This window comes from Arvicanthis niloticus, chromosome 23 (genome assembly GCF_011762505.2).
Source record: "Arvicanthis niloticus isolate mArvNil1 chromosome 23, mArvNil1.pat.X, whole genome shotgun sequence".
Lineage (NCBI taxonomy): Eukaryota > Metazoa > Chordata > Mammalia > Rodentia > Muridae > Arvicanthis > Arvicanthis niloticus.
The window spans coordinates 27188-171366 of NC_133430.1; the positions used below are offsets into that span (position 1 = coordinate 27188).

Sequence of the window (144179 nt, forward strand, 5' to 3'; positions counted from 1 at the left end):
TTCTTCATGGTTATAAATTGGGTAATTTTACCTGGACTAGAAAAACATAAATATTTGTAAAGACATTGTTTGGTAGTTAAAATAATTGATACATTTTATGCCATTTAAAACACATGTAATGGAAACTATACTTGACTTGAAATATACAGAACAGTCTTAGCAATGAGTCATTAGTCACCCCAAATGCTAATGGCAAATAATTTGAGAAATTAAGGTTGGACATCAGAATTCTATTAAATATTGTTTAATTTGTGAAATTTATAATCTTGATCATTGCCCTGATGATATTTACCTTATTTCTTGTTGAATCATAGGGATTTTTTACTTTATTATTATCATTTTTCTATATCTTTAATGTCGTCAACTTCTCTGCATTAGAATATTTTCTAGCTTTTTCTATGTCAAATAATCACCTTTCTGAGTTTCATAATTCTCTGCCTCTGACTCCCTTCTTAAACATTGGCAGGAATCTGCCTCTTTGTCAGTGTCAGAATAAGAGTTTCTTTGCATATTTATTGAAAGAAATCATTTTCTGTACCATAAAAAGAACAAGACTCATAGGCTTTGTAGTTTCAAAGCATATGGTTTTATTACATAAACATCAAGAGTCATCATACAATGTTCCATTTCAAAACAGATGTGTGTATATAACACATATATACACATACAAATATATTTTTAAATTTCCTAGAAGTAACAGCTTTTTCTTTTTGCATTTAAAGCATACTCCACACCAGTTTCACATATATTTTCCTAATTTAACATCACATTATATTTCCTCAAGGGTAGAGGTATACTAAAACTATGATGTAGGCACTCATTTTTTTATTCTTTGTCAGTTTGTTGTTGAAATTAAAATTTCAATTACTTGAATAATGACTTAACTTCCCTCACTTATCTCAAGAATCACCTTATACCCTAAGTAAACCACTCCAATTTGAGCTAAGAAAGTACAAGGTTGAAATAGTTACATTTAAAGATGTGTCTAAAATTGATTACACACACACACACAGACAGTGAACTATTTAGATAACCGAAGTGATTGAATTTCTTTTTAATTGTTTCAAAGAAGTGGTAGCCTACTTCGGTTTTTTAATATGTGCTTTAATAAATAAATTCAAAGGTCATTAAATGTGTTGATGCATTCTAATTCTGTATTTTACATGCCAACAGAGAAATGTTACCAAAATTAGAGTCAGTGGTTTCTTCCTTAAAGATTAAGTCACCTCCAACATAAATTTAGTATAACCATATATAGGTGAGATTTCTATGTTTTTACAGTTAGTATATTTAGTGGCAAATATCATGCCTATGTGTAGCATGAAATGAATAGTGATGATGATGATTCATTATTTTAGATCAAATCTATGGGCACTATTTGTAGTATACCAGACAATGAAGTATCCAAACAAGTGAGGAAGAGTTTAAAACTATACCAAAAATAAGCAGAGATCATTTATTTCTGTTCAGCCAGAATTTTCTAAGGAGTTCATCTCAACAGATTTAATGATGACATTGTCAAAGGCGTGTGGAAACTTAAACCAAATTATTGCTGTTTTGTTAGCACAGTGAAAACTCTTGTCTTGCTTGTGACTATAAGGTGTTCTTATACTGAGCATGACATATACCAATTTAACTGTGATTGAGTAACTCAGAAAAATTAGTTGAAATTTGCTTAGTTTTAGGAATTAATAAAAATATGCAATGCAATGTTACTTATTTAAAATATTAATTTGTATGTTTCCAGAGATTAATTTTCACAAAAATCTTCAGAGTACATGATGTTTGATCTTTTATACATATTGTTGGTTGTTATTTTAATATTCTATTGTAGAAGAGAAGAATTGGCTCTAGCTATGTCTAGAAAGACAAAACATCAGTTTGTCTTTCAATTTTCTTATACTGAGAACTCCTTCAGATACTTTGAACATATACTTTCCAACACATGACCTTCATGTTAATCATCAAAGGAGATAAAACACCTAAAGTATAGCAAAGGTAGTGTTAACTTCACTTAGGTTACCACTTCCCAATTACTGAGCTTAATTTGGCTGAAAGTTATATGAAATAAACATATTAGGAATAATCTTAGATAATAATTTTTGTTTAGAAATAGGGATTTATATGATTGGAGTGATACTTAAAACTCAATATTAACAATTACTTTTACATAAACACCATAATCACAGTAAAATACCAACAACTAAGTAGTTTGCATTCATGCTTCAACATTCAAGTCACTCAGTCACAATGCTTATCTACCACACAATAGATTTAAGAAAAAGAAGGATGGATGGATAGCATAGAAATTAAATATGTGACATTGTGGGCTTAGAAAGCTTTGAGCAGTAGCCAGTGGAATAACCTCATACCATCACAATTTTTTTCCTATTACCTATTTACATTCATGTAGCTATAAATATATGCTGTGTGTATTTTTTGTATTTACAGTATATATACACCTATGTATATACATTACTTTATTCTTAGACTCATTCAGAAACATGAAGATCAATTTGCACAGCATAATGAAAACATCTATTTTCCTTACATAATATTCACTTGTTCAAAAGTGCAAAAATATCATACAGATTAATATTCTTTCTCTCACTAAAAAATCTCCTTTTAAGCTTCATTTTTTTTGGTAATTTACAAATAAATTATGAAATACAGTTCATTCACCAATTGAAATTAATTACAATGTTGTTGCAACAAGGCATTGCTGAGGTCTTGATTTTAGCATACTTGAAGTCATTTGTCTTTCAAAACAAAGACATCAATAAGTTATTGTTAGTTCTTGATGTGTTTACTTTTGAATTATTCATAAAATATGCAATTACAATTCTAAAGCTCATGCTAGTCAAATGGTGTTTCTGTACAGTATTAATTACTGCTATTTCCATTTAGTTTTTTTTTGGAAGAATCTTCTTCAGAGCAATTGGTCAGGCTGCTGAGATGACTAAGCTACATTTCTGGAAATACCCTCTAGAAGGGGCTAGAGGGTGAGTGAGGTCAAATTGAGAAGGAATAATTTTAGTGGATGCCCAGGAGAAATAACAGCAAGTCCAAGAATCATTTTAACTGCTGCTCCCAGAGAGGTCTTCAGCCTCTCCTGCCTCATGAACAACCTGAAAAATGTCCAGTTCTTTAAAACATTGATTGTACTCTTCCATTAAATATCAGTTGTGGTGCTCCATTGCTCATGTTGTCTGTCATTTCCTGTTAGCAAAATAACATGAGTTAATTAAAACTTACTTTTAGAGTAAGACATTGATATGCTTGATAGAAACACAAAAATTACAGCCATCGAAAAGCATTTTTTTGGGGAAGGACAAGAATAGATACTGTTGTTGTGATTTAGGAAATGAAATTTCATGGCATCTTGTAGCACATGAAAATGTTGAAGTGACAGCTTAGGTTTATATACACAAATTAGTTCACTCTGTCCACATGCCCAATTCTTCCTCCCTCTTCTTCAACTCTTTTCTGGAAGGAACTAACCTAGAAAAAAGATGTCTAAATGACTAGGTTTTCCCAATACCCAAGCTCCTTTGTCAAGCACATCAACAAAGTACCAACACATTCTATAGGTGTTTATAGAAAACCATGGGACCTTTATATTTGCAGTGAGAAAGATATTTGTTTTGTTTAGGCTTTATTTTGTTTTGAATGGAGTTTAGAGATGTAGCCCAGACTGATATTAAACTTGAGTAGGCCAGAGTTGCTTCAAACTTGCAATCCTTCTGCTTCAGACTCATGAGTGTTGAAATTCTTGGTGTCATGGCAAGCCAGGAAAATTGTTTATAATGATACTGTCACACAGTAAAAAAGCAACAATGAAAATGTGGGGCATGTTTTTAAAGGACTCAGTGAAATGTGCTTGGGAGACATGAATATACAGATACAAAAAATAAAGTAACATAAAAAGTTTCATTTGCAACTATAGAAAATACTTAAATATTAGATGATTTAAATTTATATAGTTTTTGATTATTGTTTGTTTGGCTGGTTGATTTTGAGAGAAGGTTTTATGTAGCCCAGGCTTTATGTACCTGAGGATGACCTTGAATTTCTGATCCTCTTGTTTTCACCTTCTGAGTTTTAAAAATGCAGGCATGTGAGCATACTTGGATAATGCAGGCACTATGCCTGGTCTACAAGATGCTTGAGATACTAGGCAACAACTCTACCATCTAGGTCACATTCCCAGGTCCTGTGTGTATTAGCTATTAAGCCTTTCTAATGAGAAGTCATGACATCAAAGGCCAATTCACATTTATCATAGTACATGTATTATAGGTAGTATATTAGCAAATTTGTCTATTATGCAAGATTGACAATTCTACATTTCGAGAAGCTGACTTTCAAAAGGGCAGCAAAAACATTTCAAGTGAAGCTATTTTCTTAGTCTTCTGCTTGTTACCCATTTCTATTTTGTTTCTGTGGGTGAGACTTCTAAGGATGAGCACAGTGAAAACGGGACTGAAAATGTGGGGTTATTGGATTGGTGTTAAGTTTATAATGATAAAAAGTGACTGACAGAAAAATTAGCCAAAATCAATTCCCAAAATTATTATAAAATTTAATGAAGCACATTATATTTATCCTGCTAGAAGAGAAAGAAAACTTCTTAGTAAGTACATAGAAATAAGAATCTCATTTGCCTCTTCTTTTCCCTAAAATGACTTCAAATAAAAAAGCCTAAAACTTATAAAACTAACATATCAATCTTTTTGTAAGATTTTAAGAAAAATGTTTTCTAAAATCTTATAAAGTCAAGGAATATTCTTAACAAAATTCATTCAATCACAGACAGTAAAATTACCATTAGAAAATAATAGTGAAAGTTAGTTTTAAATAGATGAGTCTCATCATTTCATTTGCAAATTGGCATTTCCAATTTAATAAGACCATACTCCTAATTTGGGCAAGAGCATACTTGGATATTTATAAATAAATATACTTCCTTTAAATGAACTGCAAATGTAACTTTTTGCATCCAGTTACTCTCTTTGGCCAAACTGAGAGCCTTGAATATTTATTGTCAACAACTGGAAATATGTGGAATGAATTGGAAATGGAGTATATAAGATAATTTTACCAAAAGAAAAAATCCATACAGACATTTTACTATATTAATGTTAAGCTTTGGCTATCTGTTCATGCAATTTTGGCACGATAGAAATACAGTTTGTCTTTATCCAGACTCATCTATTATTAAAAGCAAAAGTCTCATCTGTGAATGATGATACTGAGTCAGAATTGTGATGCAGCAGAGAATAAAGGGAATAGTGAATCATCCAAGCAGAACTGTGCTTGGATGCTTAGAGGCAGGCTGAATATTTTAAATACTCAACCAACTTTGAAGCTGTAAGATTTTGCCATGTAGGTTTAAGTCTGCTCCTCAGAGTAGCCCTTCTAAAAGTGATACTTTGAGGAGCCCACAGCATCAGTCCAGACTGATCTGTGGATACCATGGCTTTCTAATAGAGGCAGTGCTTCCTGTAGCAACATTACAACATGGTAACTCCCTAAAAGTCAGCGTACCTTGTAGGTAACTCTGGTGTCGGGGGCACCACCGGGCAGCTGGGCAAGTCGGTTATTTCAATAGCCCTCAATCTCTAATGTAAATATAACAATTATACAATAAATATTGAAGAAACATATGCAAAGAAAAGCTAAATAACACCAGCGTAAAAACAGAATAAAAGAGCTGCTATTAAAATGCGCAATAATCTTCTATCTTAATAACCTACTTTAAAACTAATAAGTCCTTCTATTTATGATGTCAATTCTTTTATTTTGAATGACATGAACAAATCAAAGAAAATAAATATGCATAACTCTTGCTACTATTTCTTTTAAGCTACAATTGCATGATTTTATTTTCAAGAAATAAATCAAAATGCAATTTGCCCATTATCTTAATGAGTTAGTTTTACAGATGTTTATCTTTTACTGAATAGATGAAGTAATAGGAACTGAATTTAAAAATCTGTATCAAACGTCAATAGGAACACATACAAATCTTTCTATAATGTTTGCTCCTTAATGCAGCTAATATAACTTTCTGTTTGAATAGGTTTCATGAAACAATTATGTAAGCAGCATTTTGTAAAATACAGGCAAAGCTACCCAAATAGGCATGAAGTTTAGATGAGAATTCAATGAAGCTTTATATGGATCGTAATATCTGCACTGATAGACAAGGCTTTTTGTCGCCTTACTAAAGAGCCTCTTTTATGCTTGAGGATCCAATTTACATAATCAAATGCATCTACTTATAAGCACAAAGGATGTACTGGAAAAGAGAATTCATGTGATTTCTAAAGCTGGCATTATTGATTGGAGGCTGTATTTAGTTTATGTTTTTCCTCAGTATAATACATAAAAATCCATATTTATAAGGCGCTCAATATTTTATAAAATGCTATTTTAGGAGCTATGGTTTCAAATAGACAGAGGCTACAAAATTCTGTTGAAAGTGGCTGTACTTATGAATTGCAGAGAAAACTAATTAAAAACCCCTGTTCTTAATATAATAGAGTCAAAATTACAAAATGTGATTCCACAAATTGCCATGTAAGCTTGCAAATTGATTCACCTAGATTGTAGTGTTCATTGCATGGCAAGCAGTATGAGGCAAAATGAAAAGAAAAACTCACTTTCTCAGCCATTTCATGAGAGTGATGCAGGGAATGTTCCCTTTCTGAGAACATCCTCCTTTGCTCATAGCTGGCTAGTCGACAAGTGAGCCAAGAGGAGACAGTGCAGCCCCCAATGCCGATACATGCCAAAGACATGGAAGCAAGATGCAGTGGGTACAGGGATGAGGTCTTTTTTGTGACTGCCCGAAGAAACTGAAAATTCAAGATGCCTCCAATGAGTCCACAGATACAGCAGGCTGAAAAGAGGATCATCTGAGAAAAAGAATAAAAGGGGAGTTAAAGTTGATAAGGCTGTGATGTCCAGAGCATAGAGACTCATATTGCTGCAGGTCAAGGATGGTAAACCTGCAATGAAAAGAATATGTTTTTGTTTATAAGAAGGTAGACAAGTGTACCTGTCAATAGAGACTCCGTTCAGTCTGACATACAGTTGATGAAGTACATCATAGAACTTCCAAAATGGAACCAATAATATATCTTATGAAACTCAGAAGGAAACCAAATTTAACTTTTGGCTAGATTCAGATGAAAATAATAACTGTGTCTGATATGCATGCTTGTTGTGTGAGGAATGATACCAACTGTGTGATCCCTAATACAATATAATTGTATTATACATTTATGAAATATTTATATAATATATTGTATAATACAACAATAATAGCGCAAGAAGCACTAATAAAATTTGGAGGAATGAATGATCAATTCAGATTCTCTGACTTAAATTCAGTTTCATTCTGTTGTCTTCTCTAAGTATTCAAGTATCTATAACTTTCAACCTAGGTAAACTTTGGGAATTTATCTCAGTCTTCTTTTTTTTCCTCATTATTTTTATGTATATATCTTCTGATAGGTATCTTAGGGATTTTTTTATAACCTGGCCCAGCATTGTTCAAATATTTTGGTTGCTCTCTGGCACCACCGTGAACTATTACAGTGTTGTTTGATTGAGTGTGGTTTTTACTGTTGATCTTACTATTGACTTACTATGAGTCTCTATTCATAAAGGTAATATGTTAACGCAGCCTAAAGAGGATTCTTGGCAGCATGTGCTTTCTGTGTAGTAAACATTCTTTGAATACTTAATAAATTTAGTTGATTATTTAAAGAGCTTCATAGCAACTTTATGTACTTCGGGAAACTGGTCTAAATTACGTTAAGAATTTATTAGATCTTTTATAAGGCTATACTAACTTATTATTCATTCATATTTCAATTTTCTGGAACATAGTAGCCAATTGCACTCCTCTTCCTAGTCCTTGGAACAAAACATGAGACCTCTTAGATGCTAGGCATGGACTACCTTGTACTTGTACAATTGTACTATCCCCACCCAAGCCTTTCTTGCTCATTGATACACCACACACATTTTATCTCAAGGACACTTATATTTTCCTGGAAATAATTTTTCTTTTTCTTTGGATCCCTAATAGGAAAAGAAAGTTGCAACTTTTTCAGAAGGTCTTCCTGGACATTATTAATCTCATCTGTTGTGTTAATTCTTTAGGGCAAAGAGTTTTATAACTTACTTTATAAACAGTTTTATAATTCTGTGTTAATACTCTTGAATGTAATAGAGTTTAAAATATAAGTATGACATGGTCAATAGGGGTGGAGGAGATGGAGGGGATATAGGCTGATTTAGGAGTAGAGAGAGGAAAAATTTACCCAGATAATATTGTAAGCAATTTCCTTGAATGAAGTTCCAGGTGAGGGCCAGGTAATGAATGAATGAAGCAGCACTAAACAAAGTTTGACAGGCAAAGCTTTCTATTAGTCCAGTTATTTGTTTCATTTTTCCAACTTAATTCTGCCTTACTTATTGTGGTTATATCAGGGTACTTATCATCAGGGCTGAAGGCCTTATGATGGAGAAATACAATCTTTGCATACTTGATTTAATATAGCATTGAAAATTACCAAATCACAAAATCATCCCATTTAGTGGCAATATGTATTTCAAAATTTAAGTAGAATCAACCAGTTATATCCTATTTTAAATAATATTCACTTGCCTTGCAGTTTCTTGAGTATATATTTTGGTATTTACTAACTCACAGATAATACTAAATGATTATACATTCTAGCATTCAACCAGGGAATGAATATTATAAAAGTAGATGGCATATTTATTTTAAAATAAACATGTCTCTTGTTAATGTCAATCTCAATATCTGCAATAGTTAATTACACTGCATTCATATGTGTTGGTAGAATATTGTCACCCATGAGTTAAAATATTAGAATTAGTGTTCAGATTCTTAATCACATACCATTCCAAATTCCATTAGACAAGAGATTCTAGACTGAAGAGGTATAGTAAAGAAGACATATTGTAAAACATTTAATGTACAGCATAAAATCCTTGGGGTGCCACTAATGAACTTCATAAAATACAGGAAAATAATGGATGGTCTAATGATAACTACATTTACATAGTAGTTTCTAATTAGAAAGACAGTGAAGTCACACAGTGCCTTAAAAATTAGATCATACTCCTTCCTCCTCCCATCACTTCCATTAATTTTTGTCTTCTTTTAATTTCTTCTTCAAATAAACTGTTTCAATACAATTAAAACAAGTATTGAGAGTTAAAAGGTATAGAAAGAATAAAGGCCATTCCTAAATAGCAAGGGAAGAATCAAAGATGCCAACTACAAATACAAATATATCTCCCCAAGGATTCCCATTTCATTCAAAAGTTTAACAATTATTAAACATAACTGTCACAGTGGATGATTTATCTGTCTTTCCTCAATAGATATGATTGCAAAAAAACTTTTGAGAAATATGGATAGTGAGGGTGACTGGGAGGTACCCATTTACTCCAGTAACTGACTTGTCATTGGAAACCCCCTTTTTTTGAGCTCAAAGAATATTCCCCAGTGTCCTTGTGTAACTAGATTTACCAATTTGTAAAGGTTTATGATATTTTCTATAGTACTCAGTAAAACAAACCATGTATTTTCTATCTTTTCAAGTCTCATGAAATGTCAAGAAGTCTACTTTTCAGCATGTAGTTAGCAGGGAGCATGCTGCCTACCCCAGAGTCCTGTGGTGGTACAACAAACATCTGAAAAAGATTAAATGTGTACTCACAGTAATAGACATGAATTAAATAAATCTTAAAGAATTAACTGTAACCATAGCACCACAACTGTCTTGGTGCTTTACAAATTTACTTTCTCAGTTAAAAAAAATCCTTAGGTCCAGCTTTATATTTAATCAGTTTAGTTTTCTAGAGAGTAAGCTTTACTTTTATTTGCTCCTGGAAGAACCCAGATGATTGCCTTCAAGTCTCTAAGTGGAACACTGTACACAATCCCCGATATAGCAAATATTAAAGTTAGAATATTCATATTCAAAAAGTGTACCAGAGCTTTTCAGGGACTTCAGTGTTTTTTTTTTTTTTCTGATCTCTTATACTCTTGATAGTTTTCTTTAAAACAATAAGTCCAGGATTTGTTTCCCAGTTTCCATTTAATTCTAAATTAGCAGCATTAAGTAGACAAAAGTTTTTTTAGTCATCATTTTTGTTTTGAATGCTTAAATTTCAACCCTTCAATGTACTATACAAGCAATGCAAAAACTTACAACAAGTCCTGACTTTTTTTTGGCGCACAGTATTCCACATATGCCACATAGAAGAAACTGCAAAAGAAAGGAAGAATTATTCCATTAACATAGAGAGGATGTATTTTTAGCTTATTATAATCCATTCATGACATTTGCTCCCAGGGACTTTACATGTTTCAGACCCCCCTCAAAACCAAAATGTTCTTGTTGTAGAATATTAAAGACTAAAAAAAAAAGACTAAAAAATTTATTTATTGTTTTAAAAAAGGTAATTGTGAGGTGAGACTTAAGCAAAATCAGTTTATCAACAGGAAAAAATGTGAAGTAAGGAAACTAGAATTTTGCTCCCCTTGTTTCATTTTACTGTCATTTCCTTTTCTACTTTCTCAGAGACAAACATTTTATATTAATATAACATTCATAGTTAGCACTTAGGACCCAATAAGTTATTTTATGGCTCGGGAAGATAATCAAGATAAAAAGATCAGACATCAAACAAAGAGATCATGCTCCAGATAGACATTATTTGTACCTCTCATTTTGAGATGCCAACTACATAATTTTGTCAAAAAGATCGTCTTTGTGGACATTCCAAAGAACCCAAACAGATGAAGGTATTGATAGCATATGTTTTCATATAAATAGAAAATAGGTCACAGAGCTGCTTTGCAGAAACATTATCCACCCACGATAAAAATACTTTGTATCATAAAACAGTCAAGAGTTTAATCTGGAAAGAAATATTCAGAATTATTTGAATGCAGATTCGTTGATACTTGACTTGGCCTAACCATGTAGCTAAATAATTAATTCATCAATAAATAATAAGAAAATTAATGACTTTCAATTTTACTAAGAAACCTGCTTCTATTTGATTTAAAATTTTTGTTGTTATCTTAGGTCAGTAAGAAGAAACAGTGAGTAACCATACTTGACAACTTGAGTTCAATTTCTGTGACTCACATAGTGGAAGGAAAGAACCAACTCCTGCAGGATATTATCTGATATTCCCATGTACAAACACATATACACACAAAGCTATAAAAATAAATGTAATATAATTTCAGAAGGTCTCAAGTTTTACTAATAATAACTAGTTTCAATTAAGTATTTTGTATATGGATATATTTTTAAAAAATACATACCAAAACACCTAAGATTTCTCTGAAATAACATGTATGAGAGGAATATATTGAAGAATAATGGGTAAGGGAAGTTGCTGTGAAGAAACTCTTCCTTAAGAAAGCAAGACAGTTATAAATCATGTAATATATAGCAAGAGAGGTTAGTGGGTTAGTTAGGATACATAAGAATTTGGTAACTATCTTAGACAACTTTTCAAATTACTAAGGAAATGATAAGGGTTGTTTATTTAATCAAAAAAGTTGGTTAATCTTTCCAAACATCAAATAGAAAAACTAACATGGAGTGCTTTGAGTGTTTGTATGTGCAAATTTCTGTAAATGTCACAGAAGAAAACAACTTAGCATATTTGTATAAATTCAGAGGAGTAAGCAATATTTTCTAAATATTATAAATAAATATAAATATCAGAATCAATGTTATAGACCAAAATATACCTTGGCTTTTTGTGAAATCTTTTGTATTGTTTCTATCCCACAGGCTTCAAGGTCTGAGCTCAAGCAATTCAAATTTGGACAAATTATATTTCTTTTACCTCCTCAAGCTTCAGATCAAAACCTAAGCATGTCTTTCTCTTTAAGTTTTGCTAACTAATCTGTTATTCAACTTGGAAGTCAATTTATCCCAAATTCATTCTTGAAATAATTTGGTAATAGCATAATTTTGTGTTGCTTACTTTGTCATATATATATATATATATATATATATATATATATATATATATATATATATTATCACCATTATTTATTAACAACAAAGCTTAAAGGGCTGGAACAGTGTAAGCAGCATTTTCTATTCCAACTACTTGGTTGGGACATCTAGATGTGAGGAAATTGTTTATTCCCATTTAATCACTTCACCTAGATGGAGCTAAGGACTTTTTTTTTTATTATTATAGATTTTTTTTATTAGATCTTTCATTTACACTTCAGATGCCATCCCCTTTCCCCATTCCCCCCCCCCTTAGAAAACCCCTATCCCATGCCCCCTTTTCCTTTTTGCATTTATACATTTTTTTAAAAAATGTTAATCATAGGCTTTATAAGTTTGGTATTGTTCAATCAGAGGTGTAACCCACTACCCAACCTAGATATATCTACTATCTTTGACTGGTGGAGATTCATGAACATCTGCTCCCCTGTCTCCCCCTCTATCTCTCTTTCATCACCTAGCTTCTCCTCTCCTTCTTCTTCTCCTCTTCTTACTCCTTTTCTTCCTCTCAGTACTCCTCCCAGAGCTAAGGACTTGTGAAGGGAAAATGTATAGTAGGAGAGATGTTGGGTAACATTTTTCTATTGACCTTTAGAAGTTATTTATTTAAAGTATCTAAAATAACAAAAATCTAAAGTACAATTATAGAAATCTTGGTTTAAATTTAACCATCTTAATTTTTGTTAGGGGAAGAATATTCCCCTAACAAAGTAGCAAACTTTTTATTCTATTGTCTGTCTTTATTTATAGCAGGTCATGGCACTGGAAGGGAACTTCACAGATGATCTAATCTAGTTAGTCTTGGTAGTTTACGAATCTCTAGAGGCCTGAAGAACTAGAAGCCCAGGCAAGTTTAATAACTAACTAAAGATTACACATGAGACTTATCCACCATACAGATAACAAATGCATGCAATTGAAGTATTTATTAAGTGTATGTTAATTTGTTTATACTTATATAGTGGAAATGGTTTTCAAAGGGGTCTCTGAGATTTTAGTGTGAGCATAGTTTGCATTACACTAACAAAACACCTGCTCACTTACAAGGACATCCTTTTTTTTTATTGGATATTTTATTTACATTTCAGGTGCCATCCCCTTTCCCCATTTCCCCTATCTAGAAAACCCCTATCCCATACCCCCTTCTCCATTTTGCTTTTATACAATTTTTTTTTAAATGTTAACCAATGGCTTTATAAATTTGGTAATGCTCAATATCAATCATAAGTGTAACCTAATACCCAACCTGGATATATCAACTATCTTTGACTGGTGGAGACATATGAACATCTTCCTCCATATCTGGCCCCACTCTCTCTCTCATCACCTAGATCCTCCTCTCCTTCTCCTCCTCCTCTCCTTATTCCTTCCACCTTAGCTCCTCCTACATATCACCCTTCCTGTTAAAATAAATTTTTTCTCTCAAAATACAGTTAGAGCATAACTATACCAATTTATGTCAGTAAGGTGCAAGATAGACCTAATATCCAGTCCATCATTTTGTTGACTAAGCAGAACCTCTGTCATCTCTCCTAAATAAAAGATTTAGTTTTGAACCTGGCTTTTTTCCCCCTTGGCTTTAGAATGAATGTCAGCTGAAAACCATTCTCTCAGATCTTTTCTCTCAAAGGAAATAGCAAGGATCAGCTATGAGACTATAAGTTTTCAACCCCATCAGAAATCCAGAATGACTGAATTAACTGAAATTATAGGAAGCACAAAGCATAGCTTCTAAAACATAGCCAATTTATAGAGACCGCTGAACACCTGGACAGTCCCTATACTACAGAACGTTGGAGCATCTGATCTTCAGCCTTCTGGCCCAGGATCATCTGACAGACCTAGTGATGCAGAATTATTAAGGGCTGATTACTCTGTCTTAGCAGATATAATCAGTCGACTATTCTGCAATATAGTGTGTCCTTTTCTGGACAGTGATTTGTCTGTAGATGGAAAGAGGCAATTCTTGCCTAGTGGCTGACTCACCACAATTGGAATAACTCCAAAGATGCTCAATTTCTTCTTAGAATCCAAGACAGGAAGCTGTCAGGAGCAGACAGGTCTCTAATCAAAATGAACATTAATACAGAAATGTTTGTAACGTCAATTCTGTGGATTTCTGATGTTTTGAAAACCAACTATTTATGTAAGGCAATCTGGACTGTTGTCTGTTAACTCCTCTCAGCTATTTCTAAAGAAAATATAGAAAACACCCTAACAATAAACTCAAAGCCATGAATTTGCTATAGGCCCTTAACTCACAGGCTAACCATCTCAAATAAGTTATAAAAGTTACAAAAGGACTGGGTCTAAGCCTTGTTTTCCTAAATGTGGTATACAGGCGCAATGCCTATGATAGTAACAATATTCATCTCACTTTTATATTAATAAGAAGCTCGTACCAATGAAAACCTTAAATTTGAAATCAAAGTAAATTTTGTACCATTTAAGAAATTATAACTTCATATTGATATTAATTATACAGATTTCTACCAGTAGGTTATGGCTATGCAATAAGTCCTAGCTAATCCTCCCTGTTGCAACAAAACCACTACTTTTCCCTAGAAAGACAGACCAATATTAACCACCTTAGTCCCCAAGCCCAGGGAATAGGGCCACCGACTCTTCCTTAACTTCTTCAAGCTGATTATGGGTGTTGAGATATTAGAAGAGGGGTTGGGGGAAGAATAAATTGATAAGCCTCTGACACTGTGTCTTCACTATATCCAGCTGGAATTCCAGGACATCAGACGTTCGAGTAGGTCAGCTCAGCTTGCCTGATGAGTAGATACACCAAGGCTATGTATTCTGCAATATAAAAATTCTCAAAACAAATTTTAGTATCAAGATAATTGTTTGTTTGAATTCAGGAATCTAGTCTTCTGTCGGCCTGCCTCTGTCATGTCTAATCCATATAATTCTGGGAGTTTCTATGAGGGTGTGCTCCCACCATCCTCTCATTCCCGCCTTCCTGCTCTTGCAATTCCCCAACACTAGGGAATCCAAACTTTCAGGTACCAAGGCTGTCCACTTCCACTGATTCCTGGCAAGGCCACCCTCAACTACCTATACAGGAGGAGTCATGAGTCCCCCCCCTTTGTGTTCTCGGGCTGGAGACTTTAGAATGGCTACTCCAGCTTGTTTCTTAGGACCATTTGCTTGAAAAATTGTTTTCCAACCTTTTACTCTAAGGTAGAGTCTGTCTTTGCACTGAGGTGTGTTTCCTGTATGCAGCAAAATGCTGGGTCCCGTTTATGCATCCAGTCCATTAGCCTATGTCTTCTAATTGGGGAACTGAGTCCATTGATGTTAAGAGATATTAAGGAACAGTGATTGTTGTCTTCTGTTATTTTTGTTATTAGAGGTGAAGTTATCTTTGTGTGGCTATCTTCTTTTGGATTTGTTGGAAGAGGGTTACTTTCTTGCTCTTTCTAGGGTATAATTTCCCTACTTGTATTGGAGCTTTCTTGCTATTATCCTTTATAATGCTGGGTTTGTGGAAAGATATTGTGTAAATTTGGTTTTGTCATGGAATATCTTGGTTTCTCCATCTATGGTAATTGAGAGTTTTGCTGGGTATAGTAGCCTGGGCTGGCATTTGTGTTCTCTTAGGGTCTGTATGACATCTGTCCAGCATCTTCTAGCTTTTATAGTATCTGGTGAGAAGTCTGGTATAATTCTGATAGGTCTGCCTTTATAAGTTACTTGGCCTTTCTCCCTTACTGCATTTAATATTCTTTCTTTGTTTTGTGCACTTGGTGTTTTGATTATTATGTGATGGGAGGTATTTCTTTTCTGGTCTAGTCTATTTGGCGTGCTATAGGCTTCTTGCATGTTTATGGGCATCTTGTTCTTTAGATTAGGGAAGTTTTCTTCTATAATTTTGTTGAAGATATTTATTGGCCCTTTAAGTTAGGAATCTTCACTTTCATCTATACCTATTATCCTTAGGTTTGGTCTCCTCATTGTGTCCTGGATTTCCTGGATGTTTTGTGTTAAGAACTTTTTCCATTTTGCATTTTCTTTGAGAGTTGTGTTGATATTTTCTATGGTATCTTCTGCACCTGAGATTCTCTCTTCTATCTCTTGTATTCTGTTGGTGATGCTTGTGTCTATGACTCCTGATTTCTTTCCTAGGTTTTCTATCTCCAGTGTAGTCTTCCTTTGTGGAGACTACTACTTTGTGGAGATTGTTTTTACTTCCATTTTTATGTCCTGGATGGTTTTGTTCAATTCCCTCACCTGTTTAGTTGTGTTCTCTTGTAATTCTTTAAGGGATTTTTGTGTTTCCCCTTTAAGGGTTTCTACCTGTTTACCTGTGTTCTCCTCAAATTCTTTGAGAATGTTATTTATGTTGTTCTTAAAGTCCTTTATCATCATCATTAGAAGTGATTTTAAATCTGAATCTTGCTTTCCTGGTGATATGGGGAATTCAGGACTTTCTAGTGTGGGAGAACTAGGTTCTAATGATGCCAAGTACCCTGGATTACTGATTCTTATGTTCCTGCGCTTGCCTTTTGCCATCTGTATCTCCTTAGTGCTACCTGCTCTGTCCCTGACTGGAGCCTGTCTTTCCTATTATCTTGGTTGTATCAGAACTTTGTGGGGTGGGTGTAACTACTGGGGTAAGTGCTGGGGCCCAAAATCTGCTCAGTGCTCAAGTGCAGACAGGATGCTGCCCAGGTTAGAGCTCTGGGAGCCCTGTTTCCTCTGGGTTCTTAGAGATTGGGGGCAGAGCTGCTGCCCAAGATCTGCTCAGTGCTCTGGCCCAGACCAAAGGGAACCAGTGCTCCAGGCCAGGAGTGACTTCCTGGGTCCTACAAGGACATTCTTTAACCTTATCATTGTTAACATTCGTTGCAATTAAATGAGTAGAAAGTTAGTAATTGCACTATAGTCTAAACTTTAATATTCACCATTTTATAAGGGCATTTGCTAATTTGAGGTTTTTTAGTACTTTATCCAAGATACCAAACACTTACTTACACTCATCATAAAATTTAAGTAAAAAATAAATTTACTAACATATTAATGATCTCTCTCTCTCTCTCTCTCTCTCTCTCTCTCTCTCTCTCTCTGTCCTCCCCCTCTCTCTGTGTATCCAACCCTGTTCCTTTCTTAGCCCTTCCCTTTTAAGACTCAACAACCATAAATACTAGAAGACAGCTAGCAAAGCCTTTCTATTTCCAGGACATGTGTAAGAACAGATGCCAAATGTAACTAGGAAAAATCTATAAAAATGTCATTCAGAGAAGGCAGGAATTCAAATTAGGTTTAACACACTATGCCTATACTGAGTGAAGGCCATCAACTATTGGAAAAGAGAACCTTTTACTTCTGACCAGTTGTTTATACAAGGCAGACCTTGGCTGTCACAAGAAGAAGGGTACAGAATCTTGAAAAATTATCAACCCTGAGGCCATGTGGACATGCCCTGTCTAAACTGAGACTGGCCTGTAACAACAAAGAACCCTTAATGTTACTCATCTGGCTTACACTGGAAGCCTGGACAGTGGGAATAACAAGTAATAAAATTCTAACCTGAAGAACAATGACAGAAAAAGAAGCTGTATGTGGAGAAGAATAAGTTCTAAAGCTGAAGATGGTCATGGGTTGGAGAATAGTCATAGTACTGGGTTACTGTCTGGAGCATGAGCCACCCACAGGTCATGAGGAACAGAATTTAAAGACTGGAATCTCAAAGATAATCAAAAGAAGAACAAAATGTCATTCTTCACTAGAATGATTCTTCTTGTACTGATAATTAAATTAGTATAGTAAATAAAATACACAATTCTTAATATAAAAGTCTTGAATTTTGAGCCAAAGCCTGCAGCCAAATTCATATTCAAATGTGAGATTTTGTGAATGATATCACATTTGGCCAGGGCATTGTAGTAGATCAAAGTATAGAGGTGATGAACAACTCTCATCTTAAGACAGGCCATTAAAATTATTTTTCACATTATATTAACTGCCTTAGATGAAATAATTTGGACCAAAGTTGAAAAGATTTCCTGGCCAGAAATCAGAAGAAGCCCTACCTTTCTTTCTAAAATTTGCTAAAATGAAAACTGAACTAAATACTTTAATAACTGTCACATAATCACACAATTTTATAAGAATAGGTTAATTTAAGGAAGAACAGAAACAATATCATGAAAGTCAAAAAGGTTAAAAGTAGAAACATAGCATCTGAGCAGCACTGTTTCTTCTGTAGCTGGGTTTAAAACTGTGTAAATCAACCACTGTTGGCTTTAATTTTTTTTTTAGTACAGTCCAATCATTTTTTTTTAGTTAAAAATGACCACTATGAATTTTCTTAAAACTATTACTTTGGAGGTTTACACATAAAATACACATTAACCCTGGCTAGACCACAGAATGATGACCCTCTGCCCTGGAATTCCTTCCTTTGGGACTGCATTTCCTTAATGATTCCTGTAAAAACTGTAAAATGTACATCAATTTGAAAAACATTTCTAAGGTCAGTGATTCTCAAGATTGGCTGCAGATCAATTAAAATGTACTGGGAATTTACTATTGGAATGTTGAGTAGAATCAGGAGTCAGCACTTTTTAATTTTACCAGGTGATTCCTGAGTACAGTATGGATCAAAGAGTCACAGGAACTAAGGTTCACACACATGATACAGTAGCATTGACTCCATGATTACTCTCAGGGAGAGGTGGAAAAGCATGAAGGCCAAATTAAGGCTGTTCACTAGAGAAATATTGTTTAAGCTCATAACAGAAGGTCAAGAAGTCAGGGTTGTTTGGTTTCTAATGGCTCTTAGAAACAGGTAGTTATTTCATCCTCCTGTAATTTTAGTCCACCCTGTGCCTTTCATCATTGCTAATAGATTTTTCCTTTAAACCTCTGATACTTCATAAACTTACTCTAAATATTTTTATGCTTAAAGTTAGCTTGATATATAATCAACCATGACATGGAATGATTTGGAAATCAGAGTGATTGTATATTAAAAATTGAGAAAATGGGTGCTGGGAAGATACAGATGCAAATAATAATTAAGAAAAATATTAAAAAGAAGGAAAGAGAATTAAGTGACTTCAATTATAAAAAAGCAGCAGAATATAAAATATAGTTCAAAAGCCTGAATCTCCTTTTTTATTTATAGAATACAATGCCTCAGAGTCTCAAACCCAAACTCCAAAAGACAAATGGAAAAGCTGTCAGAATTGACATAAAGTCATAACCTACTCAAGGGCAGACCCCATCTTTTTGTTTATGGGCCTTTTGTTTCATTTTGGTCATTTTTTCCTGTTATGTTTTTGTTCCTTTCTTTTGATTTCCTTTCTTTCTTTTTTTGAGAAATAAAAAGAGAAGGAGAGGACATGAAGTTGGGTAGTTAGGGAGGTGAGGAGGATCTAGGAGGAATTTGGAGAGGGGAAATGTGATCAACATATATGAAAATACTTTTTTAAATAAAACAACAATAACAGCTTTAACTTTAACCAGTGCAGATGTTAATCTGCTTATAATTAGGAGTTCCAATATTTAGAGAAAAAAATTGTCCTCTTCAAACTGGTGCTGAGGAAGAGGAAACCTAGAGAATGATGGGTCAGCAATGGTTGGGAATCATATCTTGATATGTAGAATTCTGACCCTGCACTTAAACCTTAACCACATACCATGACCCCAAAGATGGAATTGAGGCATCACTGGAACTCTGTTCCTCTTTCAAATGTGTAATGTGACCCACTGAATAACCCATCTTTTGTCTTATTTCTCACAAAAAAGAAAGGGAAAGGAAAATATCCAAGACACTTCAGGGAGAATATATGTTTGGGGAAGAAGAAGGAGGAGGAGGAGGAGGGGGGAGGGGAAAGGAGGGGGAGGAAGAAGCAGAAGCAGCACAGGAAAAGGTAGTCAACACTGTTTATGCTAGTAAAATGAAACAGCAGTTAAACAACAATGCAGGGCTATGAGAAGGCTAACATGAAACAAGAGCCAGAGATACCAAACAAATAAAGCCCTTGGTAAGAGCAATTATTAGTGATCTTCAGCAGCAATAATTATCTTGTGTGGCTTTTGAAAATGAAAATAGTACAGCTGTTTAGGGGAATATTATAGTAATTTCTAACAAAGCTAAGAGCATAGTCTTCCATATGCCTTGATTGGGCTTTTGTGTATTTACCTAACTACTTTGAAACCTCCTGTAGGCCTCACTAATCATTAAAAGTCAAAAGAAAACTGAAAACAATGACTAGATAGATAAACTGTGATTTGAAGAAATGAGACAGTTAATCATTTTGACATAGGCAAAATTTAAATGCACATTGCTTAACAGTCATACTAATATGTTTATTACTCTAGTGCCATACACTTCCTTTCCCTGTCAGCTTACAGGGAGTCACATTTCAGCAACACAGCAATCACTGAGATTTTTGCTTTTTGATTGTTTGCTCGTTTTATGAGTCAAGATCTCACTAACTAATATTACTGGACATAAAGTTGTTATATAGCCAAATCTTGATTTCTAATACCATTCTTCAGTGAAAAAAATTGTTCGTCTTTGTATACAAAGCTATGCTTTTGTGTTTATAATATCCTTTGATCTACTCAAGAGCACTAGAGTAGGTATGCCCACACAAACACATAACCCACACACATACTCAGTTAAGAAAGTTACAAGGAAAGAAAATAAAAAACACAGAAAACAAGAAAAAGAACAACAATTAAAAATATAATTAAAGGACTTCCGGTTTGGGCCCGAGCACTGAGCGAACCACCAGCAGCAGCTCTGCACCCAACCTCACAAAACCCAGATGAAGCGGGGCTACCAGGAGCTCTAACCAGGGCGGTATCTCAGGTAAGGAATCAGCAACACTCACCCCAAACAGGGAGTAACCGGGGCACACAGGGACCCAGGAATTCACTCCTGGCCAAGAGCATTGGTGCCTTCTGGTCTGTGCCTGAGCGCTCAGCGGATCCTGGGAGATAGCTCTGCACCCAATCTCACAGAACCCAGAGGAAGCGGGCTCTCAAGAGCTATAAGCCAGGCAGTATCTTAGGTAAGGAGGCAGCAACACTCACACCAAATAGAAAGTAACTGGGACCAACTGGGACCCAGGAATTCACTCCTGGGTGGGCGAACTGGTTCCTTCCTGTCTGGGCCTGAGCATAGAGCAGATCCCAGGAGACAGCTCTGTACCCAAGCTCACAAAACCTAGAGGTGGCAGGGCTCTCAGGAGTTCTAACCTGGGCAGTATCTCAGGTCAGGAGACAGCAATACTCTACCCAAACAGGGAGTAACCAAGACCCACAGGGACCCAGGAATTCACTCCTGGCCCAGAGCACTGATTCCTTCCTGTTTTCACCTGAACACTGAGCAGAGCTTGGACCTCAGCTCTAACCCCAGCAGCAACACTCATCCCAAACAGTTCTGACACAACCAAGATAATAGGAAAGACAGGCTCCAGTCAGAGACAGCTCAGGTAGCACCAAGGAGATCCAGATGGGGAAAGGCAAGCGTAAGAATACAAGCACCAGCAACCCAGAGTACTCGGCTTCATCAGAACCTAGTTCTCCCACATTAGAAAGTCCTGAATTACCCATATCACCAGAAAAGCAAGAGTCAGATCTAAAATCACCTCTAATGACGATGATAGAAAACTTTAAGAAGGACATAAATAACACCCTCAAAGAAATTGAGGAGAACACAGATAAACAGGTAAAAGCCCTTAAAGAGGAAACACAAAAATCCCTTAAAGAATTACAAGAGAACACAACTAAACAGGTGAAGGAATTGAACAAAAACATCCAGGACATAAAAATGGAAGTAGAGACAATTAAGAAATCACAAAGGGAGACTACCAGGGATATAGAAAAGCTGGGAAAGAAATCAGGAGTCATAGACACAAGCATCACCAACAGAATACAAGAGATAGAAGAGAGAATCTCAGGTGCAGAAGATACCATAGAAAATATTAACACAACTATCAAAGAAAACACAAAATGCAAAAAGTTCTTAACACAAAACATCCAGGAAATTCAGGACACAATGAGAAGACAGAACTTAAGGATAATAGGTATAGAAGAAAGTGAGGATTCCCATCTTAAAGGGCCAATAAATATCTTCAACAAAATTATAGAAGAAAACTTCCCTAACCTAAAAAATGAGATACCCACAATCATCCAAGAAGCCTACAGAATGCCAAATAGACTAGACCAGAAAAGAAATACCTCCCATCACATAATAATCAAAATACAAAATGCACAAAACAAAGAAAGAATTTTAAAAGCAGTAAGGGAAAAAGGCCAAGTAACATATAAAGGCAGACCTATCAGAATTACACCAGACTTCTCACCAGAGACTATAAAAGCTAGAAGATCCTGGACGGATGTCATACAGACCCTAAGAGAACACAAATGCCAGCCCAGGCTACTATACTCAGCAAAACTCTCAATTACCATAGATGGAGAAACCAAGATATTCCACGACAAAACCAAATTTACACAATATCTTTCCACAAACCCAGCACTACAAAGAATAATAGCAGGAAAGCACTAATACAAGGAGGGCAATTATACCCCAGAAAGAGCACAAAAGTAAGCCTCTTCCAACAAACTCAAAAGAAGATAAACACACAAACAATGCCTCTGCTGTTAACAAAAATAACAGGAAGCAATAATCTCCTCTCCTTAATATCTCTTAACATTAATGGACTCAATTTCCCAATAAAAAGACACAGGCTAACGGGCAGGATACACAAACAGGAAGACAAGGGAAAGCCCACACTCACATGGGAATTGAACAATACTCTACTCAATGATAATGTGGTCAGGGAAGAAATAAGGAAAGAAATTAAAAACTTTTTAGAATTTAATGAAAATGAAGACACATCATACCAAAACCTATGGGACACAATGAAAGTGGTGCTAAGAGGAAAACTCATAGCTCCAAGTGCTTAAAAAAAGAAATTGGGGAGGGTATACACTAGCAGTTTGACAACACACCTGAAAGCTCTAGAACAAAATGAAGCAAATACACCCAAGATGAGTAGACAGGAGGAAATAATTAAACTCAGGGCTGAAATCAACTAAATAGTAGCAAAAAAAAAAAAAAAAAACAAAAAAAAAAAAAAAAAAAAACAAACAAACAAACAAAAAAAACTATACAAAGAATCAATAAAACTAGGAGTTGGTTCTTTAAGAAAATCAACAAGATATATAAACCCCTAGCCAGACTAATCAGAGGGCAGAGAGACAGTATTCAAATTAATAAAATTAGAACTGAAACAGGGGACATATTAACAGAAACTGAGGAAATTAAAAAAATCATCAGATCCTACTACAAAAGCCTATACTCAACAAAATTGGAAAATCTGGCTGAAATGGACAATTTTCTAGACAAATACCAGTTATCAATGTTAAATTAGGAGCAGATAAACCATCTAAACAGTCCCGTAATCCTGAAAGAAATAGAAGCAGTCATTATCTAGTCACCAAAAAAAAGTCTGGGACCAGATGGTTTGAGTGCAGAATTCTATCAGACCTTCAAGGAAGATCTAAAACCAATTCTTTTCAAACTGTTCCACAAAGTAGAAATAGAAGGAACACTGCCCAATTCATTCTATGAAGCCACAATCATGCTCATACCTAAACCACACAAAGACCCAACAAAGAAAGAGAACTTCAGACCAATTTCCCAAATGAATATCCATGCAAAAATACTCAATAAAATTCTCAAAAACCGAATCTAAGAACACATCAAAACAATCATCCATCATGATCAAGTAGGTTTTATCCCAGGAATGCAGGGTTGGTTTAATATACGGAAGTCCATCAATGTAATTCACTATATAAACAAATTCTCAATTGAGGAATCTCGAATGGTTGAGAAGCACCAAAAGAAGTGTTCAACATTCCTAGTCATCAGAGAAATGCAAATGAAAACAACATTGAGATTTCACCTCACACCAGTCAGAATGGCTAAGATTGAAAAGGATGTGGACAAAGAGGAACATTCCTCCATTGTTGGTGGGATTGTTAGCTGGTACAACCACTATGGAAATCAGTCTGGTGGTACCTTAGAAAATTGAACATAGTATTATCTGAGGACCCAGCTATACCACTCCTTGGCATATACTCAATAGATGTTTCAAAATACAACAGGGACATATGCTCCACTATGTTCATAGCAACCTTATTTATAATAGCCAGAAGTTGGAAAGAACCCTGATGTCCTTCAACAGAGGAATGGATATAGAAAATATGGTATATTTACACAATGGAGTACTACTCAGCTATTAAAAACAATGAGTTCATGAAATTCTTAGGCAAATGGATGGAGCTTGAGAATATCATCCTGAGTGAGGTAACCCAATCATAAAAGAACATACATGGCATACAATCACTGATAAGTGGATATTATCCCAAAAGCTCACAATACCTAAGACACAATGCATAGACCACATGAAACTCAAGAGGAGGAAGGAAGACCAAAGTGTGGGTGTTTTTTTTTTTTTTTTTTTTTTTTTTTTTTTGAAGGAGTAGCAAAATACTCAACCAGATCTCCCAGGGTCTAAAGCTCCATTCTGAGAACAGAAAGGGAGGGACTCATGGCTCCACTTGTATAGGTAACTGAGGGTGGCCTCGTTAGTCAACAGTGGAAGTGGAGGGCCATGGTCCCCGAAAGATTGGATCCATAGTGTTGCGGAATTCGAGAGCAGGGAGGCGGGATTGGGAGAATGGTGGGAGCACACCCTCATAAAAATTGGAAGAGGGGGTATGGGATAAGGGGTTTGGGAGGAGAAAGGAAGTGGAGTTAACAATGAAAGGTAAATATGTAAAATCTCAAAAAAAAAAAAAAACAGATAATGGGTCTGGAAAAAAAAAGATAGTTTACTTATTTCAAACGATTTTCAAAGGTTTCCAGGAGATGCTTATTGGCTAAGATCTTATTTTAAGCTCTTCACAAAAGAATTTATGTCTCTGTTTAATATTCTCAAGAGAGATGCAAATCCTAATTTCTCTCAACTGACAATTGACAAAAGAAGAGTAATTTTACAAAAAGTAGAAAAAGATCTCATTATATATTATATAGATTGATTAATTGTTGACTGTTTTATAATAGTCCTTTGATAAAAGAAATTATTAATAAAGAATTATATTTCTTTAAATAGTGTCTGCATGACTCTCTGAGGGTGGAAGGGGCATGCCTTGTTTACTCTTAACTTTCTAAAACTGAAAGCTCATGGCAAATCTGCTGCTGATTGCCTCTGGCATCGCTGAGACCAATAAAAACTAAGCCACAACTATATGGAAGGACCCTTTTACTCTTAAATGGAATGGCCAGGACCCAGTTCCTACATGGGGCAGAAGATTGATGTGCATGTTTGATACCATAGAAGGCACAGCTAAATGGCCACCAAAAAGATTAATGAACTAAATAGATACCTCCACAAAACCAGGCCCAATTATAAATAAGATGAATAACAATTGGCATCCAGGGAAGAGAAATTTCCCTGAGAATTCCCTTCTTTTTTCCTTTCCAGATAAAAAATTAATCACTGGTGATGTCTGCTGTTAGAAGCTCTAATCCTGATGCTGGCTTCTGGACTTATACTACTCAGACCTCCAATGGGCCTTTGACAAGGACATTAAACAGCTATAGACTGACATCACTAATCTGATGAAATCCCTAGTTTCACTGTCTGATGCAATCTCCCCCAAATTGCAAAGGACTTTATTGGACTTGGTTTTCTCTTTTACAATAGAAAAGATTGTGTACAGCTCTAGACTGTGTACAGCCCTTAAAGAAGAATGCTGCTTTTACATAGACAAAACAGGGATGATTAAAGAGAGCATGAAATAGGCCAGAGAAGGTCTTGAGAAAAGACAGAGAGAGAAAGAGAAAAATGAGAGCTTGTACAAGAATTGGTCTTCAACCTCTCCATGATTGTTAACCCTACTTCCTTCCATCTTGGGACCATTAATTAGGTTATTTTTGCTTATTTCCTTTGGTCCCTGGGCCTTAAATAGGCTGACTAACTTTGTGAAACAACAGATAGATAATCTGATAGCAAAATCTATTCAGATACATTATCATAAATTAGCTATGGAGGACCACAAGACTCTAGATGAGGATGTTTCTCTATCCAGGGTGCTCCCAAGTTCCATCTCCACCCAACCTAAAAGAGGGGACTTCTGCCCCTAGATCAAGCAGAGAGGGGCCACCCAGAATCCCCTCTGTCTGTCGATCTGAATTCTTGCTTAGGCTGCGAGGCTAAGCACTGCAAGGGAATATAAATAACAGTTAAAAATATGTTTCTGGGTTCCCTGAGGGACAAGCCTGACAGCATAGGGGTTGATGTCAAAAGTATCACCTCTCCAGGAAAAAGACATCGGGACGGGTATGGCCCTCATGCCTCACTGGACAATGACAGGAGGACTGGAGCCATTACAAGGTCCCCTTTAATTACTGGAGGTCAGGCCTCTATCCCCGACTTGGCAAGATTAGAATCGCCACAGCCCTTCTATAATTGGAGAAGGGAGATGTCAGGGGCAGCCCTGCTTATACACTAAAGGCCTAAAATCAGCCATAAGCCTAAAATCAGCAATAGGCCTGACACACATGCCTGCTAACACAAAGTCTTGGGTCTCTATGGAAAAAACACTGAAACAGATGTCTATAAACTATTGTAAACAGGCAGCTTTTGTGGAAATCTACCAGCTTGAGTAGTTATATACCTTGTAAATAGGCAGCCTTGGTGGATAGTACCAACTTAGATAAGGACAAGTGAAGCATAGGCAGAGTCATAGTGACCTGACCCCTGAACCTTCACCCAGCTGATACCCTGTTCTGAAAGATATCTGTACTCCTCCTGAACATCTATGCTCCTGTGTCATCCCCTTTCCCACATCCTGCATTTTCATGTTTATAACCCCCGTGCTAAAAAGTAAAAATTATGATTTGATAATAAAAAAAGAAAAAAAAGAAAAAAAAAGAAATGAAAAGAAAAGAAATAACACACAGTGTCCCCCTGGCTCTGCTGACTTAGCTTCTGACAATCCATTTTCTTGTTCTCAGAAATACTTTGAATTATAAAATGTTATTGTGGTTTTTGTTAGTATGCCGGATAAAATAATTTTTATTGATTTCATTTTAAACTTCAAAGTTTGTAGTGAGTTAAAATGTCCTTCAACATAATTATAGGTCATATTTGTTTTCATATTGTAAAATGCAAGTTAATCTGTTGAACATTGATTATCTCCTTGGTGAAACAACTTGTATGATGTTGCCAGTGTAAGTACCCCAGTCAACCACAGTCATGGTTTTAGCCAGCTTCCTCTGATTCTTCAGATACTTCTGATGTAGGGCAAGCTAGATTGAAGTTGGCATAAAAGATTTTACCTCAGCCCTGAGTTATGATTGGAACAAAATCCTTATTTTGGAGGTAAAAATTGATTTTTTCAGTCTCAAAAAAGGTGTGTTCTTATGTGAGACAGAAAATGGGTCAGGAAAGTTATTTATGAGTATATATTCCAGACTATAATTGATTAAATATATTTTGGAAAATGAACTTTACCTAAGAATAGACACAGAATAACTTACCCTGCCTTGGTGAAAATAAAAGGCTAGGTGGTGTCCCAATATTCTTCTCTGAATGCCATGCTAACTCCTAGCTTCCATACTGCTAGAAATGACTGCTGTTCTGCATCATCTTTATTTCACCTTCTGGCCTTGAAACCAAACTGGAATGGCTGATCCTGTTTGTAAATTTGACACATCTGAGAAGAATTGCCTCTTTCAGATTGATCTATGGAGATGTCGGTGGAGCATTTTTTTCATTGCTAATTGAAATAGGAGAGGCCATTTCTTTTGTGAGTGGCAAGCCTGGGCAGGCAGGCCTGGAGTGTATATGCAAGGTAGGTAAGTTAAGTTTAAGCCTGGAAGCAACCTGATAAGTAGTCTTCTTCCATGGCCTCTGCTTCAGTTCCTGCCTTGAATTCCTGCCCTTGCTCCCTGGATGTTGAACTGTCTGTCACCTACAAGCTGAAGTAAACCCTTTTCTTTCAAAATTGCTTTTGATCACAATGTTTACCACATCAATCGAAAGCAAACTAAAACCCACTGTCTCAAAGTCATATTGCAATATTCACTTTTGGAGAAAATATACTTTTCATTCTGCTTAGATGAAATAATTTTGAAACTACCAAAAGATTAGAGTAAAAATGAGTTATTAAGACATCTTTTTCCCAAATAGCATGAGTTACAAAGCACTGGAATAATGCTTTCCAAGAACATCTTCTGTAGGTTATTTTAATCTTCATCAGAATAACAGATTCAGTAGAAATACAATCTAGTTGGCCCCAAGATTCAAGATCTGGGGAGTAAAATCTAAAAAATTACACCTTGGATCAACACCAAGGTAATTTTATGCTCCTTGTGTTTAAAGAACCTTGACTGTGGACTCAATAAGCTGATTTATCTATCTGTTTTGGCTTAGATAGGTCATCTTACTATGAACTATCTAGGTTTGGAAACTGAGTCATCCTGTACGGTAGCTAGGGAATAGTCCTAAAGGACAGTGATTGGTGTCTAATATCAGATCACAAGATGATCTAGTGAATAAATGTCCTGTTTCCTAAAAGGTCTCTCTCTTTGTAGAGAATGTTCATCCCTTCTTTCCAAGATGTTAAGCTACTTTAAAAATTACTCTAGCAAGAGTTATGTTTTCTCATTCTTACTTTAATTAACCACAGTGGGGAAAATCTAACACTGCTCTCTCTAGTTGCTATTTTAGATATTTTTTTTGTTTTTGTGTTGCAAGTGTTTAATTTTTTTTATTGTCTTAAATTGGGTATGTGTTTTGCAAACATTCCTTATGTTAGCATTAATAATGGAGCCAAAGAGAGTTGTTTTTCTCTTCAGATAAATAGGGAGAACTGCTAATAGTGTGGTAGAAATCATGGTCTTTTCCAATGTCATGGCTTTTGGGAACTGCAGATGCCAGAGAGTGTGTCTCTTGTGCACTGTTTTGCTGATGTAGTGAGGATAAGAATTTCTTCAGATAGCTTTATGGAGTGGATTAATGAGTATAACCTCCAAGAATTTATATTTGGAGTTTCACCAACACAGTAATAATCCATGACCCACAGAACCTTACAGTAGCATCTAGTTCTCTCTTCTGCTTTGGGTAATCTTCAGCTGGTTAGCAACATCAAAGGCAGGCTTGCCATAAGTTGCACCCTTTGGAGCTGTAAATTTGTGGCCACCAGGACATATATGAATTCTCTATATGACATAACCTACCTCACCTTGTACTGTAATCTGAGTGCTTTATCCAACCAGGTCACATAGGAGCCTAGTAGAGTGCAGAGAGCTGGTAGTACAGCAGCTAATGGATCCTCAGAAGAAAGCACAGCATGTAGTAGTAGGACTGCCTCTTTTTCTAAAGCTGCATTTTCTTTGTGGTTTGTCTTTAACAGAATTTTTCTACATCAAGGAATTGATGGCATTGTTGGTCTCTTAAGTTATTTTATGCTTCATTTGCTACTAATTTCCCATGATGTTGAATCATTTCTGAGGTTCAGGGCACTGATACTAATGGAAAATTGGATGCCAGTATTCAACTCAGAGCCTCAAAACAGTGAGAAGGTTGCTATAAAAATATCATCAACAGAGGATAAAAATTTTTACTCAAGTTTTTCTGTCTCTATAATTTTCTATCTTCCTACTTTTTAAGTGCCATTAGAACTTAAGATAGGGAGGAATGGATGGAACTGAAAAGTATTGTCCTGAGTGAGGTAACCCTGACCTGAAAGGACATGCAATGATAAGTGCATATTAGCCCAAGTACAGAATACCCATGATACACCCTACAGACAATAAGTTAAGCAGGAAGGAAGGCCCAAGTGAGGATGCTTAAGTCCCACTTAGAAGGGGAAACAAAATACCTATGGGAGGCAGAGGGAGGGAGGGTCCTGGGTGGGAGAGGAGAGAGAGGATGAAGTGGGGCAGTGTCAGGTATGGGGGGAGATGGGATAGAGGCCCAGAGGCAGGAGAATAAATGGAAACATGCTGCTGTCAAGGGTGGATTTGGGGGAAACCTCTAGAAAATCCCAGTGACTTCAGATGGAGAAGGTTTCCAGGACTCAATCTGGATGACATTAGCCGAAATGTCCAACAGCAGGGATATGGAACCTGAAGAGACCACCTCCAGTAGTCAGACAGGAATCCCAGAGGAAAAATGGGGCTATCAACTCATCTACAAAACTTTCAACCCCAAATTGCTTCTCCCTAAAAAAAAAAATTCAGGGACAAAAATGAAGCAGACTGAAGGAATGGTTGACTAGTGACCGGCCCAACTTGGGATCCATCCCATGGGTGGGCCCCAGTCTCTGACACTATTACTGATACTGCATTATGCTTGCAGTCTGGAGCCTAGCATGGCTGTCCTCTGAGAGGCTCTACCAGAAGATACTGAGACAGATGCAGATACTCAGAGTCAAGCATTGGACAGAGGTTGGGGACCCCTATGGAAGTGTTTGGGGAAAGGAACTGAAGGGAATGGCAAACCCATAGGAAGACCAACAATGCCAACTAACCTGGGCCCCCGGGAGCTTCCAGAGACTGAGCCATGGACCAAAGAGCATACATGGGCTGGTACAAGGGCCCCAACACATATGTAGCAGAGGAGTGTCTTGTCTAGCTTCAGTGGGAGAGGATGCAAATTATCCTGTAGAGATGTGATGCCCCATCGGGACACCTGGGGGGAGCACCCTCTCAGAGGCAAAGGGGAGAGGGCATGGAGGAAGAACTCTGCAATGGGGGACTGGGAGGGGGCAACTTTTGGAATGTAAATAAATAAAAATAATTAATTAAAAAAGAAATAATCACATGGAAGTTTTAAGTTCTGATTCTTCAGCTTGCTTCAAGTTTTTGCATAGAACATAAAATTATTTTTTTTCCTGTATATATTTGTGCAGAATTCATCACCATAAGAAATAGACTAGGAAAATTGAACATTGGACTGAAAAAATAAACATTCTTGGAAAGATACATTTCCAGATTTCATGGAAATTCAGAGTTGCAGAGTTGATGAACTTGCTTGGAGATTCTTGAAGAGAAAACTCTTTTCTTTCTATATATTTATCATTTTTATACTAAATTATTTCAAAAGACAACAAAGAGAGGCCAGGATGAGCATTTAAAGTGGGGAGGGGCATCCAAAATGGTGTAATAGGGAATTACAAAATCAAAAAGAGATTAAAATTTTCTTCAAGAAACTACAGTTTTCTCATTGCTATAAAAATTCTAAAATAGGAACTTACAAAAACATGATTCAAGCTGTTCAAGTTAGCAGATTTTGGGAAATGAATCTGGGGAGTGAGGGTTTAAGAACATGATTCTAGAAGAAATTAGTTTAACTGAAGCACAGTAAATGCAGATGATATTTGAATTAAGGACTCAACAAGAATGCTGAATTTCTGAGCTATTTCAGAATAACTCTGAATGGTGGTTTCTGAGACTTATTGATTTATGTCATTAACATGATTGCTTTTAGATTCCTCTGGATGAAGGACACTGCAAAATCATTCTGAACATTTCTTCTAGCTTTTCACCAGGGCCTTTCTTCATGACTCAGCAATGTTGTTGTCCAGAGAAGTTGTAGAGGACTATGCATTTGTCACTCTGTGTAGTATTATGAGAGGAAACTACAATCAGTCAAAAATAGCTCACAGCTGCAACAAGCCAGATAATAGGTAGTGGCTCACAAACCCCCAAAAGATTTAACCTGACAGGTTTCCTATTTCCTGGAGTTGAGTTGTGCATTTACTGAAAAACCCACAAAGGTTGCAGGAAGAAATAATAATGCGGCAATCGGCAATCTATTTACATGAAGTTATAATAAAGCACGTGACTTATGCCTTTGGAAAGAAAACTAAACATTGCCTTGTCCATCTCTATCCTTTTGTTATTACTAGGCTTCCAAAAAGAAAATTTACATAATGTCTCAGAAGATGTACTTTTACTTTCATAGTCCAGTCCTTTCATTAATAATTCCTGTTAAAGCACTCTAAAAGGAAATAGTTGTAATGCTCAATTGAAATAAATTCTCCAGTTTCCATAGTTTTAAGTTTTCAAAAGTTTGCAATACTGAGTATCTTCAGTTCCTCTCCCATCAGCTATAGCAAGACAAAAAAAAAAAAAAAAAAAAAAAAAGCACATTTTACTATTTTTATGTTGTGGGTAGAGAAGTGAAGATGCCAAAAATCACATAGCAATTCAGGGTTAGACATTTAATGGGAGCTGAAGTTTGGGATTCCAATATTATCACCCACTGTATACTTGACTCCATTTTATGCTACCTCTGAACAATCCAGAGACATGCTGTTAGAATGTTTTCTTGGTGAAGTATTTAGTGTGTACTTGGTTGAAAACTTGAAGCGACATCTCTCTTGTGGCAAGGGCTGCCATTAAGTATGTCTGTCATCTCAGTGCTATTTCCTAGAGAATGCTTCTCCTCTCCCTTCACATTCAAAATCACACTTAAATTCTAGTTTCTTGCTATATCTCTTTGCTATTTATGAGTTAAATAAAAATCTTTCCATTACTCCCTTAATAAACTACTTTAAAAGAAATATAATTAGTAAAAAAGAGGATACAAAAGAAAAATTAAGAAAGATATTAAAAGATCTATTTCCTTTCTGATACACATTTATCTAAAATCCAGTTTCCATCCTACATCCTGTCAGAGGAATCTAGAATGAAGAATCCCAAGATGTTATCAAATCTTAGAAAACAAAGGGTTAGAGGCCACTACTGTGCTGAATCCTGTGGTTGATTTTAACACAATGATGATTTTTTTGCAGTCTATTCTGATTTATATATAGATTTGTCTTTTGAATCAAATGACTCAGAATATCTGTGTTAAAAAACCATAAAGTTCTGGGGAAATTAAATATTTATGGATGGTAGTCTATGTAAAAAACACATTTTTTGTGCTGTTAGATGAAGCTAGTTTTACCCCAAATTCTATTGTTTGACCTATGTAGGAAATAGAAACAGTCTAGTATGTCACCAGTTGTTTCTGCATCTAGATGTTGAATCTGACAACAATGGAGAAGAAATGCACATAGGAAGATTTCAACTAATTTCTAATGAAATATAAAGACTAGATTTGACCACACAGTAGCTTGTGCTCTCTCTTGCAGTAAATAATCTTCTTTTTATTAGAAATGTTTAAGGGAAGTATAAATGGTCACTTGTTAGGGTATATAAGAGTATGGTGGGATAATTCTGACATGAAATTGGAATAGAACCCTATTAGATATACTGAGCTGGAGGCTCAATTTTCAAAGAATTGAAGTTTAGGGATCTACATGTGGTGCTGTGCAATTTATTAGATGAAACAGAAGATATATTATGTCCCTGCAATAGAAAAGTTCCTATTCTAGGACTCTATTGTCATGATCATAAATTAGTCAGAATTTATCAGTGTATAAGATGTACTGATGAACTGAGACTCCTGTCTAATCCCAGATTTAGCACAACTAAAGGCCATAACATTATTTGTACCTAAACCTATTCAGTAAAAATAATTCTTATAGTTCCTATTGTATATGATTGTATAATTTACACCCACATATAGATTTTGTGTTTTAGACTATATCCTGTAAATATTAATCGATGTCCTTTATAATAATACAATTACAGAAACTAAAAGTAGGCCTAATTTCTTTGAGAACTTCTCAGAAAGAAATTTGAGTGACCCAACATAGACTTAAAACCTTAGGTTCTGTCTGTCCACTGTGCATTTCTTTTTGGAACTAGAAAAACAACAAAGTATCCTTGCTTTTATGGTTTATATGAGAAATGTCACAATATTGATTATTTAAGTATTTGCTCCCATGTTGGAGGTGCTTTTTAGAAGAGATAATAGAGGACAATGTTATGGGTAGGCTTTCAGAATTTATATTGTCTAACCTTCATGCTTTCTGTGTATAGTTGAGAGGTGAGTTTTCAAATTCCTCCTCCAGTTGCTTGCTGCCATTATGGACATTTATTTTTTGGCCAAACTAGACCATTCCTTAAGTTGCTATTGGTCATGGCATTTTATCACAACAAAAGAAAGTAAGTAATATACCTGTCATGGCTGACAGCGTTTGTGTTATGTAAGTTTGCTCGAGCCTCTTTATGATTATGTTAGATTGATATATCAGTAATAATTGTAATGACAATAAGTTATTATTTGAATGCAAGAAAGAGAAATGAAGTGAAATAGGCATCAAAATTATAAGGGAGCGGGCTTTCTACTACTGAGCACCCGACATACACTTGTTACCTATTTTCTTCCTCAAATTTTAGATAAGCAGTGTAATTCTCAGATAAATTTTTATGGACATTATCAAACAAATAAGTGGCAGGGTGATATCTACACACCAGCCATTTGAAGTCTACGGCTTCAAAGTAGTTTAGAATTCAAGTAGTTTAGAATTTTATGTTTTTGTACCCTTTACTTTTGTATTAGAGAACCTTCATGGAACAGACAATGACATTCTTAAGTTTCATTTTTAGCAAGACATGAAGGTGGTGTGGTTGTAGAAACCAAAGAAATATTGGCATTTTATGAAGATCAGATCTTAGTTGTTTATGACTAACAACTAGTTGGGTTCATCTCTGAAGAATCATTTTGCCACCACTTGGTGGCAGTAGCTACCAACAAATTTACAACACTGAGTCTCACTTTATAGCCAAAATACTGGCATTCTCTCTAACTGGGAATGACTTCAAAAAGAGATTTGTTTTTATCAATGATAGTTTTTTGAAAGTTCAGGTTTTCCATAGTCATAGCTCATAATTATCTACAATCTGTTTTTGTCTGGAGCATCAATGACTTAGAAATAATCAATGCTGTATCTTAAGATAACTTACATTTTTCCTTTATAATAAAACTTCAAATGAAATTTCTTTTAATAGCCATTCTATATTTAGAGATGTTCATCATGTGCTAATGACCAAAGTATCATAATGATGTGGATTGTAAAGAATGAGGGCATCTGAAACTAGACTTGGATGGCAACTTTTAATCATCAAACATGAAATTATTATTGTGGGTTTATACTGATCAAGGAATACCAAACAATGTTTCAGCCCATGAAGCTATTACACCTTGTATAGGAAGAATGTGTACAGAAAAGCTTAAGAAAGTTTTGTTTGAAATAAGTTGGACACTTTGTTTAGCAACTGTATGTCAGAATTGGGATTTGAATCATGAAATATATGGCTTAGAGCATCTGTACTCTGTATTATCTCATGATACCTGTATGAAAATTGTTATTACTGTGCCAGAACAATGATACATCCAAAAAATAATTCTAATCTTCATGCTTAAGAGGGCTAAAAATGCTAAGGATGTACTGTACTATGTAGAAATAAGTAGAATGAGTGAATTTGTAAAGAATATGTTCATTTTAGCTTTTAAGACAGATGAATAATTGATTTTGTCTAATATCAACTAAGAAATTTTTTTAAATGGAGTGCAGATAATATTTATCTTAATTAGAACTATTTGATAGGCTAAATTACTAACAATTACATTTTCTGATGCTATGTTCAGCTACAGTGAAATGCTTATGAGACTATTTTTAAAGGCAGAATAATTTGGCATGTGAGTGAGATTCCATAGTGGTAGTATCGTCATACACTTACAAAGTGGAACAGCTGTTTATATATGCTACCTTTACAACAGAAAAGGACTGAGATGAGAGTCCACAGTGTTTAGTTTTAGTACAATAGTGAGAAAAGATGCATTGACAAAGCTAGAAAGAAAAAGATGCCCCATCATTTCTTCCTTACTAGACCAACCAATCTGAGTAAAAATAACTGCCATCTATGTGTCAGAGATGAAATTTAACTCATAGCTTTAGAATTGAAACCCAGTGCCAGGCCCATCACAGCAAAATTCAGTGTTAAGCAGAGCCCCAAATATCCTGCCACAGGTATGTAAAGCAACAAAGCACTGTAAGTGCACTAGTCTGGCAGCTAAGTGACTGAATCTATCAGGTCTCTCCAGCCTCTGGGAGCAGAAGAGGGAATGAGATTTGACTGTCTGGGAACAGATCACCAAAGCTAGCACAGAATTTTTCGCTTATAGTTCAGTGTCAGGTCCACTGCACTAACACTCAGCAACAGGACAAAAGTAGTAAAGAAACAAAATATTCCTATGTATAGGCCTAGTCTTATACATAGAATCTTAGGACCATCTGCAGATCTAGGCAAACAATTGTCCTGGTAGAGTAGATTCATGGTTTTGCATCTATCATTTCTAGTTCCACTTTGTGCAGTCCCTGACTGTACTGTGAGACTGCACTGGTTGTTACAACTGCTAGCCTCAAAATATTGCCCAGCTTAGTTCAGTCTCAGTAGTTAAGGAGCTTCCCTCTCCACTACATCCTTAGATAGCAAAATCTACAGCAAGAATCTATTTGTTAGGATCAGGCAGGGTGAAGATACAGGTGTTGATGTGGAACTCAAGAGTCAGTAAGCTGTTTTTAATTTTTGAACTTAGCCATTTCTCCAGCCTCTGAAAGCACTTTTTTCTTTTTTAAAAAGAAAATTTAATGACCTTCATGAAAACAGAGTGTTTCATGTGTTTGAGAATGTTAGGAAAACTTAGCAAAGAGACAGAGGCTATTTAAAAGATAAAGCAAAATTTTGGCTTCCATTTAGCACTTGACAGATCCCAGTAATTCCTGTTCCCAGATCAGTGTCCAGGAACAAGACCTCAAGTCCTGGAGGTATGCATACCCAAGAAATTATACTTCTATCTTGTCAGTATCATGTGTGTCTGCATGTACCAACTGTGGGCCACAAGGCACAAGGCCCTCAATAGAGGAAGCCCATGGCAGTGTGGGCCTGCAAGCCTAAGATATGACATAGTACTTTTAACATTGGTCTGACTGAGTGTAGTATGGAACCTGGGGATTTTCCCTGTGGGGTGACTCATCCCAGAGCCAGGAAAATATTTGTACTGTTTAATCAGAGAATGGTGTTGTGGGTGCAATCTTTGGGTTGTCCCTGCTTCCAGGAACAGAATTATGAGTATAATCTGACTATATTAAATACTCCTCCAGATTATCTCTAACAGCACACTGTCCATGGTTGCCACTAGGTCCTTGTTGGTGCACTGCTACTATTCCAATACTAGAAGGCAAATAAAATTCAAGTCTGTTTCATGGACTGATAGTGCCATCCTGTGCTGACATACAAGTCACTTCAGGCTGAGGAAGAATCAGGAAGCTGTTTGTAATTTTTGAAAAGCCAAAGTAAAAGTGGACTAAGGCAACTGGAATATAAATCTAGTTATTTAATTATCAAATTATTTATCAGCAATGTGAAGAACTTTTAGAAACATCACCTTAGTTATCAGTCAAACTAACTTAACAGACACAGAAAATTAAGTAACTAACATGGGTAAATCTTAGATAAAGAACTTAAAAGATTTTAATTAATTTTTTAGATTTATTTATTTTGTTGTGCGTATGAATGTTCTGCTTGCATATATGTATGTCACCATGCATGACTCTAGTGCCCATGGAGGTTGGAAGAGAGCATCAGCTCCTCTGGGACTGGAGTTACTGTTGGTTGTGAACCTACACACATATGCTGGGGTCCAAATTTGGGTCTTTTGCAAGAGCAACATGTGCTTTCAACAACTTAGCCATTTTTTTCCAGCCCCTTAAAGCACTAGTTTTAAGGAAACACAGTGACCTTTATGAAAAGAAAACATAAGAAAGAAAAAAAGAACAATTATTCAATATGATAGAAAAATTTAGTAAAGAGACAGAAGTTATTTAAATGATAAAACAAAATTTATTAAAAACACAGTAATTGAATTTGAAACATGAGAGATGACATCCATGGATGAGCAGATAAAATAGAAGGACTAATTGGAGAGCTAGAAGACAGGATTTGGAAACTACTCATTTAGTGGATGTATTATTACTTTTCTTGTTGCCTTGAAAGAAAAATCCTACAAAACCACATTTGTCAGGAAGCAAAGATTTATTTTGACTAACAGTTTAAGAAGAGATACAGTCCATGATGGTGGTCAGAAGTGTGAGATAGCTAAGGTCAGGAAATAGAGGTGACTGCTGGTGTTCATGTTTGGCCCTCCCATTTCTTTCCACACCCAGGGTGTGCTTTCCTAGCTGTTAAATGACCCTGATAATAAGCTCACAAACACGTTGTAAGTTTTATCTAAGAGGTAACTCTAAAATTCACTTATTGACAGTACTAATCACAAACAAGAAAACAACAAAACTGAATAGAAATAAAGCAAACTATGAATTTCTTGAGATGGTATTAAAAAAAGGAAAATATTTGTTATTGAGGTCCATGGGAAATGTGAGTTTGCTAAATGGATAGAAAGGTTATTCAAATAGAACATAGTAGAAAACTTTCCAAGCCTAGAGAAGGATACAGATTTGTAGGTACAGTATTGTCAAAGGCTACCATTCAGAATTAACTCAACCAAATGTAGGAACCAGAGGAAGTCTGAGTGAGTGTTTATTGTGATATAGGAAAGACATGTTAAAAACTCCAAAGCTTTGGATCCATGGGAAATTGGCAGAGCTGCTACCCAATATGGACCACGTTCAGGTGAAATAGGAAAAATTTCTGTGGTAATCAGGTTATAAGTGTTTATTAACCATCGATCAGTATAAAAAACACTAAAAACTACAGCTTCCTTTTTTTGGATGCTTATAGCTTGTGACTTTTCACCTACAGAAACTTGCTACCAAGGCTAGTTACCTCCACCTCAAATGTACTTAATGAATACACAGATGAGGGCCCATAGCAAATTCCTTCTGTTCCTAGCTTTGATGTATGTGGTGTATGTTTCTGTCATTTCTTTATTTTCTTGCTGCTACCCCTAGACAGGGTTCCAGGACTAAAGCTGTTTAGTTCCAGTTAACCAAGCTTACCTAGCCGTCTTCTAGTCTACTTCTCCAAGGGATAAGAAACAAGAGATTATTAATGTTGTAAACAAAAGGAAACAAATAATCTGTAAAGGTGTCCTAATTAATAATACAGAAGACATGTCAGCAGAAACTTTAAATACCAGTAGAAAATGTCGCACAATTTTCATTAGTACCAAAAGAGACAAAGTAAATAAATATCAACAAAAATTTATTTCAACCAAGAATATACTCAGCAAAGCTATCCTTGTAAGATGAAAAAAAGATAAAGACACTCAAAAATAGAGGCTAAGAGAATGCCTTCATCATGTCTGTCTTATAAGAAATGATCCAGGGAGCCATTCAGCCATAGAGAAGGAGACATGAATGGATACAAAGAAATCATAACAAAGTATAAAACATACTGATAAGACTAATTATATAGAGAAAAATCAGAATACTCTAGTATTACAAGCAGTGTATGTAAGCCACTGATATTGCTAAAACAAATAAAGAAAAATTAATTATAATAATGATTAATAATAACAATTAAGTAATGAGAGAGACGGAGACAACATAAAAGATGTAAATGGGGCATCCAAGATTCAAAATGTTAGGAGCAATGGAGTCCAAGTATTAATTTTATAATTATTTATTGGTATATATTTTTTGCTCCTCTTCCAACTTCCTTTTCTTTTCCTGCTCTCTCTCTCTCTCTCTCTCTCTCTCTCTCTCTCTCTCTCTCTCTTTCTAAAGATTTATTTATTTTATATATGTGAGTACACTGTCGCTGTCTTTAGACACACCAGAGGAGGGTATCATATCCCATACAGATGCTTATGAGCCATCATGTGGGTGCTGGGAATTGAACTCAGGATCTCTGGAAGAGCAGTCAGTGCTCTTAATGGAGACATCTCTCCAGCTCCTTGTGTGTGTGTGTGTGGTTTTTTTGAGACAGTGTTTCATGTAGCTCAGGCTAGCCTGAACTTACTATGCAGTTAAAGATGACCTTGAACCCCTGGATCACAGTGTTTATACTTCCCAGATCCCAGGAATGTACTATCCTATTCTGTTTTGGATTGCCTCCTGTTTTGGATTTTTGGTTAGTTTGTTTTTTACTGTTATGATATATGACACATTTTTATCACTTACAAATTACTTCTTATAAGAAAAAAACTTAAATCTTTATGGCAATCACATAGAAAGGTCCTATGACAGAAAAAAAAATAACTGAGGAATTAAAAATATGCTACTAAATCAAGCCATTTATCAGTCTCTGACTGGTCTATTACTCTCTATTTGATTGATATATAGCCACAGAAAATGAAATGAGTAGATTAAAAAAATGTCTGAGTCCCACTTTTTATTGCTGTAATATTCACAGAAGCAAGAGATAAAACAATCTAAGTATCTACTGATGAATGGTAAGGAAGTATAGTATACACACATATGGAATGTGTGTAATTCAGCCATTGTAAGAGAATGAAATCTAATCATTTGCAAAAGCATAGGTGAACCTGGAGGTCATTGTGTTAAGTAAAATAGGCAGGCACAGGAAGACAAACATTGTACCACCTCAATTTTATGTGTAACATGAAACAGTCTCATAGAAGTTGAAAGGTGTTAGCTATAGAAGATGATCATGAACACAAAGTCATATAAGAAATGTATTTAAATGTAAGAAATTATATTACTGCACAGCAAGAGACTCTACACAGGAATGGTGTACTATATATTAAACAGCTAGAGGAAATACCTTTAAAATGTTTCTCTATTAAGAAATGTCAAATGTTTGAGGAAATAGCTAGATTTGATCTAATTTAAATATTATACAACATATATATGTACCTACCTACATGTTATCTGGTAACCAGTTATGCATACTTCTTACAGTTTTATTAGTTAAAATACATTTCAAAAGACTAATTTTAATTTAACAAAATATCAGAATGTAAGAATTTATTCAGCTTTGGTCTTGCATTGCAAAAGGTTATTTTCATATATTTATTTATTTATTTTATTGGATATTTTATTTACATTTCAGATGCCATCCCCTTTCCTCAATTCCTCTCCCTAGAAAACCCCTATCCCATGCCCCTCTTTTCTTTTTGCTTTTATACAATTTTTAAAAAATGTTAATCAAAGGCTTTATAAGGTTGGTAATGCTCAATCAGGAGTGTAAAATACCCAAACTAGATATATCAACTATCTTTGACTGGTGGAGACACGTGAACATCTGCCTCCATGTCCCCCCTCTCTTTCTCTTTCTCTCATCACGTAGCTTCTCCTCTCCTTCTTCTCCTCCTCTCCTTACTCCTTCTCTTCCTCTCACCTTAGCTCCTCCTACATATCACCCTTCCTGTTAAAATAAAACTTTTCTCTCAAAATACAATTAGTTAGGAGAGATGACAGAGGTTCTGGTTAGTCAACAATATGATGGACTGGATATTAGGACTATCTTGTACCTCACTGGTACAAATTGGTATAATTATTTTCATATTTATCAAGCTAAAATAAGCGAATGCTGTAAACCTCCAAAAGATAATAAATTAAATCTGACCTGTGACTTGTATAGGATTTACATACATCTATAAAGAGAAAACTCCATGTACTTGGCTGGCAACATGTTGATGTTTTTGAAGAAAAGCTTTAACATAATGGGCAGGAATAAAAGTATTCCCAGGACAAAAAGGGCTAGCATGATCAAGCTATATATGCCATTTTTGAAGCTTGACCAAAATAGAAATACTGATTTCAGGCCATGGGTAATTTTATCTGCAGTATCTACCACATCTGTTGGGGGCCAACTTTTAGCAGAAAGCAGCTATCAGCTTTGCAGCCATCTTGAGCCATATACCCTGACATGAGACATGGATTACAATAGCCTACAACAGCTGAGAACACTCCGAGAATCTTGGTTTAGATACCTTGAGATTAAAGGTGCGTGAGATTAAAGGTGTGTGAGATTAAAGGTGTGTGACTTAAGAGTATGACTTAGAAGTATAGAGATCAGAGTTAGAGACAAGACCTAAGGGCATGATTAAAGGTGTAACTTAGAGGTGTAGCTTAGAAGTAAGACATATAAAAGGCAGAGACAAATCAGACTATAGAAGACAGAACCAGACATTAGAGAGACTATAGAGGGAGAATCAGACAGGAGACACTTAGAGGAAGAGAGACTGAAGAATAAACGGGATTGAATCACACCCTGTCTGGTCTCCATTCTTTGAGTCTGCCCTCACCCTTGCTCTTGCTGAACCCCGACCCGCAGACCGGAGCAGCAGCTTGGGCCGGGATACAGTGGCCGCCCAAACATAGGTCGGCCCGGGCCTCAACACTTTGCCTGGGCTGCAACATTTATTTTGGCCGCCCCAACGTGGGGCTAGTGTGGACCCCAACATTATTTTGGCGCCCGAACAGGGACTCGAGCTTGGGCCTCAACACACATCAATAATCAGCAGGGCAGCATTCTTGAAATTCATAAGCCTCCTATGTATTGTTAAAACATGGACCTCCAGACAGAGTTATTAAATTAACAGGCTGGCAAGCCAAGAACGGGTAAGATTATGCACAGAACCTTACCAACCTAAGACATAAATGCATTGCTTTTGATAATGCATATTCTATGATGGGTAAGGAAGGCATTCTTGTCAGAACAACCTGAAACAGGCTCAGTCTTGTTAATGAAATAAAAAAGGGGGAGAGGAGGAGAGCCTTTGGGGCTGCTTGGCAAGAAGCTGACATGAGCCAAGGACAAGAAAATGGGCTGCTTGGCAGGAATATGACATTGGCCAAGGACAAGGAAGTAGGCTTTAGGCAGGAATCTAACATTAGGCTAGAACAAAGAAGTAATTTCAGGTAGGAATCTAAATCTTAGGCTAGAACAAAGAAGTAATCTCAGGAAGGAACCTAAATATTAGGCTAGAACAAAGAAGTAATTTCAGACAGGAATCTAAATTTTAGCTTAGAACAAGGAAGTAGGCTTCAGACATGCAAATGACCTTGGGCTAGGACAGGGAAGGAGGCTCAGATACTTTGGTCATCCTGATAAGCCGTTAGAAACAGTGATCATGGGAGTGTTCAGGTAATTGGGTTTAATGCTTTGCTTTTTCTTTGACTATTTGTGTTTATTGTATTGCTTGTTCCTTGACTATTTGTATCTATTGTATTGCTAGACCCTCAACCTAGAACTGACCGTAATACATGTATGTAATCAAAATGGTATAAAAGAATAAAGGAGGAGAGGGGATGGGATATGGGGTTTTAGGGAGGGGACATGGAGAAAGGGGATGGCATCTGTATTATAAATAAACAAAATATCCAATAATAAAAAGAGAAAACTCCATTATCTTACTTTATTGTGAATATCAGCAACTCTTGATTGAATTGTACCTTTCCCCCAGGTCACCAGCTTGTCAGGCTGAGCAGGTGGGAACACACTGTTTACCACTAGAGACCAAATAACAAAGGACCTGGGAAGCTGCCTGCATTGGAGACTGCCACAGGAGTTGAGTTGAATAGACTGCCTGCCTAGCTTGCTCGTTACACCTCTGCAGTGATTAAGGATGCATGCTGAGTTGAAGTGCTGAAGAAGACTCTTCTTGTGGGGGTTGGGTCTTCCCCTTTTTATTTGATGGTCTTATATTAAACTTTGAGCCTTGATCAGAGAACTTTGTCCTGGCTTCATCTCTTCCTGCCCTTTCCCATCCTCAGCCTCTCTTGCAGGTGAACCCGGTTCAACTGTTGCTGCTGGCGGCAACACTTGATGAAGGTCCAAAGCTGTGTTCAACATCCAGGGGAGTTCTATCTTATTATTCATTTTTACAAAATATATTTATTTTTCATATCCTACATATACAAAATGAAACTATAGAATGCATACTATCTTAGTTACTTTTTTATTGCTGTGATAAAATACCATGACCAAAGCAACTTTTGAAATAAAATGTTTAATTTGAGGCTTGTAGTTTCATAGGTTTATAGTACATGACCATCATGGCTGGTAGCATGGCAGCAGACAGGCAGTAATGGAGCTAGAACAGTAGCAGAAAAGTTCTATCTGAAGATAGACAGGAGATATCAAGAGAATCTCAGAGTTTTTTTGAAAAATCAAAGTCTGCTCCTAGTGATAACCCTCTTCCAACAAGGCCATTCAAGCCCTTCCCAAACAAGAGATGATGTATTCAAATACATGTGTTCTTCCCAATTGGGGATGAAGTTCTCAAATATATGCCTCTATAGGGATCATTTTCATTGAACCCTCTATTTCTGTAGACAATAAAATGATTACTGTAATAAAAATAATTAAGATATTCCTCACTTTTTCCTATAGAAAGTAAGGTCAAAGCTGGTTCTGTGTTAATATTCATTAACAGCCTCTCTAAATTTTGTTATTCCATCTTACCTGCTTCCTCTACTGTGCTCACATGTTATTCCAAAACAAGCAACACTGATAAAGAACTGTATCTATTTGTGCTAAACTTAATCTGACAGAGTGGGAACCAGGATACTAGTGAATGATGGAAGCATTAGTAACTGAAGCTCACTCCTTCATTTGAGTGTCTTGCCTAACAAGATTTTTTTTCCAGTGTAGGTTAAATATTTTCCATGAACAAAAATGGACATTTTCATCTTTTAGTAAGTCTGATTGTCAAAATCCTTTCTTTTGTGAAGTTGAAGCATTTATCTCAGTTGTGCCTATTCATTGTCTACAAGATAAGACAAGCACATGGTTAACCCTATCTTTTCTCAGGGTGAAAGCTTGCCTAGTTTCCCAGCCACTCTCATGACTATGCTCTCCTGAATATCCTTTCTTTTTCTTCTTCACTAATTTTATGACGTTTGTCTTATTGACAGTATCCTTTGCCTTACAGACTGTTTCATGAGGTCCCATTTGTCAATTGTTGATCTTAGAGCTTGGGCCATTGGTGATCTGTTCAGGAAGTTTTCCCCTGTACCAATGTATTTGAGGTTCTTTTCCACTTGAACTTTGTACAAGGTGATAAATAGGGATCAGTTTGCACTCTTCTACATGCAGACTGCCAGGTAGACCAGCACCATTGGTTGAAGATGCTTTCTTTTTTCCACTGTATAGTTTTGGCTTCTTTGTCAAGGATCAAGTGTCTATAGTTGTGCAACTTTATTTCTGGGACTACAATTCTATTTCATTGATCAACCTGTCTGTTTTTTCACTATTGCTCTGTGGTACAGCTTGAGGTCAGGGATGGTGATTTCCCCAGAAGTTCTTTTATTGTTGAGAATTGTTTTCGCTATCCTTGTTTTTGTAATTTGTTTTTTTAAATTATTATTCCAAATGAAATTGAGAATTGCATTTTCTATTTCTGTGAATTTTGGAATTTGGAATTCAGAATTTTGATGGGGATTGCACTGAATCTGTAGATTGTTTTGGGTGAGATGACCATTTTTACTATGTTAATCATACTGATCCATGAGCATGGAAGATCTTTTTATCTTCTGAGGTCTTCAATTTCTTTCTTCAGAGACTTGAAGCTCTTGCCATACAGATCTTTCACTTGCTTGGTTAGGGTTAAACCAAGATATTTTATATTATTTGTGGCTATTGTGAAGGGTATTGTTTCCCGAATTTTCTTAGCTTGTTTATCCTTTGTATAGAGGAAGGCTATTGATTGCTTTGAGTTAATTTTATATCCAGCCACTTTACTGAAGTTGTTTATCAGCTGTAGGAGTTCTAAGGTAGAATTTTTGGGGTCGCTTATGTATATTATCATATCATCTACAAACAGTGATACCTTGCAAAATGGCAACCTACATGGGAAAATATCTTCACTAACCCTATGTCTGACAGAAGGCTAATATCCAAAATAAACAAAGAACTAAAGAAATTAGACTTCAGAAAACCAAATAACCCTATTAAAAAATGAGCAGAGAATTCTTAACTGAGGAATCTTGAATGGCTAAGAAGTACCCAAAGAAATGTTCAACGCATCCTTAATCATCAGGAAAATGCAAATCAAAACAACCTTGAGATTCCACCTTACATAAATCAGAATGGCTAAGATCAAAAACTCAGGTGACAGCAGATGCTGGTGAAGATGTGGAGAAAGAGGAACACTCCTCTTTTGCTGGTGGGATTGCAAACTGGTACAACCACTCTGGAAATCAATCTGGCAGTTCCTCAGAAAATTGAAAATGGTTCTATCTGAAGAGCCAGCAATACCACTCCTGAGTATATAACCAAAAGATGCTCCACCATATCACAAGGACACGTGCTCCACTATGTTCATAGTAGCCTTATTTATAATAGCCAGAAGCTGAAGACAACCCAGATGTCCCTCAACTGAAGAATGGATACAGATAATTTGGTTCTTTTACACAATGGAATACTGCTCAGCTATTAAAAACAAGGACACCATGAATTTTCCAGGCAAATGGACAGAACTAGAAAATATCATCCTGAGTGAGATAACCCAGACCCAAAATGACACACATGGTATGTTCTCACTGGTAAGTAGGATTAAGCAGAAAGTTCAGAATATCTGTGATACAATTCACAGACCATATGATGCTTAACAAGAAGAAAGTTCAGTGCTTCAATCCCACTTAGAAGAGGGAACAAAATAATCTCAGGAGGCAGAAGGAGAGAGGGGCCTAGGTAGGAGAGGGAAGGGGGAGGGAAGAGGGCAGAATCATGTATAGGGGAGACAGGAAAGAAACCCAGAGGGGCAGGAGATTGAATAGAAATATACAGCAGTGTGGGGTGGGGGAGAGGCTGGGGAACCACTAGAAAGTCCCAGAAACCAGACATATGAGAGGCTTCTAGGACCCAATGGGGATGACATTAGCCAAAATGCCCAATAGTGGGGAGATGGAACCTGAAGAAACCACCTCCAGTAGATATAAATGGCCCCTGGATGAGGAGTGGGACCACCCACCCATCTCAAATTTTTTGACCCAGATTTTTTCCTGTTTAAAGAAAATGCAGGGACAAATATTGGAGCAGAGACTGAAGGAAAGGCCATCCAGAGACAACCCCAGCTTGGGATCCATTCCATGCACAGGCACCAAACCTTGACACTATTGCTGATGCCATATTGTGTTTGCAGACAGGATCCTGGCATGGCTCTCCTCTGAGAAGCTCTACCAGCAGCTGACTGAGACAGATGGAGATACTTACAGCTAGTCATTGGACTGAGCCCAGAGAACCTTATGGACGAGTGAAGGGGATTGTAACCCCGTAGGAAGAACAACAGTATCAACTAACTGGACCTCTCAGAGATACCAGGGAATGAGCTACCAACCAAGGAGCTTACATGGGCTGGTCCATGATCCTTGCTACGTATGTAGCAGAGGACTGACCTGCCTGGCCTCAGTGGGAATGGATGTACATAGTCCTGTGTAGGCTTGATGTCCCAGAAAAGGGAGGTGCTAGAGGGGTGTGGTGGGAGTGGGTAGGTGGGTGGGAGAGCACCCTCTTAAAGGCAAAAGGGAGGGGGAGGGGTGTGGTGTTCGTAGAGGGGGACCTGGAAAGAGGACATTTGAAATGTAAATAAATAAAAAATTCTTAATAATAATAATAATAATAATAATAATAATAATAATAATAATAATAAAACAGAAGTTTGGGAATCTTTCCACTTCCCTCTGTAAGTGTAGATTTCAAATATTTTCATCACAAAACAAATGCTAGGCAAATCATTTATTTAGCTTGACTTAATCATTCTCCAAATTTGAGTTTATATGAAAATATTGCATTGTGTCCTATAAATATATACAATACTATTTTTTTAGTGAAACATAATCAAATGATTAAGACTCTCAGTAATAGAATTGCCTAGGAATTACAGACTTTTTGTTTTGTTTTGTTTTTTCAAGACAGGGTTTCTCTGTATAGCCTTGGCTGTCCTGGAACTCACTCTGTAGACCAGGCTGGCCTCAAACTCAGAAATCCACCTGCCTCTGCCTCCCAAGTGCTGGGATTAAAGGCATGCGCCACCACTGCCTGGCTACAGACTTTCTTATTGTGATGGTTTGTATATGCTTGGCCCAGGGAGTGGCACTATTGGGAGATGTGGCCTTGTTGTAGTAGTAGATGTGTCACTGTGGGTGTGGGCTTAAGATCCTCACTTTAGCTGCCTGGAAGTCAGTCTTCAACTAGCAGCCTTCAGATTAAGATGTAGAACTCTCAGCTCCTCTTGCACCATGCCTGACTGGACAATGCTGTGCTTCCACCTTGATAATGAACTGAACCTCTGAACCCGTAAGCCAACCTGAATTAAATGTTGTCCTTTATCAGACTTTCATTGGTCATGATGTCTGTTCACAGTAGTAAAAACCTATCTAAGACACTTATGTTAGTTAAGAGAGGCCTAATTTTTAGAAAATTTCTGGATAGTTGGGGTCTTCAATCATCATTTTTATGATCCCCATACCTCTGTTAGATATTTTATTTTAGAAAAACTTCTCAATATATATATCAGGTTTCATGTAGTAGAACATTGCTTTTCAGCTGTGGGTAGCTCAAATAACCAGTTTCTGTGTTCTCTGCGTATTCCATACCATTTCCTATCATCAAACAGGAAGCAGATCAGATCACAATAAATGTTGTCTAAAGTGCTCACAAGCCTACAAGCAGACATTGTCATGTCTTAAATTCTACAGTTAAATGACATCATTCTCTCAGAAAAGAGTGAGTCTTACACAATTTACAGCAAAATATAGATCCTCGGAATTTTAGAAGGCAAGACAATCATTTAACGTCTTTAAAATTTTTTCCTAAAAGTTTCACTTTATCAGCATTCATTTGCTTCAGCTATATTAATTGAATTAAAAGAACTGGTTAAAAATGGAATACAATTTAGCACCTAATTTTCAGGAAAATGGTACAGTATGAAGAACATCAATGTAAGAAAAATATATTGTGCTTTTTTTTTTTTTAAAGAATTAGTATCAAACTATGAAGAAGTAGATTGGCAGGTTTTTTTTTTTTTTTCTTTCTTTCTGCTCAATCATATGAAGTATAAAGAGAAAACTCAATGGCTAGAAGGTGAAAGTAATCCATCTCCCAGGTATGTTAGAAGGTTTGATAGTGGGCTATCATGAGTATGTTATGAGTTAACAGGTATTTATGATAGCCTTTCCTATTGAGATGATGTTTTGTGAGTACCAAAGGAGCCAAATAGATGCATGACAACACTCGCCACTATGAGAAAGTGTAAGTTGATGTGTCCTTTATGCCAAGGTCTGGAGTAGAACCAACAGTGCTCTTTATAACCAAGGGGTAGAAGAAATGGACAAAGTATAGCACAACAAATAAATTCTTCAACTCAGGCAGGCATGGACATTAACTTTGTTTCACATATGAGTAGAACTAGTAACAGCCACTTCAGCTCTATGAGTCTCACCTTTCACATCTTTAAAATAAATGCACTACAAAGATGCTAAACAACTCTGTTAAAAGAATGAAATAAACATGTTTTGGTTAAATTTCTTTTTTTCTTTTTCTTTCTTTTTTTTTCTTTTTTTGGTTTTTCAAGACAGGGTTTCTCTGTGTAGCCCTGGCTGTCCTGGAACTCACTCTGTAGACCAGGCTGGCCTCAAACTCTGCCTGCCTCTGCCTCCCAAGTGCTGGGATTAAAGGAGTGCGCTACCACCGCCCGGCCTTAAATTTCTAATATCCAATAAAGCACAAATAAATAGAGATGTTCAATAATAACTATTAAAATTGTATGACATTTTGAACATTATGGATTCAGAACAGAATCTGAATTCCTGATAGAACTATAGAAAATATTTGATCCATTTTTGGCTTTCCAGTCTCATTTACAAAATTTGCCTATGCCAAAACTAAGTGTATCATTTCTTCTGTATCGTTTCATCCTCCATGGGTTTTGTTTTTCCAAGCTGAATCAGTATGTATCTGGGATTTGGACACCACTGTGATCTTCAGCCTATTGCTCCAGTATTCTGTGCTATAGTGAGAAAGACTGTGAGTGGACTACCTTTAAGAAAATAATAAATTCTACAAATTTGTTTTTGATGCATTCAAATTGTCTAAATGTCAATAATTCTTACCTCTGAATATATTTTTCAATACAAATATTACATCTAAAATATGTCTATGCTTCAAGAGACAAGGGAATAACAGTTTACTGGTCATTGCGATAGCTTCATCTATTTTTAGTTCAACCTACAATCATTTCGTAGTTCATTGTGTGCATAGCTAGATGTGAAACAATCAACGAAGGAGATCCATCAGGGATATTTTCAACTTTAAAATCTCTCAAAATGAGTCTCAATTCACTTTTTACTCAATCCCTTCTTATTTTTATTACTCTAATGTCCTTTCCCAAAATCTGGAGACATTTTTAACTTTTCTCTTCTCACATAATTTCCATTGCACTAGGCACTGTGTGCCATTCATTCCATATGTACAACAGTCCTCATTTCATTCAGGGCCTTACAAACCCTTATCTAGATTATCTAAGAACCCACAAAAGAATTTTATTTTTTGTGTTTCTCAAATAGTATTCTAATTTCATTTTAAGAATGAGTTTCAGCATTTGGACCTTTCACTCTGTCTTTTTTCAATGGCTTTCTTGACATCCTGGACTGCCAGCAGGACTTACAGGTATTCCATTTCACTTTGTCAACAAGTACCCTAGTGCTTACCTTCTATTGTCAGACTAAATTTAAGTAATATCATGCATCTTGGATGTAGCATCTTTGCTCATTTGCCTTCTTCTTCTTTTTTTTTTTTTAATTTTTTTTAAACAGGGTTTCTCTGTATAGCCTTGGCTGTCCTAGAACTCACTTGTAGACCAGGCTGGCTTTGAACTCAGAAATCCACTTTCCTTTGCCTCCCAAGTGCTGGGATTAAAGGTGTGTGCCACCACCACCCGGCACTCATTTGCCTTCTTATTCACATTCTTAACCTGCTCTGATTGATTTTGTCAACTTGACATAAACCTAGACATATTTTAGAAGAGGAAGTCTTATGTGAGAGAAATCCTTTCTAAGTCTTTGAAATATTTTCTTGATAAATAATTAATATGGAAGAGCCCAGAACAGTGTGAGCATTGCTACCTTTGAACAGGTGTTCCTGAGTTTTAAAGAAAGCAGGTTGAGCAAATCTAAGAAGTCAACAGGTGAGTAGTACATACTGCTCAGTAATGCATACTAATTCAGCTTGGAAAAATGAACTCCATGGAGGACAAAACAATTGAGAAACATAGATACCAAGAAACAATCCATGGTCTCTTCTCCAGTTCCTGCCTCCAGATTCGTATATTGAAACCTGCCAAGACTTCTTTCAGTGATTGAGTGTAACCTGAAGTTTGTAAAATGAAATAAACCTTTTCTTCCCCAAGTTGCTTTTGGTCATGAGCTTTTATCACAGCAATAGAAATCCTAAAACATACTTATTCTTCAGGGCTCACTTGAAATTCTTTCATCAGATTTGGTAACATCTATTTTTTTCTATTCTCAAAGTAACCTTTTGGGGGTAGTATTATATTTGACTCATTTGTTTAATATCTATGTCAATAGATCTGGAGCTCTGTAAGGAAGAAAATGTGTTTTATTCATCTTAAAATTACCACCATCTCATTTCTCCCATCTGGAGTATTCTGTGTGTTCACTGGATTAGAGTGGGCATTTGTTAAAATGTTGGAATGGAAAGGTAAGTCCTTGGTTATATTTATGAGCTATCCTTAGCTCCGCAATACTTATTTGTTAGATGAAGTGATAGTTCTAATTACCATATTTCACTAAAGTTGCACTTTTAAAGATAATCTATGACCTTTTATTTTTTGTCTCTACTCTCCTTGGACTCTGTTACTGCATTCTTTTCTCTGTTCATTCTTTTGGATTTTGTTAAGTCTGAGAATTCTTCTTACTACATGTCTTGGGATTTCTATTGCTATGGCCAAGGCAATTTTCTTTTTGGCAATTCTTATTAATGACAACATTTAATTGGGCTGGCTTACAGGTTCAGAGGTTGATTCAGTTTATTATCATCAAGACTGGAAACATGGCAGTGTCTAGACAGGCATGACGCTGGAGAAGCTGAGAGTTCTACTCTTGTTCTGAAGACAAATAGGGAAGACTGGCATCCTCAGACAGCTAGGAAGAAGGTCTCAAAGACCACCCCTACATTGGCACACTTCCTATAACAAGGCCACACCTATTCCAACATGGGCACACCTCCTATTAATGCCACTCTATGGGCCAAGCATATTCAAACTACCACTTATGTGTAGTTGCATCTTCAACTATTATTCTCTCCCAACAACTTTTCACATCTACACATCAAGCACTGTCCTCCTTTGAACCCAGTTAGAGTTCTAACTGTGTCTTCCAACACAAAGCTTACACTTTAATTACACACTTTAAAAATCTTTAATATATACTTTAATGATATCAACTACTGTTTAGAGCAGCAGAAGTCTGCTATTTTGATTTTTCACAATTTATTTACCACTATATTTGTAATTATGCTTTATTTTTGTGCTGAAGAAGTCATGTATCTTTTAAACTTGGTTGTATGTTTTTTATTCCTCACAGCTCTGTGAACTAGGGCTGACTTTATTAGGATAGTTTATTTCTGATCTTAGTGTTTGCTTCTGAGTCGTACAACAAAGTAAGGTCGGAGAAAAAGAGAATATTAGAAATTTTGTTTCTTTAGTCAGTATTTGCTGGCCCTAGAAATGAGAGTTGTGCTCATATCTACTTGTGCTCATGGAAAATGAGAATAAGACCAAGGCACTGAGCTGCCTCACAAACTTCCTTTATTCTCTGGGTGTCCCAACTGCTGTTATCTTACTACTGGAAACCTTTTTCACTTCTGGAAATAGCACAGTGAAATAGCACATTCTTTTCTCATTCCAATATGTAGAAGTACTTATCAATGCCTCCTTCATATTCCCATATGCTATATTTAGTGAAACACATGACATAGTTCCTATGACTTCCAGGACATTTCCAAAACTTTTGTTTAAGTATCCACTCCATTGCTTCAATGTGATTCCCAGGCATCTCTCATCAGCACTACAACAAAGGTTTCAAGTTAGTCTTTTCTTGATTTATCAAATCCATTGATGTTTGAAATTTTTACCTTCATGTTAAAAATATTTCAAAGCTATCCCAAACCTTTAAATGGCCCACAATCTAAAGAATGAGCTACCTTTTTAAAAGCTTTAACCTTTACTGACTTTTACTGGAGCTTTCAAACTTACAAATTCTTCCTTCTACGAGAACCTGACATATGATGCTTCATTTTCTTGAAATCTCCTTATTCTCTATTTGGATGAAGCTCATTCATGCTCAGTTTGCTGTTTCAATATTGAAGTCTTCATCAACTTTCTTAAGTGAGTCATGCTATCTTCACTTTTCTTATTGCATTGTAACTAAACAGATAATATTAATTTACTTCCATAATATAAACACTGGAAAAGGTAAAGGCTTTGCATTATGGTGGGACATTTTTTTCTGACTCTCTAGCACAACATTTGGTACATAATACAAGGGTGGATATTTCATGAAAAGGTATATCAATAGGATTTTCAGTTTGGTGATCATGATTCAGAACACTCACCAATCTCTGTAATCCAGGCAGAGTGTGAGCCTCTATCTCCACATCCTTTCGTCAGCATTTTCCACAGCTTGAAGCTGGACTCTGCTTTCTTGAGGTTTCTCACAGGAGCAATTTTTACTGCCATTTTGAGTGGTGTTTCCTCCATTCTGATCATTAATTTTAGTATTAAAGGCATGAATAACCTCTTTAGTTCTAATTCTTTACACTTATTTGCATGATTATAGAATAGATTAACCGTGTGGATTTTATTCTGAGAAACTTTAAAATATTTTAATGGTCATTTCTTCGTAACACAAATATAATTCTAATATCATTATATAGGGTCACAGTTATCATTGCTTAGGGAAAGACTACTCTATTACTGTTCTCAGGTTTTCATGGGCCATGTTTCTACCAACTTGACATGGCATACTTTCTCACCTTTCTTGCACCCTTCCCCTTTTGCATTCTTTCAGGTATTCCCATATTTGCACACCATTCAGCACTAAACTATTTATTTGTGTTTACTAGGAGGTAGTCTAATATAGTTGTTAAAGTGACTTCTCTGTGGTTGGATTAGGAGGTTTAAAGCATGGATTTTTAGCTTTTAGAAAGCTACTTAAATTATTTCCTCACTATTTCCTCCTTAAATAGATTCATGAGTATATAACTCATATCATTATTTAAAATATTAAATAAAAGAGTAGGCATCAATCACTTAGATAAGCTCCAGTGCCAAATACTTACAGTTTCTTGCATGTATTTTTGCACCACGATAGAACCTAATGTGCTACCTACCTATCTTCAAATTTCAGCAAAGTACTCTTGCAGTTGTCAAGATTATTTTCTGGGGAAATTTCAGTTTCCTTCATTGTTGGGAGCCGACTTTTAGCAGAAAGTGGCTATCAGCTTTGCAGCCATCTTGAGCCATATACCCTGACATGAGACTTGTGTTTCAAGTGTGCCTACAAAATATGTGGGATATCAACAACTGAAGCACACTCTGATATCCCACATATTTTGTTTTGTTGTTTACTGCCCCCAGCTGCAAGGCATGCGGTTCATGTGCTATCCACGTGCTATTCACGCCATACATTCCTGTAAGGCACATTTGGTAGCCACGCCTGCAAGGCATGCTGTCCACGTGCTATCCATGCCATACATGCCTATAAGGTGCATGTGGTATCCACGCCTGTAAGGGTTACATCATATCAACACCTGCAAGGCATGTGGTATCCACGAGCCTACAAGGCACGCGGCAAAAGCGTATAAATGCCCCAGATTTTTCCCTTCAATAAAAGAGACTTGATCAGAACCTCTGTCTTGTCTCCATTCTTCGCGTCTCTTCCCCTTTATCCTCCCCCCCCCCTCTTTCTCGCTAGACCCTGACCCGCAGACTGGAGCGGCAGCTTGGGCTGGGAAACAGTGGCCGCCAAGCGTGGAGTGGAGAGGGCCACAATACTTCATGTGTTAAAGTTTTGTTTTTATGAATAGCTACTTTTATAACACCAGTTAAATTAAAAGAACAAACAGGAATGAAAAGACAGGGGGTGATAAATGATCTGAGTTTTAAAATGGAAGAAATTATGTGGTAAAAATTGCACTTTCCAACTCAATTAAAACACAGACAGTAATTTTGTACAAGTAATGTGAAAATTTACCATAAAATAGGTATTGAACGTTTTTAAATCACACACTATGGGGAAACAATTCTACAATGGAGACAAAAACCCCTGCACTTGCTTAGTTTTTCTTATGTACATATTTACACTAGGAAAGTCAATGGAATTTTCTGAGTGTCATCTTTGGAAAAAGGAGTGTGGGTTAACTGAAAATGTGAGCTTCTTACAGTCTTGACAGTCTCTTACCACTAAACTACATGGCTTTATTTTTTCCCATTTATTTTAACAGATATTTATCCACTACCATGATATAAGCCAAAGCTTTTTGACACTAAGCATGTGATGTATATACTTAAGTTACAGTTTCTATTAACTTTATAAAAATGAGGAGACTAGTATTAATATCACATGTTATGGGTTAAAAGGTGAACTCATGTGAGAAGTCTATAAATGTCTATTTTCTTCCTCTTTTTGAAAAATTCCTTAAACACTCAGTTGGTATTTGGAATTCACTTTAACTAGATATCATTTTAAGCACTAATTTAAGATGTCACACACACACACACACACACACACACACACACACACACAAGAATTTCAGTGATTCTTAAAAGATGAGAATGTGAACATATTTCTGGTTAGTAGGAGTGAGCAGGAGCCTCCCCTTATCACTTTGGCACTTCACAGATGCTACTTGAAATCACTCTGATAAAAATGTCACACAAAGACTAATTTTACCATAATTTCCTCAAACTATGAAATGTAGAAAGGACTGTGTCAGGAGAGGAAGACATGTAGGTGTCCATTTGGTAAAATATGCTGTAACATTCAGCTGCCTCTGGTCTTGTTCAGTCTCCTTTGCTAGATACCAAAATGTCTTAAAGTCACTTTTAAATCAAATTGATTACTTATTGTTCATCTCTTAAATAAAGTGGGAAGAGATTTGACAAGCTACATTCTAATTTTGGTAAAAACAGTATCTATAAGAGCTATGTGTAATAGAAATTTAATGTAAGCCCTAACATACATTTTCTGGCAACCAGCTTAAGATAAAGGTGAATTTAGTTTTAATAGTAGATTGTCTTTGTCCTAATATATAATGTATAATGGTTTGTTCATATAACAAGAAATTATTTTTTTTTATCACTTTTCAAACTCAATTTTTGGAACTTAATGTGTACAATACACTTTCAGCACACCTCAATTCAGGTTATCCACATTTAAAGAGCTTAATGGTCACATGGGGCAAGTGGCTACTATATTCAAGAATCTCTATGTCATCTACTTATAGTAATGGCCAAAATTCAGGATAAAATGAGTAAGCTTCCTTCCAAATGCCTTATCATTCCAGCAGTATATCCCTAAATTCACTAATTTTAGGAGAGAGAGAGAGAGAGAGAGAGAGAGAGAGAGAGAGAGAGAAGCAGTTTGCTATTTACCTGTTAAATTTCTTAATGACCAGCTGTATAATATCTTCTCTTGTAGAAAGATCTCTTTCTCTCCTCCTTTATTTCTCTCTGTCTCATGTATGTGTGTATGTGTGTATGTATGTATGTATGTATGTATGTATGTATGTATGTGTTCATATATAATATCTGTGCACATAGAAGTTAGAGGTTGGTGTTGTCTTTATTTATTGTTCTTTATCTTATTGTTTTTGAGACAGGATCTCTCCCTGAACCTGAAGTTTGTCAATTACACTAGACTGATGTCAGCCACCTCCAAAAACTACCTGTCTCTTTCTCTGCAGAACCAGAATTCAGACTGACACAGTCATGCTCCTCTTTTATGTGGGTGTTGAGGGGTCTGAAATCAAGTCCTCATGCTTGTTCAGGAAGCACTTTACCCACTGATCCATCTCTCTAAATCATCTTTATTGAAATTTTATCAACCAAAAATGTCTTTGTGCTTCAAAGACTGTTGTAGAAATCTATCAATCTAAGATGGTTACTGATACCCAGGAGCAAAATCAGTAATATTATATCCCTTTCTCCAAAATAGCTGTTATTTTGAGAAAAACTTTTAATTATAATAAAATTGGCATAAAAGGAGACGAATAATGTTTTCTTCTCATAATGATATTTAATGTTTTACCTCTACAGTAGAAAATGAAGTCTCTCTGTCATTAAAAAGTACATTATTATCAACCATGATAAAAAAATAAATGGATAGAAAAGTGCCTATATTTTAATGTGAATTTACCTTCTAAAAGTAAAAAGAATGTACCTTCTAAAATATATTTTTAATTTTTAAGACTGTATTAGTGAAGGCATAACATAATTTCCTAATCACCTAGTGCAAATCATATAGTGAACTTGCTAATTTTTATTTTTTCATATTTGAATTCAAAAGAGAGTATACAGTAAAATTATTAATCTCAGTAGAACTTTGACATCCCTACTGCAATGTCTTTGAAAGTTCTTAGCTTGAGAAATAATCTCTGGAATTTGTTTCTAAAGCTTTTCTAAAAGCAGTTAACTTACTAGCTAAATTTATCAATAGTTCTAGTGGATTTTAAAATAGTAGTTAACCACTAAAAATTAGCTTCTGTTTTCTACTTGGTTTAGAATGACACCCTTGAGGGCATGCCAAAATTTCTGTAGATAGTAGTCTCTGTAGAGCTTCTAGACTTCGAGAGAGCTGGAAGCCCCTGAAATCTGTTGAAATGCGTATTATATTACATCATACTTTAGCTGTGCCAGCAATTTGGGATTATTCCCATTTGGTTTTGGGCAGGAGCCAGCATCTCTCTGTGACTGAGAGCTATTTAAGGATAACTCTATATTGAGACAACTGTGAAAGTAGTGTGAGACTAAGAGTTGCATGATTTGGACTTCTTCCTTAGGTCAATAGCTAGTTGGTTCAGCCAATTTTTTGAGCGTCAGGTTATTTATCTACAAAATGATGGACATAGAAAAATATATTATGATTTATTTAGAATAAATTATTTTAGGTCTCTAACCAGGTTATAATGTGTGACTTAGTTATAGCTATTTTCCATAAGGAAAATAAAACAATAACAGTAACTAAGAAGTTAGTACCTGGGACTAGATTATTACTGCGATGACCTGACCATGCTGTTTGTTGGATAAATATGGAAGACTTTGGGACTTTGGACTAGAAAAGTGGTTAAAAGCTTTAAAGTGGGAACTTAAAGGGTCATGGTAAAATAATGTAGACTGTGAAGATTCAGCTAAAGAGATTTCATTCAGAGAGGAATAATATTAGTTGGGCTATAGAAAATTCCTGTGATATTTTAGAAAAGAATTGTGTAATTTTTGCCCCCGTATAAAAATTTGCTGGAGGCAAAATTGAAGAGTTTTAGACAAACATCATGGATGTAGGAGATTTTCTGTATAGCCTAGTATTGACTGTGTCCAATTATTATAAACAATCCGTTTTATGCAGATCTACAATTAAAAGGACCAAGCCTGTAAGCAACCAATCCTCCATGGCCTGTGCATCAGCTCTGCCTCTAGGCTTCAGCTCAGTTTGATTTCCTGCCTTGATTTATCTAAATGGACTGTGACTTGGGATATGTAAGAGTAATAGATCTTTTCTTTCCAAGTTACTTTTTTCTCATGCTGTTTCATCACAGCAATCCTTATAATTCCTGAACTACAAAGGATGATGCAGGAGAATAATGAGTTTGAGGCTGGCCTGATTATATAAAAAGACCCTATTTAAAAACAAAATAAATAAAAAACAACAACAAACAGGCCATTCATTGAAATTATATTGGCATGATGTACATATATAGTTTTAAGTGAGTTTTAGTTTTATGCCTCTGATTCACTTCTTGCTCTTTTTCTCTTCTCTGACCATTATTTCTGAAGTACAGAAAATGTAGTTCACCTTAAGACATTCACCCACATTGATTTCCATCATGACACAGTATTATCTCTTCTTGTTATAGAAACACTTTTGTATTATTCTTCAAAAAATACTTTCTTTACAGATGTGTTTCTTTATTTCCTTGCTGATAATAAGGGTTTTTTAGATTATCCTAAATCTGTATCTTTTGCTGTTCAAGGCAAAAAAAATTGTTTAAAGGCACAAAATCTCACTTAAATTTATGCACCATTCATTATCTACATTAGTTTTTAATTTAAGCTTCAGAAGATCAGATACTACTATTCTTGTCATATTAAGTGTAGATCTAACTCAGAGCACAAAATGTGTTAGCTCTGAACTTATTACTGATCAAATCTGACAGGGGAGAAACCTGAAGACGGTGAATAGCTAGCTCATAGGAATGGACACAGGACTCACCCCTCTGGCTTTCCACACAGTTTTTCGACCAAATCCCCATTGTTGTTCTTTGCTCCTCTCTCACCTCTGTTCAGCCTAGGTCACAGAGCTCAGGTCATCAAGCATTATTGTTATTTGCTGCAGTATGACTCGCTTCATCCCTGCGAGCCCATGTTAGTGGACCCAGCCCTGTGGTAAGCTCCCTCAGAGTCCACTGTCATTACTGAATCCACTGATCTCCAAAATGTCCTTTATTTTATACATTCCCAACTTTTCTGCATATTTGTCAGTGTTCATCTTTTAGAGGAGCCACTTTTCTGCTTTCCTATTTATATTCCCTACTTTTCTTAGTCCATGGAAAAACCTTGCTAATTATGCAGTGTTCTTTTCCCCCAAAGCTTAAACTAATTTCTTATTTTCCACCACAGAGCAATGCACTGACAGCTCAGTATAGCATATTACTTCCACTCCAAAAATTTTACAACCTGTAGAACTGGAAAAAGAGTCAATATATGTCTTTATTAATAGAGCAAAGATTTTCATAAATATATTAATTGTGCTAAAAAACCCCGGAAATACTAAGATGATGACGTGTGACAGACACAAGCTGTCCTCTGTGAGCATCAGGCCACAGTTTGGTTTAGCTGACTGGGTGAAACAACAGCTACCCAAGCAAACGTAGAAATGTAGAAATACAGAAAGAACAACAAATATGGTGAGAGAGAGAGAGAGAGAGAGAGAGAGAGAGAGAGAGAGAGAGAGAGAGAGAGAGAGAGGTGTTAAATGAGGATGTACAGCAGATAATTTATAAAATGCTTTTCAGAGATGGTGTAGCAAATGAATGAAAGAACCAAAACCTCTGAATAAAGCCACATTTAAAACCATCATGGAAAATTCCTATTACGCTGCATCTTTTGGTGCAGAGTAAAAATGATTCCTGATTCGCTGAATGACATTTCTTCATTTCTATCTCAGTATTCATGTAATGTAACATTTCTTATATTCATATAATATGATATTTTTGTTTTTAACATATTCTGCATCCCATTCTGTTCCAATTTTGTTTTGTTCTAATTTCATTCTTCTTTTTAAAAAACAATCTATTGAATATTTTGAGCATGTTAAGTAAACAAGGCATTTTGTTTTCAGGGCTGTTGCTGTTCCAAAAATGGCTAGGGAAATTATAACTAAATATGAATTTTTTATGAGAAGAACTTTGAATTTGTAATATATTTACATGTCAATTATTCAAATAAAGCTTGCAGTAACTTTCACATTAATGTTTGAAAATAAATCCTGATTCATATATAGTAGGCACAAAATCAGAAAAGTTCTTATGATACTGAATTTTTATCCTTTTAGCCAAATACCAAAGGTATATTATTTTAAAAATTAAATAATGTGAACATTTAAGATAATGATGACTTATGGGGAAAGTGAGAGGGCATATGATCAATACTGGTTATTAGATATAAATGTTGTTATCTGTAACATTCAATTTATTAAGTCAGATTAAACTTTTTATGCATTATATATAACTTCCATATTATCTAAATCATAACAGCAATTTAAGAAGCATATTTATAAGTAACTCAAGTATTAATGCATATTATTTTGATTTTTGTTTATATTTAATGTTTAAGAAGACTTTGCCAGAAATCAGTAACTTAATTTAGATACTAAAATATTTTAGAAAGACAGTCAAACACAAGGCTTGCAATTTGTTATGTGGGGAACTCTAAAATATTTTAAACTGTACATGGTGGACTTATTTATGGGAAAAGAAAATAATTATTTTCTTTGGTACATGCTGGTTTGGAGTCTGATTTGTGACTTGTTCTGTTGGAGTTGAAAACAGACAGTGACCTGAGGGAAGTAGGGGGTGGAAATTATGCTCTCTATGGATAGCCAACACAACAGATGGATGACCATCCAGCATGTATGGCAGTTTTTGGAAGCTAGCCAGTTATGGAAATAGAGTGCAGCTGCAAAGAGGGTCACATTGTGAACTTATCCCATCAGGGAAATGAGCAACCAAAATGTAGCATGTATTCCATATAAGAGACAATTGTCATCTCTTTCAAAGATTTACTTATCTGTCACTTGTCCTATGCCAATGTGTGCATACTACACCCACACATATTTCTTTCTTATATAATTTAGACTTTTATTTCCTCTCATTAGTCATTTAATTATCTGGTCTTAAATCACTGAATTCTAAATATCTTTGATGACCCCATTGCCATCCTGTATGTGAAGAATTTGGTTTGGGGGGATAAATAGTAGAATAAAAGTAGCAATTCGTAGACAATGTACAATATTATACATATAAACTGCCAATTATCTTAATATTAATGCTATCATTTTTTAATTCACCAGAAAAAGCCATGTAGGAAAATGATTAGTGAGAGACAAGTAGAGAAAAGATCTAATATTTCTAACAGCCAAAGTAAAATAATGAGAAAAATCAAACATATATCTCTATTTGGTAGATCAAACAAAAAGTATACTTCTTTATCTCAATATTTACTTAAAATAATTATTCTTATATCCTGAAACATGCATATTAAATCACAACAATTACTGCTGTCCCAAATCGGCCATCAAGGTAACAACACACTTTCTAAAATGGGAATTACAACCTAAATGTTAGAAAATTTAGAGTCTATCCTCAATACTGTAAATAGGGTTATTATAAAATTATCTCTAGAAATATCTATAAAGTACAAAAATAAAATGCAGAATATAGATTTTTGTGGACAAAAGGTAAGAGCAAGCAGCCATTCTAGTGGGCCAGATGATTGTTGAATACTTAATAAGTAAATTGAATAGTTTTATATGAATATCAATTTAATTTTAAGAGAAGATTAATATAAGTAGGTTTGCTATTTTGTAGATGAGTTAGTAATTTTTAAATGAGATAATGTAACTTCTTTACATTTAGAAAATAAAAAATGCTAACATCATAATTTGAAACCAGAATTTAATAACTCCCCAAGCTCTGCAACCTGTAACTGTAATCCTTCCTTCCTTTTTTCCTTCTTTCCTTCCTTCCTTCCTCCCTCCCTCCCTTCCTTCCTTCTTTCCTTTCTTCTTTCTTTCTTTCCTTCTTTCTTTTTTCATAGGTTAGGAAGTAAGTTTTTTTTTAGTTTAATGTATTTATTTTTTACTTATTCACTTTACACCTCACTCAATGCCTGCCTCCTGGCCTCCCTCTACCACATCTTTCCCCCATCCCCTTCCTCTTCTCCTTTGAGCAAGTAGGGGTCCCCTGGATATGTAATCCTTTCTTTTTTATATGTTGATAACTCTAATAAAATATACAAGTTCTTATCTTTCATACCAGAAAGCTCTGAGAATAACTGAATACAAGAAATTTATGAATTTATAAATCCACCATTCACAGGAAGGGCAGTCATAGATATGGTTAGATTTGTGGCATACATTCATAGTTCCTTAATTCTTATGACTTCAAGGTTTTCTTATGATCCATGATGGACCACGATGGATCTTGAGGTCAGTGGCTGTGACTGTATTGAAGTTGAACAATAATTTTTGGGTCTACTGTCATAGCCTCATTCCCATCTAGTTCTATCTTAGCACAGCTCTCCAAGCATAGCTCAGAATTAGAGTACAGACTGGTCTTGCCATGTTTATAGGACTCTTTCAAAGCTGTTTCATTTAACCTAGTGTGAAAGCTTGAATGAGAATGACCCCTATAGGCTTCTATGTTTGAATGCTTGGTTCACAGTTGGTGGAAACTGTGGAGATGAATTAGGAGGTATGTCCTTGGGGGTGGGCTTGGAGGTGTCAAAAGCCCACAACATTGCCATTGTCTCTTGTTTTGGATCAAATGTGAGCTCTCAGCAATTGTTCCTGTCATGCCTGACTGGATACTGTCACACTCTTTACTTTGATGATTATGGACTCACATTTTGAAACTGTAATCAACCCCCTGATTAAATGTTCTCTTTTTGTTAATTGCCTTGGTCATGGTGTGTGTTCACAACAATAGAACAGTAGCTAAGATACCTAGGTAGAGTATTACTTACAAATTTCTACATATACACACATCTGTCTTAATAAGGCCCCCAAACACTTTTTTATCATTATTCATACCCTCCTTGACTTTACATGTGTCTTAGCTTGGCTTGTACTCAATTCTCTTTTCTGCAGCTACTGGAAGCTCATCTGATTTTTGAGCCCAGATAAAGCTTCATGAAGAAGTTATCTTAGGCTCATCTTCTGTATTTCTTATTTTGAGTAGTGTTTAAATTTTCTACTTTCATTTTTATGACTTCTTATCATATTTAACAATCATGTTGCATGAATAGTTTTTTTTTTGTTGGGTTTTTTTTTTTTTTTTTTTTTTTTTTTTTTTTTTTTTTTTTTTTTTTTTTGGTTTTTCGAGACAGGGTTTCTCTGTGTAGTCCTGGCTGTCCTGCAACTCACGCTGTAGACCAGGCTGGCCTTGAACTCAGAAATCCGCCTGCCTCTGCCTCCCGAGTGCTGGGATTAAAGGCGTGCGCCACCACCGCCCGGCTTTTTTGTTGTTTTTAAAGCTAAGGCTTAACCTTTAAAGGTAGAGAAAATTTATGTAGAAGATCATAAGTTTATATATTCTGTTAACATGTGCTATGCTTGTTGATTGATTGGTTATACCAGTATCTTTGGGAAAATAGATAAATTGAGACCTGACATTGTGCCATCCTATTTGAGATTTTATATATATATATATATATATATATATATATATATATATATATATATTCAGTGGTGAAGTACAAATAATGAGGACAAACCTCAATGAATGATTTTTCCATAGAAATTTCCAAAATTTCCCACAATGTCATAGAAAAAGTATACACTTTGAAATAAAACTGATGGGCTTTAGTATTGACTTAGCTGATTAATAACAAAAGTAGGCTCTAGGTGGGCTCTTTTACTGTCTAAACTTTATAAAATAATAGTTATAATCATAAATGCTATGATGCATAAATGCTATGCATAAGTGTCTATGGTAATATCTCAATATGAGTAATTCCTAAGAATAAACCATGTCACTATATTTCTACAAAGCAAAAAGAACACATCACTCTGTCTTTCAATGTAATGTAGTTGACTATTAATACTTCTTTGTACTTTGATCACACTGTTTTGTTCAATATTTAATAATAGACTATAAACTAATAGATTATGGTTGCTTCCCAATAGTCTTAATACTGATTTAAAAAGTCATAGCATTGATGAAGGTTGCAGTGGTCCTTGTAAAGGTCTTGACAGACAAACAACACACCTGTGAGTGAAACAAGGTATAATAAATTATGTTGAGAACTGTTCAGAGACTTAAGTAAAACCATACAAATTTCTAGAATATGAAGTGTCTTTAATAGAGAAAGACATTAAAATGTGGTTTTGTTTTGCTTTTCTGAGAAGTGTTTAAGTCTTTTAAAATGTTTCCTGAGGATTTTGTTGTATAATACAAATAGTGCTCACCATATCCCTACTGTTTGGCATGCTTAGTTTACATAATTGCTTAATATATTTGATTACTGAATATATTTATGCTAGTTTTGACTACTTTCGTTTATTCAAAGAGAAAAACAAAGAAAGACACATACTATTTCAAGACTATTTTTCTCACTTGCCTTCAGGCTGAATACTTACATAATTGTTTTCTTACAGGTATTTTGGCATATTCTTATAGTTGCTAATGTAAATATCCCAATTAAATAAAAACCCAACATCACACAAAAACCACAAAGAATAGTCAAATTATGATTGACTAAGGATGTTGGGGACATGTTGTGAGCCAAGGCACTGCTTTTGAACTTAAAGACCCCAATTATTTCTATGTACAAGGGCAACAGAGTGATTGTAGCAACTGGCATGTATTGGCACCGGCTCTGTACAAGGTTCTAGATAAAGATTTGATAAGCATTGTTTTCTTAGCATCACATCTCCAAAAATGATAAAGACCAGGATTTCCCTCTCTGTGTAAATAAGTCTTAGAGAGGAAACACAGCTTATATAGTATTATCATTACATTAGATGTCTCAATCCAGTCTATCACTGAGTTTGAATGAAGTGTACACTGAATAGATCTGCACTCATGAGAAGGAATAGATGGTTTTTATTCTTGAAAAGGAAAGTAGCCACCTAGCTCATTTCCTATCATCTTTTATAAAAACATATTTATTAGGGTGCTCTACTTATAGTCTTCTACTTATTTGAGGATTGTCATCATCGAATGCTAAAATATCAGATGATTTCATTAAGTAACCCAAGAAATTAAACAAATACTTTAATCAACTTTAGATATAGTTATCTTGGTATAGACACACTATCTGTATATATGTGCTCTCTCTGTCTCTGTCTCTTTCTCTCTCTGTGATATGTATCTACACACAGGAAGTGCACTCTAATGCTAAGCTGTATTACAAGCTCCCTGCTTTTAACTCTGAAATCTGAACTTCTCTAAATATAAAATTATTGGAGTGCTAATATGACACTATAAGTAGAAAATGACAGAGCTGACATGAAATGCCTCAGAGCCAAAAGGCAGATTCACCAAAATATTGTGTAAAATTGTCTGCAGTTTATGTACATATATATGAAGCATAAATGACTTTCATTTAAAAATAGAGTCTCATGCTCCAAATAACTCACAATATATACACAACTATTCCAAAATATGACATAATACAAAATCTGAAACATTTCTAGTTCTCTCTCTCTCTCTCTCTCTCTCTCTCTCTCTCTCTCTCTCTCTCTCTCTCTGTATGTGTGTGTAAACTTCACAATTGAAAAGACATTTATGATATAATATCCTCCTTTGGTTGTGTTTATGTATGTTGTATGTGTGTATGTATGTATACACACCAAAAATACATGATAGCTCCTATGGAGGAGGAAGACAAACATTTATGATTGGATGGTTGGGGCATGCTTCCTATCTCTGAATAGAATTTTCTTATAAAGATAATGCAAAATTTTTATTTCCTGGTTTTAGTTGAAGTGCATATTGGATAGACTGACATAACTAAGTCCCTATAAAAATCAACTAAACTATTTTAGTCAAAAGCATGCATATTAATAGATGTGATTATATTTACACCATGTTTATATCAAGCAAATTAGCAATAAATATTTCATTACCTAATGTTTTTAAACAAAGACTTTAAGGCATATTACACCCTTGAATCAGTCATGAATGGAAACTCTTTAACAGACACCACTACTCATGAAAAGTATTTAGATTTAAGAACATCCCATAAGATAATGGCTAAACACCATTTCATTCCATCTTCCCATTATCAGTTAGTATTAGAAGTGACACATTGTAACTGAACTTTGGCAACTTTGTGGGTTCCTTTTTTCCCCACCCTTCTTCATCCCTTTTCCATCCTTTCAACCCCCAAACACCAGATAGTAGAGAAAAAAGGATGAAGGGCAAAGAGGGCAATATTATCCTTAGACTACTTCCTGCTGATTAGAGGCACTGAGATCCTTGGGGAAAGTTTGATCATTGCTGTCAGGATATTTAATTTCTTCTTGTTTCTTCTTTGCCCATGACTACTTAACAAACCAAGATCAACAACAACCAATGGCAACTAACAACCAACCAACAACTACCATGTCTCATGGGGCTCTAGTATTTATTTACCCTCTGAAAATTTCCCAGAACTCCAAATATCACACAGTTGCAGAAACTATCTGCAGCTGGACAAATCACATCCCTACTAGAGCATGAAGCAAATCATAGTCAGCTGCTGTGGACAATCTGAAACAGCCCTATTTCCCACACCTGGGGTTAAAACAAAAACATACTTTTATAATATTTTTGTATTTTTTAAGAAACCAAAATTCCAAAATTGTCACTACAACACATGCTTATGTTTCTTTTGATGAATGATGTGGTTCCTTGAATAATACATCCACTAGAAATTTAATAATTTAACTTTCATCTTTCCTAATATCAGTAAATACTTAGTCATATTTGAAAATGTGATTCACATACGAGTCTCTGCTTCAGCTTTAACATAATTCATGAATAGTCATCATTATACCGAGAAACTCTTTCACAACTGGGTTCTATTTCCAAAACAGTTATTTATTCAAGGAGAAATGTCTTTGAGGTTTTAATTAGTGATGATTGATGAGATGTATGAAGAACTTTGGTATTCTTTAAATTAACATCTTAAAGGGATCTTTCATGATAACTTATGTAATTAAAATTAATTTAAAAGAACATAGATTACATTTTTAATTTTATCTGAGGATAGGGAAGGGATTTACATTGCCTGATAAAGAATTTTGTCACTCTAGAAAAATAATTGGATACATTCCGTTTCAAGTTGTGTACATTTAAAGTAACTAAGGAGTTTAAAATGTTGCTTTGTTTTTTCATTAATCCTGACATATTTACATATTAAAAATAATATACAGAAGCAATTATCACTTGCATCCTGCACCTCCCCTCCAAAATAAAGTGTAAACAGTCTTACACTTACTTGGCTGAGTTGTTGAAATGGTGAACTAAAAGTCTACAGAACAGGTATGTGTGTTGATTATACTATACATCTTATCTTAGGGAAAAAATTCAAAGGTATTAAGTAGATAAAGTTATAACCCTGAGTATGCTTCAGAAGAATAAGAGATAAACTTACTCAAACTTTAAGTGATTTGCATAAGGAAAATGTTAAAAATTTAAAAAGATTGCCTTGTAGTTTACGTGTGGGAGAACCAGGCATAGAAAATTTAAGGAATCAAATCTCATGAAATTAATGTAAGAAAAGATGGTTAGAATTATAGCCTGAGGTCAATCAAATACAATTCCAACAGTATTCTGAATGCCACCATCTGAGTTTCTAGACTTCTAAACATGAAGCTAGACCAACAACATAGTGGTTCAGTGACTTCCATGCTACTGAATCCACCCTATTGTCAAGGCTGAGGTTAGTGATTTACAAAGTCACTTGGAAACACAAACGTGCTAACTCAATTCAATAAATATTTCAAATTGATTCTGCCTCACATATCTGACTTTTCTCAATGGTTCATTCACTCACCCTGTAGTTATGCATTCATGTTTTTTGGTTTAATTATGAATTTCTTAGCTACAATGAAGTATCATGGAAGAACAAAATAGCTATACCCTTTTTCCCCTGTGAACTGAAATTAAATGATCTTTTTCTTCTAATTGTCCTTATTTTTAGGATTGACTATAGAACATTTGTTTTTGTGATTATGAAATAGTGCCTGAAAATCATCTCTGTAAGCATGTATGGTACATACACAAAGCTCTTTACCTAAGTGTTACATTAATTTCAGTCACCAAAAAATTAGCAAGTTTGAGGCCAAATAATCATATAGCTTTCAAAATTTTCCATGTACTTGTCTTAGATAAAAACACTTATGATTTAGTCCCTCTCATTAAAAAATAATCCTCTACAGTGCAGCCTTTATTTCTACTGACTGTAAATTTAATTCAGGAAGCTGTAATAATGATATTAATGTTTTGAAGTAAAGCTTCATATACTAATCAAAACACAGTCTTATTTAGATTCTGTACATTCTGACAGGTTAATTTTTGTATTTCTCACTTGTATTAATAAAATACAGACATTAATTGATAAATTGCCAGAGAAATTAAAGATTTTTTTCTACTGAGTTTCTTTGTTTATCTTCTTGGAGTCTCTTTGGGATGTAAGAATTAAGAGGATGATTATTGGAAACATGATAAAATCTATTGCTTAAGCTTGACACACAGCAGGTCATGGCCTTACCATCATCCCTCTTCTGTCTTTATGTTCATACACTTAAACCTTAAAAAACAAAGGAGTTTTTGTATTTCATTCCATCTTAGTTCATTGCCTTCATCCACAATGTCCCAGAGGTTCTCATTCTCATACCCATCTCTTCAATCTTGGGTGTCAGGACTAGTGGCTCACATTTATTTCATGCTTATGATACATAATGCACTTTTCTAAGAGATTGTTCATTATTCATTAACTGGTACATGTCTCAATTCTTTTTTACACGTGGGAAATTGTTAGTCTCCCAACTAGCTAATGGTAGGTCTGGGACTTAAATCCAGTTAATTTGCCTTAAGACCTTACCTCATAAGATATTAACACTGTAATATATTGATTTCAACTCCAGGAAATCTTCAAGGTCATTAGTACTGTCCATGCCAACTTCTTTATCCCTAAGCTCTCTGAGGTCGTACTCTTACCTCCACCAACTCTAGTGGTCTGTTTTTGTTTCTTGGTTGGGTCATACCTCTCTGAGGACTGTATTATGACTTATATTTTATAGTTTCTGTAGTGACTAGTAAAATGCCATTCACATGTTGAACACTCTATAAATATTGGTTATATGGATTTACCAGAGAATAAATGAAAAGGTAATGTAAAAATATATCACAAAAGAATTTGAAACCCTTTCAATAATCTGCTTAGCCACTTTATATTTTGAAAAACATGATCATTCCAACTGGAAATTTATCTCTTTACAAATATATTTTTTCTTTTCTTATGACTTGGACTTTAAAAAGTGAGTAATTATTTGAATATTTCAGTTTCAAAATAATTCATTCAGTTGACTGAATCTTTTTATTTATTTATTTTTTACAAAACTATATTACATTAGTCAAAACTATTCTTCCAAGAATCTTGGTGAATTGTGCTTACTGTAAAAACCTAATTAAAGTAGAAATCATTGTTTATAGTAATGATTATATCAATATGGCTGATCTTTTTTTTTGAGCTGATTAAAAAGTTTTTTACATTGATGCATAGCTCATTTATATAATATCCTGTTTGGAAGGGAAAAGATTAATTATGTTTAAGAAATAAGATAACATAATTATTTAAAATATCTTAAGATAAAATGGTTTTAATATATTATTTAGAGGCAGTTTACTTTAATTCACTCAATTTCTTGTGTTTAATGAATGGGGAGACATGAGGCATTTTTTTCTTGAGCTATCAGATCACATTTCACCTCTTCTTAAAAATGTGTTTGCATTGTATGTTATTTTGACAGTTAACCAGTAGAAATTTTATTAATAACAATAACTACAATTCTCAAAATATTTATAACCACACATTAGATGTGGAATTTAAGATGTGCCCCTTATTCTTTAAACTCAAAACTATACTTACATTAGCAACATTTTTATAATAAAAAACAGGATAGTTAATGTGGGTTGATACAAACTTATAGATTTCAGAGAAAAGATTCTAGAGGGAATTCAATGCTAGAATTATTCTTTTCCTTTTTGTCTTTTAAGTTGTGTAATCTATAAACATGTGTCATACCTGAAAAAAAGTATAAAAGATAATAATTCAAGGTACAATTTACAGTGCTCAGGACTGGAAGACCTTTTATGAATGACTTTGGAATGGATTTTCTTAAATTCCTAAATGGTTCTTCTCTTAGTAATTTAGTGATGAAATCATGATTGTTAAATACAGTATAGCTTGTCAACAACAGAATAACCTCCTAATGAATTACACAGGAAACACAATCAAGCTAGAGACCTAGATGGGCATGGCAGCTATAAGGAGCTAGGAGAGAGAGGGGGGAAGGGAAGGAGGGTCAACACACACACACACAAACACAAGCACTCGGGCAGGAGAGAGAGAGAGAGAGAGAGAGAGGGGGGGGGGGAGGGGGGAGGGGGAGGGGGAGGGAGAGGGAGAGAGGGAGAGGGAGAGAGGGAGAGGGAGAGGGAGAGGAGGGAGAGGGAGAGGGAGAAGGAGAGGGAAAAGGAGAGGGAAAAGGAGAGGGAGAGAGCAAGAGCCTTTTTATTATCAGGTAGTTATTTTATTGATTTTGGTGGCAGCAAAAGGTCTGCTTCCTTGCAATTCTTCCTACATGACCACACATGAGGTTTGTTAGGTCTGACCTGACCTGAAAAAAAAAAAAAAAAAAAAAGACACTGGTTTCTGAGTAGATAAGTACACTTTAAAGTGCGGTACTCTACGATTAGGATGGCATTACATTCCTTACTACTGTTTGTTTAACTGGTGGTCTTGAACTTACAACAGAATATTCAGAAGTGAGTATGAGAAAGGTAGCAAGGCAAATTCAAAGCAGTGCTTTCTGGGAGATGCTCTCCCCTCCTCAGACCTTTTAGAGGCTCAGATCACTTTCAATTTGGTCATATCACTGTTGCCCCGGTGCGCCTTGAGCTTACTGCCACAGATAAACAGATAACTACCCCCTGCTTGCTCTTGGTACAATAAAATGAAGTAACATTTTCAGTAAAAGACATAAACGACAGGTGAGTTTGCCCTTGCCAGGTGTAACCCTGTAACAACTAACATTGATCAGTCTTGCAGAATCCTCAGACTGACCCTCCCCTCAAGTTTAAATAAAGCCATTCATTTTGGTTTTAAGCCCAGTGAAGAGGAAAAAAGCTTCCCCAGTACATAAAAAGACAATATAAATCAGCAGAGCTTGTCAGCTGGAACCAACAGGCAGAGGAGTATTATAATATTGTTTCCCCAGGAGACACTGACTAAGGCACACACACTGACCATCCCCGAAAAGAGGTAAAGAGAGAGTGAAATGGCTCAACGTACACACACCCCGCTCCATACCGGGGACGAGTCTCCGAGCTGCGGCGTGTGCTCTCGGAGAGCCAGGCTGAAGCTGACCGCCCCCACGGCCACGCTGGACACCCCCAGCCCTATCTCCAGCACAGAGAGCACCAAAAGGCTCCCAATGATCTGGCCGCTGGTGCACATTCTTCTTGGGTCATCATTCCTTCCAGCTCAGAGATGGAAGCTGATCATCTACCTTCTTTCTTCCAAAGTCCTCCTCAGCTTTTTCCGCCCTCTACAACAGTCCAGCTCCTCAAACTTTTCTTTTTTCACCAGCAAAACATCATCCACAAGGTCTGGATTTCCAGAACTAGAGAACCATTTCCGTGGCCAGGCCAGAGAAGACAGGGCTGATCCAGCCCTTTGCGCGTTCACACAGGGACCGCGGGCGATGGGTGGGAGTCCAGAAGCTGGTACTAAGGAGCCAGGCTCTGGAGAGCGGACCCTGGAACTGAGCCTTGTCAGTGTCGGAGGCGCAGTCCAGAGTTCTGCCGTGTCTCTGCTCTGCGCTCCCAGGAGCCTTCCTCACCTCTCGGGCTCCCTTCTCCTTCCTGGCGGAGGAACCGAGCTTGGTTTCCTAGCGATAAAGGGGAGCTGCTCACATCCCCTCTCCGCCTGTCCTCTCCCTCCTTTGTTTTCCTGCCTGTGCAAAGGGCTTCTGTGAGTCCCTAGGTCTCCTGGCAGAGCCGGTGGATGGTATTCAGCACCACGTTCCTAGCACTTGCTGTGTCGCCAGAAAAAGCGACCTTGTCTGATGGCCTCTTTCTGTCTGGGCTTTTTTTTTTTTTTTTTTCCTCTGTCGTTGTCCTCTTCCTCCCCCTCTCTTTTGAATCTGATTCTTTCTCATCGCTATGACCTCATTGGGGTTTAGGAGGCTAACGGAGGAGGGAGAATCCTGATGTATTTGTGGGTCTAGGACCAATACTCTTGGCTGACCCCTGATTTGCCCCGCCCCTGGACCCAACCCCAGGATCCTGAATTCCTTACTTCTGCATCTCCTGTATGCAGTTCCTCTTGGGTTTCTGCCTCAGCCAGGAGGGGTAGCTATGCCTGGTCCCTATACCAATATGGGCTCATTCTATGCAAAACTTTCCTCTACATGTACTTTCCTCTGCTTAAGGAACGGAGAGCAAAAGAAAGCCAAGTGCACTAAAATAGAGAGAGGCCAGACCCCTTATTATACAAAGATTTGAAGGGACCTTCATTGAAGGGCTCATCTACATCAACGAGCCCAGACTGGAGCCTGCTCTTTAAGAGAGAGGGTCCACTCTGCCTTTTCCTTGCTAGCCACACGTCCACATATTCTGAGAGGCATAATCAGAAGAAACATGAAGGAGACCCTATGTTCTTATCTCATTTCAGCTGAGATATATATACTTAAGTACTACACCGGAACAAGCATTACTTATAAACAGAGAAAAAGTTTGATCTAGTACATAACTGATTTTGATCATCTTAAATTCTTTGGAATCATTATGGCAGGGGCTCAAGTGTGGGTTGTGTAATTTTGTTGCTCTCTCTGATGAAGTTTGGGAGTGTAGATATAGTGGAATTGCTATGCACTCATCAGGGTTAGATTTTACTGATTTGCCCCCAGGAAACATCTCAAGGCATTCTACTGAAAATATTCGGGAAGGAGAGGGATGAGTTCTGAGGTATGGATCCATCAATCATCTTTCTCAAGAACTGATTCTTCAGTTAGAGATGGGTTGAAGGGAAATATAGACAATGAGGATCCACAATATGAGGGCGTCTTGACCTCTGCTCACTTGCAGACAAGTGCAGAGTAATCACCTTTGGGATTACATAATGCATTTTTTACTTTTCAAGATCTAATGTCGAGAAAACGGAAGCCCTAATTTTGCCCCAGGAATGTCAGTTTCACCTTTAAATATTTGATTCAGAACATGCTTCATAGCTTAACTTCTGCAACCTCATTTCTTTCTTTATAATATGCTTATTTTAGAAGTTTTAAAACTTAAGAACCAAAATCAAAGAAAGATTGCAAGTTACTAAAATGTTAAGGAATTTTCAGCTATTGTGATATTTGGAGCACAACTTACATATTGATGTTGACTGATAATTAGTGATGTTCCTTTATACTTTTCAAAACCTTTCCCCTCAGATAACCAGTTTCCAGAATTTCTCAGTTTGTGGATTTAATAAAGCAACATTTATGATATTTAAATATTGTATAAGTCAAACATAAACAGTAATAATGAGACATCTATGCTGCTTCACTTGTGGTTTAAATCTAGCCACTTTGCTTTCTTTTTCTATTTTTTATTCTTTTGGAAGAAGTAAACAAGTTGTGATCATCAAAATATAGTAGTGCAGTTTTCTGTGGAAAAGAATCACCCTGGGAGAGAATTATGATAAACATTCACTCAGTGTGTTAACATTGGTTACATATAGGAGTTTTAAAGGAACAAAGAAACATGTCATCTATTGAGTTTGATTGTTCAAAGAGATTTCTGACAAAGATGATCATTTGAAGCCAGTTAATTTCAAATGAAACTCTAGTTATATGCCCAAATATAACCACCCTTGGTTGATTCTGGATCACTTGTATAAAACACAAAACTTCTGAAAAATCAAAATTAAACCAGAACAGATTAAATCTATGAGTAACTACAGATGAGTTAAGATCAAACAAATATTTTAGGAGTGATATACTAAAAACATCACTACCTACAGAAGAAATTAATTGTGCCATTTTTGACTACCAATATTACAACTGTAAAACATTTACAATACCTTTTCTTTGGCACAAAGTATATTTTATACACATTTTCAAACAATGAAGAAAGTTTCCTAAAGTGATCCCAAATACTTCTAAAATTTCTTCACATTCACAAAAATCAAGAACAAAAAAGAGTTCAAGCTGAAAATTACTATTCTTATCATTATCTCTCAAAATCATGTCAGAAAAATTATAGTATTAAGCTATAAACCAAGAGAATTCATATAAAATCCATTCTATCTAAATTCCAGTGCTTTCACAATCCAGGCTTTAATTTTTCTTACATCACAGTACAATCAAAAATGTTACTCATGCGATCCATTGAGATGGCTCAACACTTCCTCATATTTAGTAAGAGCAAAACACAAGCTTGCTACCTGCTCTCTTGTGTATGATATAAATGAATGTATGGGTAACCTCAAAATAATTGTAAAGCTCCTTAACTAATCATTCTTTATGGTTTTTCCATTTAAGGATCTTAAAATTGCAAATAAACATTAAAAAGTTATTAGACTTTTATATACTTATTTTTACAAATTGGAGTTATAGACTTTAATATTTTGCTAAAGAAACACCCAGGAATTGGTAAACAATTCACGTCATGTATGTTATGAACAATGACTCCAAAACCTTGTTGAGTAAAAGTTTGCTCCTCAGACTGTGGCTTGAAGTGAAGAAACTTAGGTCTTTAGGAGTATGATCTTGAATGGGATGTTGAGGTCTCATCCCTTCTCTTTCTTTTCCTCTCCTTGTCCTGGCTACCTTGTCCTACCTCACCATAGCCTAAAAAGCTATATGACTAAGTAACCATGGAACCAAGAGATGAAATAATCCCCTTCTTTTAAAAGTTGGATTCATTTAGATGACTTGTTATTTTAACAGAAAATTGGCCAATATTCACTCCTACTTAATGTGATGATACACATTGGCAAAATGATAATGATAGTTACTAATGCAGGGCATTACTGCAAAGTCCCTAATTAACACAAATCCTGTGTCAACTTAACACAAACTAGAAACACTAGAGAATTACTCGAAAGAGGAGTTCCCTTCATCAGGCTGGCCTGTAGGCATAGATTGTGGGAGCATTTTCTTGATTAGTGATTCATGTGGAAGGTCCTAGCACACTGTTGGCAATGCTACTCCTGGGCAGGTGGTTCCAGGATCTATAAGAAAGTAGGCTGAACAAAACATGGGGAGCAAATCAGTAAGTAATGTTTTTCCATGTTCTTTGATTCAGATTCTGCCCTTAGATTCCTTCCTTGACTTCCTACATTGGCCACCTTTGTGATGGACTATAACCTGTAAGGCAAACAAACCATTTTACTCCAAGTTGCTTTTGGTCAGTTTCTTTATCACAGTGACAGAGAAGAAAACTAGAGTAGTTCCTGAAAATTTAGAGTCATTTTTGATAATGATTACATTTATGATGGTACAAGCACTGAGCAGAATAGTCAATGTAGCCTAATCAATTAAGGAGAGAAACATCGTAAAATTATTTTAAGTCATTTGCCAGTGTGAAGTAATAAAAGTTTACTTAATATTTTGATACCCATGTTAGTGCAGTTAGAAAAGACTGTAGTTATAATGGATTTGCTAAATAGACAGAAAAATTTGATTTTTTTTCTGATTTGACACTAACAAGCAGATGCAGTGAAACCAGAACTTATTTTTGCCTTTTATTGTCTCTTAGTGTCAATGTTACTGAGAAGTATCTTCAGTGTATGTGTTTATTATTTGGAGAAAACACAATATACTACTGTGTTACTATACCATTTTCATTTATAGATAAAGTATCACCTGTTTATTATTGATCCTTAAACATGTGACTGTATTATATAAATTGATTTCTATTTTAAATAAAGAATATGGATTCTCTCACACCTAGTTATTATGAAGAATGTAACTGCACTAACTCATTTACTGTGTCAAAAATACATCTACTGCTTTGAAAATTTTCAGATATATCACAGCAGTTAGCAAAGGACTATTATGTAGAAAAGAAAAAAGGTTTTTCATTTTAGTTTTATGCCATAGGCGTTTAACAATCTTACAGGCAGAGGGGTATCAGACAGAAAAGGGTGGCCTTACAGAATTTAGCAACTAAATAGCAGAGTTCCTAGGAACAAATTGTTACTCCAAGATTTGTGTGTTGCAACCTTAACCTCCAGAAAAATAGTATTAGTAGTCATGGCTTTTGGTGAACCATTAGGTTTAAAATGCTCATGTGGGTAGATCCACTCTGAAAGAATTAATACCTTTTCAAAAGGAAGAAACACTATAGCTCACTTTCAGATTCTGAAGCAGAGAACATGGGGAAACATTACAGACTGGCTTGCTCCTCATGTTTTGTTCAGCCTGCTTTCTTATACAGCCAGGGACCACCTTGTACAGATACAAGAAGAAGACAACTATCTTCAAACTAACAAGAGAAATTTACCACACATTAAGCTTAGACTTCTTAGCCTGAAGAATTTTAAGGAGTTGTTTAAGCCATGAAATTTATGGTGCATTGTCAGATGACTAATTGGTGACTATAAGATGACTAATTCATTGAGCTAGCCAACCTTTTAAGGGCTGAGTCTTGGAGAGCAGGAATGTTATTGAGAAAAAGGTCTATAAGTCTCCACAAGTAATCCTTGAATCTCTTCCTAAACTCATGGAGTATAATTGGAGGATAGGAATCTACAACGTTTCATAAAAATTATGAAGGGGAAATAGCCAACCTCCCCTCTCCAAAATTTGGTGAGGGCTATAAACTTTTAGGTCTAAAGAGCTTAATCAACCACAAGTAGGATAGGCAAAGTATGATGAACACATCATGGGACAGGTCAACCAAATTGCTAGAAGCCAGCAATAAATTTTAAAACTTTAAAAGAAGCAGAGAAAGGGGGGCAGATTAGATAGAAATAAAGTCAAAATTCTAATATTAAAACTATTTCATGTAATACTAAAACTATTACAGGAGGGCAAATTGAATATACTACATTGATAAAATTTAAAAAATAAGCCAAAACTAAGTGTAGAATTCTTTACCGAGAAATATATAATAAAAAATAAAATGGAAACATTTTCTAAAGAAATTGTTGAGCATTGTAAAAGTGGCTATATATGTGGAAACAATATCCCTTTCAGTTACAATGTTTTTTGTTTGTTTTTTATTATTATTTAATTGTTTTATTTTATTATTATTTTCTTTTTTAAATTGGATATTTTATTTATTCACATTTCAGTTGTCATCCCCTTTCCTCATTTTCCCTCCCTAGAAAAACCCTATCCCATCCCCCTTCCTCCTTTTTGCTTTTATACTATTTTAATTGCATGCAAGTATTAAAGTCAGTTCTAGATTGAGAAACTAGCAATACAATAGATGCAAATAGTCAAGGAACAAGCAAGACAATAAACACAAATAGTCAGAGAGCAAGCAAGGCAATAAACAAAGTTCCACGAACCCTCCCATGATCACTGTTTCTAAGGGCTTGTAAAGATGGCCAAAATATCTGAGCCTATTTCCCTGTCCTATCCTAAAGTAATTTTCATGTCTGAAGTCTACTTCCTTGTTCTATACTAAGGTTGGTATTTCTATTTTGGTCAAGCTTCAAGAATGGCATATATAGCTTGATCATGCTAGCCCTTTTTGCCTTGGGAATACTTTTATTCCTGCTCATCATGTTAAAATTTGTCTTTAACAACATCAACATTTTGCAGCTAATGTACATGGCTTGAACCTGAAAATGGACCTCCAGACAGAGTTATTAAATTAACAGGCTGGCAAGCCAAAGATGGGTAAGATTCTGCACAGAGCCTTATCAACCTAAGACATAAGTGCATTGCTTTTGATAATGCATGTTCCATGATGGGTAAGGAAGGCATTCTTGTTAGAATGACCTAAGACATGCTCATTTTGACATGGTCCAAGGACAAGGAAATGGGCTGCTTGGCAGGAATCTGAGATTGGCCAAGGACAAAGAAGTGGGCTTCAGGCAGGAATCTGACATTAGGCTAGAACAAAGAAATGATTTCAGTCAGGAATTTTAATCTTAGGCTAGAACAAAGAAGTAATTTCAGGCAGGAATCTTAATCTTAGGCTAGAACAAAGAAGTAATTTCAGGCAGGAATCTAATTATTAGGCTAGAACAAAGAAGTAATTTCAGGCAGGAATCTAATTATTAGGCTAGAACAAAGAAGTAATTTCAGGCAGGAATCTTATTATTAGGCTAGCACAAAGAAATAATTTCAGGCAGGAATCTAAATCTCAGTTACAATGTTTTAAAAGAAAAAATACAACATATTTTGGGGTTTATTGTATGTGTTCAAATAAAAATATGAGAAAGCCAAAGCATACCATAGCTATTGTAAGACTAGAATGAACCCAGATTTCTGTAAGTTCTGATATTATATATGTTAGTCTAATCCAGGTGGAATAGTTTCAGTAATTTAGAAGTGTGATTATAAACTTTAACCTAGAGTAACTACTAAACAACAATGATAAAAAGCAACACAGAAAAGAAGCCAAAGGGTGGTTAATATTAAGCTTTTTTTTTTATATTGACCTAAAAGGAAAGAAAAGGTAAACGGGAGGAACAAGATAGAACCATTAATTTCTACCCATACCTATAATTATAATTACTTAGGTGTTCTGATTACTCTATTTAGAAGTCACTGAAAGAAAACCTCTATATAATAATAAAATGACTTATTATGTTACATGCTATTGTTAAGAAGGCATGTTTAAATATAAAGTCAGATCAATTAATAGTATATGAATTCATCTTTAGGAGATGCAAGATTAATGTCCTTTTAGATGAACCTACTTCAATAAACAAACAAACAAACAAACAAACAATAAAATATAGACATGCCGAAAAAGAATACATTAGTAAGGGTTGAGTGCCACTAAGATGGCAATGGCTCTCAACTGGTCTGTCATGAAACACCTAATGTATGCATCAAAGACATATGGGCAGAGAACTCATGAATGTCCCAGTGACATAAACTTGCCATAGTCCCCATGTTGGGTGATGTTTTCAGATGCCCTCTATCTATCCTCCTGTTCACCAGTCTGGAACTTGTCCACTGACTAGAATTTTCCAACTCTGAATCAGGTACTGCCCTTTCCTTTCATGTATGGACTATGATCTACATGTTTGGTCTCAACAATGAGTCCACAGAAGTCTGACTGGACAGTAGCAGCTTCTTCTCTGAAGGTGGACTGAGTTCCTTATTCTGTCAATACAGACTTTATTCAAATAGGAGTAGCCTATGTCTGGAACCTCTAAAACCTGCTCTAGCCTCTGTGAAGGAAGTAGAGGTCCAGGAATGAGCAAACCAGAGCTGGAAACACAGCGACTGGTCGCTACAAGAGCAAGCTAGAGAACAGCCTGGTGGAACCAGCTCGGGAGCTGGGAGCTCCTGTCCTGCTGGAGAGCTTGCTGAGACAAATGGGATTAGAATGGGAACATGATGGTCAGGCTGGGAGCTAGCCAGCTGCACCTTTCAAAAAATATCTCCCGCAACACCAGAGGACCCAACTATATCACTCCTGGGCATATACCCAAAAGATGCTCCAACATATAACAAGAACACATGCTCCACTATGTTCACAGCAGCCTTCTTTATAATAGCCAGAAGCAGGAAAGAATCCAGACGTCCTTCAACAGAAGAATGGATACAGAAAACGTGGTACATTTACAAAATGGAGTACTACTCAGCTATTAAAAACAATGGCTACATGAAATTCTTAGGCAAATGAATGAAATTAGAAAATATTATCCTGTGTGAGATAAGCCAGTAACAAAACACACACATGGTATGCACTCACTGATAATTTGATATTAGCTCAAAATCTTGAAATATCCAAGATACAGTTCACAGACCAAATGAAACTCAAGAAGAAGAAAGACAAAAGTGTGGATGCAACAATCCTTCTTAGAAGGAGGAACAAAATACTCATGGGAGGAAATTCAGAGACAAAGAGTGGAGCAAAGATAGAAGGAAAGGCCATATAGAGACTGCTCTACCTGGGGATCCATTCCATATACAGACACCAAACTCAGATACTATTGCAGATGACAAGAAGTGCTTGATGACAGGGGTCTGATATAGATGTCTCCTAAGAGGCTCTGCCAGAGCCTTACAAATACAGAGGTGGATGCTCACAGCTTACCATTGGACTGAGCATGGGGTCCCCAGTAGAGAAGTTAACGGGCTGAAGGAGCTGAAGGGGTTTGCAACACATAGAAAGAACAACAATATCTACCAACCAGACCCCCCATAACTCCCAGGAGCTAAACCACCAACCAAAGAGTACACAAGGAGGGACCCATTACTCCAGCCACATATGTAACAGAGGATGGCCTTGTGGGACATCAGTGAGAGGAGAGGCCCTTAGTCCTGTGAAGGCTTTACGCCCTAGTGTAGGGGAATGCCAGGGTATAGGGAGTTGGGAGTGGGTAGGTGGGTAGGTGAGTGCCCTCATAGAAGTAGGGAGAGAGAGGAGGGCATAGGGGTTTTCTGGAGGGATAACCAGGAAAGGGGAAAACATTTGAAATGTAAATAAATAAAATATCCAATTTAAAAAAAAAGATCAGCCCATTAGGTAGATGGCAGTCACTTTCTCTTGACCCATTTTTGCAATGATTTTTGCCTCTCAGAATTAAAATCCTGCGTAGTAGCCACCCAGTCAGCATGAACTGGATATGTTGATGGCTCTTTAACTAACTGAACAGGGCAAAGTGATGAGATTTCCTTGCATAACTAGGGTTGCTGCTTCTCTCCTCCTCCTCCTCCTCCTCCTCCTCCTCCTCCTCCTCCTCCTCCTCCTCCTCCTCCTCCTCCTCCTCCTCCTCCTCCTCCTCCTCCTCCTCCTCCTCCTCCTCTTCTTCTTCTTCTTCTTCTTCTTCTTCTTCTTCTTCTTCTTCTTCTTCTTCTTCTTCTCCTCCTCCTCCTTCTTCTTCTTCATGCTTTTAATAGTAGCTTTTGTGTTGGGGAGGTTCACAAGATCAGGAATCGAGGGTGGGCTCAAACCATCAGTTCAGGAGGAATTAGCACCCTCAACCCAACAATGAATGAAGGACCATTCTTGGTAACAACCACTGGATTAGGATAAGAACACATTTTGACAAGTCAAGGGTTGCCATGCTCACTCACCTAATGGATACACTTGTGCTGCTCCCATGATTCTGATCTTCATATTTCCAGATAATAATTTTTTTTACATACACTGCTCTCTTTTGCCATAGTAGTTTATGAGCATAAACTATAATTATAAGACATGAACTCTCACAGGTGGACCTCAGTAGCTAGATGTTTGATGTGAACATTCTTAATAACAGAACTTCATGCATGCGAGGGAAATTATAGAATTAAAAACAGAAACATAAAACTATATTGTTGCATTTGGTAATTTTGGACAGTCAATAGATGAGCAAAAATCAACAAGACATAAAAGATCTGAACACACTATCAAGCAAATTTTAGAAGTCTATTTAACAAGCACTGTATTTCTGCATTTCCATCCATTTTTCTTTTTTTTTTCTCTGTTGTTTTATTTGAGACAGGAATATTCATTACAATATTATTTTTAGAAAAAATTAAAATCAGTATAACTTCTCAATTAAGGGATAATGATAAAAGAATAATGAAACTATTAGATACATAATCAACAGGCATTAAAATCATCAGTTTTCAAAGGCTTATATGGTTATGGCTACTTTAAAGTCAAATAATTAAACCAAACTGTCCCAATTATCTTTGAAAGTGTATATAAAGAACTCTGCAATGAACTATGCGATAATTTTATCAGTGCTTTTGGTGATGCTTGGAGTTTTTATCTTTATACTTTATGTATATTTCAATTTTTATGTAATAATACTTAATATTATTAAGTAATGCTTGCTTCAGCAGCATACGTACAAAAATCAAAATGATATAGAGAAGATTAGCATGGACCATGCAAAAAGGATGAAACACAAATTCATGAAGCATTCTGTTATTTTTAATTTTCTGTTAGTGAATTCAAGATTAATTTCTTATGTAGGGGATAAGAGGCAATGGTAAGATTGAACCCAAGTCCTTTTTATCTTAGGCAAGTACTATACCATGGAACTATATCCTGCGGGCATATTTGATGTCATGGCAATATCTAGTTTTCCATGTTGTCAAAGAGATGCAGTTATATGGTATAATGTTTTACACATGCAGTGATGATTACTTCTGAATTAATTGTTTCACTGAGAATAGCAAAATAAATATTGTTTCAATTGTAAAAAGAATTTGTATAAATTTTTAATTTGAAAAAAAACATAGGATAGAAACAGAAACCCATACAGCTCAGTAGATGGGTTATTTGATGTTAATGGGGGAAATTTCAATATAAATCTCAATAGCTCCAGTGAACATTATGGTAAAATTTAACTCAAGGTATATTAATGATTTTTGAGAAATAAGATTATATTATATTGTTGTTTTTCCTATAGGGTTGCAAATCCCTTCAGCTCCTTCAGTCCTTTCTCTAACTCCACCATTGTGTACCCCATGCTCAGTCCAATGGTTTGCTTCGAGCATAGGCCTCTGTATTTTTCAGGCTCTGGCAGGGCCTTGCAGGAGACAGCTATATCAGGCCCCTGTCAGCAAGTACTTCTTGGCATCAGCAATAGTGACTAGGTTTGGTGTCTGTATATGAGATGAATCCCCAGGTAGGGCAGTCTCTGTATGGCCTTTCCTTCAGTCTCTGCTCTATTCTTTGTGCCTGTATTTTTTTTAGGCAGGAGCAATTCTGTGTTAAAATTTTTGAGAAGAGTGAGTAGCTTCGTCCCTCAACCAGGGGCTGTGGCTAACTTCTCTGTATGGTCTCTACAGGTTCTCTCTCCCATTTGTTGGATATTTCAGTTAACAACAATATCAACTAACCAGACCTCTTAGAGTTCTTAGGGACTAAACCACCAACCAAAGAATACACACGGAGGGACCCATGGCTCCAGCTGCATGTGTAGCAAAGGATGGCCTTATTTGGCATCAATGAGGGGATGCCCTTGGTCCTGTGAAGGCTTGATGCCCCAGCATGGGGGAATCTAGGGCAGAGAGGCGGAAGTGGATGGTTGGGATGGGGAGCACCCTTATAGAAGCAGGGAGAGAGGGGGTGGGATAGGGGGTTTGCAGAGGAGAAACCAGGAAGGGGGATAACATTTGAAATGTAAATAAATAAAATAACCAATAAAAAATAAAATAATCTTAAAAATTCAGAGTAATTTGTAAAAAATTATATTATATAAAATATTTCTATGTCAGAAAGTAGAAAGCTAACCATATGCTTAGAATATGATTTTTAAATTACTATTCTTTAATCCTTTTTTGCAGCCCCATCATTATCCCCTTTCCAGTTTGCCCTCTTGACTATTCCTCATCCCATTCCTCCTTCCCTGTCTCCATAATTTTTAATGAGAAAATTTTAAGGATTTAAACAATATACATTGTTTTCCCTTAAAGAGAATTAGAAAATATAGTAATATGCAGTGTCTACTCCTCCACTAATAGGCTCCAACTGTATCATTTCAGATATCTGTGGATGAATTTACAAAGTTTTACAAATTTCAAGAGAAAGCCCATTCTGCCCAGCCAACATTCATACTGCATTTTTTGTGAATAAAAAGAAACAGCATATATTCTGTTTATGTATTTTACACTGAGAAATAAATAAAATTAGTATTTTCTTCCACTTTTTACAGCCACAATAACATAAGACACAATTCTGATGAAAACAAATCTAGTCTGAACAGTTCTAATCAACATTTCTCCTACATACATCACATTTTAGTAAGAAGTTACATGTAAGCTCAGACCCTGAAAATATGTTCTTAGAATGCAAAAATGACTTATGACTCAAGCCAGGGAAGCAGGTAAGCTAACTGCAGTTCATCTCTCCCTCAGTTCTTTCAAATCAAATCTCTACAGTCTCACCTCAGCTTTCACCATTTTCTGAGACCTCCCTTTCCTTCCTGCCCCCTTATCCAGTAGATCACATTGATCTTTCTCTCCTATCTTCCTTCATTCCACTTGTTGTTTTATCCCAGCTCCCAACTCCAGCAGACACTCCCAGAGAACTCAAAGACTACTCCTGCCAGTGAAAAAAACCTAAGTGTCACCTATCTCTCTGTGTCACCAAGCCCAAACCCTCAGATCCATCCCCAGCTCTGTAGTAGACCTTCTGCCATGACCTCATCCCACTTTCTACCCCTATTTCTAGGGAACGAAGAACTTGGTGCAATACCCTGCTTTCTTTCCTCCTATGGACCATATCAGCCCTCCTCCCTAGCCCATACCCATTCCTAAGTGTCAACTCCTAATACCTAGAAACACATTTACAAAGAACCACTGGGGCCACACCTAACAGGATCTCAGATGAATTTACTGCCAGGCAAAACACAGCCACCACATTCTCTTAAGAACCAGAGAGGGTAAGAGAATCCAAGGAACAAAGCTCACACCCAATAACCACAATACCAGACATCAGCACCTAGAATTACAATCTTTCCAATTCCAGATGCCTAGATACTACAATAAAACCATAACCAATTAAAACCAGAACAATACATCTCTACTAGAACATAGGAACCCTACCACAGCAGGCCCTAGTGTTCCAACATGCCTGAACCACCAGAAAAAGGCCTCAAAATAGACTTTATAATTATGATAGAGATCCTCAAAGAAGAAATGACCAAATCCTTTAAAGAAATATGTGAAAAGACAAGCAAACAATGAAAGGAAGTGTATAAATCAGTTCAAGACCTGCAAGTCAAAATAGAATCAATAAAGAAAATCTAAACTGGTGAAAATCTGAAAATGAAAAATTTAGAAACTTGAACAGGAACTCTAAAGGCAAGCTTTACCCACAGAATACAAGAGATAGAAATGAGAAACACAGGTACTGAAGACACAATAAAAGAGATGATACATCAGTCAAAGAAAATGTTAATTCTAAAAGACTTGTGGCAGAAAACACTCAGGAAATCTGGCACATTATGAAAAGAACAAATATAAGAATAATGAAAAGAGAGGAAGTAGAAGTAATCTATGTTAAAGGAACAGAAAATATTTTAAACAAAATCATAGAGAAGAATTTCCCTAACCTAAAAAAGAGATGCCTATCAAGGTACAAGTAACACAAGAATACCAAAATAGACTTTACCAGGAAAAATCTGAGCCAGCAGAAGTTAGTTGCCCATGGCCCTTTGATGTCCATTGCCTGGCCTACAGCTCTTTCTGCCATTACAAAGAGCCTTGCAGGGACTCCAGGAGCATCCTGCTTCCCTGAGGAGGCCTGCAGAGGTTCCAGAAACATACAACTTAGATCACTACCCCCAGCCACCAATTCCCTGACCATAAAGGACACAATCAACGAGAGCCAGGGTACAACCAGAACCCAGATTCCCTACTGCAACAATCCCTGGATATTTTAATTCAGCAGTAGCACAAGAAAATAACCTTAAATACAATCTTATAAAGATAACAAAGGCCTTTAAAAAGGAAATGAATAAACCCCTTAAGGAAATACAGGAAAGTACAATCAAATAGGTAAAGAAAATGAGTAAAACTGTTCAAGAACAGAAAATGGAAATAAAAGCAATAAAGAAAACACAAGCCAAGGGAACCTAGAAAAGAGAACAGGAACAACAGATGTAAGCATTACCAACAGAATATAAGAAATGGAAGAAAGCCTCAGACATAGAAGATACAATTGAAGAAATTGATACATCGGTCAAAGAAAATGCTAAATCTAAAAAGTTTATGTCACAAAACAGCTAAGAAATCTGGGACAATGTGAAAAAAGCAAACCTAAGAATAATAGGAATAGAAGAAGGAGAAGATTTCTAGCTACAAGACCCAGAAAATATTTTCAACAAAATAACAGAAGAAAATTTCTCCAACCTAAAGAAAGATATGCTCATATACATACAAGAAGCTCATAGAACACCAAATAGATTGGACTAGAAAAGAAAATGCTCCCACAACATAATAATCAAAACACTAAATATACAGAACAAAGACAGAATATTAAAAGCTATAAGGGAAAAGGGCCAAGTAATATATAAAGGCAGACCTATCAAAATTACACCTGACTTCTTAACAGAGACTAAGCCAGAAGGGCTTGGGAATATCTTGCAGAGACCACAGATGTAAGTCCAGATTACTATATCTAGAAAAAATTCAATCACAATGAATGGAGAAAACAAGATATTCCATGACAAAGTCAAATTTAAACAATACCTATCCACAAATCCAGCCCTACAGGCAATACTAGAAGGAAAAACTCCAACCTAAAGAGGCTAACTACATCCAAGAAAACACAGGAAATAAATAACCTCACACTAGAAAAACCAAAAAAAAAAGGGAAGCAAATGAACACACACACACACACACACACACACCACCACCACCACCACCACCACCACCACCACCGTCAAAATAACAAGAATTAACATTTACTGGACATTAATATATGTTAACACCAATAGACTCAATTTATCAATAAAAAGACATAGGCTAACAAAATGGATGTGAAAACAGGATTCTTTATTCTGTTACACACAAGAAGCACACCTCAGCAAGAGAGATAGACATTTTCTCAGAATAAAGGGATGGAAAAAGGTTTTCCAAGCAAATGAATCCAAGAAGGAAGCTGGAGTAGCCAGTCTAATATCTAATTAAATAGACTTTCAACCAAAAGTAATAAAAAGAGATGAGGAAGGATATTTCATATTCATCAAAGGAAAAGTCCACTAAGATGATGTCTCAATTCTGACCACATATACCCCAAATGTAAGGATACCCACATTTGTAAAAGAGATGTTACTAAAGCTTAAATAACAGGAAGGGTGATATGTAGGAGGAGCTAAGGTGGGAGGAGTACTGAGAGGAAGAAAAGGAGTAAGGAGAGGAGGAGAAGAAGGAGAGGAGAATCTAGGTGATGAGAGAGAGAAAGAGGGGGTGGGGGGAGACAGGGAGGCAGATGTTCACGTATCTCCACTAATCAAAGATAGTTGATATATCTAGGTTGGGTAGTGGGTTACACCTCTGATTGAGCATTACCAAACTTATAAAGCCTTTGATTAACATTTTTAAAAAAGTGTATAAATGCAAAAAGGAAAAGGGGGCATGGGATAGGGGTTTTCTAATGGGGGAAGAATGGGGAAAGGGGATGACATCTGAAGTGTAAATGAAATATCCAATAAAAATAAATAAATAAATAAATAAATAAATAAATCACACATCTAAAGACACACATTAATAGTGGGAGACTTTAACACCCCACTCTCACCAATGGACAGGTCATTGAGACAGACACTAAACAGAGAAATAATAAAACTAACAATGAGTATGAATCAAATGAACCTAAAAGATATCTGTAGAACATTTCACCCAGACACAAAAAAGAGTATACCTTCTTCACAGCACTTCACTGAACCTTCTCCAAAACTGACCATTTGGTCAGTCACAAAGCAAGCCTCAACAAATACAATAACCCCCTGTTGCTTATCAGACCACTGTTGATTAAAGCTGGACTTTAACAACAACAGAAACAACAGAAAGCCTACAAACTCATGGAAACTAAACAACCCTCTACTCAATGACCACTGGGTAAAAAAAAAATACATAAGACTCTAGTATTCAATGAAACACAACCTAGTCAAACTTATGAAACATAAAGCAGTGTTAAGAGGAAAGTTTACACCATTAAGTGCCTTCAATAAGAGATTGGCGAGATCTCATACTAGCAACTTAAAAAGCACACCTGAAAACTCTAGAACAAAAAATAGCAGTCATATTCAAGAGAAATAGAGGGCAGGAAATTATCAAACATAGGGCTGAAATCAGTAAATTAGAAACAAAGAGAATAATTCAAAGAATCAATGAAGCCAGAAGCTGGTTCTTCGAGAAAATCAATAAGATAGAAAAACTCTTAGGCAAAATAACAAAAAGGCATAGAGACAGTATCCAAATCAACAAAATCAGAAATGAAAAGGGATGCATAATGACAGACAGTGAGGAAATTCAAAGAAACATTAGGTCTTACTTCAAATGTCTGTACTCTAAAAAATTGGAAAATCTAATGAAATGGAAGATTTTCTTGATAGATACCACTAAAATGAGGTAAACAATTTAAACAGTTTTGTAACCCCCTAAGGAAATAGAAGCAGTCATTAAAAGTCTCCCCTCCCCACAAAAAAGCCCAGGGTCAAATGGTTTTATTGCATAATTCTTAGACTTTCAAAGAGCTAATAACAACAATCCTCAATTTGTTCCACAAAATAAAAACAGAAGGAACATTACTAAACTCATGAGGACTCAGTCACCCTGATACCTAAAACATACATAGACTCAACAAAGAAAGGGAATTTCAGACCAATGTCCTTATAAACTTTAATGCAAAAACACACAATAAAATACTTGCAAATCTAATCCAAGGACACACAAAAGTCATCAACCACCATGATCAAGTAGGCTTCCTGATTAATATAGCAAAACTGGCCATCTTACTAAAAGCAATCTATAGGTTCAATGTAATTCCCATTAAAATTCTAACAAAATTCGTTACTGGCCTTGAAAGAGCAATTCTCAAGTTCACACAGAAAATAAAAATAATCCAAAGATAACTAAAAAAATCATGTACAATAAAAGAACTTCTGGAGGTATTGCCATTCCTAATTTCTACCTGTACTACAAAGAAATAGTGAAAAAAACCATATGGTATTGGCATAAAACCAGGTTGATCAATGGAAGAGAATTAAAGCCCCAGTAGTAAACCCACATACAGACATTTAATTTTTTAAGAAGAAGTCAAAACATACAATGGAAAAAGAAAGCATCTTCTACAAGATAAGGACTTTCTGAGTGGGACTCCAGGTAATAAAGCTAAATATCCATGGATTCAGCTTCATGAAATGGAAATAGTCCCCAAAGTGAAGAAACAATGAACAGAATGGGAAAAAAAATTCCCAGACATGCACATAAATACATGTAAGTCCAGCATATAAACAGACTAACACACACACACACACACACACACACACACACACACACATCTTGATTATCTCATTAGACAAAAAAAAAGCCTTTGAGAAAATCCACAAATTTTATAATAAAAGTTCTAGAGATACTAGGGATACAAAAGACATAATAAAGGTAACTTACAAGACTACAACCAATATCATGCTAAATGAACTCACTGGCACAGGAATGAACTTTCTGAACAGGATAGCAATAGCACAGACACTAAAGCCAACATTTAAAAATGGAATCTTATGTAGCTCAAAGCTTCTGTCCAGCAAAGGACACCATTGCTTGAGAAAGACAGTAGCACACAGAATCAGAAACAATCTTTAGCAATTAGACATCAGATAGAGTGTTAATATTTAGACTATCTAAACAACAGCAACAACAACAACAACAATAACAAGAAGAACATAAAACAGTGCAGTTAAAAATGGGACATAGAACTGAACAGCAAAATCTTAAAAGTTGAAACACAGGTGTCCAAGAAGCAAAAAACATTCAACATCCTTAGTCATCAGGGAAATGCAAATCAAACTATTTTGAGATTTCATCTTATATCAGTCAGAATGGTCAAGATCAACAAGAATACTCATCTATTGCTGATGGGGGTACAAACTTGTATAGTCACTATGGAAATCAGTGTGGGGGGTTCCACCAAAAGCTGGAAATATATATAGATATATATTTCCAAGATCTAGTTATACAAGTCTTGGGCCTATACCGAAAGGAGTCTAAAGCTTACTAAAGAGATAATTGTTCATTTATGTCCATTGTTGCTCTATTCATAGCAGTCGAAAATTGGAAATATCTTAGATGTCCACCAACTTATTAATATATAATGAAAATATGGCAAATTTTTGTGTAATGTAATTATTCAGCTATTAATAGAAATGAAATATAATTCTTAGGTAAATTCATGGAGCTAGAAACAACCATCCTAAGTGAAAGAACCCAGATTCAAAATGACAAGTGTATGTTTTCTTCTAAATGTGAATGTTAGCTTTTAAGTTTTAAATATGTGTGTTATAATCCAAATAACCACAGAGGGTAGGTAACTAGTAATGGATGATGAGAATGTGGAACTGATTGTCTAAGGAAGGGGAAGTAGCATATAGTGTTATAAACAGATAAAAGGGAAACTAGACTAGGAAGATTAAACGAGAAAGGGGAGGAGATGGTAGAGTATTGAAAGGAATATGAAGAAGGATGACTAACATTAAAGCCATTTTGGAAAGTCAAATGGAAATTTATTACTGTAGATACTTCTTAAAATATATACACATATAAAAGGAAATTAAATAGAGTCACAGTGTAATAGGGAAGTGAATGCACCAACTAAATATTCCACCAAGTAAAACCTCCAGGGGTATAGATCTTGTTGAATCATTGGCCAAATTGGTCTAATAGACCTCCCTAAAAACTGCAGATAGTTGCCAAGGATATTGGTTATTCTGTGTAACCTGATGATGCCAAGGGCCTACAGCTGAAGACACAACTTTTTATGTTATTAAACATAAGAAGAGAAATCAAGTTGGTGTCTAACTAGAAGTTTCATGCTTAATGACAGTTTTCATGGTGCTGACAGGTACTCTGCACACTACAAGATGAGAAAGGTATGCATCCTAGCTACAAACTCTGTGACCTATAATATAGACCTGTCATTTATACTATATGATATATTGGTGAAATAGTGGTACAAATGTTATGGCAGCCACCAAACATTTTTGCTTGGACTTAAAGATGGAACCCATACCTTATATTATTATTCTGTTAAAAGAACACAGCAACAAAATGACTCATAATGACATACTGCTATACCCATATATCAGTGCTTTTTTCAGGCCTCATCAGAGAAGTTTTCTCTTCCAGTAGATTGGAATGATCACAGAGACCTACAACTGGACCATGTGCCCAGAGTGAGAGACTTTGGACCAGTCATACCCAAATGGGATGTTTTTATAAAACTCCTATTTTCATTACTCAAATATCTATGCAGAAGGGGAGGAGTAAAGATTGTAGGAGCCAGAGGTATGGGTGACTCTTTGGAAACAGCATCTTCTAGACATAACAGGACCAATAAATATATGAACTCATAGAGACTTGTGACAGTATGCACATGAGCTGCACAGGTTCAAACCAGACAAAAATCTCAGCACTGAGAAGGTACAAAGACCCACATTTTATGAAGAAGATATTTCCAATTGATATCTGCTCGGCAAGGGAGGAATCAGTTTTCTCTAATGAAATGACCCTGGTTGTATCAACCACATTGTAGAACAGGCCACACCCTTGGGAGTCATTGCTGAACATGAAATGGACAGCATATTTTTTAAATTTGTTTGTTGATGTGTGTGTATGCAGTTTTTCCTTGGTTTTGGCATTTTTTGTCCAGTAGTTTTCTTTTCTTTACCTTTCTATTATCTTTTTGGGGTTTTTTTTTGTGTGTTTTTTTTGTTATATATATATATATATTTGAAATAGAAAGAACATGAGGTTTGATGGGTAGGAAGGTTTGGAGCACATGGAAAGAGTTGGGAAGTGTAAAATATGATCAAAATATAGTATATTAAAGAATTAATTAAAAGGACAAAGAAAATATAAAAATAATAGTTATAATTGTAAATAGATAAGACTCACTGGTCAAGAGACATGGAGATGTGAATGCTTTAGAAATAAGACAAAACAATATCCAATGATATACCACCTACAAGGGCTTAACTTTAGCTTTCTAAACAAGCAGAGATTGAAAAAAAAGTGATAGAAAAAGTCTATGCAAATAGTGAATAAATAGAGCAGCATGGTTAAAATTATATCAAATGAAATAGTCAAGGTCAAATTATAAGGGAAGATAAAAATAAATTTATATAATGGCATAATAATAAAAGATTAATTTGACAGAAAAACTAAAAATATAAATGTGCAGTCAGCATTAAAAGCATCTAAGTATATAAAGCAAACATTTCCAGAACTGTAATGAGAAATAGACAGCAATATAATATTTGTGTATTTCAATAACACATCCTTAATAATAGATAGATAATCCATATAGAAAATTAGAAAGTAAACAGAAGACTGAAAATCGATTTAAAAAAAAAAAAAAACAAACCAATAGACCAAAAGGCAGGTACAGAACATTCTATTCATCAGCAAATGAGTGCTCACTGAATGTTCTCCAGGACAGATCACATTTCAGGTTTAAAAAAAGTCTTTGTTCTGTAAGATGAAAATTATTCCATTTATTTTATTTATCATAATAAATCACACACACACACACATATATATGTTTGTGTATTCCAAATAGCTACAATTATTTCTTTTAATTTTAGATTTTATACCACTCATATTTGTGCTTAGTCTTGCTTGACAAAACAAAATTCTACACATGTTTAGTCCATCATTATTCTTGTTAATGCTTACAGGTATGGAACTTCACAAATTATCTTTGTAATGTATCCTTCCTCCTTCCACTTAATTCACTGGTGGAGGCTTCTGAGCTTCTTCCCCTATCCAAAACCTCTTCTCCATGTACAATATTAACAGATAGGTTGACAGTGGCAGTAATCCTCTCACCAGGGCACACAGACAAAAATAGCATTGACATTCTTTGTCACCACATGGAGGCAAATTTTATTTTATCTTATTTCATTTTATATTCACTTGGTAGTTATGTCATGTGGTGCTTGTACATAAACACATGACCTCTTGGTTGACTTCACTTAAGATAATTATTCTCTGGATAAATAATAAAAAAGTAATTAGAAAGGGATAATATTCATTCATTTTTTTCTATACTGGTGATTATGAGAAACAAGTCTGAATATCATCACATAGGTATCAAAATTAATACTTATAAACTTGTCATGTTCCATGTCTTTTGACCTTACTTCCTCCTCACAATAGCCCTTCATATATTAAAATAAATTTGGAAGTTCATCTTTAAACTTAGGTATTGTGAGTTCTTATAGCTAGTTACTAACATCTTCAATACTTGCAGTACAGTATCTCAGTATTTTTATCTTTGGGGGGATTTTAAAGTGTATTCTAAAAATTTCACTGAAGTGTATAGACTTATGGCATTTTGAAAAGTGAGCACATTACTGTAGCCACCACCCAAACTAAGAGTTTAATCTTCTAAGTATATGTTTCCATTCATTGTCTATCCTATCAACCTTCAGAACAGATCAGAATCCTAAATTATAGTAGCATGCATTGTAACTGTTATATTTTATATCAGTGCAACAATAGGGAATATTGTTTGTTTTCTTTAATTTGACATTGTGATTTTCATCCACATTGCTTCATGTATTTATAGATCACTATTCTCATTGCTGTGTAATACCTTATGAAATGCCTGTATACCTCAATTATATACTCAGATGTTGGTGGATATTAAGTATTTATATTTGGGAATATTTAAATAGTATGGAATTCTAATACATGCACACTAATGAAATATGTATATTTTGGTAATAATTTTATATTTGCTAGTTTTTTACTCTGTGTTTTAACCCATGTTTATAAGAGAATATAATTTTTAGTTTCTGAACTTTTATTATCTTTTTCTAGTTTTAGCACAAGTTTAACATTGGTGTTAGTATATGACTCATAGTCTTCTGCCTCTGTTTGCTGAAATATTGTGAAGAATAGGTATCTTTTTTAAAAAGCTCTTTATAGATTTCAGTGAAGATATCTGGGCCTACTGACTTTTTTTTTGAAAGTTGAAAATTATTAAATTTGTTTAAATTATTAAATTATTAAATTTTTACTAGATATAGATATATTCAGATGGCTTACTGACTTCTTTGTGAGTTTGTAATAATTGTTCTTCCAAGGGGTTGTTTAATTTCAGCTCAGATGGGAAACTTTTTAGCAGAGTTGCTTGCAAAACTGATGCCTGAGATTTTAAAATTTTTTTTTTTATAGTTTGAAACTTCTCTTGACTGGTCTCTCATCCATTTTCTTGATTTTTCCAAATTAACAGGCCTTATTATTTCTTTGCTATTTCTTATAGTTTTCCTCTTTTAAATTTTTGCTGATATTTCTTCCAATGGCAATTACTTTAAAGTGCTGCTTTTCTTCTTATATTCCTCACTCACAACATTTTAAGAATCTGGAAATAGCGAGGCCAAAGTGATGTAGAAAACCCAAACACACTTTGAGAAGTTTTATAATATAAAAAGCTCAAATCCAAAATTTAAGCTTGCAAAAACAGCAATGGTTTTACATTTCAAAATCTCTGAGAAAGGATAGACACAGAGAAATTACTCTCATACTCAAAATTTGCTTAGCCCTGATATTTCTGTGTGCTGACTGACTTCTACAGGCAAAGTGGCTATGAAGCCTTTCTGAGAATGTTTAGAAAGTTGAGACAAAGTTTTGGGTGTTTTACGGTATTTGTGATATGTCAGAATTTATTTGGTTAAGGATTAACTTATATATTAGTGTTTTGCCTACATGCACACGGTAACCATAGAGACCAGAAGACTGGATCCATTGGAACTGGATCCACAGATTCTTGTCTATCACCATGAGAATGCTGGGATCTGAACCCGAGTCCTTGGGAGAAGTATCCAGTGCTCTTAAACATTTAATGTCTAGACAGTACTTAAATATATATATTCTTTTCAATAAGTCTTCAATTAAGCTATTCTTTCTTTAGAGAATGGGTAAGAACTAATTTGTTCTTTAATTAGCAATCACAAGGTAACCAACAAATATTGAAGTAGTATTACTTTGTATTTAGAAAGTAGATACAGATAAATCAGACACACTCTGCTAAATATATTAGTAAGTTCTTTGAGATAAATAAGTACAAATGTTTTCTGAGTGTTGTAGACTCTCTTAAGTATAATCAAAGTCAACAGAGAAGGAACAACACATTTAAAAATAGTTCTCATAAAATATGAACTAGTGAAAAAAAGTAATATTGTATTATTTGTTGAGCTGAGATTTGCACAGTAAACATCTCATCAGTCATTTTATTCCCTTCTCTTTCATTGAGCTTTTCCAACATCCTTAGAAGTGAGAATACAGTGATCATGCTAATTGTATAATAATCTAGAAAGCAATAACCAGGTTGCAGAATGCTTTAGAAATCAGTATTGCTTCAAAGTGTAGCTCACAGTTTATTTTCTCTTGGCATTATTTCAGATTTTTATAGCAAGTCGATATTTAATACTTAGAAAGGTAATAACATCCTGTCAGGTACAAAAATGGACAAATCATTTATTCCAATACATATTCATCCTTAATGTTAACTATAAGACTTCTGCTTGGGCACATCATCACTCTGTCCTGTTAAGTGCATTGACAAGTAGCTTTTTTCTATTTTCTGGGAAGCCTTGCTTCTAGAAGATTAGTATTATGCTGTTTGCAAAAGCTAAGCATGCCCTCAGTCACCTGATGCTCATGTTGCCACTTAAGAAAAAAAAACCAGATATTTTTTTAAGGTAGTGGGTTCATTAAAAAATAACAAACAAAACAGAAGCATATTCTTCTTTCTCAAATTACCCAAACTGCTGGTGACTCAATGTTTACGTCAGCTCAATAATACTGATTCTTTCTTAGTGAAATATTGAGCCATTGAGGCACTGGTGTGTTCTGTTCATGGATTTTTAACAATGGAATGGGAAAGTGATTAATAACTTCTAATTACTTTTACAAACCTGAAGTAGGAACTTGGTACATACATGCTATATTAGTCATTTAGGGTTCTCTAGAGTCACAGAACTTATAGAATGAATCTCTCTATCACCTATATCTGTCCCTATCTATCTATCTATCTATCTATCTATCTATCTATCTATCTATCTATCTATCTGAAGTTTATTGGAATGATGAGGCTGGGTGTTTCAGCTAGTCTTTTGTATAAAAGTTGGAGTCTTGAGGAAGAGGGCTCAAAGGGATATGCTGGCAAAGTCAGTGTAAGCAGGTGAAGAACAACCAACCCCTTCCTTCTTTCATTGTCTTTATATAGGTTGCTTGCAGAAGGAATGGCCCAGATTATGGCTGTGTTTAAAGATTCTGGATTAAAGGCATGTTGTCATACACCTTAAAATCTGGATCAAAAACCTGTGTTTTTCTGCCAGATCACAGCTTTGCCCTCCATTTTTGGATTGTAGTTCATTCCAGATATAGTCAAGTAGATAACTGAGAATAGCCATCACGATTCATCCCTTGTCAACTAGACATACAATCATATATCCTTATGTCCAAATGATATAACTACTTCTCCTACAACTTCAAACACATAAGCGATAGCCAGGTCATAATATTATGCATAATATGATATAACGATACCTCATATAACCACAAATGCATTGTAAATTTAGAATAGGTTGCAATGTCTTTTGGGAGCATACTTTTAGTATCTCAAACTTAAATATGATAAAGAAGTTGATAGAAAAGACAAATATCTGTACAAATATATTCTTAATAAAATACAACAGAAACACTCATGTCAATTATAATTCTTGTAGCTGCAACTGGTCAGGTGGCCTTTGATGTATTTAATGTATTTATAATTATCTTTTTCTACCCATTCTGTATTTCCCCCATCATCTGCAAGCACCTCAGCAGGTCTTGGTTTCTTTCCTGGAGGAGTGACCCATACCTTCATTCTTGATTGGTCTGTAACCTTTGTCATTCTGTTTGGGTTAGGGTATTGTAGTTTCTCATTGATTTTAATCACAGGACATGGTAGAGCTAAGAGATATCCTAAATAAGACATAGCCCTTCTTACCTTCATTATGGAGAGGAATTTCCACAATTACCAATTTTCTCATGGTAATCTGAATCTATCATCCCTCCTAACACTGTTATTATTTTCTTAGCCTGTTGGTTTAAGGGCATTAGAAGCACAAGATGGCCAGTGGTAACTCTCTCTGTATTGCTCTTTTCACCTGTTCCATTATGGTGGTATTTGTCACATTCTGGTTTAGACTGTTAGGTCCAAGAGGAGAAAATTCTAGCCTTCATTTTTTTTTTCTCACAATGACTAGAAAACTGAATGGGTTCACGGTAGTAAATAAATTTAAAATGGATGATATGTGTCACATATGAAATGTATTCCATGTATATTCCTATATATATTGTTTTTCCTGTTAACATTTTTTTATTAATTTTATTTTTTTACAGTCCAGTCATTATCCCCCTCCCAGTCCACCCTTCCATAGTTCCTCATTCCATTCCCCCCCCCACTTGCCTCTGAGAGGGTGCTACCCCACACCAGGCCTTCCTTGGGGCCTCAAGTCTCCCTAGGCACATATTCTCCTACTGTGGGTAGACCAGGCAGTCCTCTGTTACATATGAGCAGGGGAAGGGGGAATGGGGCTCAGACCAGCTCTTGGATGCTGCCTGGTTGGCTTAGTCTCTGAGAGCTATCTGGGGTCTTGGTTAGCTGAGACTGGAGGTCTTCCTATGGGGGTTTCCCTCCCCTTTAGCTTCTTCAATCCTTCCCCTAATTCAACTAACATCACCCCAATGGTTGGGTGTCAGTGTCTGCATCTGTTTCAGTAAGCTGCTGGTAGGGCCTTTTAGAGTACAGCCATGCTAGGCTCCTGACTGCAAGGATATCATAGCATCAGTAATAGTATCAGGACTTGGTGCCATTCCTCCTGGCCCCCATGAGATGGATCCTAAATTGGGAATGCCTTTCTGTCAGCCTTTTCTCCATTTTTGTTTTTTTCATTTCCTTTAGACAGGAACAATTCTGGATCAATTTTTTTTTTCTGTAGGTTAGTAACCAAGTCCCTTCATTTGAGGTCCTGTCTATCTACTGGAGGTAGATTCTTCGTGTTCCCCCTCCACATTGTTGGACATTTTGGCTAAGATCACTCCCATCGAGTCCTGAGAAGCTCTCATCTCCTGGATCTCTGGTACTTTCTAGAGGGTCCCCTATCTTGAAGGTTGCATATTTCCATTCATACTACTGGCCCTCTGGGCTTCTCTCTTGTTCCTCCCCCAACACCTGATTCTATTACCCTTTTCCCCTTCCCCTCCCCTCTCTTACCTAGGTCCCTCCCTCCCTCTACTTCCCATGACCATTTTCTTCCCCCTTGTAAGGGAGATTGAAGCATCCTCACTTGGGCCTTTCTGCTGATCTGTGGGTTATATCCTATATATTCTGTACTTTTTGGCTAATATCCATTTACCAGTGAGTATATCCTATGCATGTCCTTTTGTGTCTGGGTTATTTCACTCAGGATGAAATTTTCTAGTTCTATCCATTTGCCTACAAAATTCATGGTGTCCTTGTTTTTAATAGCTGAGTAGTATTCCATTGTTAAATGAATCACATTTTCTCTATCCATTCTTTGGTTGAGGGACATCTAGGTTGTTTCCAACTTCTGGCTATTACAAATAAGGCTACTATGAACATAGTGAAGCATGTGTCCTTGTGATATGGTGGAGCATCTTTTGGGTATATGCCCAGGAGTGGTATTGCTAGCTCTTCAGGTAAAACTATTTCCAATTTTCTGAGGAACTGTCAGATTGATTTCCAGAGTGATTGTACCAGTTTGCAATCCCACCAGCAATGGAGGAGTGTTCCCTTTTTTCCACATTCTTGCCAGCATTAATTAGCTGATTTTTCATGAATATGTACCATTGTCTGTGTAATGATGTATTCTAAAATGCTTCAGAATACACAGTAAGACACTTCTGTATGACTTACTTTCTGAATCCAGCAAGAGTTGACTTAGCATCTGAATTACACTAATTAGACATCAATGTCCTGGAATGGCTGACAAACATTGTAAATATCATTATCAAAATTGGCATCACAAACTTGAGAGTTAAAAACAAGATGAAAAAAAGAATAGCTAAGACATGCAATTAGAAAAAAAAATCTACTTTGTAATATAAAAGATTTACTTAATAATTAAGGAATGGTATTAGTTTATTGTTGTGGGTAATATTTAAAAATCAGTGCCCAATCCAGCTTGTTCCCAGACATCGCCATTTTTCTGCAGCTCTGGCTCTGGACCTTGGCTCCGGCTATCTAGAAACACTGGCCCTGGCATCCACAAGATGCCAGTGTGGGGGATTGGCAGAGTCCACAATGCTTGACTGAGCCTAGATCATTCCAGCTATGACTGAGACTCTTAATGAAATGAGACTCTTAATGCTTAAAGATTACCCAATATTTATATATTTGGAAATGCTCAATTAACAAGATGCTCACACAATTAGAACTGTTAACCCAATTAACTAACCTAGATATGAATAACTACCTGAGACTCCTAGAGGCATGCAGCCATCTGCAGCTATCTTCTCTCCTCCTCCTCTTTTTCCTTTGTCTCCTCCCCTTCCTCTCCTTCTCTCCTCCTGACTCCTCACTTTGCCTACCTCTCATATAGCCCAATCACCAAGCTTTATACACATGTAGTGGGAATATATCTCACTACAGTTTATAAAACTTTTACTTATTACAAATTGACAGAGTAAAGATATATAGAAACAAGAAAAGAAAGCATGCTCATTTTCTGTGTAAAACAAAGTACACAAATGTTCTCAGCATCTACTAGCATTGTTGATGCTAATATTTTTTCCATACACATGTAAAATGGCAAATGTTGAAGGAGATGGATATGCTTGTCTTGATTTGAGAGTTTGACAGTGAATATATTTCAAAATATCACATGAAGTCCATAATAATATAGTGAAAGTTTTATGTCCTTCAGATGAAATATCAAGGATTAAAAAGTCAAAAAATATGTCTAATTTTTTCTAACTTGAATACACCACATTTTATTTTAAAGATGTGTAATATGATGTTTTTCATCCTAAAAATCAGTATAAATGTCTGATAAAAGTTTGAAATTAAGAAACTATGTGTCTTTATATTCCGATTTCTCTTTTAACCTTGCTGACACATTGAGAAATCCAAAGCTATTCATTCTTTTTTAAAAAAAAATATTTTATTTATTTACATTCTAAATATTGCCTCCTTCTTGATCTCCCCTCCAAGAGTTCTTCATCCCATGTACCCTTCCCTTTGTCTGAGAGGATACTCACCCACAACCCACCCCAATCACACTCCACCCACCCCCTACTATACCACCTCCCAGCATCTCTCTTCCCTGGGGCATCCTATCTCTGCAGGATTAGACACAAACTCTGTCACTGAGGCTAGACAAGGCAGTCCTCTGCTACATATGTGCCAGGGGCTATGAACCAGCCCATGTATGCTCTTTGGCTAGTGACTTTGTCTCTGGAAGCTCTGAAGGGTTCATGTTAGTTGTTAATGTTGTTCATCTTATGGAGTTTCCATTCCTTCAGCTCCTTCAATCCTTCCCCTAACTCTTCCATAGGGGTCTCTGACCTCAGTCAAATGGTTGGCTGTAAGTATCTGTATCTGCTCAATCAGGTACTGGTAGAACCTCTCAGAGGACAAATATGCTGGGTTCCTGTCTGCAAGCATAACATGGCATCAGTAATTGTCAGGGTTTGGTGCCTGCACAAAGGATGGATCCCAAATTGTGATGGCCATTAGATGGCCTTTCCTTCCGTCTCTGCTCCAGTTTTATCCCTGCATTTCCTTTAGACAGGAACAATTCTGGGTCAAAAAATTTCAAGATGATTGGGTGGCCCCATCTTTTCACTGGCCCTGTCTAACTACTGGAGGTGGTCTCTTCAGATTCCACTTCCCCACAGATGGGTATTTCAGCTAATGTCATCCCCCATTGAGTCCTGGGAGCTTCTCAGAATCCAGATATCTGGGACTTTCTAGATGTTCCCTCTACTCTCCACCCCCTGCAGCTACATATTTCCATTCATTCTCTTGGCCCTCTGGGCTTCTCTCTGGTCTCCCCCCTCATACCTGTTCCTACCTCTGTTTTTCTTCCTCCTCCCCCTTCCCTCTCCCTCCCAGGTCCCTCCTTCCCTCTGCCTCCCATGATAATTTTGTTTCCCCTTCTAAGTGGGATTGAAGTATCTTCATTTGGGCCTTCCTTCATGGTAAACTTCATACTGGCTGTGAGTTGTATCCTAGTTGTACTTTTTGGCTAATATCCACTTCTCAGTGAGTACATATCATGCATATCCTTTTGGGTCTGGGATACCTTGCTCAGGATATTTTCTAGTTCCATCCATTTGCCTGCAGTCAGGGAAATGCAAATCAAGACACCACTGAGATTCTTCCCTACATCAATCAGAATGACTACACCTGACAAATTCATTCAAAGGAATTCTGATTAAAGTAAAAGAGAAAGCCTGTGAAGTAGTGTGTTCTATCAGATTGAACCCAGTTAAACTCAGAGAGGAGTGGGATTGGCCATGTGCCACAAGAGTTTTGGACATTGCTTCTGCTTAAAATCCTAAACCCATCTAGGAAACTGAATAAGAGTAAGACTCAGTGGTGTGGAAAGGGCAGTAGGAAAGAAAAAGGATGGTGAGAATAGACAGAAGCAGAGAGACAGACTTTCTCATATGTATTTTAGAATCTTCAATAATACCTATATTACTTTCTAGAGTTAAGCCCTAAGTGTTTCACTATCATAGTTTGATTAGAGTTAATAAGCCAATGTAGTAAAATGTGATTTGGTAAGTATAATAAGGGAAGAGGTTTCTGCTTAGACTTTTTAGAGTACATCGTGTTAACAACACATGTTGGAGAAGCAGTAATGGGCTCATGGTTGTCCAGAAATAAAAAGGAAAAACAGGAAGATGTCAGAGTCTCTATACTGCCATGAAGAACAAGCTATAAAGGGACTGTTTTCAGTCTCCACTGCCTCAATGTTTTACCACCTTCCAAGAACACCATAAAACCAAGCCTTTCACACAAGGGACTTTGGTGGACATTTGATAGTCAAAGTCTTTCATGTAACACAGCATGCATGATGTGAAAGAGATGTTTTTGTTTGTTTATTTGTTTTTGGTTAAAGTGTTTCAAAGCACCTTTAAAAAAATTATCTTTTCTTACAGTCTAGTTGTTATCCCCCTCCAGTCCTGTCTTCCAACAGTTCCTCATCCCATTCCTTCTCCCCCATCTCCAAGAGGATATTCCCACATTCCCTACACCTTACCAGGCCTCCCCATTCCCTAGGGCCTCAAATCTCTCAAGTATTAGTTAGGTGCATTTTCTCTCATTGAAGCCAGACCAGGCAGTCTTCTGCTGTATATATGTTGGGAGCCTTGTACCAGCTAGTATATGCTGCCTGGTTGGTGGTTCAGTGTCTGAGAGATCTCGGGGGTGGGGGTGGTTCCAGGTGTGTTGAGACTGTTGGTTTTCCTATGGGGTTGCCCTCCTTCTCAACTTCTGTCAGTCTTTCCCTAATTCAACCACAGAGGTCCTTGACTTCAGCCCACTGGTTAGGTGTAAGTATCTGTATCTGTCTTAGTCAGCTGCTTGTTGGGCCTCTTGGAGGGCAACCATGTTAGACTTCTATCTGTAAGTACACCATAGCATCAGTAATAGTGTCAGGCCATGGAGATGTTTTTTTTTTTTTTTAATTCTGCATTTCAATTGGTTACAGTAGACCTTTCTAGATTGCATTTCCAAATATACTGAACCACCTTTTAATGAGAATATTTATGTCACAGTTCTCTGTAAATACTGAAAGCCTTTGAAAAGTATACAAAAGGTATCTATATACTTTAAAAGATATATTTCAAGCAAGGTAGAGGAATAGAAGGTCAAGGCACTTTTTGCCAGGTCTAAAGATGCAAGTTTGATATTCCTAGAACCCACATGGCAGAGGAAAGAACTAGTTCACAGAAGTTGACCTTTGGCCAACTTCCTCAACTATGGCATGTGTGCCTCACATCCCCAGAATATATAAATATACGGAATAGAAAAAAGTGTCACTTTCCAATAGTTTAGTATAGAAAATCATTTTGAGTGTCTTTAAACTTTGGTTTGTATATTATTACAATATAGAGATATGTTTACTTCTGGAGATTTTGATATAACCTTCTGGGAAGGCCACAGAGGACAGGGTACTGACCATGCTTCTCTGTGCTCAGACTGATAGTTGTTATGTTTTCTCTCATTAAATGGTCAAATTTTAATGACTAGTCTATGAATGCTCTATTTCTCCTTCCTTCAAAACTCTGAGCCTTCTCCAAGGGGAGTAATTTTTCTTCTGATTGGCAACTCAATAATACAGAATGTGTAAATGAAACAAGATGATATAATCACACACAGGCACTCACGCATGTACATACACACACACACACACACACACACACACACACTTCATTTTTTTCTTAATTAGTGAGTGTGCTCAGTAAAGTACTCATTGAAGAAGAAAATGTTCCCTTCCTGTTTACCTAGTTTTTCCTTGTCTGTTTTGACCAAACTCACGAAATGATTTTTTTTTCATTTTACTAAAGACTATCTTAATAGCAAAAACTTGCCTACTCAAACTGAATCAAAAGAGTTGGTAGTGACACACTGAGTACCAGCTGTATTTTTGTTTTTAAATTTTTTGTTTTGTTTTTATTTTATATGGACCAAATATAGAAGGAACAATTTTCAAAACTGATTTTTTCATCAATGGACCCCAGGTGGCTACTAAATCATGTGTTCAACTTCATCTCTGTTCTATTTAGGGTTACACTGGGATTGATATTTAATAACATCCAGGTGTAGAGGTGGTTGATACCCTCTTGGGAGTTTGAAACCTGCTTGGCAAGTCTGAGAATAGGTTTGTGCATTATACAGGTTTAGTTTTCCTACTTCTTATTCAGCACAACATGCTGCTGTGCCAGAAACCTTTGCCAGCATCTAATTTAGGAAAGGTTGACAAATTGTATTCCCAGAATGGCCAAGACAACTGAGAGCATCTTAATAAGTTAACAGATCTCAAACAGAAGGTTGCTGAGTACTCCAAGTTTCCTCATTTGGCTCTGGTTGCCTAGATTAAGCTCAACCTTGAAGTTGTGGTTTATCAAGCTCTGGCAACCTCAGCTGCATTTAGAAAGAGTCAATGAGAGACAACTTTCAATTCAGTCATCGGTATTCAAGCTGTTTTGATTTTAATGTTTTCCAATTTTCTCTAATATATACCATAGTAATAACTTCTGTGCAGCAGTTCTAGTTAAGGCATTTTCCATGAGTTATTTTTTATTTGTTTTGTGAGTTTAAGAATTAAATTGTATGTAATGATAAAAATAATCAAAGGAATGTATAGCATGGATTAAATTACAAAATAGAAAACTCTCCTCCACAACTCCCCTCCAAAGAAAAAGTTTGTTAAAGAGGATTAGAGAGACAGAGCCACAAATGCTATCCATGAAGTTTTTAAATGATAAATTCATGCTGTGTATCAACTTGATTTGCCAAGGAATGCTAGAATATCAATTTTGGGAAGTTAGCATTGGAATAAGTGGAATTAATAAAGAAGACTGGTATTTCCAATGCAGACAGCACAATGTTATAAGCTAACCCCATAAAAAATTTCCAGTTATAGCAATTTCTTCCATCTCTTCTGGCTATCACCGAGCAACACCATATCTTAGTAGACATTCAAAAAAGTTGTTTTTATTTTCTTTCTTTCTTTCTTTCTTTCTTTCTTTCTTTCTTTCTTTCTTTTTTGTTTTTTTCAGTTTGAAAATGTGAAAACACATTCTGAGAAATGTCCTTGCTTTCTTCTTCTTCTTCTTCTTCTTCCTCTTCTTCTCCTTCTTCCTCCTCCTCTTCCTTCTCCTCTTCTTCTTCCCCACCATCCTCTTCCTACTTATTAATTATTTCATTTATTGACAATTCAAATGTTGTCCCCCTTCCAGGTCCCCTCAACACAAGCTTCCTACCCATGCCCACTCCCCTTCATTTCTAAAAGGGTGAAGCCCCATTCACCCAATTTCTCCTGTATCACCCCTCTAACATTTTCCTTCTCTGGGGCATCAAGCCTCCACAGGACCAAGCACATCCTCTCCCATTGAGGCTAGACAATGCAGTCCTCTGCTACATATGTAGCAGGGGCCATGGACCAGCCCATGTATGGTCTTTGGTTGGTGGCTTAGTTCCTGGAAGACCTGAAGGGTCCAGTTAGTCGATACTCTTGGTCTTTCTATAGAATTGCCATACGCTTTAGCTCCTTCCATATCTCTTCCATAGTGATTCCTGAGTTCAGTCCAATGGTTTGCTGTAAGTATCTGCATCTGTCTCAGTCAGCTGCTGGTAAAGCCTCTCAGAGGACAGCTATGCCAGGCTCTTGTCTGCAAGCACATCTTTTTTTTTTTAATTGGATATTTAATTTACATTTCAGATGCCATTCCCTTTCCCCATTTCCCATCCCTAGAAAACCCCTATCCCATACCCCCTTCTCCTTTTTGCTTTTATACAATTTTAATGTTAACCAATGGCTTTATAAATTTGGTAATGCTCAATATCAATCATAAGTGTAACCTAATACCCAACCTAGATATATCAACTATCTTTGACTGACAGAGACATGTGAACATCTGCCTCCATGTCTGGCTCCCCTCTCTCTTTCTCATCACCTAGCTCCTTCTCTCCTTCTCCTCCTCCTCTCCTTACTCCTCCCACCTTACCTCCTCCTACATATCACCCTTCCTGTTAAAATAAAACTTTTCTCTCAAAATACAGTTAGAGCATAACTATACCAATTTATGTCAGTAAGGTGCAAGATAGACCTAATACCCAGTCCATCATTTTGTTGACTAAGCAGAACCTCTGTCATCTCTCCTAACTAAAACACTTAGTTCTGAACCTGGCTTTTTTTTTTCTTGGCTTTAGAATGAATGTCAGCTGAAAACCATCCTCTCAGATCTTTTCTCTCAAAGGAAATAGCAAGGATCGGCTATGAGACTATAAGTTTTCAACTCCATCAGAAATCCAGAATGACTGAGTTAACTGAAATTATGGGAAGCACAAAGCATAGCTTCTAAAACATAGCCAATTTATAGAGACTGCTGAACACCTGGACAGTCCCTATACTACAGAACGTTGGAGCATCTGATCTTCAGCCTTCTGGCCCAGGATCATCTGACAGACCTAGTGATGCAGAATTATTAAGGGCTGATTACTCTGTCTTGGCAGATATAATCAGTCGACTATTCTGCAATATAGTGTGTCCTTTTCTGGACAGTGATTTGTCTGTAGATGGAAAGAGGCAATTCTTGCCTAGTGGCTGACTCACCACAATTGGAATAACTCCAAAGATGCTCAATTTCTTCTTAGAATCCAAGACAGGAAGCTGTCAGGAGCAGACAGGTCTCTAATCAAAATGAACATTAATACAGAAATGTTTGTAACATCAATTCTGTGGATTTCTGATGTTTTGAAAACCAACTATTTATGTAAGGCAATCTGGACTGTTGTCTGTTAACTCCTCTCAGCTATTTCTAAAGGAAAATATGGAAAACACCCTAACAATAAACTCAAAGCCATGAATTTGTTATAGGCCCTTAACTCACAGGCTAACCATCTCAAATAAGTTAAAAAAGTTAAAAAAGGACTGGGTCTATGCCTTGTTTTCCTAAATGTGGTATACAGGTGCAATGCCTATGATAGTAACAATATTCATCTCACTTTTATATTAATAAGAAGCTCGTACCAATGAAAATCTTAAATTTGAAATCAAAGTAAATTTTGTACCATTTAAGAAATTATAACTTCATCTTAATAACAATTAAACATATTTCTACCAGTTATGTTATGGCTATGTAATAAATCCTAGCTAATCCTCCCTGTTCCAACAAAACCACTGCTTTTCCCTAGAAAGACAGCCCAATATTAACCATCTCAGTCCCCAAGCCCAGGGAATAGGGGCGCTGACTCTTCATTAACTTCTTCAAGCTGATTATGGGTGTTGAGATATTAGAAGAGGGGTTGGGAGAAGAGTAAATTGATAAGCCTCTGATACTGTGTCTTCACTGCATCCAGCTGGAATTCCAGGACATCAGAGGTTCAAGCAGGTCTACTCAGCTTGCCTGATGAGTAGATACACCAAGGCTATGTATTCTGCAATATAAAAATTCTCAAAACAAATTTTAGCATCAAGATAATTGTTTGTTTGAATTCTGGAATCTAGTCTCCTGGCAGCCTGCCTCTGTCATGTCTAATCCATATAATTCTGGGAGTTTCTATGAGGGTGTGTTCCCACCATCCTACCATTTTTACCTTCCTGCTCTCAAATTTCCCAACATCAGGAAATCCAAACTTTTGGGCACTTAGGCCCTCCACTTCCACTAATGCCTAACCCCTTACCCCATTCCCCCACTCCAATTACTATGAGGGTATGCTCCCACCATCCTCTCATTCATGCCTCCCTGCTCTTACAATTCCCCAAAACTAGGGAATCCAAACTTTCAGTTACCAAGGCTGTCCACTTCCACTGATGCCTGGCAAGGCCATCCTCAACTACCTATACAGGTGGAGCCATGAGTCCCCCCCTTTGTGTTCTCGGGCTGGGCTGGAGATTTTAGAATGGCTACTCCAGCTTATTTCTTAGGACCATTTGCTTGAAAAATTTTTCCCCAGCCTTTTACTCTAAGGTAAAGTCTGTCTTTGCACTGAGGTGGATTTCCTGTACGCAGCAAAATGCTGGGTCCTGTTTATGTATCCAGTCCATTAGCCTATGTCTTTCAATTGGGGAACTGAGTCCATTGATGTTAAGAGATATTAAGGAACAGTGATTATTGTCTCCTGTTATTTTTGTTATTAGAGGTGAAGTTATTTTTTTTTTGTGGCTATCTTCTTTTGGATTTGTTGGAACAGGGTTACTTTCTTGCTCTTTCTAGGGTATAATTTCCCTCCTTGTATTAGAGCTTTCTTGCTATTATCCTTTGTAATGCTGGGTTTGTGGAAAGATATTGAGTAAATTTGGTTTTGTCATGGAATATCTTGATTTCTCCATCTATAGTAATTGAGAGTTTTGCTAGGTATAGTAGCCTGGGCTTGCATTTGTGTTCTCTTAGGGTCTGTATGACATCTGTCCAGCATCTTCTAGCTTTTATAGTATCTGGTGAGAAGTCTGGTATAATTCTGATAGGTCTGCCTTTATAAGTTATTTGGCCTTTCTCCCTTACTGCATTTAATATTCTTTCTTTGTTTTGTGCACTTGGTGTTTTGATTATTATGTGACGGGAGGTATTTCTTTTCTGGTCTAGTCTATTTGGCATTCTATAGGCTTCTTGCATGCTTATGGGCTTCTCGTTCTTTAGATTAGGGAAGTTTTCTTCTATAATTTTTTTTTAAAGATATTTATTGGCCCTTTAAGTTGTGAATCTTCACTCTCATCTATACCTATTATTCTTAGGTTTGGTCTCCTCATTGTGTCCTGGATTTCCTGGATGTTTTGTGTTAAGAACTTCTTTGCATTGTGCATTTTCTTTGACAGTTGTGTTGATATTTTCTATGGTATCTTCTGCACCTGAGATTCACTCTTCTAACTCTTGTATTCTGTTGGTGATGCTTGTGTCTATGACTCCTGATTTATTTCTTAGGTTTTCTATCTCCAGCGTAGTCTCCCTTTGTGATTTCTTGATTGTTTCTACTTCCATTTTTATGTCCTGGATGGTTTTGTTCAACTCCTTCACCTGTTTGGTTGTGTTCTCTTGTAATTCTTTAAGGGATTTTTGTGTTTCCCCTTTAATGGCTTCTACCTGTTTACCTGTGTTCTCCTCAAATTCTTTGAGAGTGTTATTTATGTCCTTCTTAAAGTCTTCTATCATCATCATTAGAAGTGATTTTAAATCTGAATCTTGCTTTCCTGGTGATATGGGGAATTCAGGACTTTCTAGTGTGGGAGAACTGGGTTCTAATGATGCCAAGTAACCTGGGTTACTGATTCTTATGTTCTTGCGCTTGCCTTTTGCCATCTGTATCTCCTTAGTGCTACCTGCTCTGTCCCTGACTGGAGCCTGTCTTTCCTATTATCTTTGTTGTATCAGGACTTTGTGGGGTGGGTGTAACTACTGGGGTAAGCACTGGGGCCCAAAATTTGCTCAGTGCTCAAGTGCAGACAGGATGCTGCCCAGGTTAGAGCTCTGGGAGCCCTGTTTCCTCTGGGTTCTTAGAGATTGGGGGCAGAGCTGCTGCCCAAGATCTGCTGAGTGCTCTGGCCCAGACCAAAGGAAACCAGTGCTCCGGGCTGGGAGTGACTTCCTGGGTCTTTGTGGGTCCCAGTTACTCCCTGTTTGAGGCGGGCCTTGCTGTCTGCTTACCTAAGATACTGCCCAGGTTAGAGTTCCTGGAAGCCCCGCTTTCTCTGGGTTCTGTGTGATTGGGGGGCAGAGCTGCCACCCAAGATCTGCTCAGTTCCTGGGCTCAGACTGGAAGGAACCCTGCAAGCATATCTTAGCGTCAGCAATAGAGTTGGGGTTTGGAGTCTGCACGTGAAATGAATCCCAAGTTGGGCCAGTCTCTGGATGGCCTTTGCTTCAGTGTTTGCTCCTTTTTTTTTTTTTTTTTTTTTTTTTTTTTTTTTTTTTTTCCCCTACATTGACTTTAGACAGGAACAAATCTGGGTCAAAACTTTTGAGATGGGTGAATGGCCTCATCACTTAAATTGGGGCCATGTCTATTTACTGGAGAGGGTTTCTTCAGGTTTCATCTCCCCACTGTTGGACATTTCAGGTAATGTCATTCCCATTGAGAATGGGAGCCTTTTACATCTTTGGTGTCTGGATTTTCTAGTGGTTTCCCACCATGTTTCCAACCCCACATGTTTGCATATTTCTATTCATTCTCCAGGCCCTTGGTGTATGGACTTTCTAGCGGTTTCCCACCATGTTTTCAACCCCACATGCCTGCATATTTCTATTCATTCTCCAGGCTCTCAGGGTTCTCTCTTATCGTCCCACATACCTGATTTTTCACATTTTACGTTTAATTGTTTCTTACAATTAAAATGTAACATCTTAGCTGAAATCTTTGATAGTGGGGAGAAGAACCTGAAGAGGCCACCTCCAGTAGATAGACAGGGCCCCCAGTGGATGGATGGGGTCACCAACCTATTTTCAAAATTTTTGACCCAGAATTGTTCCTGTCTAATGTGGGGACTAAAATGGAGCAGAGATTGAAGATAATGTCATCCAGTGACCAGCCCAACTTGAAATCCATCCCATGGGTGGGCACTATTACTGATGCCATAGACAGGAGCCTAGCACGGCTGTCTTCTGAGAGGCTCTACCAGCAGCTGACTGAGACAGATGTAGATACTTATAGCCAACCATTGGAGGTTGGGACCCCTGCAGAAGAGTTAGGGGAAGAATTGTAGGAGCTGAAGGGGATGGCAACCCCATAGGAAGACCAACAGTATCAACTAACCTGGACCTCTGGGAACTCTCAGATACTAAGCCACCAACCAAAGAGTATACATCTGCTGGTTCATTTTCCCCAGCATATATGTGGCGGAGGACTGCCTTGCCTGGCCTCAGTGGGAGAAGATGTGCCTAATCCTATAGAGACTTGATGCCCCTGGGAAGGGATATGTGGAGGGTGTGAGGTGGGAGTGGGTGGATGAGGGGTGTGGTGAGTGGGGAGCACCCTCTTAGAGGCAAAGGGGAGGTGGGAGGAGGTGAAGAACTCTTGGAGGCAGGGGTCAATATTTGGAATATAAATAGATAAAGCAATTAAAAATATAAAGTCTTTGAGAACACAGAACAAGCAGAATATTTTCTTTAACTTTGGGTGATAAAGAGTCTAGGCCTCACTCTTAAGGTACTATATAACTCTACAACACAGACCATCATTGACTACTTAGTTTGCATGGATGTGGGAAGGAAGGGATGATTTAATGGCTCTGATTGTAAAAGCAATCAGTGAATTTTAATGGGTATGTATGTTTTTCTACAAATTTTCCTACCAAATACTAGACTGGTCTTACTTCCCTTATGTATTGAAAGCAGGAGAAGATTAAAATTCATTTGAAGCTTAAAAGAAAACAATATGCTGTATATTTTTCCAGTTGAAGTTTTGAATATAATATATTTAAGACATGATTGACATAATACAGTGATTTTTACCACTATGAATTCTATGTGATTTCTCTACATGTCATCAACAACAATTAAGCAGGCCACAATTCTGAGTCAAAAGAAAGATTTCTTTATCTTCTCCAGGGCCAATATATCTCCAGTGTATTCATCTAGTATAATATCTTACTCTAATATTCCAGGAATTTCTCTTTTCTTGAGTACTTGATGGAATGATAACATGTAGTAACAGAGGAAAAGACAAAAAAGAAACAAAGAAGCTTCAACCCGCTCAGTTTCTGTAATGTTACTTGTCTTTATATGTTTTCAGAGATGACCAATTAGTGTTAGATAACCAATTTGCTGTGATCTTCCCTTCCCTGGGGAAGACTTTTTTTTTTTTTTTTTTTTTTAAATTCTCAGCATTTCTTAATTGCCTGAGAATTATGTATGTTTGAGACCTCATGAGATTTCCCTTAATCCATATTAGCATGTCTATTGGTACCCTCTTTGTTCAGGTCATGTTTGAGAAGGTTTACTGGTGAGACTTCTGACATTTCTAGGAGACACAATTTTACAACAAACTCCCAGTTCCTCTAGCTTTTAATCCATCCCTTCTGCAATTATCCCTGAACCTTAGGCACAAGAGTTGTGCTGTAAATAAGTCAATTGAAACTGGGTTTCACAACTCTGCATTTTAATCAGTTGTGGTTTTCTGTAATGGTCTCTGTTTGATGCAAAGAGTTTTCTTGATGAGAGGTGAGAACTACACTCATATATGGGTATAAGAACAAATATTTACAATGTTATTAGGGTTGTAAGTTTTCACGTAAGACCCATGACTTCACTAGCCCTGGGTAATTGGCTAAGTTTCCAATAAAAGGCATGATTTCCCTCTTATTGAGCTGGAATTAAGTCTAATTAAGAGTTGTTAGTTACCAGCAAAGTATAAATGTCATTAATTTCTTCTTAGTGTTATAATTCCACATTGACCATTGTTAGGATTCATAGGTATCTGTAAGGTCAGGGAGCTATGGGCCAAGGGGATAAAGTCTGGAGCAAGTGTGGAGTTAAGATGGGTCCAAGCCCCAGAAATATCATCCTGAGATTAGCAAGAGTAGGATCACTGCTTCCTTCCACCATGGGCTTGCATATCTTGGCCCATGCATCCCTGAGCCCCTCAGAGGACATCACATAGCCTGGTATCCAGGGTAGACTTCCTCTCCATAGAACATTATGTCCAGCAATATCTGAAATTCTTCCCTTTGCCTCTGAGGCATCTTTAGTTCCCTGGGCATAACCAATTATGTACACCCTCCCTGAAGACCCCTACCCACTCCCCAAGGGTTTAAATAGCCTTTGTTTTCCCAACTAAATGATCTGACTCACTGAAGGCTGTCTCTGAGAGTCTGTTCTTGTCCATGCTCACTTAATGCTTGAAGTCTCTACCTCTGGGTCCTGCCTGAGCCTCCATTCCCAAGTATCCACCAGTAATTTGACATTATGGGTGAAGTGGAGCCTGAACAACAGGCATCATAGCTGGGTCAGACTGTTGGTTGCTTTCCTCCTTAAGACACTTGTATTGTCCTTTCTGGTACTATAAAAGCTAGTCCTCTGAGAGGAGGCTTTCAGATCAAAGCCAGCTTATGGGTCTCTGTCCCTATGTCTGAAGTTTATGGTTTCTTCACCAGTAGGAATTTACTTTCCATTTTGGGGGGCAACCTAAGGAAATAACAATAGCCTGTACTGTTTGGTGGGTCTCTTGGGAAACTCTGACCAACAACTCAAAAGAGAACTTCTTATAATTGGTGTTAGATGGTATTGGCTCTTGGGGTAGCACTGTCAGCTAAGATGGAAAAAATTCATTTAAACAACATGTATATTTATATACCAAATTATGCTACTATAGGTATGTTTTATGTAATTAATCTTATGATTTCTTATGACTTTCAGACATCTTTACAGCTGTTTTACACTCCTTCTATATTTACCTCCTTCACCCAATTTATACTTTCAGATCACATGCACCCTGTTATTGTTCTCTCTGTTGCTCCTCCCTCCTGCCCCCCACCAATGGTTCATTTTTATTATCTCAGTCTTTGAAGTTACTCTGGACCATGTACTCACATCTGAAGATTTGGAGCTAGAAACCCAATATGAGAGATCACATGCAATGCTTCTAGGTCTGGATCACTCTATATGATCTTATCTAGTACCATTTTTCCTTCAAATTTTATGTTTTCTTTTTCCTCTATAGCTGAATAATATTCCATAGTGTAAGTGAACCATATTTTTATTATCCATGAATCAGCCCAATGACATTTACTTTGTTTCAAATAGTGCAACAAGGAACATGGCTGAACAAGTTTTTTGTAGACATCAAGTTCATTGGTCATATGCCCAAAAATGGTATATCTGTGGCCCATCATTCTTATTCTTAAGAAAAATTACCTCTAGAATTTGTTATTGATGATGAGTCTTTTAAAAATCACAATACTATTGCTATATATTATTGCAAACCTGATAACCAGGAGGTTAGACATTTTACATGTGTGTTCAATATTCTAGTGTAATAAAGACATTAAGCAACATATACTCTAATATTTACAAGTAATAATTTCTAACTGAAATATGCTAATAACTTTTAAAGTTAAACTAAGAAGAAAGCATAAATAGAAATTAGGCAAGAATTATAAAGGAGATACATATACAGCAAGTACAAATTTGAAAATTAATACATTGTTTGCACATATAAAAAACAAATTTAAAAGTACACTGAGATGCTTGAAGAGCAAGAGAAGAATCTTCTAATCTGCAACTTCAAGGTTCCAAGCTGTGTAGAATTGGAATCTAGAAATTAATGCTGTCTCAGGTCAAGGCAGACAGGTTGGGCTTTCACATCTGTTAGGGCTTCAATTGCTGTACAAGGACCTACATCTGCAGGACAATCTTCTTTACTTCTTAGTGTGTTGATTTAAATGTTCATATTTCCACCAAATACTTTCATAGACCTATCCAGAATAATTTCAGATTAACTATCTGGGCATCTTAAGGCCTAGCCAAGTTGATAGTTAAAATTACCTCCTACAGTTGGAGAGTCACAAAATGATGTAGATGATTCTTCAGATATCTCCATTGAAAGGAGCTGTGGGGAGCTGAAAGAAGGTGGCTATCATCCTTGCAGCCATCTTGAGCCATATACCCTGATAAGAGATTTGATTACAATAGCCTACAAGAGCTGAGCACACTCTGATAACATCTTGTCTTAGATACTCAGGATCTTCCCTTGGGTGTGTGAGACTTAAAGGTGTGTGACTTAAGGGTGTGACTTAGAGATCAGATTTAGAGACAAGACCTAAGGGCATGACTTAAGGGTGTGACTTAGAGTCGTGGCTTAGAAGTGAGACATATAAAAGGTGAGAGGCAGACAGAAGAGAGTAACAGATTATTAGGCACTCGGAGGTACAACTTGGAACTAGGAATTAGGTTAGAGAGTACAACTTAGAGTACAACTTGGAGTAGAAATTAGGCATTGAGGAAGAAGACACTTGGACTAGAGAACTCAGAAGAAGAATTATTAGTTATTAGGCACTTGGAGAAAGAACTTGGAACTTGGAGGCACTAGGAACTAGAGACTAAGAACTGAAGACTTGGGACTTGGAGAGAAGAAGAGAGACTGAAGAATAAATGGGATTGAATCACACTCTGTTTGGTCTTCATTCTTCACATCCGTTCTCACTCTCTCTCTTGCTGAACCCCAACCCACAGACCGGAGCAACTTGGGGCAGTGCAGGCTCTAACAGTTTAGCCCCCAAGGCTTTTGGCAGTGCGGGTTTCAATACTGACAGAGTGGCCCATGACATTTTGGCCCCCAAACATGGGGCAGCTCGGGCCTCAACATTTCTGGCGCCCTACATGGGGCAGCAAGAATGAGAGACCCAGTGAAGGATGTTACTGGAAGAAGGATCCACCAAAAATTCAGAAGTGAAACAAAGGTGATCACTGCGGGAAGCTGCCACATTGAGAAAGGTAAGTCATGTTAATGAAAATGGGGCAAGAAATAAGTCAGCCTGAACTCAACTCTCTGTTTTTGTTTTGTTGTTTGCTGCTCACCCGTGTTAATTGTCTGCTTTTGTTTCATTGTTTGAATGTTGTCTTTCATGTTCAAAACAAAAAGAAACATATTTATCCAAAATTAGAATCTAAAATACAACCAAAGGTTGATGATGATTTGTCAGAGCCAGATTGTGTTAACCTAGAGGAAGAGGCAGCCAAACATTATGACCCTGAATGGCCCTCTTCCCAAAGCCCCTCTCCCAGTGCACCTCAGCCTCCAAGTGCTCCCCCAATGGAGAAGGTGGTTATAGATCCCAGATGGGAGTTACAGGAAAAAATATCTGTTCTTAAACAAAAAATAGAGTTAGAAAAAGAGTATCAGGACTTAATCAGCTACAAAAATTAAAGACTGGGAAGATGTCTCGAGAGGTAAACTGCGAAAATCCCCCGGCTCCTTGCGTTCCTCAACCAGGAGTCCAAAGGCAGTCCCTGTCCCCTAGCTTAAGATTAGCCACAGATCATCCAGAGAAGGGAGATGCTGAGGCTTTCCCTATATCTGAGACCAGAAATGCTCAAGGGGTTGCTTGGAGACATCACACAGGATTTAATTTTCAAATTATTAAGGAATTAAAAAATGCAGTATCACAATAAGGTGCCACTGCTCCCTTTACTCTTGCAATTTTAGATTAACTATCTGGGTATCTTAAGGCCTAGCCAAGTTGATAGTTAAATTTACCTCCTACAGTTGGAAAGTCACAAAATGATGTAGATGACTCTTTAGATATCTCCATTGAAAGGAGCCAGTCATAAAAAACTATATACTATATGATTCCAAGTTTTTATATCCTGAAAAAATAAAACCAGAGATTTCAAAGAACAGCCGGAGCCAGATGTTCATGGTGTTAAATAAGGAGGATGCATAGATGTAAGAGATAAGACATGGAGGGCCACAGAAACATACTGATACTCCGTATCTGATACGGAGAATTCATTACAGGCCTTAAAAACAAGTATCCCTTAAGACTTTTAAAATCTGTTTAAGATACAGAAATTAATTAAAGAGTTTGGAGTCTTTAACAGTAAAGGAAGTATTACTCTGCTTGATTTTCCTATACCTGAGGTCACAAGAAGAGAATAGACTAGATAATGCAGAGCTGTACATTGAAAACATTTCCAAATTGAGTTTTTTTGTTTTTTGAATTAGCATACACAGTGAACATAAACAGTACTATGGAAGCTATGGGTTGCTTTCAAAATTGGGATCATCTGGTTGTGATTATCACAGATTAGAATGAATGATACCAAATACTAATTCTAATGAATAAAGTATTAGCAGAAAATAATTGATTTTCCAGTAACTACAAAATACTGAAGATGAATGTCAAAGATTCATCTAATATTCTTTAAATATTCATCTTAAAACACTAAAAGATGACTATGGGAGGAGGACTATTGCTTTTGCAAAACCATAAGGAATTTTCTTTAAATATTTTTCTTTTTTATTAGATATTTTCTTTATTTAAATTTCAAATATCCCCTTTCCCCGTTTCCTCCCCAGAATCCCCCTAGCCCATCACCCTTCCTCTTGCTTCTCTGAGTGTGTTCCCCACCCACCCACCCACACACACACCCTCCCTGCCCTGGCATTCCCCTACACTAGGGCATTCAGCCATCACAAGGCCAAGGGCCTCTTCTCCTACTGATGCCCGAACAAGGTCATCCTCTGCTACATATGCAGCTGAAGCCATGGGTCCCTCCATGTGTAGTCTTTGTTTGGTGATTTTGTCTCTGGGAGCTCTAGGGGGTCTGGTTGGTTGATATTGTTCTTCCTATGGTGTTGTAAACCCCTTCAGCTCCTTCAGTCCTTTGTCTCCTCCATTAGGGACCTGGTGCTCAGTCTAATAGATGGCTGTGAGCATCAGCTTCTGTATTTGCCAGGCTCTGGCAGAGCCTCTCAGGAGACATCTGTATCAGGCTCCTGTCAGCATGCACTTCGTGGTATTCACAATAGTGTCTGGGTTTGGTGACTGTATATGAGATAGATCTCCAGGTGGGGCAGTCTCTGAGTGGCCTTTCCTCCAGTCTCTGCTCCACATTTTTTCTCTGAATTTCCATCATGAGTATTTTGTTCCCCCTTCTAAGAGGCATTGAAGCTTCCACACTTTTTTCTTCCTTCTTGCCTTTCATGTGGTTTGTGAAATTTATCTTGGGTATTCCAAGCTTTTGGGCTAATATTCACTTATCAGTGAGAGCCTACCATGTGTGTTCTTTTGTGATTTGGTTACCTCACTCAGGATGATATTTTCTAGTTCCATCCATTTGCCTAAGAATTTCATGAAGTAATTGTTTTTTATAGCTGAGTAGTAATCCATTGTGTAAATGTACTACATTTTCTGTATCCATCCCTCTGTCAAAAAACATCTAGGTTCTTTCCAGCTTCTGGCTGTTTATAAATAAGGCTGCTATGAACATAGTGGAACATGTGTCCTTGTTATATGGTGGAGCGTCTTCTAGGCACATGCGCTGGAGTGGTATAGCTGGGACCTCAGGTAATGGTATGTCCAACTTTCTGAGGAACTGCCAGACTGATTTCCACAGTGGTTGTACCAGCTTGCAATCTCACCAACAATGGAGGAAGTTACCTCTTTTTCCATATTCTCATCAGTATCTGCTGTCACCTGAGTTTTTGATCTTAGCCATTCTGACTGCTGTGAGGTGGAATCTCAGGGTTGTTTTGATTTGCATTTCCCTGATGACTAAAGATGTTGAACATTTCTTTAGGTGCTTCTTGGCCATTTGAGTTTCCTCAGTTGAGAATTCTTTGTTTAGCTTTGTACCCCATTTTTAAAAGGGTTATTTGAATCTTGGAGTTTAACTTCTTGAGTTCTTCGTAACTATCTGATAGATAACCCTCCATCAGATGTAAGATTGGTAAAGATCTTTCCCCAATCTCTTGGTTCCTGTTTTGTCCTATTGACAGTGTCCTTTGCCTTTTTTTTTTTTTTTTTTTTTTTTTTTTTTTTTTTTTTTTTTTTTTTTGCAGTCAGCAGAGGTTTATTGGGGAGAGTTGGCTAGCCAAGGTCAAAACTGCTCGTCCACACAGGAACAGAATTTTGACAAAAGGCTAGAATGCTGAGGGGCTTTTCTTATAGCACAGTGTGGGGAAAGGGAGGAATTTTCGTGCGGTTACACATGATTGGTTGCATTTTCGTGCAGTTACACATGATTGGTTGTTTTCACAAATTTTGAACATCAGCAGGCTGTAACACTGGGAAAATCTCGGGGGGGTGGGGTAACCAAGAACAGTAGAACATTTCAGAGGAACCCACCCTAAATGATTTAGAGTCATGTGAAAATCACTCTGCACACTCATTCTTCTCAAGAATGTAGTTTATCCATGTCACTGTGCCCTACCCTGTCATTACCAACTATTTCAGGTTAACTATTTCTCACTTGCCATAGCCCCACGCTGAAGCTTGAGGAATGTTAATTCAGCAAGTGTCCTCTGATCCAGGGATAATGCCCTTCACCTGGAACATGTCCCAGGGCAGTGAAAGCCTGAAATCTTACATCCAGTTCCGCTTTCTGGAACTTGTATTCTTTTGCTCAGGTTTAGGGTAAAGAAAAAGCCTATATATATTTCATAAAATGGTCTTTATAATTTTTCACTCTACATCCCCCATTTTCTGATTAGGTTAGGTTTTAATCATAAAAACTCAATTATTAATAAGTCTATTCTCACCCCACTTTTTCTGATGTGGATCTTTAGAAAAGTTTAAACTCCAGTGTCATCATAATTATCATTTTCTTGACCTAAAGCTCTATATTGATGGCACAACACAAAAAGTTGAACAGCACTTATCCTTCCTCTAACAAAAGTTACTAATCTATTTAAAATGCAAGGACTTATGGTTCACAAATGGTCCAGCAAGGGAGGATAATAGGGTCGTCATCCAAGGGGACTTATTGAACCAACTATCAAATCAACTTTGCTGCGCCTCTCTATCTTTCTGTCTCTGGTCTACATAGAAGCAACATTCTTCTCTTAGAGTAGCACATAAAACCTCTTTCTTTCAGAAACAGCAAGTCTAGTCTTCTCCTATTTTGTAGAACAACTTCTGAGAGGGAAGTCAATGACTCTTTCAACTTTGTTACTGACTGTTCTAGGGTTCTCAAATCTACATCAATGGCAGCTCTCAGCTGATGAAAATAATGAGGTGTCTGTATTAATGTAGCAGCACCTGTCTCTATACCTGCAGCCACTCCTAGTCCCAATATAATGGCTAGAGTCAAGGAAATAGGCTCTCTGCTGAAGCATCTAGGGTGCATATCAAACTCACGTTCAAGAGTACCTGTAGGGTTGTAGAAAACCCAGGGAACTAGCTGGACAAGTATACAATAATCTTTGCTCTCATCTAAGACAGAAGTAGATATATAAAGGGTTAATCTTGAACTGCAAGCTCACCATTTATCAATTTTATGCACTAAGTATCAGTTAGCAGGGGTCCTCAGGCTCTATTTTATTAGCTATGGGTCTCAAAAAATTTCTATTTCTTTCAAACACACTTTCAAAGTTGTCCTCTGAATTTTACCTATTTTGTGGCACATAGTTTGTTGAGAGCCAACTTTTAGCAGAAAGCAGCTATCAGCTTTGCAGCCATCATGAGCCATATACCCTGACATGAGACTTGTTTTTCAATAGCCTACAATAGCTGAAGCACACTCTGATATCCCACATATTTTGTTTTGCTGTTTACTGCCCCCATCTGGAAGGCACACATGGTATCCAAGCCTGCAAGGTGCATGGTGCACGTCCTATCCATGCTATAGATGCCTGTAGGGCTTACGTCATATCCACACCTGCAAGGCATGTGGTATTCATGTGCCTACAAGGCGCGTGGCAAAAGCATATAAATACCCCAGATTTCCCTTCAATAAAGGAGACTTGATCAGAGCCTCTGTCTTGTCTCCATTCTTCACATCTCTTCCCCTTTATCCCCCCTCTCTCTCTCGCTAGACCCTGACCCACAGACCAGAGTGGCAGCTTGGGCCGGGAAACAGTGGCCGCCAAGCGTGGAGTGGAGAGGGCCACAACAATAGTTGTCTACATACACATAAAATCACATATATAATACAGAGAAATTGCAAAAGGAACAAATCTATATAACTTTAGATTCACATTTTGATTTCAATCTTGGAATCACAAGCTATCATTTAACTTTGGGTGTATACACCCTAAGCCCCACCCTCTAAGATGCCATTTCCCCTGTGCCTCTAGAGTGGGGATGTCTCAGGAGACAAAGCCTGCTGCTCTTTGGTCTTGTAGAATATCAGGTGACCTTGAGCTAAACAGCAGGGGGTTGCTCAGGCATCTGGATGTTCTCTAGTTGGCATCAAGCACAGGTGTTGGTGGACTTCAAGGAGGTCGGATGGTCACCATCACCAGGAACAGTCTCTTAGTAGCCTGAAAAATCATTTCTCACACAAAAGGGACATTCTGGGTGTGGAACAAGGACAAGGGACACTCTAGCCAGTGCCAGTTCCCGAGGGCAATTTAGTTTTAGGGTTCTGTATATTCTCTCTACCTGTCCTGAGCTTTGGAGACAGTATAAACAGTGGAGCCTCTAATTAGTCTCTAATATCTCTGACAATTCCTGAGTTACCTTAAAACTGCTATCTGATCTGATTACCTAGGACACTTGAAACCTCGGGAAGGTCCCTATTCTAGGCTGTTTTCTCCTAGGTATTTTCTTATTTACTCTAAGTCTCATAACCCTTTGCTTGTTGGCATATCTTACACTGTCTTATTAGTTCTCTGGCCCCAAACCTGAGGTCCATTCTATGCTTTAAATATCTTGGCTGCTTGGTTGCACTCATATCTTAAGAGTCCATCAGTGCATTTAGTCTGGTAAGTCTTTTGTTTTCTGGGGAGTATAGTTCTCCCTTCTTGTGTGCACCATTGCCTCTTTTCCTCTAGATAGTAGCTGGCAGGATGGCTAGCAATCTGAGTTCTTTCTCTTGCTCTGTGTTTTAAGTGAGGCCATCTCTTAGGCCCATGTTGGGAGCCACAGTGAGCATGTCAGCATTCACCATTACAAGATGGCGCGGGCATCCTGTCCTCCCACTAGTAAACAACTGACTGCGCAGCTGCAAAAGGCAAAAAGTGTGACAAAGTCACTGCCCATCCCGGGGCGTAATATGGAGTGATGAGTGAACAGCCAATCAGAAGTGAACACGTCACTCTAGGGTGTATATAAGCAGTGCCTTTTCCAGTCTTTCTGTCTTTCTGCTTCTGCTTATACAAGAATAAAGCCTCGCTGTAGTAACCACCCAAATACTGCCTCTCGTGTCTCTTTCGAGGGCGAAGGGGACATGGAGGGGCTCGGAACAGGCCCAAAACCGGGAAGGGCTTCTGTATCAAACCACTTGATCTGTCCAGTTATTGCCTCAGGCCACTGAGTCTCCTCCCTTTTGGTGTCCTGGGCAACAAATATTTATAGCTGCTGGCTTCATCAGGGTTTCCTCTCTTGGTATATAGCCTCTTTTCTTCTAGATAGTAGCTGGCAGGATGGCTAGCAATCTGAGTTCTTTCTCTTACTCTGTGTTTTAAGTGAGGCCATCTCTTAGGCCCCAAACCTGGAAGGGCTTCTGTATCAAGCCACTTGATCTGTCCGGTTATTGCCTCAGGCCACTGAGTCTCTTCCCTTTTGGTGTCCTGGGCAATGAATATTTATAGTTGCTGGCTTCATCAGGGTTTTCTCTCTTGGTATATAGCCCTGAGGACATGGGCTGTGGCAAAAGCATACTTGCTGTCCATGCAGATGTTGATTTTCTTGTGGTCCCAAGTTCCAAGGTTGCTCTCTGCACTGATGATCCCAGGGGTGGGGAGTCAGCCCAGATGACATTTGTGTCTACCACAGTAGTGCTGGCTTGTCTCTGACCATCATGAAGAAAACTGCTCCTGTCTGTAAAGCAGGTTACCTCGGCTCCCGGCTGGAGTCAGTAGGAGAAGCCTTTCCTCTACCCGTGAGTTCTTGTCAGTTAGTTGCAACCCATTGGGTAGGAAGTGTATCTGAACCCTCATCCTGGGAAGTAAGTCTCAACCCAACAGAGGGTAGGAACAGTCTAGGATGACCATAAATGAATGGGATATCCAGCCCATCTCTTAGTCCACCATTTTTCGGGTAGTCCATGAATACATTTTGGCCCATTGGCCTGGAGGAGGACCCTGAGTCTATCAAGAGTTGGGTCCCATCTATCTCAATAGCTGTCTTCACACAGAGCTAATATCTTCACCATTTGGGGTGTTTTTCAAGGCCTGGGATTTCCTGCCCCTGGCTTCTATTTGTTAGGGCCATCTTGGGCCCCAAAGCTTGCTCCTTTACTTGCAATGTGCACACTGGTCTTTTTCAAGGAGTTTCTTATCTCCCTTTGATTGGAGTCCCTCTTCTCTACTTTCTGTAAATTCTTTTCCTGTTACCTTTATTTTTCTTCACCTCTCTCTAGTCTCAGAAACTTACACTAAACCTTTTATCTTACACTAAACCTTTTATCTTCTCCACTCCTTTTCTCTAGACTTCCACCAAACCATCTCCACTCTTCTTCTCTACTCTTTTCTTCTAGACTTATATTAAACCTTCTAATGACTTATCTTGTAGTCTCTCTAGCCTCCCTGTTTAATCTCATGTGCCTTGGTCAAAATTAGTGGGGTCTCATGTTCTTACACAAGTTCTGTCAACAGGATCTGGCATGGGCCTTTGGGTGTCCCTTACCTTTTGTAACCCACTGTTGACCATGACCTGATCAATTGATGGGGTCCCCATGTCTGAGGGAACATTCTTTTTCTGGTGTCCTCTCTTGTTCTTCACTCCTGAAGACCAGAACCTACAAGGGTCTTGTGGAAGAAAGGCTTTTATGGGGGGAAGGGTATTCTTCTACTAGATTTATCTAGGTGACTATATTGGGCACTAGATCTAGGTGTCTGAGGGATCCTGGCCTATCTATTGCTTTGATAACTAACTCATTTTTTTTTTTTTTACTATAAATTTGTATCTGTACCAAAATGGAGGCCTATTCTTCTGGCTCTCTGACTCAGGGCAGCCTGTAACTTCTTGTAGTAGGCAACCTGCCTGACCTGTCTGACCTGTCTGCAGGCAGTTTTGTTGGTTCAATGTTTCTAAGCTGGAGTCACATCACATGACTTGTCTCAGTGCTACTTATTTACTCCCCCCCCTTTTTTTTTTTTTTTTAGAAATCTCAGCACTATTCACTCATTATACTTTTAATAAAAAGATATATAATTATAACTCTCAGGTGAATAATCTTGCTGGGGTTGTTTCTCCAGCTGCCCTGGCTCCACTGCCAGGTTTTTAATTACATGGACCCTATCTATCTTCATAGGTGGCAGGTGGAAAGCCACTGATTTGTTACAGCAGCGACCCTGAAGTCCCCAGTATAGTCACACACACACCAAATTAGGTGGCGGCCAACTTTTGTGGCTGGGTGGTTCAAGGGGGCTGTGCTGGGGAACCACAAGCTGTCTCCCACCAAGTGTGGGCTGGGTGAGGGTGCCCTCCATGTGGTGTTACCTGGAGGATACCCTACATGCGGTAGGCAGGCTGTCTGAACACAAACCATGAACATGAACCGAGGTGGGTGTCCCTTGCTAAAGGACCTGCTCACCTCTCTGCTCTGCATCAGTACTCTTGCACCGGTGGCTTCATCTCTTTCTCTGCCAGTGATTAATGTTATCTCTTTTTAACTCAGGATGTTTAACACAGTAGATTAATAGCTAACACATAGACAATTTGCCAAGAAAACACAAAATTCAACACAGATAGCTCACCCCTCTCATGGGCAGCACATAAACCAGGTAATACAGATAGTTCTCACCCCTACCACGGGCGCAGAGACCAAGTTACACAATAAGGGCATAGAAAGACAGCCAGAAATCTGCCTGCGTCTGCCTCTCAAGTAAGACTCCAATAACCAGACAATGCGGTCAGTCTTCACAGACTCAGATTTAACAGATTCAGACGACTTGGCCAGCCTATGCTGGACCAAGTCTAACAGATTTCTAACACGCCAGCAATGAACAACTCAAAAAATAGACACACTGCCATGAGAGCACAGCAAGTGAGAGCACAACTGCTGCCCTAGGCTGCAGTGGCCATTTCTGACCTTTCCTCTCTGCCCCATTTTTAACACACAAGGCGACTAAAAAAAGCCTGTCTCAATCACCAGTGTCAGCTGAGAGGGATTCCACATCCTCTCTGGCACCTAGATGAACCCCCAGACATCTCTGGGGGTGCAGCAGCTAGTGACCTCCACAGCACATCTCCTCTCGAGACAGAAACGGTTTACTGCCCCTCACGAGACAGAAACAGCTGCCAGTCCAAACCGAAAGTGCACTTTTCAGAAACAAAATAATTCAGACGGATGAGCATAAACAACTTAGAAACCAAACAACTTAGACAAACCTAGACAAAACGGCACACAAGAAATCAGACGATTTAGACAACCCAGCACATGAAAAACCAGAAACCAGGCAATTTAGACAAAAGGTCACACAACAACCAGACAGAAAACCAGGGTGTTCCCTCACCTCCCAGTGGGGTTCTTGGATTAGGGTGGTCGCAAGTCCAGGACGAGCCCCCAAATGAAGACCCCCAGACTCGGGAGACCCTTCCTCAAGTCTCAGGAAATCATGACCACCCAAAAATCACAAGAAACCATACCTGGATGCAATTAGCAGAGGTTTATTGGGGAGAGTTGGCTAGCCAAGGTCAAAACTGCTTGTCCACGCAGGAACAGAATTTTGACCCAATGTCCTTTGCCTTAAGAAGCTTTGCAATTTCATGAGGTCCCATTTGTCAGTTGTTGATCTTAGAGCATAAGCCATTGGTGTTCTGTTCAGGAACTTTTCCTCTGTGTCCAAGTATTCGAGGCTCTTCCCCACCTTCTCTTCTATTAGTTTCGGTGTATCTGGTTTTAGGTGGAGGTCCTTGATCCACTTGGACTTGAGCTTTGTACAGGGAGATAAGAATGGATCAATTTGCAGTCTTCTACATACTGATCTTCAGTTGAACCAGCACAATTTGTTGAGAATGCTGTCTTCCCCCTGGATGGTTTTAGCTCCTTTGTCAAAGATCAAGTGACAATAGGTGTGTGGGTTCATTTTTGGGTCTTCAATTCTATTCCATTAATCTACTTGCCTGCCTCTGTACCAATACCATACAAGGTTGGTTTTTTTTTTTTTTTTTTTTTTCATCACTATTGCCCTGTAATACAGGTTGAGGTCAGGGATGATGATTTCCCCAGATGTTCTATTATTGTTGAGAATGTTTTTCTGTGACCTGGGTTTTTTGTTATTCCAAATGCATTTGAGAATTGCTCTTTCTAACTCTATGAAGAATTGAGCTGGAATTTTGATGGGGATTGCATTAAATCTATAGATTTCTTTCGGCTATATTACTCTTGCTAATCCATGAGCAGGGTAGATCTTTCCATCTTCTGAGATATTCTGTAATTTCTTTCTTCAGAGACTTGATGTTCTTGTCATATAGATCTTTCACTTTCTTGGTTAGAGTCACATGGTATTTTATATTATTTGTGACTATTGTGACAGGTGTTGTTTCCCTAGTTTCTTTCTCAGCCTGTTTATCCTTTGAATAGAGGAAGGCTACTGATTTGTTTGTGTTAATTTTATAACCAGCCACTTTGCTGAAGTTGTTTATCATGTTTAAGAGTTCCCTGGTATATTGAATTGCTAAATTTGATGAATTTAAAAATAAAGTTTCCTAGACCTATATACTATGAGAATAATTAAAACAGGGAAAAGAGTGAACCTGTGGTTAAGACCAGCTATATATTTTCTACGAAGAAACAAGAAAGAAAACTCTATCTAGTCTTCTTTTTTGCATGATTTATTTATTTTTATTCATATTACATACCAATTGTACCTTCTCTCTTCTCTCCTCCAAGTCCTGCCCTTGCAAGTCCCTTCCTTTATTCCCCTCTACCTTTCTCCTCAGAGAAGATGAAACCCCACTTGAGTACCTCTTGACCCTGGGACATCTAGTCACAGCAGGACTAAGCATTTCCTCTCCCACTCAGGCCTTACTAGGCAATTCAGGTAAGGGAAGGAGATCAATGGAAGGCAAGAGAGTCATAGAAAGCTTCCACTTTAATTGTTGGGGGACCCACATGCAGACCCAAGCTGCACATCTGTTATGAATATGTAGGAGGGCTAGGTTTAGCCCTTTGGTCAATAGTTCAGTCTCTGTGAGTCTCCATGGGCCCAGGCTAGTCGACTCTGTGGATCTTCTTGTGGTGTCCTTGGTCTCTCCAGCTCCTTCAGTCCTATCCTCTACAAGATCTGCCTGATATTTGGCTGTGAGTCTCTGCATCTGTTTCCATTGATTTCTAGATGAAGCCTCCAGAAAACAGTTATGATAGGTTCCTGTCTGTAAGTAAAGCAGAATATTTATAGTGTTAGGGGTTGGCTCTCTCCCATGGGATGGATCTCAAGTTGGACTAGTCATTAGTTGGCCATTCCCTCAACCTCTGCTCCATCTGTATCCCTGTGCATTTGTAGACAGAACAAATTTTGGGTTGAAGGTTTTGTGTGTGAGTTGATGTTCTTCCTTGCACTGGAAAGTCCTGCCTGGCTGGTCTTCATTTCTAATCAGAAGGTTCTGTCTTCCTAAAGAATCAAGTCAGTGTTGGTGGCTGTTACTCAGAGGGCCTGAGTTGTCATTAATTTCCTTCTGGCTTTTTAAGACATTTGCTCTTTCTAGCCATCACAGCCACAGAAGTAGCTTGTTGCAAGATAATACCTTAAAACATCTAACATAGAATATTATACTCTCGAATGATTTTTCCTTCCATTAGGATGACTCATGATGCTATTATCCCTCAGATGTTTGTTGACTAATAGTTCCCATAGAGAATCTGCATGACAGTTCAGTCCTCAAATATTTCTGAATCCTTTTTCTGAGAAGTCCCTGAGCATTGAAACAGGAACTAGAGGTACAAAAGTGATTAAGATTAATTTATGTACTTTTGCACTGCCTATGATCTGAAAGAAATATTTTCTATGAATAATAATGATACTATGTAATATATAATAGAATTATAAATCTTATCTGTAAAGTGGATAATATGTCTCAAGGTTAATTATTAAATCTTCAAGGAGAAACTTTTATTTTTAATTGCTGTAAAAGAGTTTTATGTGTTCAACAATCTGAGACAAGTTAGTTGAGAGAGGAAATAGCACTGAGGCATATAAGATATATTTAAGAAATTATCAGGTTATTGACTTACACTTAATAAGGCTGGACATGAGGCTAATATTTAGGTTCTTATTTTTTCATCTGAAAAACAGGAACACATAACTATTAATCAGTGAAGGCAACAACTTGTGTGGGAAAATAAGACATTATGATCAGATAATTGTTTCAAAGAGAATGCCCTGGCAGCAGGGTAGATGGCATGGCCAAGAGAAATGAAATGAGAGTTAGAGCCTGCTGTGATGGTACAGTGACAGATGACACGTGTTTGAGTGTTTGATCCAAAGCAATGGGAGTAGACACACAGAGAGGTTTGAAATCAATTTGCAGAATTAAAGTGACATAGCCTACCGGTTAATTGGCTGTTTGGGTAAGTTGCAAAGAAGAGTCAGTCTAGACTCTAGAGAGACTCTGGGTGACTGATTTGTGCATATTACTAAGGCACTTACTTTATTGATGGTAATAGGAACCAGAACTAACTGTGACCATAATAAGTAGCAGTTTATTTTCCCTTTGGTGATTTAGTTATGAAGGTAAATGCCATGGGTCTGGATAATAGCAGCACAGTATTGAAGATCTCCTAGTCACTCTGCTCTACTAATGGTTTCTAATTTTAGAATTTTTATTTCCAAGATAGATGCTGTAGTTCAACTACTACATCAGTACACCATGCAACTTCCCCTGACCCCTTCTACTTCCTTTTGTTTACTTCTATCACTGAACTTAATCTGTAGCTTTTCTCTAAAAGGTACATTGAATTGCTGTTTTAATTATCTCTGAAGTGTTGTAAACAGTATGTAGGATATTTTTAAATACCAGCCAGCTGAGTTTAGTATTATCAGTCTCCTAGGAAGATATCATGGCCATGACCTTGGTGAGACAGGATTTCCCTCACTAAGTTTTTTCAACTCTGCTTTTGCCCGTTATTAATAAGAACAAAGTACTATGTATTTACACATTAGTTTTAAGGAAAAAAAAAAAAACATTTTCAAGCATCTTCTAGCAAATTGTAGGCACTGCTTTGTAGATAAACTCACACCAATTAATCAATTAGAATGGAAATGGAAACAAGTAGCGTGCTTTCTGGTACCTGTGTTCCAGTGAGACACTTTTGCTGTGGGCCTTTTGTTGTGACAGCTATCTCTGCATGTGTGGAGAGTCCAGGCTTGTTTGGAATATTCTCTTTGTTTGAAGTCAATATTCTTTTTTTTCTAATTTATATGTGAGTGATAGGTGAATATGTGTTATACATTTAAAATTAATCTTATGAATCCCCAACTTAAAATTATACAGATGATTTTTAGTGGAGACAAGAAATGAGACTACAGATAATATTGGTTATCTGTATTGCTTCTAGAATATTAAATTATATTATTTAAAAGTATTACAACAATAACTTTCACATGTTACACAATAATTTTTTTATAGCTCATTCCTTTAGGTTAAATATTTTTTTGATAATTTACTATTTTAACACATGTTATACTAAATTTAAAATCTTTTTTAAAAAATGTTTTTTTCAGGCTGAATTATTGGAGTACTTACATTCCATTTTATTGGCCAAAGAGACTTTAAACTAGGAGAAACTTCATTTTTTTTTCTTTTGTGACTTGCTTTTCACCATCTAGGATGAAAATTTTCAAGTCCCAAGTTGCTGATATAAGAGCTAGTATATAGGCATCATTTAATTACTCTAGATGAATATGTGTGAGTGTGTGTATATATGCATGTGCGTCTAAGCTGTACAACTTTGGAATTAAGACAATATTTTTCATCTAAAAATAAATCAAAATTTGCTTGATTTCTATTCTATTTACCATTGGTTTTAATAAAATTGAGTAACTGAGTTAACCTTTACAATAGCGATGTAGTCTTCTGAACTGGTAAGTGAATTTTACCAATCTTTTAAATAGTATAATCTCTTTGGTAACATCATACTCTAAGCTTTAACAATGCAGTATTAAAGGATTTAAAGGCTTCCTCAGTAAAACCCTTGGTATGATTTGTAACAGCACTATGCTTTAATCACTATATAATTTTTTCCTGAGTAAATTCTCTATAATCCTCAGCACTATATTTTAAATCCTCAGGATGGTGATTTTTAGAAATGATACATTTTCTTTCTTATTAAATATTATTTTAAAAGCTGTTTCTCAAATAGATGACCAGGCTAGATAAAAGAAGAAAAAACAACAAAATATGTTTCATTTCATTTAAGAGCTGTGAACAAATAATTTTATAATTTTCAAAATTTTGGTTGGAAATCTATCGACATTCTCAAAAAATTTAGTTGAATTCATGTAATTAAACAAAAATAACCATCACTGGTACCAAATAAACTTCAAAGCCCAAAATTATTTTATGTTTCAACTGAGTAGAATGCTTAGTTTACGTTCATCTATTAACATGATGCTAATAATTTGATTTAAAATTGAGATTGAAATTATGTATACAATAGTTATTTTAATGTACTGTTGACTTTACAAGAAAAATAAGCATTAAGCGTATTTCAATTTTCTTACCCAATTAGAGGTATGATAGTGCCCCTGAACTCTAGCTCTATAATGTACTTGGATTGTGTACTACTGTGCATAGAGGATGCAAGACAGGTACTTGAAAGCTATCATCCACTTAAATAAACTTATAGTCCAATGTTTTTAATTGATGGATGATAATTATATGTATAAATGTATATACATGTATATGTATATATACAATTATACAAAGGGCATATCAGCAGTGAGAAGTAGTCCTAGGATGAAGTCTCTGGGGCTGTGCCTTTCCAGAGTGCACCCATTACAACCATGCAAAATGGTGGGCTATCTCCAGAAAATTCACTTGCTTGCCATAACCTTTCCTAGATAGCTTCTGACAACCCTGCAGTATACTTGTAAGTTAGTCAGCCTTCTATTACTATGGCAAATGCCTACAATAATAACACATAGGGAGGTATCTGTTTATGGTCATTCGGCACCCTTGCATCATGATCTGTGAAGTGGAAGATCATGAAGTGATCACACGGTAGATAGCTAGCTTCTGCCCACATGATGGCTAGTAAGAAGGAAGCAAAAAGAAAGGATGAAACAGGGTAGGTTCTGAAGTTTTCCTTCAAGTACACTAATGGTCTGACTTTCTTCCATTAGGCATTATCTCCTGAAATTCTGTTACACCCCAGGAATATTTTTTGAAACAATAGAGGAAAAATGTTTGGTCTGTATACAGCAATACTTTATCTCATTCTCTTTTCATTGCTGTCTGAATATTTACTTTTTTCCATTGAGTTTAATTTCAAGGATCTGCTATCCTTGTAATTTCTCTGAAAACATCATTTCTTGTTTTCTTTAAATATAAGGAAAGCATTTGCTAATTATATATAATACTGGGTTGGTTATTAACCCTCTACTCTTGCTTACTGATTGCCTCCTTAATTTTTCCCAAAGAGACAGCACTTTTTCCACAATAACTTATGTAAAAGGTGATAGTTTTACCTGCCTCCCTTCAAAAGTCTTAGCTTTGTATTTGACTTTCTGCTGCTTGTACATCTAATTTCATTTTTCTCTGTGTGTGTATTAATGCTTTTTCCTACAAGTAGCAACTTGTTTACTTGCAAGTCTTATTATATTTTACTTTAATAGCAACCTATTTTAATAAAAACCAAAAATACATTAATTTTTTATGTTGGATATGTAGCAATTTTATCTTATACCTCTTAAAGACAAGTCACCTTTGATTTTGTCCTTAGTCTAAAGATTTTCTTATGGGTTTTATTTTAAATATTAGTGTAAAAATAGAACCATGCTGTGATTTCTGGGGAAAAATAATTTGCATAAAAATCTTAGAGACCACATTTAGCTTTCCTAAAGTTGATAGGAAATAAAATATCCATTCAGCTTTTTAAAAGTTTCAGTTATAGCTGTTTTCTATAGAACTTTGTTATGTGAATTCATAAACTGGCCAAGCAAACACTTGCTGATCAGAGTGATTTCCTCCAGGCCTTGCTCATTCTCACAGTTTTCCTGCCTTGATTAATTTGATGTCACCGAAACTTATCTTTTTGTACTTCAAGTTGATGGAACAACAAATCTTTAAATATTTGCCATATCCCATACTAATTTAAAATGCCTTTAGGATAAAAGATGAGTAAATATGAACCAAATTCACAGGTGATGTAGTTACTGCAATGGTTGAGTCTGTGATACTGTGAGCCTACTTCTACTTCTAATCATTCTAATATAACATCAAATTATTTCATGGGTTATATTTTATGATAATTTTCATAAAAAGAGTTATATACAGGCTGATTTATCATTCCTTCAGTCCTAACTCAGTTTTTCTTAGAACATTTATAGGCATCTGTTTTTTGAAAATTCCTTTAAGTCCATATGTCTAGCTTGGTTACTATCCTTTTATAGTTGACCTATTTGCCCTTTCTTGAAAAGATGTTTTTTTAATTGGCAAAAACAATTAGTAGAATAAATGATAAAGCAGCAGTATTTAAAAACTCTGTTATTTATTATTTTCAAGTTTACATTTATTAAGTAAAAGTAAATAATTGTGTTTTCAGATTTTTTTAAAAGGTAGAATAAACAAAATAGTGTTTGTGTCTATGCAACCTAAGATATCTACCATAATAACACTTTACAGAAAGCTTTGTAAATTTAAGACCTTGTATATTGCAAAAAATTAATAAATATCAAGTTCTAAATAAAGACAAAAATGAACTTCATTGGCAATTCTGGCCATTTATAAATCTATATCATAAAATAAGAACAAATGAAGAAGTAAGTCTTACTAAACAGGGTGATATAAATGACAGCTAACTCCAGGAGGGAGCAGAGGCACAGCTTTAGCTTTACTATTATAATGGGAAATAAAGCCATATAAAATTCACCTATGTGATGAACAACTCCACATAAATGAGGGCAGTATACATTTTCAAACTAGCTGAACAAGTATTTCTACAGCACAGATACAAACATGAGGTTCAAACTGATCTTCAAGCTGAAGGGTAATGACACAAGATAAAACATGAACATATGAGAAATAAAGAAGCACAAGAAAGGAAAATATTTAGGCAAATATAAAATATTATTACTATGCTTATACATAATTTAAATTTTACTTAAAATAAAATTATATACTACTAACAGTAAAATAACTATGGGTCTAATGATCATTGAAGTAAAAATTTCAAAACAAAGTATAAACTAAATCTACTGTAAGAATTTTATGTTTATAAGAAAACTTATTAGTTGAAAGTGGACCTGATTTATTGAAAAGAATCATGTTGCTTTTAAATGAAACCACAAAAGTAAAATGAAGAGTTTTAGATAAAATATAACAGAAGAAAACTATGATACAAATATGTGATTTACTTGAAGAAGAGCTGAACCAGACCAAGTGAAATTAATAATTTCAAAAATCAAAATGAAAGATTTAAACTTTTAATAACAACAATAAATTAAATCTGAATTAATTTTTATTCTAACTCCTATTTAAAAGACAGAAATAGTGAAACAGTATCCTTAGTTTCAGTTGCTTATGTTCTTGTGCTTGCCTTTCACCATCATATTATCTCTAGTGCTACCTTCACTCACTGTGTCTGACTGGAGTCTGTCCTGTTTTCTTTGTTGTGTCAGAACTCCTCAGACTCCAGCTGTCTCTGTGATCCTTTGGTCCTGAGATCCTGGGTGTGATAGCTCCTGGGAGTCAAGCTGCTTCTGGGATCCTGAAATCCTGCTGTGCCCAGGGGAAATATGTTCCTTGGCATGTTAGAGCTCCTGGGAGTCCAGCCTCCCCTGGGTTTTGGGGGAAATTGAGTGTAGAACTGGCACCCTATGACCGCTCTAGGCACCAGGGTAGACTGGAAGGGTCCAGAGCCACTGTCAGTGAGGGAGTTCCTGGGTCCCTGAGGGTGCCAGTGACTCCCTGTTTGGGTGTGTGTGTGTCACGGCCTACTCACCCACGATCCTGGGCATGTTAGAGCTTCTGAGGATCCAGCTTCCCCTACGTTTGGGGGAATTGGGTGCAGAGCTAGTGCCCTATGATTGCTCTGGGCACAGGCTCAGATTGGAAGGCTGTCCACTATTTTATTTTGAAATTAATTTTTTATTGGATATTTTATTTACATTTCAGATGTTATCCCTTTTCCCCATTTCCCCCCGCACAGAAACCCCCTATCCCATCACCCCTCCTCCGGTTTCTATGAGGATGTGCCCCCACCCACCCACTCCCACCTCCCACCCTTGAATTACCTCACACTGGGGCATCCAGCCTTCATGGGACCAAGGACCTTCTCTCCCACCTTTGCCCGACCAGGCCATCCTCCCCTACATATACAGCTGGAGCTATGGGTCCCTCCCCATGTGCTCCCAGGCTGGTTGGTGGTTTAGACCCTGGGAGCTCTACCTGGTTGGTATTGTTGCTCTCCCCACTATTCTTACACCTCATAGATTCACAGTACTTTTACCTTTACTAAAGGTTAGCTTCTCCCAATAAGCATCTTTTAATTTGACATCATTCTAAAGTGCTATTTCTAATGCTGACACTGTAATGCTTACCAGAACTTACTTTATTAATAGCCCTGACACTTCCTTCATGACTGATTATACATTTTGAAAACTTTCCAGTCTCTTTTACTTTGTCTCATCCATTATAATTAATCACTTGTTTCAATTTTTACATTAGATTCTTGTAGGATATTGAGTCTATTCGATTATATCTAGTAGTTTTAATCTCTCCCAAGCAACATTACTAAGTCATTTGGAGTGATCCTTAAAAAGATAGGCTCATACACCGTCAGGTAAATGGGTTCTTTATTGTCTGTGATGGATATTAAACATATATAACTCCAATTCTATACTCATTCTTCTCCTCTCATTGGCATCTCATGAATTTATTCTTTCTTAAAATTTGAAAATTTAGGTTTGAATCTTCTTGACTTTCTGCCAGATGTAATTGTGCATCTGTCCTCATTTTTATATATTTTCCTTTCTTCTCTTGGAAGGCAAGCCTCTTCTTCATTTAAACTTCAGACTTTATCTTCCTGTGCCTATGTTCCTAACGACTTCAGATGCTTGGCTCAGCTTATTATCTATCTTATTTTCTTTTTCTGTGTTTTAAGCCCCATGCACCTCACAGGTAAACCCACTTTTAACATCTTCTCTTTGATTTCTTTTGTTTCTATAACCTATATTCTGGAGACTGGATAGTTTATGCTCACTGTTTTAGCTTTGCTCAGCTTTTAAAAGTTAAACTTCAACTTCATCTTCTTTTCTTCTTCCACAAGTATTCTCCTCTTCTTCTAAGACACTAATAACCTCTTTTTTTTTTGTTTTTGTCTTCTCAGAAGTGTTTTTTTTTTCCTATATTGGCCTTTAACTCCACAACACATCCCTGCAGTGTGTCTTCTATCTCCCTAGCTTCTCTTTTGGTGGGATGATTTTCCTCAGTTTTGCTTGTCATTCATCTCTCACTCTTCAAAGTATTTCTTTGCGTCTCAGTTTCACCATTACTTTCATTATCATCATCATGCTCATAGAACTCAAGTTTCTATATCTCTGCTTAGCAACAGGAATAGAACCAAGGACAACATCATATCTGTTTTCTTATCCTCTTTGACTTCTAATACAGGCAAGTTTTACATATTGGGGTAAATTAGATTATGATTAACTGTGGTAGAATATATATTTATTCTCATTGCTTGAGTGAAAGCCAATAGCAGTATACATCAGACAATTATTTTTAAACTTGGGATAAAAATTTAAAACTATTTTCTTTTTAATTTATAATAAGATTCTAAAACTTGATTCTATAACATCCTATAACCATCTTATAATATTCCAATCAACATGTATTTTAAACATAAAAATAATCAAATAAAAACATCTACAAATAAGTACATGTTAAAGACATATCTATGGTTGCAATAGTGGAAAACATGGCATAGAGGAAACTGACCACTTTTAATTGGGCTTGTTTACAGTTTCAGAGACTCAGTCTATTATCACCATGGCAGGAAGCATGGTGGCATGAAGACAGATGTGGTGCTAGAGAAGTACCTGAAACTTCTACATTCTGATTCTCAGGCAGCAGGTAGATAGAAAGAGCCTGGACCTGGCCTAGATTTTTAAAACCTCAGAGCTCACCTCCCCCTTCCCCGCCCCCCAGAGACTCACTTCCTACAGTAAGGCTATATCTCCTAATCCTTCAATCCTTTTAGACAGCTCCACTTGCTGTGAGCATTCACATATATGAGTCTCAGGGGCCATTCTAATTCAAACCACCACATCAGACCCCCCACCCCATAGGCTTTTAGGAATATCATAATGTAAAATGCATTTAGTCCAACTTCAAAAATCCTCAATACTGTTTAGAAACCCAAAGTTTCTTCAGAGACTCATTGTAACCCCTATAAAATCAAAGTCAAAAGCAGAGCACATATTTTTAACATATGATGGCACAGAATATGCATTACCATTTCAAAGGAAGGAGAGGGAGTATAGTGAGGAAATAATGGACAAAAACCAAAACAAAAAGCAGCAGGGCAAACTCCAAATTCTGTAACTCTGTCTGATGTGAAAGAGCTCTTCAGAGCTCCAATTCCTTTCAGCTTTGTTGACTGAAACACCCTTTCACCAGGGTTTGTAGCTCTTCTTGGCATGTGTCCCAAGCCCCTTGACATTTCCAACATCTTGAAATTTCTAACACCATCCATACTTTACCTTCACAGCTGAACACATGGCCCCTCAGGGACACCTCTGTGACATTCCTGGCCTCAGTGGCTTTACTTAGCTGTAGAAGGAAATTCCATAACTCCTTTCTTGTATCCCTGACTATAAAGCCAGAACTACATGGCCTAAGCTACCAAGTTCTGCTGCTTAATAGGGCTGGATCTTGGTTCCTTCATTTAATTATATTTGCATCAGCTTTCTGTTGTTGATAGTTACCTTCACTGCTTAGGTTTCCTTTAATTTCTTTTCGTAAGTTCTAAGTTTAACTGGGGGGGGGGGGGTCTTGTCCTGAGGTCACCATTCCCACTGTTTCACTTAACATCATTTTTTTTTTCTTTAAACTTTTTACCTCCTTAAATATTGGGCTTAGCTCCATTATGCTTCCTGGTGTTTCTTTTCATCTTAAATTTTATATTTTGTATTTATCTTTGTCCAGCTTGCTCCTTTTCATTATTGATCTGCATAAGAATGATGATTAATAATAACACAATGAAATCAATACTAGGCTGTCTTAAAATCTCCTCTGCTAATATCATTAATCCAAAATTCTTCAATTTAGTTCAGGAAGATTTTTAGAACAATGGAAAAAGTCAGCCACATTAATATCAAATTATCATAAGAGTGGTCTCTAAGCCACTTAATTTTTTTTTCTCTCTGAAACTTCTTGAACTGGGCCCCACAGTTCAGATCACACACAGCACTGTCTTCTACGTTTCTACTAGGATGGCCCATTAAGTACCTCTTAAAGCATCCAATCTCTTTTCTAGTTCAAATTTCCAAAGTCTTCTATATTCCTTCAACAAACAGAATCGTCAGTCCTGACAATTGTTCTCTTCTGGAAACATTTAAAGTAGGCTGTGTGTTGGGATCAACTACTATACAGCATACCATGTAGCTTGTAGGTGGTTGAATTTGGTGGTATGAATCTATAAATATTTGTTGGTGATTACTTGTATTTTCTTACCATTTGTATATCTAGGTAGGAAAGACAATGAAATTGCTTTTTCTAGGGTATAATTTCCCTCCTTGTGTTGGAGTTTTCCCCCTATTATCCTTTGTAGGGCTGAATTTGTGGAAAGATATTGTGTAAATTTGGTTTCGTCATGGAATATCTTGGTTTCTCCATCTATACTGATTGAGAGTTTTGCTGAGTATAGTAGCCTGGGCTGGCATTTGTGTTCTCTTAGGGTCTGTATGACATCTGTTCAGGATCTTCTGGCTTTTATAGTCTCTGTTGAGAAGTCTGGTATAATTCTGATAGGTCTGCCTTTGTAAATTACTTGACCTTTTTCTCATACTGATTTTAATATTCTTTCTTTGTTTTGTGCATTTGGTGTTTTGATTATTATGTGACAGAAGGAATTTATTTTCTGGTCTAGTCTATTTTGTTCATAAGCATCTATTTCTTTAAGTTAGGGAAGTTTTCCTGTATAATTTTGTTGAAGATATTTACTGGCCCTTTGAGTTGGGAATCTTCGCTCTTTTTTATACTTATTATCCTTAGGTTTTGTCTTTTCATTTTGTCCCTGGATTTCCTGGATGTTTTGGGTTAGGAGTTATTTGCATTTTGTATTTTCTTTGACAGTTATGTCAGTGTTCTCTATGGTATCTTCTGCACCCGAGATTCTCTCTTCTGTCTCTTGTATTCTGTTGGTGATACTTGCATCCATGACTCCTGATATCCTTCCTAGGTTTTCTATCTCCTGGATAGTCTTTCTTTGGGATTTCTTTATTGTTTCTACTTCTGTTTTTATGCCATGAATATTTTTGCTCAATTCCTTCATCTGTTTGATTGTGTTTTCTTATAATTTTTAAAGGGATTTTTGTGTTTCCTCTTTAAGGGCTTCTACCTGTTTACCTGTGTTCTTCTGTACTTCTTTGAGGGAGTTATTTATGTCCTTCTTAAAGTCTTCTATCATCATCATGAGAAGTAATTTTAAATCTGAATCTTGCTTTTCTGGTGTTGTGGGGTATTCAGTACTTGCTATAGTGGGAGAACTAGGTTTTGATGATGCCAAGTAACCTTGGTTTCTGTTGCTTATGTTCTTGTGCTTGCCTTTTACCATCTGGTTATCTCTGGTGTTTGCTGGCCTGTGTGTCCTGGGTTAGAGCAGGCCTCCCAGAAGTGTGGCTGTGGTGGGCGTCATGGGGGAAAAATGTGCTGATCTGAGAGTGCAGATCTGAGAGTTCAGATGGAGGTTGGGACCAGAAGGGAAATGGAGCTCTGAGAGAGCAGGGGTAGAGCCCCAAGTCTGCTGAGCTCTGTGGGGTCCCAACAGGTGGTGGTACTGGGGCAGGGGTCTCACCTGTGTTCCTGGTTAGAGCCAGCCTCCTGGGAAACAGGAAAGGCAGATGGGTGTGCGGTGGGTGGAGGGTGAGGCTCTGAGAGTGCCTCTTCTAGCTTTTCTTGCTTCCTATCTTCACCTTACCACCAATTATTTTATTTTAATTTATTAATACGTTGTCTCTTGATTATCCAAAAGTATAATCAGCTCTTCCTTCTTAAAGTACTCCAGATATTGAGAATTATAATACTAAGATTTATAGATCAGATTTTAGATTTTGGTATTCTGGTATTTGAAAATTATCTTCGGTAAATTCAGTCAGTGAAATTGACATCACTATACAGAATTTAGTTCCAGAGAGAACACACAATAACTTACAACTGTTACTGATAAAAATCAGACAGAATGTTTCATGCCCCAATGACTTTCTGGTAATTGCTTCTCTCTAATGCTCACAGTATGTAAAACTTCTAAAATATAGGAGAAGAAATTCTGGGTCTCTTGGGAGTACTTTTATGAAATATTTTTACTTAAACAGCAACACATTTCAAACTCTATAAGTGTGTTAAGTTGATATTTTGCTATTTTCCTCTAAGAAAGCGTCACTATTTAAATATGTCACAATTAATTGAGTATGCATGTGTGTGATTGTAATTTTGTTTTTGCCAAGTATAAACTAGAAACTAGAAACAATCTGCCTATCCATAATGTTTGGCTTGAAAATGTATTTTCTATCATTAAAACCCTTTAGACAATTAGTAATGGAGTAAGATATGTGACAAAAGCAATTAAAGAGTGTTTTTGCCAAATTTAAGTAACAGAGACAAAAATAATAATTTATATCTCATGTCAATAGTACTTGGTGAATTTTATGGAGAAATTTCTATATAGTTCAGGAGAATTGAAGAGAAGAAAATAAAATGAAACTACAATGGATTTATTTGCTAAAATATCTCTCACTTCTGTCTTTGAATCATATACAGTGTGAAGGCAAAAGCAAATGTTCAAATCTTTTTCACCTTTGCCCCAAATTACAGAATACAGAAATCTGGAAGTCCCTTTTGCTCCTCAACAGTCTTCTCATCTTCATCTTCCTTCATCCTGGCTTTCTAGGAATTGCCAATATGGTTATGGCATTTCAGTGCACTGCACTTTATTGTGCAGGTGCCGCATTTGATATGCTTTCTGGAATGCATTCTTTTTTCTCTCAAAGAATGCTCTCCCTTTCTTCCCCCACCTCTTTCCCTCTATCTCTGTGTGTGAGTGTGTTTGTATAGGAAGGACACATTCTGGCCCATGTGAAAACACATAGAGGTCAAAGATCAACATTAGATGTTGTGCCTCTGTTGTGCTTTGTTTTTGTTTGTTTGTTTGTTTGAGAGTTTCCCATTGAATCCAGAACTCCCTGATTCATCTAAACTTGTTGGCCAGCAAGCACTGGGGATCCATTTGTCTCTGTTTCTCACCTCTGAGTTTATAAGCATGTGCTGCCACACCTGGTTTTATTTTTGTAACTTGGGTGTTTAGGATCCAAACTCAGGTCCTCAAGCTTGTTCATCAGACTATTTACCCACTGAGACATCTTTCTACTTCTTTCCATTCAACCATTTAGGATCCATCTCAAATATAATCTTTCCACAGCAGAAAGAGCAATTATAATGTCAGAGTTCACTGACCATATCTTGACAGGTAATAAAATCATGAAGTTTTACTATGTAGTTGACATCACATGCAATGCTAGCAGGAATACAAAAGTACCATTAGAGGCTCATATCTTAGAATCTTACTGTAGAGCATTGCATGGGATTATTATTAAGTAGGTTCTAACATATTGTGCTTCTTTACTTATTTGTATTTCCCTTTTTCCTAGCATGGTATTTTCTCTATTGCAAGTATAAAAGTTAGATCTAACCAGTTTGTCTTCCATCATAGAAACATACTCTAGTAAAGTAGCTGTGTCTCTATGTATATATCTGGTTTAGTATACCACTCCAGGATATAGATTCTCATCTGGCTGTGCTAAATCTACTTTCTAGCCCAAATAATTCCAGCACTCCACTTCCCAGGATCTTACACTAGTACTTCAAAGTATGATCTGCTGAAGCACCCACTCTTCCCTGGGAGCCAGAATTATTATTGTGGTGCGTCCCATCCCTGGAGCCATAGCTGTAGCCTGCAATTCTTGAGCCCCGCCTGATATTATAGCCACAGTTTCCAGAGCCTGATACAAAAAATATTAGTATGTTTGCACCCATTACACATTTACACAGTGCCTATTTTCTTGGTAACCAGGTTGCCATTGTGTCTTGTTGTCTCAGGGGCCTGAGTTGTGACTGTGTTCTACTGGTGGGCTTTGTAGAATCTTGCTGCTTCTCTGCACTTACGTAGTACTGCTTCCTGACTTAAGAATCAGAACCTCAGTTGCATCACTAATCCTTGGCATGAGCTATTATAGTTCTCATTAGAGTCACAGTCTTCACTTATAGGAGAGCTTCATCTGCCTGTATTTCAGGTGCCACATTACTTCAACAGAACAAGGAGACCAATTACTCTATAGCCATAGAGCAAACAGAAGCATAAACATGAAAGACAAAGTAATCAAAGCCTAGCACTACTAAAAACCAGAAAACCACAAAGGCAAACGAAAGAAACAAAGACAAAAACAGAATCTACAAAAGAACTAGGAAAAAATGTTAAGATGTCAGAAATAATTTTATCTATCAAAAATATTAAATATCTGATTGCAAAATCTTTCCAATCTTGAGTAGATTAACACAAACCCAGTAAGACCCAAGAGCAGGTTAATTTTAGACAAGATCTTTCACTTTAAGGACATGTGAGGTGAAAGTGAAGGGATGCAAGACAATGCTGTGAGTGGAAAGTAAGGATGTGTGCACATATCAGATATGAAATAAGCCTCAAGACAAAGTTCCTGAAAGAAACAGAGAAACTGGTGAAAAAGCAGTCAATCTATTGTCCTACTTGCAAATATATATATATATATATATATATATATATATATATATATATATCCAACACTGATAATCCAATATATGTGAATAAATATATAGACATATAAAACATTAATGGACATGATGGAGGGGTATATAATAGTACAATAAAAGCACCTCACTTTTCAACAGTGGAAAGGTCAACCATGCAGAAAATTGAAAAATTTCTGGCATTGAATTGCACTGTAAAGCTAATGTACTTATAGAAACACAAAAATTTCCACCCAGCAGTGTAATATATACTCCATATTCCAATGCACATAGAATATTTTCCAATAAAGGTATGATGTACAACTGAAAAATTTGTCATAAATTAAAAATGATTGACATTATATCCAGTAATTTTTCTATTCATAATGTTATGAAACTTAGAACATGATGGGGAAGATGTTAGAAAAGTCACAAATATATAGAAATGGGAGAAAGCTAATTGGTCCTATAGATATCAAAAGACAAGAAGAAGATATTGTAAAGACACACCAGAAATTAAAAGCATCATATGAAAATAACTATGATCACATATACATTTAATAACCTAGAAGAAATTAATAAACTCTAGAGAATAATAATGTAGCAAGATTGAGTCAGGAAGAAACAGAATGTGTGAATGAAATACTAACAGAGTTGACAATAATTAAAAATCTTCCAACAGAGAAAAGGCCAGAACCAGATGGCCTCATGGCTTAATTCTGCCAAACATTCAGCAGATTATTAGAAATACTTCACAAAATCATCCAAAAATTAGAGCTAGAGGGAATAATTCTAAATAAATGTGAGCCATAATCATCCTGGTGACTCATGACACAGAGCATCTTCCCACTGAGCTTGTGATTAGTGAGTATTTCTTCCCTAAAAGAATATCTGTACCTTTCTGCTCCTGCCTATTCTAGAGACAGCCACATCTTTTCCTGAAGTGCTATCCTTGTTCCTTAGACATGATGGTGAAGATTCAAGTGAACAGATTTGACTATATTAGGTACCTGGTTACCAGGGCTTCCATCTCATCTAACAAAATGGAAATTGTTGGTATTAGTGACACCTTCATTGACGTCAATAGCATGGTCTACATGTTCCAGTATGACTTTACCCATGGCAAGTTCAATGGTACAGTCAAGGCTGATAATGGGAAACTTGTCATCAATAAGAAGCCCATAACCATCTTCCAGGAGTGAGAGTCCTCTAACATCAAATGGCCGTGATGCTGGTGCTGAGTATGCTGTGGAGTCTACTGGCATCTTCACCACCATGGAGAAAGCTGGGCTCACTTGAAGGATGAGGTCAAAAGGGTCATCATCTTTACCTCTTCTCCTGATGCCCCCATGTTTGTGATGGGTGTGAGTAACAAGAAGTATGACAACTTGCTCAAGATTGTCAGCAATGCTTCTTGTACCACAAACTGCTTAGACCCCCTGGTTAAGGTCATCCATGACAACTTTGGCATCATGGAAGGATTCATGACCACAGTCCATGGCATCACTGCCACTCAGAAGACTGTAGATGGCCCTCTGGAAAGTTGTGGCATGATGGTCATTAGGCTGCACAGAACATCATCTCTATATCCACTGGTTCTGCCAAGGCTATGGTTAAGGTCATTCCAGAGCTGATGTTATATGTTTTGCTTTTTTTTTTTGTCTCTGTGTTAGCACACATCTAAGAAACCATTACATGAGCCAACAGATAGAAGCATATCCCTATGTTGTTTTAGAGCTTCTTTGGGGGCAGGGAGAAGAGTTCACACTTAACACTTATGTCCATTTAATTTTAACTTGGGTTTTGTGTATGGTCACTTGTTAGTAAGATGTTTGCATGTAGGCATAAAAATTTCTTTTTATGACTTCATGAAAAGGGTATTTCATTCACTTTGTGTAATTTTAATATTGACACCTTGCCCAAGAATGTTTGATTATATATACATACACATTTTTATTTCTGGTTCTTCAATTCTAATTCATTGGTCCATATGGCTTTTTTATATAGTTAGTCAGCTTTGAAATTTGTTTTTAGATAAGGAATCCTGATGCCAACACTTCTATATTTCATATTTAAGTTTTTA

At 36.7% G+C, this 144179-nt stretch overlaps 1 protein-coding gene, 1 non-coding gene and 1 pseudogene across 5 annotated transcripts; 2 read left to right on the forward strand and 1 right to left on the reverse strand.

The window, feature by feature from the left end:
* Positions 1–563: 563 nt before the first annotated feature.
* On the reverse strand, positions 564–72916 carry Tmem196 (transmembrane protein 196). 4 transcript variants are annotated; one of them, XM_076920908.1, is made up of 5 exons: positions 72071–72916; positions 10263–10319; positions 6666–6920; positions 5548–5621; positions 564–3219 (listed from the first exon to the last, which is right to left on the reverse strand). In XM_076920908.1, the coding sequence occupies exons 1-5, from the start codon at positions 72215–72217 to the stop codon at positions 3213–3215; spliced, it is 540 nt and encodes a 179-aa protein (XP_076777023.1). In that variant the 5' UTR covers positions 72218–72916; the 3' UTR covers positions 564–3212. The 4 variants fall into 4 exon arrangements, with proteins under 4 accessions (XP_076777023.1, XP_076777021.1, XP_076777024.1 ...); XM_076920906.1 differs by having other exon boundaries at positions 72053–72844; XM_076920909.1 differs by lacking the exon at positions 5548–5621 and having other exon boundaries at positions 72071–72874.
* A 9789-nt stretch (positions 72917–82705) lies between these two features.
* LOC143437192 (U6 spliceosomal RNA) lies at positions 82706–82813 on the forward strand. The gene has a single exon (XR_013106807.1). It is a non-coding gene; the product is annotated as a U6 spliceosomal RNA (small nuclear RNA).
* Positions 82814–143064: 60251 nt separating this feature from the next.
* LOC143437151 (glyceraldehyde-3-phosphate dehydrogenase pseudogene) lies at positions 143065–143730 on the forward strand (annotated as a pseudogene).
* The last annotated feature ends 449 nt before the right edge of the window (positions 143731–144179 follow it).

What these genes read in the sequence shown, in the direction of transcription:
- Tmem196 (XM_076920906.1), bottom strand. Translation starts at nt 72,217, where the DNA reads ATGTGCACCAGCGGCCAGATCATTGGGAGCCTTTTGGTGCTCTCTGTG. An exon ending in CGGTATGGAGCGGGGTGTGT is followed by an intron (nt 10,320 to 72,052) that starts GTACGTTGAGCC and finishes TTTCTTTTGCAG; the next exon opens with TTTCTTCTATGTGGCATATG. An exon ending in CTCATGAAATGGCTGAGAAA is followed by an intron (nt 5,622 to 6,665) that starts GTGAGTTTTTCT and finishes TATTTACATTAG; the next exon opens with AGATTGAGGGCTATTGAAAT.